The 144,179-nt window shown below is 42.0% G+C and overlaps 3 protein-coding genes across 10 annotated transcripts; 2 read left to right on the top strand and 1 right to left on the bottom strand.

Annotated features, from left to right (window-relative positions):
- Nucleotides 1-13,472: 13,472 nt before the first annotated feature.
- Nucleotides 13,473-56,423, top strand: LOC108388632 (protein-L-histidine N-pros-methyltransferase). 3 transcript variants are annotated; one of them, XM_073215424.1, is made up of 5 exons: nt 13,473-13,532; nt 26,935-27,125; nt 31,010-31,219; nt 38,652-38,836; nt 55,723-56,423. In XM_073215424.1, the coding sequence occupies exons 1-5, from the start codon at nt 13,488-13,490 to the stop codon at nt 55,926-55,928; spliced, it is 837 nt and encodes a 278-aa protein (XP_073071525.1). In that variant the 5' UTR covers nt 13,473-13,487; the 3' UTR covers nt 55,929-56,423. The 3 variants fall into 3 exon arrangements, with proteins under 3 accessions (XP_073071525.1, XP_073071524.1, XP_073071523.1); XM_073215423.1 differs by lacking the exon at nt 13,473-13,532 and adding an exon at nt 15,400-15,848 and having other exon boundaries at nt 55,726-56,423; XM_073215422.1 differs by lacking the exon at nt 13,473-13,532 and adding an exon at nt 15,403-15,848.
- On the bottom strand, nt 44,776-53,813 carry IGSF6 (immunoglobulin superfamily member 6). Its single transcript, XM_017644985.3, has 6 exons — nt 53,687-53,813; nt 50,098-50,457; nt 47,908-48,014; nt 47,210-47,257; nt 46,774-46,854; nt 44,776-45,626 (listed from the first exon to the last, which is right to left on the bottom strand). Exons 1-6 carry the CDS (start codon nt 53,793-53,795, stop codon nt 45,570-45,572), a joined length of 762 nt encoding a protein of 253 aa, XP_017500474.1. The 5' UTR covers nt 53,796-53,813; the 3' UTR covers nt 44,776-45,569.
- A 6,320-nt stretch (nt 56,424-62,743) lies between the features above and the next one.
- Nucleotides 62,744-134,229, top strand: OTOA (otoancorin). Of its 6 annotated transcripts, XM_073215421.1 has the most exons (30): nt 62,744-62,918; nt 78,232-78,326; nt 78,660-78,688; nt 78,781-78,811; nt 78,926-78,953; nt 80,451-80,538; nt 82,952-83,083; nt 86,682-86,917; nt 90,862-90,965; nt 94,107-94,207; nt 95,764-95,903; nt 98,255-98,378; nt 100,452-100,667; nt 101,930-102,097; nt 102,843-102,980; nt 106,537-106,595; nt 106,784-106,901; nt 109,430-109,503; nt 111,926-112,061; nt 113,049-113,239; nt 114,757-114,850; nt 116,588-116,717; nt 119,454-119,641; nt 121,064-121,219; nt 126,458-126,600; nt 126,819-126,955; nt 127,483-127,580; nt 131,133-131,328; nt 133,460-133,575; nt 134,115-134,229. In XM_073215421.1, exons 2-29 carry the CDS (start codon nt 78,236-78,238, stop codon nt 133,528-133,530), a joined length of 3,417 nt encoding a protein of 1,138 aa, XP_073071522.1. In that variant the 5' UTR covers nt 62,744-62,918; nt 78,232-78,235; the 3' UTR covers nt 133,531-133,575; nt 134,115-134,229. The 6 variants fall into 6 exon arrangements, 4 of the variants coding, with proteins under 4 accessions (XP_073071522.1, XP_073071521.1, XP_073071520.1 ...); XM_073215420.1 differs by lacking the exon at nt 134,115-134,229 and having other exon boundaries at nt 133,460-134,076; XM_073215419.1 differs by lacking the exons at nt 133,460-133,575; nt 134,115-134,229 and adding an exon at nt 133,155-133,391 and having other exon boundaries at nt 62,744-62,865.
- Nucleotides 134,230-144,179: the final 9,950 nt, after the last annotated feature.

The raw sequence follows: 144,179 nt of genomic DNA, 5'->3' as shown, positions 1-144,179 counted from the left end.
AGGCAAGCTCCATGAGAACTCTATCAGTTTTGCCCACCATTGAATACCCAACTCTTAGCCCAGTGCCTAGCACACTAATAATGACTATTTTGTTTTGTTTTTGTTTTTTTTAGACAAATGAATGATACATAAGCTTCTGGTAATAGGACTGGTTTTAGTATGAAAATGTAACAAACTGCCTCTTCTCCTAATATCATATAGTTTGATCTTGTCACTTATTCCCTCATTTGGCTGAATTAATGAGGTGCTTTTTAGATAGCCCAGGTAACCAAAATGAAGCTTCAGCCTGGACAATCAGTCTCTGAACAATCATGAGTCCCCTTTTACTGTCTATGATTTAAAAGAAAAAATATGAATCTAATAAAAAACCATAGGACTCTTTGGGCTTAATGTAAGTTCTTGGCAGAAAACCAGGACATGCTACTTCTGAATTATTATAAACCCTGGTTTGCACCCGTAACCTGTGAGTGTGTTGAGTGAAAGCAAAGTTAGTAATAAAAATGCATGCCCAGCTTCCACCATTTTGTTTCATTGGATGGTAATTTCAGGACTAAAGTATTATGAGTATGTAGATGAATATGCCTAAACATTGTGCCCCCCCTCGGCCGCCCAGCCTCCTGCCCACTATGTGTGGTCCTTTAATGCAGCTGTGGCCCTTCTCAGCAGACACTGTGGTCACAGGTTCACGTGTCAGCCTCGTCTGGTACAAGCAACTGAAGGCAGGGATTATCAGTTATTCTAGTATTTGAAAGGATCAGAATTATTTGATAAAATTTCTGTTACTTTTTAAATGAGTTCAATAGATAGCAAAACTCTTCTGAAACCTTTGGTTGTATAGTTTTGAATTAATAAGAAAAGCCGCTGGAGAAACTAACTCTGTTCAATCTTTTTTTCTTTTTCCCTAGTACAGTTTTAGGTCTTCATGATGCCATGTTTAATTTGATTTGCCTGGTCCCACTGGCCATTGCAATAATTCAGATTTTGGTTTGGAGCCCATTCTCAATTAGGAGCAAGATAGTCTCCCCAGCAACTCTGTAAGGCTGATGCCAGCCATCATGGGATTCAAACAAAACTTCAGTTGTTTGTCTGTTTATAGAGTTTACATTATGCCAGAAGGCAAAACTGTTCTTTATAACCTCTAATTTGTTCAGAAAATGAAACAAATAAAACAAAAATCCAACATATTTTAGGGCTTTTTGACTACATAGAAAATTAAGTATGATTTAAGGTCTTTCTGTTGGCTATTTCCAAGTGGTCTTATAGCCTGGACACAACCTGTCACTCCTCACCCACGGATTGCTACGTGAGTTGCTTTGGTTTCCTGGAGGCTGCCTGACTGCATGCCACTTCCTTTTATTCTTTTAAGCCCATGTTGCTTCTCTGACTGATTTTTATTAGTGAGACATCTTTGCTCCTTCCTCTTCATTAAGTGACATGGCATCACCTATGTAGATTTCCCTGTGATAAACGGCGGCCAGATTTGGGAAATTCAGGGACCAGGATCAGGGAACTCATACAACCCAGATTTATGTGGCTCACTGTCTTAGCCACAGAATTTTTGGTTGTGGAGAAACAGGAATTCAACTTCAGCTATCTTAAAGTGAGTTTCCTGATAAGGATAGAGTAGGCAAATTCATAGGCACCCTGGGATAGGAAATAAAACCAAGTTGAACCACACAAAGACTGAAGTGGGAAAGGCAGGGCCTGAGGTAGTTTTCTCCTTCTCTAACATCTTTTCTTCATTGTTCCTTTTCTCTCTCTCTCTCAGCTGAGCACCAGATCTTTCCGTTCAGGTACTCGCCTTTATCTAGCTGACTCTGACTCTGTGTGCCTGTTCAGATTCTCTTGCTCAAGAATAATAGGCTCAGCATGAGGCATTGTTCACACTGGTGTGCTGAAAAATGATTAACAACCAGCTCTCTGAAAAAGAAGTATTGTATATATACATATATAACTTCATTATAAATTTTGCTGATAAAGTTGTGTGGCTCATGACTTACAAGTAATAATACAAATACAATATACCTACTCTTTATTGTAAATCTCAAATACCTATAATTTCATTGCGACTTGCTATTTGTTACAAATTCCACTATTAGTTTTTATAATTCACAACAACAGTCATGAAATCAACACTGTGAATAATGCTTGATTACTATTCAACAAAGCAGTCACTCATGCCATTGACCAGAAAGTGTGCCACCTAAATGTTGTTTTATCTTTTTGTTTATGTTAACAAGTAGGACACAACTGAAACCATGAAGACAAACTTCAGAACTTCACCCAGTCATCAATGATGTGAGCAACTTCTTTGATTAATTGAATGATAAGTTTTGAATACTGGAAAGAATATGTTCATAATTTATTTTGCTTTTCATAGTGGAACAGCTACAGATGTAACAGTTTTGAGTTTAATCTGCATTACTAACATTTTCTTTATTACTTTCTTAAGTCTAGACCTTGGGTTGGCAAACTATAGCCCATGAACCATATTCAACATATGGCTTATTTTTATATAGTCTGAAGTCTAAGAATAATTTTTACATTTTTAAAAGCCTGTAAAACAAGTAAAGATTGTGTGACAGGAACTGTATGTGGCCTCGAAAGCCCAAAATATTATCTGGCTCTTTACCAAAAAAGTTCACTGATCCCTGGTCTCAACTATCAACAAAACAGAATAATAATTTACACTGATTTCCATGCTATAGATACATCTGCTAGGGCTAATTTCAAGCTACAAATGTGATATCACTGAGCATAGACTTGGGAAGAGATGATCAATAGCACACCATTATAAAGTTAGAAAACAAACCCACAGTATCAGCACCATATGCATGCATTGTAGCACCATATGGATATAACAGAAATTAATAACATTAAGAGCATAAATCATAGCAAAATGTAGTAAGGTAATTAGAAAGTGTTTCATATTTATAACTTTTGTTTTTAAGATACTTTAATTATAAACACATATATTAAGTTTTAATAATGGCTGTGTTTAAAAACCAGTTTGAGGGATTCCTGGAAGTTAACAGTGGCTCTCAGCAGCCAGTAAAGCAGGCTCCAGCATACCACTGGGTGTACATCACACGAGTACTCACTGGGCTGCCACCTCTGTCTGTAGGCAGGCATGTTCAGTGAGAAGCATTATGAGTGCAGGTGCGGTAGACCTGATACATATTTTAGGTTCTCTGGTCCAAGCCATGGTGTTGCAGTAAGAGTACAAAATGGTATGTTTCCTGAATTCATTTTCATTTTGTTTTCCCTGAAGTCAGCAAAGTTCTCCTTTCAGGGCCTAGAGATGGGGAAAGCATGGGATGGAGAGAATAACAGCATTATTCTCTACAGAGGTCTGTTAATCATAAGTCCACAGTCAATCCTGAAAGAGAGCTAAAGGTTGTGAAGAAGTTTGGATTTGTGCAAACTTTAATGTGTTAAGTGTCCTCTGAGGAAAGAATCAGTGAACTTGAGGATATGTCACTAGAAATTACCCAAGCTGAAATACAAAGAGAGAGAGAGAGAGAAAAAAAATAGAGCATCCAAGAGACTTGGGACAATATCAAACAAACACATGTTTTCCTGAACTTCCCCCCTCCCACCTCCAAAAGAAAACAGAAAGGTCAGGAGACATATTTGGATAGACAATAGCCGAGAATTTTCAAAAAATAATGAAAGACATCATACCAAGAAGTTCAAGATTCAAGTGGCTCAGAGAAAACCAGGACAAATACCAGGATAAACATAAAAAATTCCCAAACATACAGTACAAAGCCCACCTAGACACATTATATTCAAACTGATGAAAACCAAAGATGAAAGACTGAAGGCAGCCAGAAAAATAAGACACATTACATAGAGAGGAGCAAAAAAATCACATAAGCAGTAGGCTATCCATCAGAAATTATGCAAGATGAGACAATGTAATGACAACTTTAAAATGTTGAAAGAAAAGAAATGTGTGCACAGTGCAGATACCTTTAAAAATTAAGTGGCAATAAAGACTTTCCAGACAAAGATTAAAGAGTTCATTGTCACCAGACCTGAATTACATAAGGTGTTAAAGGAAGTTACTAGGTAGAAACTTGGATCTAAGCCAAAAAATTAAGATCTCTGGATAAAGTGAAGGTAAATGTAAGACTTATTTATTCTTATGTTTGATCATGTTAAAAGACAATCAAGGATCACTCATACATTTCTGAGGGGAATGTAAAGTGGGATGACCACTCTGGAATACAGTTTTTTATAAAACCAAGCGTACAGTTACTATGCAACACAGCAATTGCCCTTTGGGGTATTTATCCCAGAGAAATGAAAACTTACATTTACACAATAACTATAAAGGAATATTCATAGCAGCTTTATTCATAATAGCCAAACTCTAGAACAGCTCAGATGTCCTTCACCAAGTAAGTGGTTAAACAAACTGTGATACATATAAATCACAGAATACTAGTCAACAATAAAAATTAGCAAGCTATTGAATCACACAACTTGGCTGACTCTGCAAGGAATTATGCTGAATGAAAAAAGGCAACCTCAAAAGGTCACACACTGTATGATTCCACTTACATAACATTTTTTGAAATGAAAAAATTTTAGAAATGGGGGACACATTAATAGTCGTCAGGGGCTGGGAATAGGGGTGGGAAGGGATGGAGATGAGTGTGGCTATAAAAGGGCAACACAAGCAATCTTTATGTGATGGAGCTGTTTTGTACCTTGACTGTGGTAGTGGATACATGAACACACATAAAACTGTATAGACCTAAGCACACACACATACATGCATACACACACACACAGGTACAAGTAAAACTCTGGAAATCTGAATAAGATCAGTGGATTATATCAGTGTCAATATTCTGGTTGTGATAATTTACTACAGTTTGCAAGATGTTACCATTAGGTAAACTGAGTAAGGATTACATGGGACAACTCTGTACTATTTTTTATTACAGCATGTGAATCTACAAATATTTCATACAATTTCAATAAATGATAATTCACAATCTAAAATAAGAATAGCAGCAATGAACTGTGCAATTGCAGTACATGCAAGAAAAAAGTGTAGGACAACAATAGCCTAAAAGATGAAGGATTGGTCATATATTGTTATAAGGTTCTTATACTATATGGGAAGAAATATAATATCATTTTAAAGTAGAATGTGATTAATTAAAAATGTAGATTGTAAATTCTAGATCCACCATTAAATATATTTCTTTAAAAATGAGGCACGAATAATAAGCCAATAGTGGAGATAAAAATAATAAAAACTACTTAATCCGAATGAAAGCAGAAAAAGACGAAAAAGGACAGAGAGTGGATCAGATAGAAAAAAACTAGCCAGATGGTAGATTTATATCCGACCATATCAATATTACATTAAATACAAATGGTCTAAACAGAGCAATTCATAGACAGAAATTGTCAAATTGGGTAAAAAAATCCAACTATATGATAAGTACAAAAAAACCCACTGTAAATACAAAGACTGTATATGTCTGTGTGAAAAAAAAATCCAACTATATGATATGTACAAAAAAATCCTTTAAATACAAAGACTGTATATGTGTGTGTGTGTGTGTGTATATATATAATGGAATATTATTTAGCCATAAAAATAAGGAGATTCTGTTATTTGCAGCAACATGAATGAACCTGGAGGACATTATGCTAAGTGAAGTAAGTCAGACACAGAAAGACAGTTACTGTATGACCTCATAAGTGGAATCTGAAAAAATTGAACTAATAGAACCAGAGAGTAGCATAGTGGTTACCAGGGCATGGAGGATGGGGGAAATAGAAAAATGTTGATCAAAGGGTACAAACTTTCAGTTACAAAGTGACTAAATTATGAGGATCTAATGTACAGCATAGTGACTATAGTTAATAATACTGTATTGTATACTTGAAATTTGTTCAAAGAGTACATTTTACCACACAAAGAAAGGTAACTATGTGAGGTGATGGATGTGTTAATTAACTTGATTGTGGTAAATATCATACAATGTATTTTTATATTAAGTCATCCCATTGCAAACCTTTAAAATATTACATTGTACAACCAAATATACATAATTTTTATTTGTCAATCATATCTCAATAAATCTGGAAAAAATTATAATTAATTTCTGATCTTTGATATACATTATTAAGAAAATGAAAAGATAAGCCACAGAAAGGGAAATAGTTGCAAAATCCCTATTTTATTAAGGAATTGCATGTTAAATATATAAAAAAATTCTCACAATCAATTAAAAGATAACAAACAGCCCTGATAAAAAAATGAGGAAATACTTGAACAGACATTCCACCAAAGAAGATATACAGATGGAAAATATGTAACTGAAAAGATGTTTAACATTATTGGTCACTAGGAAAATGCAAATTAAAACCACAGTGAGATACCACTACATAAAAATTAGGGTGGCTAAACTAAAAACTGACAATACCATGGCTGACATGATTGTGGGGGCACACAGGACTCTCACACAATCCTGGTAAGAATTTATAGCTGCTTTGAAAGTAGTGTTTTGGAAAATTAAATGTACATTTGGCATAAGATCTGGAAATCCCATTGCTAGCTATTTGTTCAAGAGCAACAAAAACTATGTTCACACAAAATATGTATGTAATTGTTTACAGCAGCTTATATATAATCACACACATAAAAACTGGAAGCCACTCAAATGTGCTTCAAGTAGTTGATTAACAATTTGTGGTACATCTACACCATGGAATGCTCTATGTCAATAAAAAAGACTGATTTACTGATACATTCAACAACACAAATGAAAGCCAAATGTGTAACACCAAGTGAAGGAAGCCAGACTCCAAAGATTATCAAGTGTGTGATTCCATTTATATGATACTCTGGAAAAGGGAAATCTATCAGGGAAGTGAACACATGAATGGTTGCCAGAGCCTGAGGTTGAGGAGAGAGGTTGATCACAGAGGGACACAAGGAACTTTTTTAGGTAATGGAAATATTCTGTATTTTGATGGTGGTGTGGGTTACACAATTGTATGAATTTGTCAAGACTTATAAATTGTACATTACAGAGGATAAATTTCCTGACTTAAAAAATTTACAGAAATTGAAATTGTTTTCATTTTATTTTTGAAAGATTATTCTGAAGCCATTTGACTTGCTATTTAGAAATGTCATTTTCTTCTTTTACATTCATCTCAACACTTTAAAAATAATTACCTCATTAAAAATAATCTCATAAGAAAAGTAATGACTCTACAGTGTCTTACTACACTGATAGTGACTACAATGGGTTGGGGGGGACTTGATAATATGGGTGACTATTGAAACTACAGTGTTGTTCATGTGAAATCTTCATAAGATTGTATATCAATGATACCTTAATTAAAAACAAAAAACTGCACATAAAAAAATCTCATGACTACTGAATGCTTTTTATTGAAGTACAGATTGCTTCTGCTAAGAATCTCTTCTCTGTGTTCTCCTTCGTGAGCCATGTTGGAAACTCCCTAGTTTACACCAAGATTCTGAATCTGCACAGCTGGGATGGCCCAGGAAACTGCCTTGTAACTAGGACCACGGAGGGCCGGAGGCTGGGGGTCTGAGGACTGTTCATAGACACTAGGAGGCAGTAGAGCATTGTGTGAAGCATGTGGGTTCTGAGCTCAACCTTCTTTAAAATCCTGCCCGGACCACTCCTTGGCTGTGCAGTGGGAGCTTTCTGCGCCTTGGATCTTCTTCTGTACAAAAAATGATGATAATAGTATCCACCTCAGTGGACTGTACTGAGGATTAAAAGAGAGGACACATGTAACACACTTAGCACAATGCCTGGCAGGCACTGTTGTGCCCTATCAAGGTGTGTTTTGCTTCACCACACATTCCGAGTCCCTGAACACCATGTGAGTTCATCCAGCCCTCAACTTTATCATCAAATACAGGGTGAGCATTTATACCAGGAGGCAGGAAACTCCAGTTCTAGTCACATCCCTGTCGGTACCTGCTGTCATTGTTGCTGTCATTGTGGCACGTGTGGTTTTTCCGTAGTGGCTTGTCAGCTTCTTTTAATTAGGATTGAGGCCTTGGCCTGATCCAGAATTTTATGTGGTGGAAATCCACCTATTTTCATTTCATAGTCGTTTTCTTCCCTGGTGCACCCAGGGGACTAGGCAAGCCTCACACTTAGAAAAGTAGGTGGGGGTCTGGGGGAAGATGAGGAACATAGGGAGTAAGAGATGAAAGGATTTGGGGTTCAGGTTGTAAGAAGCTGACAATTTGTTAAGCATACAACAAAAGATGTCCCCACTTAGAAGCTTTGCCACAGGTATGTACTATTTGCAGTAAATTATTTCCTGTTTTATGGAGTATTGTGGAACTCTGAGCTTGTGAGATTTGTTTTGAAAACCTGTGGGAAAATACAAAATTATACCACTTTTCTCATGTATTATGCAAGTGTGGATATGTTTATAGTACCATTTGGGAAAAACCCAGAGCAATCATAATTCATGAAAGAAAATTAGCAGGTGAAGGGGCAGGTCCTGTAACTAACTAGAAGGGACTTTAAGATTTCCTAATGCAGGTCTATGACTCTAGGAACAGGTGGTCTTCATTAAGTACCATTTTTACAGACAAAATAATTAAGGTTATGTGATTTCTCAAGGTCACATGGAAAATGTCAGGGATGTAATGAATTGGAGTTCCCTGCCTCCTGGTGTAAATGTTGACCCTGTGTTTGATGATAAAGTTGAGGGCTGGATGAATTGACATGGGGTTCAGGGACTCTGAATGTGTGATGGAGCAAAACAGACCGTGATAGGGCACCACAGGCATCTGTAAAGAATGGTGGGAAAACTCATTCCTATCTACTGCGCTCTTCAGGCAAGTGAGTTTTGGTATCTGTCGGGTGAAGGAAGGCTGGCTGGTCATTTTTAGTTCACAAAAGAAACAAGATGTGGGTCAATCACTGTCTGAGGTTCTGCTGGTGTAGAAACTTGGTATGTGAGTACATTGGGAATGGAATCATTTCTCACAGGCACATTAGTATGGACTAAACTCACAGACCAATGCAAAAAAAACCCCCAAACCCCAAACCCCCAAACCCAAAACTCCAACCCCCAAACCTTTAACGTGAGACAGATAATTGTGTTTCCCCATCAATGCGTTCCTTCTCTGTATATAGGATGTGGTGAGCACAGAATGAGAGACATGGCCATTTATTTATTTTTTTAATATTATTCTGCCTTTTTAAAAATTAAGGAATCATTGATACACAATCTTATGAAGGTTTCACATGAGCAACATTGTGGTTACTATATTTACCCATATTATCAAGTCCCCCTACGCCCCATTGCAGTCACTGTCCATCAGTGTAGTAAGACGCTGTAGAGTCACTACTGAGACATGGCCATCTGGGATGACATTAATGAATGATGTCATGGAGCCTTGATAATATGGATGTTCCCATGTCCATCCCCACAGAGAGATACCCTCTGCACTGGGCAAAGGCAATCTGGGGCGCTTCCTCCTGGACTGATGATAGTGACCTGCTTACCCAATCAACCTGCCTTTCTATGTCCTAAGGCTGACACAACTCCTCTCTGCCCTCCTCCCACAATGAGCTTTCATTTCTATAAATACATTATTACCTTCTTTCTGTCAATTTGCAGCCAAGTCTTGGTTTGGGGACTTGACTTTTTTAAAGGTGACTTTGCATCTCTTTGCTCTGATCCATTACGTGTATGCTTTTAAAAAGTTTGATTTTCAGCTATTTTATTTCCCTATTTCCAGAATGCTTTACAGGGCAATTTTATGATCAACTCCATGTACTGCCTACCATGTCAAAAAGAACTGACTTAATTTTTTGGGAAATATTCTTAAACATATATGTCAAAATATAATGTATTCCTGATACTTGTGACCCAAAAGATATAAATTTTAAAAGGGGTGAAAGAGCTAATAAATAGTAGATGTCATATATGATTTGATTTGCCATGTGCCAAGACGAAAATACGCCCACTTGTCTTTTGCTATTTACAGTACAATAACGGAGAAAATCCAGTCTATGAATCAAATAGTGTGTTGAAGATTTTAAAAGTGAATCCATTGTACTATCAAGCCCTGCAGAGATAACTTAGATTTTTTTTTAATGCCTGAAGACTTATCCCATTGAATGATTGTGATGAGCCCTGCACGTAGATGTGGTGAAAATTTTCCATAAATCTGTCTTCTTAATGAAAGCAGAAAGAAGAGCATATAACTAATCTAAGGTAGTTCGTTTAAAATGGCAAGATGTGTGTTGGAATAGAAGGAAATTTGCCTCTGATGTCATGTATAGTTTTGGTTATGAAATCGCCTTTTTCTGGAGTGAGAGCAGTCTGTTCTACATTAAAATATAACAAATTACATCGAGGTTCTTGGGCAGAGCTGCTTTCCCCGCCCTCCCAGTGCTGGTGTGGGAGGCAGGAGAGGAAAGGTAGAATCTGAGCTCTGTTGGTGGAGGAAAAGCTGATCGCCTCTAGCACTGGCCCCTGTCATATCTAAAACATTTTCTGGAAAACTTGAGCGTAGAAAGTGAATGAACTTAGAAATAAGGTTTCTATTGTAGAACAGCTTAATAGCTGCTTTCAGTATTGACTTTGTCAATTTTAGGAAATTGTGTGGAACAAAGGATGCTTGGTAAGGGGAAACCATGACTGGACAAAAAGACTGTAGGGGGTCTCACAGTGCCGAGGTTTTAGTTACATAATAGCCAGATGTCTTTCCTCTGGATTTAATGATTTGTGCACACAGTAAGTTTAAGGAAGAGTCCAGGCTAAGTTGTAAAGCCAACTCACATCAGTTGTGGCTATTAAAAAAAAAATCAATCACAGTTTTCACCAGAAAAAGGAGATCAGATCTGTCTGATTTTCAGGTTTCTTGATTGCTCAAGTATCCTTTTTCATAAACTTTTCTTGCAAACTTGTATTGTTCCTTATTTTCAGGCCACTTTGTGGTTGTGCAAAAATAACGTAGTGGTGTCCTTTCATGCCAGCTGGAATGTGGTTCTGTGGTATATTACACACTTTTTAAGATCACTTACATTTACGTGTGTACATACGTATTTTGTCTGGTATACAATATTTAGATTTTAAGTTTTAGAGCTTTCTTACTGTACCATGCATATTTTTCATGTATTTTGTATAACCCATAAATTTGAATGTCTTATAGTCACAAAGAAAGAAGGCTTTATAGTTTGAAAATTAGTATATGAAAACACAGTGGCATGAAGTTATATGGTGTGTTGGGTGGAGAGGAAGCAGCCATTCAAAAGACCAAACCCACATACATGGGAGGAAACAGCAGTTAAGAGACCAAAGATAGGGATCTTTTGAAAATATACTTAAAGCAAGATGAAAGATCTTTGGACCTGTGAAAATGCCCTGGAAAATGAATGAAAACAACAGCCTTCTCTCCCTCATCAGAGCTGTGACTCAGATCTGCTACTAGAAGGACATTGCTGAATTGAAATATGCATTAAAAAATATACATACATATTCCTTTAAGCGGCTTAAGCTATTATATGTGCAAATTTCCTTTAAGGATTCTACAGGCAGTTGCATTTATGCACAACTTAAATACATAGGTGGTCCGCCATGAGTCTTCACACCCAGAAGGCTCTGAAGGACACCCCATTTATTTTCTCACAATTACTGGGTGCACCAGAGGAACTTGGGCAACTCGGAAGCTCTCAAGCTTAGCAAGGAGTCTTTCAGTTTTAAGTGCTCCTAATAATATGCAACTCTTTTCTAACCCTCAGCTGTTTGTAATGACATATCCATTTTGTGATTACTTGGACAGCTCTGCTTCCCTACTGCTAGACAGTAAGCTGCATGGGGATGAGGCATTGTGTTTATTTGCTTTATATTCCACTGAGCCTAGGTAGGGCCTGGTGTATTGCACCCTCTCAATAAAGATTCATTGCCTATGATAAATTGGTATTTCTTTGTCTATCTGACGTTATTACTGACATAAACTGAAAGAGGTATGAATTACCATGGGAGGAAAGCTGTGGGTTTGGAAGGCTCTAAGTAGGTGACATGCTGTAACTGGCACAGAGGCGTACAGATGAGCTGGCTGGGAAGAGTTTTATGTATCAGAGGGGGAAAGGCTTTCCTACAAAGAAGACAGGCATCCTTGACACACAGATGACTTGAGTTTGCTGCCTGATTTGGTGATATTAGATTTGAACGTTCCAGAGTTCTTTGTTTTATAGGTCTCCTGACCCCTGGTTCAATTCTGCTACTTCATGTTGCCAAATATTTTTAACATCTTTGCAGTTCCATTTTAGTTTAGAATTTACCAATCAGGGACCATAGTGATGTCATTGCATATGACTGAATATCAACCATTGCATATCAACCAAGATATAAAAATCAGATAAAAATTCACTACACTTAGTAATTTAAAAAATTGTGGGATACAATTTATTTACTCATTTTATTTTTTTAGAGGCATTCATTGCTTAATAACGACAGGGCACATTCACTAAATATATTGGGGGAAGCTTGCACCTTTCTGACACTCTACAAAACATTGAAGAAGCATAAAAAAAATCCAAGTCCATATAAATATGTGATTATATGAGTTCCTTTTAGACCATAATCTAAAGATGAAGATGATGACCATCAGTGACTGGCGCATTTTGTGCTCCCTACAGATCCAAGTCGCTGGGTTCTCTTGCCCTTACACATTTTTTTTTTTTTTGCAATTTGAAATTACTGTATGTAGATTTAATATATATTTTTTTGAGAGGGCATCTCTCATATTTATTGATCAAATGGTTGTTAACAACAATAAAATTCTGTATAGGGGGGGTCAATGCTCAATGCGCAATCATTAATCCATCTCAAGCCTAATTCTCGTCAGTCTCCAATCTTCTGAAGCATAACGAACAAGTTCTTACATGGTGAACGAATTCTTACAGTGAATAAGTTCTTACATGGTGAACAGTACAAGTCTTGCCCTTACACTTTGTAATTGAAAAGAGAATATAAAAATGCTGCAATTTGTGGCTGATAAGAGCAGTTTCAACAAAAAGTGCCCTTGATTTAAAGTTCTAGATAGAAATGTGATCCAGTCAAGATTTTGGACCTTTCCCCAGAGTTCTGACCCAAGCTAAACACACCTGAGCTCCTGGTCAGAGGGCAGTGAGAAGAACACAGAGGGTGTCATTTTGTGTCTTTTGAATATGACAGCCTGCATTTCAAAGCCACGTTAGAAAGGATATGGGCTCATCATATTGGGCTTCTTGTGTTATCTGTGCCTCTTCCTCTCTCCATTATGGATAAGAGAAGTTTTAATATATAGTAGTGACATTCTAGTAGATGAAGAAAGAGGGCAGTCCCCGAGGGCAACCTGAACTTCTGCTTAGTGTATTTACTCTTGCTGTTTTCCTTCCTCCTCATTTGTAATTCAGAAGGCTCTCTGAGAAGAGAGAGACAGCAAGGCTTCTTAGATGGATCGAAGGACCACGAGCTGGGATACCAGGTTCTATGAAAAGGTCTGCTATTGAATTTGCTCTGCTACCTTTAGGCAAATCATTTAGCCACGCTGTGCTTTGATTTCTTCCTGTGCTTGCTAAGTATAAATAACATGTATTTGAGTATTCTGTGATGATCATAGAGTATTTTAAGTGTAGGATTTATTTTTCCAGGCCAGCTGCTCAGGTATAAAGCAGAAATCTGCTTCTTTTAGATGCTACGCTTGGTGAGTTAATTGACTCCCAATTCTTCAGACTTCAGCAGCCATCTAGTTTCTTCTTATTCATCTGACACATTTTGCAGTCTCAGAGCAGGTTTACTCTATAGCTGGGGGGGGGGTCATATCTTTTTGTCGCCTTTATGTCGCCTTTGTTTGCAGAAATTAAATACATCATTTTGTATCTTCTTGCTGCTTTCACCTCCCTCACCAACCCATACCCCTTAAGAAGATGAAGGCTTTCTTTTGGCCCAGACCTGCTTTATCTGACACAGATCCCAAGAGACAGGAGGGAGAGGTGACATGGTAAACAAACATGCTATATGTAGACTTGCTAATATAGCTCCTTTTTCATGATTTTGGCCAAGACCATTAGTGGCTTGAACTAGCTTTAGTAAAGTTCAGTCTTTGGGGTTTTGGCAGGAAGCAGTCAGGGAATCAACTGGAGAGAACTCAAAGTATCCACCCCTCTCCCCGCCCCACCCTTTTTTGTTGTTACACCCTAGTCACATTAGGCAACAGATGTCCCTGTCAGCGAAAGGTGCTAGGCTGAGATTCTTAGAAGCTAATGAAAATGTTTGTGTTAAGGAATGCTTTTGTTCCTCATCAGTGGATCACCACACCTCTGTTTCATAAATGACAATCGCTGAAGTGCAATATTGGAGCTAACGGATAGGCGTATTTCTCTTGAACTAAGATATATTTACATCATTTCTAGTGCAGTTAAATTAAAGGCATTCTCTAAACAAACCCTGGAAGGTGTTAAAGCTAGAGAACTCATGAAAACATGTTACTCCTTAGTCGCAGCTTGGGTAGCAGCAGGAAGAACGTCAGACACAGGAACACAGAGTAACCCTTCGGTTTTGAACACTGCTAGGTCTCCCCGCGCTATAAATGATCAAAGCAACATCCCGGTAAATACTGTTCCCAGCGCTCAGTTCGCTTTGAGGGTGTTGGTTCCAACTTCCGTATGTTCGCTCAAGGAAACAAGCAGCAAGGGACTCTAATTCGGGATCTTTGTTCTTCGGCAGGGTCGTCAATACAGCAAAACAATTCGTGCAGGTGCGCCAGCTGCAGTGGCTTCCAACACAGGCAGAGCTTTCAGCTGATGCCTCTTAGAAACATGTAGGCAGCAACTTGGGGAACGCGGTGGGGAGGAAGGGAGAGGCCGGGGAACAGCCTTTCCCCCTATAGATTCCTGTCTGCTTTGCGGCTCCTGCCAAACTGGGTGGAGGCCTTAGGGTGTGTGTGGGGGGTCTGGCTCGTCAGTTCCACATGTAAATGGGAAGCTGTGCAGCTGACCCAGTGGCAGTTAAGCCCCCGTCAGCGTTAGTCTCTAGCAAGGACTCGTTATGAGTGGCTGGGCGTGCGGAAGGGTTAAGACTGCCTCTCCTCACCCACAGGGGTCAATCTGCCCAACCAGGTGAAAGCCCGCTGGGGGTCAGGATGAGGGGCCCAGAGGCAACGACTAAGGCGAGGAGAGACCAGAAACGCTAAAGGCACCACTTTGAAGGGACCCGGAGGCTTCAGAAGTGATCTCCCCTGCCGTAAAAAAATTAATAAAATCCCTTCCGCCATTACGCACAGTTGCAACCTGAGGCGGGGACGCGCTCCCAGCGCATGCGCGCTCCCTTCGTCCGCCCTCCCAGGGGCCCGCTCACACGGTGGAGGGAGCGCGCCCGGAGAGAACGCGTCCCAGCCACCCTTAAGTGCTCCGGGTGGAAACTGACGCCCGCGGCGGCGGGGTTCCGGGGGCGGAAAGGAAGGCAGAGGCGGGAAGGCGGTGCGCCGCCCGCTCTTCCCCACCCCTTGCCTCGGCCCTGACGGGGCTGGATGGGCAAGTTGGCCGCGATGGCTCGAGCTCGGGCGGCGGCCGCGGCGGCCGGAGGCGGCGGCGCCTCCCCCTCTTCGCCCCTGCGTCGGCGGTGATCGGAGCGAGCGGCCGCGGCCCCCGATGAGACTGTTGGCGGGCTGGCTGTGCCTGAGCCTGGCGTCCGTGTGGCTGGCGCGGAGGATGTGGACACTGCGGAGCCCGCTCACCCGCTCCCTGTACGTGAACATGACGAGCGGCCCAGGCGGGCCAGCGGCGGCCGCGGGCGGCAGGAAGGAGAACCACCAGGTACGGTCCGGCCCGGCGGGCGGGGGCGGGGGCGTGGCGGCCCGCCTTCCCGCGCTCGGCCCGGCTATTGTGCGGGACTTTGCGGCGAGAGCGCCCCCGGGCCCTGGCCCCACCGCCCCGGCCCCTCAGAAAGTTTTCCCTGCGTCTCCCGCGCCGGGCGCCGGCCCCGAGACCCCGGGAGCCCAGCCCGGGCCCCGCGGCGGCTTTTGTTCCCCGACGCGGGCAGAGAACGGTCTCCCCTTCCCCCTCCCCGGGCCCGAGCGTGGGCGCCCCGGAGCTCCGCATTGTTCCCGGGTCCTAGGCCGTGACTGCAGACGCTTCGCCCCCCGCGGCGTCAGCTCCGGACGGCAGGACGGAGGAACTTCGGGGCCAGCGCGTGGCGACGGCACCCCTCTGGCACCGCGGCCTGAGATATAAAAGACTAGACCAAACACATTACCCAGACAACCTGCATCACTCCCCCCTCTCTGCCCTGAGAAAAATAGTAAAGCCCGTCCCTTTTTTTTTTTTGATTGAATCTGAACATACAAAGAGTCATAAAGAAATTTAACCGTGCATCGTAAGCCATGTAACTCAGGGCTTACTCTGGTGACATTTTCCCTAGGCACTTAAAAAAATTTGTTTGACAGGTCCTCACACCCATCTTATCGAAGCTTTCCCTCCTGCACAAGAGAGGTCTCTAAACTTTGGTGTTCGTATCTGACCAGAAAGATATGATAACTTGAAGGGTTTTGGAAACATAATTGGGCAGGAGTGAATTCTTTTAGGAGTTGTATAGTTGTGAATCACGAGCGACGTGATGTGACCCGTTTAAGTAGTCTTTTCGTGAGCTTAGTTTTGTGGGTGTAGGTTAGCTGTAGAATGAAGAGGAAGGTATTTCATGTTCACAATGTAACTTGCAGTTAATACTGCATTCGTGAAGAGGCTTTTGAACTCTGCCAACGTGTTGGCTTATAACAGCTAACATTTATAGTCCATTTTGTCTTTCCAGAGAGTAGAAACTAATTACTCCCCTTCTTGTTTCTCATCATTTTCACATTTCTCATTTTTCCTATATTACATATTTTTATTATGCCAGGTGTTTTACACCAGGTTGATTCCATCTGTTTTAATGAAAGTAATTATATAAGGAGATACAACGGTTCATTCAGAAAAGTAGCATTTAGTTTTTATTTAGCAAATATTTATACTTGCCCTTTTATTCCTTTTAAAGTAAATCATAAGTTTCCATAAATTTTTGTGTAATTCCACAGCTGTTGCAGTTTGTTAAGCAGTCGCTCCTAGGATATTATTAGGCTTGTACATGAAGTCGGTCGGTGTTCTGGAGTTGTAAAATCACATTCTTTGCTATGCATTAATAACTCATACTAGTTAGTCATTCTTAGAGAAACAGCTTTAAAGCTGTAGCAATAATGTACATTTACGAAAAGGTTACATATCCCTATGGAACGTGGATAATGCTGTAGAACAGTGAATTCGAAATAATCAGTTTCAACAGTTGGTAGAGATAAGCTTTTGGATAGGATAAAAAGGAGGTTTACTTCCACTGACATGGAATTACAGCTTGAGTCTCTTAGCTGTAGGTGTTTATTATAACACTTGTGATTACCTCTACAGTAGCACACTTGATATGTTTTCAATGCTTATAAAAGAAGTGGACGTGTTTTAAAAGTTGAAAAACTGTTCAAGAAATTCGGTTTTCATGGCGCCTACGTAGAATTATAGCTGTAGACTTTGTCCCAGAATATCTACTAACCAAGGATACTTTCTACTTGCATATCTTTGTAAAGCTGAATCTGTCAAGTTCTAAGGAAAGCAAGTGGTTTTGATTCTGCTTGGTTCTGCTTTTGAGGCACTCAAGGGTGTGTATGCATGTGTGTGTGTTTTAACTGACAACTTGGCAGCTAATTTCTCCAAAGTGAAGCTAATTGATCTGATGCTTTCTGAATATTTAGAGGGAGTTTGGCTTTTTCCTTTGAATAATCAATCAATCCAGACATTTTGAGATGATAGACATTATGAAAATATTGTCCATGAAGAAATATTAAAGTGAACAAAAGCAGTGTTTGCATAGGAACCACAGTGAGATAAAGTGAATGAGACTGTCCTCTCTGTCAAGTGGCCGAGTTGATGATTTGTTAATCTGCTTTATATTCCAGGATCCTGGGTTTGCCTTATAAACTGTGTTGCTTGTGAAAGAATTTATTTTTGCCTCCTTCAAATTCATAGTTTTATATACAGTCTTCTGGTATTCATTTTGGTGTGTGGGTTCCATAACCAGCCACATCTGGTTCTTTTGGAGTTGCATGAAACTAGGGTTATGGATTTGATTGAACCATACTTAGTACAAGTTTTCCTTACGGTTATTTTTTTAAGAAATGACGGTGGAAGATTCTGTGGTTAAAAGAGAGATCTTGGGCAATGTTTATTCATTAAAAATTCCTATTTAGTTACTATGGCCTGGCAATGCAAGGCTTTTTTTTTTTTAGCTGAACCAGCTCTGAAACTATAGTCATAGCGTCATTTTAATAATTTGGTTTGGTGAGCTAGTTTGAAAACTGGTACTATGTTTCACTCTGGGCAAGCAGGATGCAAGAAGGGCCACTCTTAGAGCAGGGATCTATTTTGGGGGCCACATTGGGTACATTGACTCTTTTTTATAGCCTGGGAATTAAGAAGAGTTTTACATTTTTAAATGGTTGCAAATAATATATAGTATTTTATAATGTGAAAATTTCTTATAGGAAATTTCAATGTCCACAGAGAAACTTTTGTTGGAACAGAGCCACAACAATTTACCTATTGTCTGTGGGTGCTTCCAGACTACAATGGCAGAGTTGCATAATTGCTACTTTATGACCTGCTAAATGTAAAATATTTATTATCTGGCCCTTTACAGAAAAGGGTTTTCCCCACAGAGATTTCCAGCTTCCTTAATCCGCAGCACATTCTTAATCCATGTTGCAAAGTGTGGGTAATTGGCTCATTGGGAAGAAATAAGGCCAGGTAGTGAGAAAATAGATGTCACTTTTCAAAGGAAAACAACAGAAACTTTGGATCTAGTCTTTTCAATGCATTGCACCTCATACTTAAAGTTCAAATGCAATCATTATAGAGCTATTGGAACGTGAAAGGACTTTTAGGCCCCACTAACTAGGTTCTTGATAGTAACAGTCATTCAACAGCTTCTCAATTGATGGTATGAAAAAAGAATTGTTGCAGAACTCCCTGGAACCTTGCCAGCACAATTTCTCCAGGTGATCCTGCAAGGTTTTTTAAAAGCACAGATAAGATTCAACACCTGAAATTAGTAAGTGTAAGTTAAAATTTCAGTATCTGACATTCTTTTACCTTCTTATGTAAGCTCAGAACTGTGCTATGCCACAGCTTATGTGGATTTTAGATGTAATTGAAAAGATACATCTTTTTTTTTTCCCCAACCAAATGAAAAAATACTTGGACATCTCAGCCAGAGGTCAGAGGTCATGCTAAAGGACACATTTGGTCTCCTGTTCCGTCATTCCCCATTCACCTTGTGGAGGTGGACTTGCATGAGTTAACAGTGCTCAGGGTGAGTCCGCCAGCTAGGCAGATGGACACTGATGGATTCGTGTCCTCCTCTGAACTGAGTCTGCCTTCCTGAGTCTGGAGGCCTTTGCAGCTGAATAACAAAGAGATTTTGAAAGGGTTTCTTTCCTTCCTTATGACCTGTGTTGAAACCCTAAACAAGTGTTTGCTTCAGTTTCATGGAACACTAGAATCTCTCTCTTTGGCTGGATATACCACAGGCCTTTATGTTTCCCTTTGAAGTTGCCCTAGGGAACCCTGGTAACTTCCAGTAAAAGACTGTTATTTAGAATCTTTGTTAAAACTTTAGGATTATAAAATACTAGTGGTGAGTATTTAAAATGAAGTTTGCCAATAATTTATTAAATCATAGTGGATCTCACATAAAGAGGTTGTTGGTTTATGCTTATATTATTTGTAGAAAAATAATGGTTTGAATATTTTCTGTACTGTGGTTAGATGCAAGAAGGTGTTAAGGATTAAGTCTGTGGACTTGTCAGGAGCTGCATCCGGGGAGGTCTCTCCCTGTGCATTAGGTGAAACCTCAACCTGGACAGGGAAAGTTCTGGACTTTGAATGAGAAGGAATTCTCAAACAGGTCAGACAAGTGTAGGTTAGGAAGGAATTCATTAAAGCGAGAGTAGTGGTGAATGCAGCAGCCGTGCAGGCAGCAGAGAGCTTCCTTGAGCAAAGGGAGTAAAGGTAAGCTCATTGAACTCCTTTTCAGCATAGTGCAGATCCCTTGCCAACTCCTAAAGCCAGGGTCATCTGGCATCCAGGGTGACACTTGAATCTGATGGCATGTGAAGTGAGCCCCTACCACTCCAGGATTTGGAGGAGCCGTAGAGCACTGGATGGAGTGAGATTATGTTCTGAGAACTTGCCAAAGGAAAAGAAATACTTTCATGCAGGTTACTAAAGAGCATGAATGTACAGGTGCAATCCTGTCTCGGTCACCCAGGTGATGGGAACTTGCAGGCCCACATCAGAGATCTCAGTAGCCCTTCTCTACTTGTATGAAGTAGAACAGAGTAATAGATTAGTGTATAAGTCTACAAAATAGAATGAAACAGTGAAGTAACAAAGACACTTACCACTGGAAGAGTACAGAGACAAAATGTAAAAAGTTAAGACCTGAGAAGGCCTTATTTAAGGCAAAAAGTACGCATTTGAAGAAAGGGGCAACCTCAGAGAGTAGTCGCACTTAAAAGCTGGGATTCTTTTAAGGCTTTCAGGAATGGGTCAAAGGGCGGTGGGAGGGTAGTGGGCCGGGGGTGTAGGCTTGACGTATGGTCTCATGATGTCTCTCTCAGGTAAGAGACATTGTGTCATCATCCACAGTCAGTCCTCTAGATATTCTGTAAGATGAACTTAACACAAGGAATTCTTAGGCCTGTTCTTCTCCAGGATAGTGGTTGCCCTCATGCAGTAAGGACATGTCATTTAGGACTGCTTGCCCTGCCTTAAGATAGGGTTGGTTATTGGCTCGTTCCCATAAAGTATGTTAGGAATCTTGCCTCCTAACTCCCTTCCTTTTTAAAAATGGGATCTTAGCCTTAAGATGGAGTCCCTCCTGTTCTTACTATACTATTTATATCACAGCATTTTTAATCGTAGGCAGGAAAAGTTAATCATCATGCCTGTCCTATATCCCCGCCCTACTTCCGACTGATCAAATTGCATGGCAGAACTTAGAATGGAATTTTTGAATCCTTAGCTGTCAAGATCAGTGTTTGGTCTCACCACCCTCTATAGTAGAAAAGATTCCGTGTTCATGGACCCCATCACTGGAGCCTTTCTGATTGTTCTGAGTGGTCCTAAATGCCACAGGTCTTTGGTTTACATATTTCTTTTGAGATGGCCAGGTGCTCAGACCTACAGCGTGGTTATTTAGGTATTCCCTTGAACTTCATTTCTCTGTCCTTTGTGGATCTTGGATGGCAAGGGGAAGGAAATCAAGTTAACGGTGTTTCCACTGTGTCCAGGCACTTGAAATATATTATCCCCTTTAATCCTCCTGACAACTCTTGGAGGTAGGTGGTACATCCCATTTTACAGATAAAAGATTGAGGGTAAGAGAGGAAATTTGCCCAAGAGCCCAGTTAATAGATGGCAGATTTTGAACCCAGCTCTGTTTGGTTTCAAGACCCAGGCTTTTTTCTGCTGTGTTTCACGATGTCCTTTCTAGGACACTTTGTGTTGACTGAGGGGCTGTGAAAATAGGCTGCCTTCTTAATAGGAAACTGCCCCCACCTAGTGGACCTCTGCACAGGCACTGGAGCTCTGTTACTGGGTGCAAAAGCACTAGTTGGAGTTTTTGCAGTTTGTGAGTTACACAAGGATGGGACAACTGCTCAAAGTTCTGGCCTTCCTCCAGTGTGTGCATGCTTTGGTCACATTTAACATTGTAAAAAAGTGCTTACCTATGGTGTCTTTTTTCTGACACCAGCCAATTCTCTGACACCAACTGGGTGCCCTACAAGTCAGTTCTATTTTCTCACTACCCAGAGTTAATGTCAGTCCAAAGGTTTAAAGGCTCCAACCTACAAGATTGCATTCACAATCGAGATACCAGCTGCAGGGGCAGGTCCGCAGACCACCTATGCTGAGTTACAAATTCTGGGGTTCTCACAGCAGCCCCCCTTAGGTTAGATAATTTGCTGGAATGATTCAACAGGGCTTAAGAAAACACTTTACTTGTGTTTACTGGTTTATTACAAAGGATATAACTCAGCCAACTGGAAGAGATGCATAGGGCAAGGTATGGGAGTTTGTATCAGCAGGTGACTGTGTGGCATAACTAGTTTGATTAAAATTTGCTATTTTAAAGACTTCCTTACTTAATTAGATTAAAGAAAATTCAAGTGAGCTTTAAAGGAAGATGCTACGACCACACTTTTTTACACACTGAGGTCTCTAGCTGAGGAGTCCAGCCCTACAGTAGGGCTGGCACACAGTCCTTCCCATGTGAACGTGTAATAGGCATGATACTTTGTTCTTGTTGTGGCACCTTTGTCTCTGTTATCTTTGAGGAGCACACATTCAAAGACCTGCTTGAAAGTGCATGGGCGCCTACAGACAGTCTACCCAGTGCTATGAGCTCATTATAGCTTTTCATTTAAGCTGCATTGTTGGGAGAGAGGTAACACCAGGGGGGACAAATGGTTGCAGGGGTTCTTGCATTGATTTTTCTATCAGCATCTCATTTTAAGAGCAAGGTGACTGCCTATTTAAGGCCTGACATCCTGGCCAGTATTATAATCCCATTACTTGTTTGCCTTGATTTCTGATTTTTTTCCTTCCTCTGGAGTGTAATTTTTTCCTTCCTCAAGTATAAAGATGGAGACCAGTGAGTCCATCTTTGATTTTCCCTAGACCACTGTTAAACTGGGATTGTTCGGAAATACTAGTAAAGTTTTCTGCATATACCACATAGGGGTTCTCAAGCAGTGGCAGTTTTGCTCCCCAGGGGATATTATGCATGTCCGGGTTGTTTCGGGGGTGTCACGGCTGGGGGTACTGCTACTGACATCTGGTGGGTAGAGGCCAGGGAGGCCGCTAAACATCCTACGGTGTGTGCCCCGGACAGTTACCCAGCTCCAGTGTTGGTACTCAAGTTGAGAAACCCTGGCCTATAGTAATTCAGTTGCTATCTACATCAGATTATCTTTTCTCTGAACACATCCAGTCCAGTTTAATTGGGCAGAATAGTCCTGCTTTCTTTTCCAAAAGTGAATCTTTTCTTTCCAAAAGACAGAAACACTGAGTAGAGTGAAGTGAAGGGAAGCTTCTTTGAAAGAAACTTTTATAAAACAACCTGCACCTAGGACAGGAACTCAAATCAGCTAGAAGTGCTTAGACACCCCAGGCTTCCCATTTATTCAGAAGTTGTGAGGTGGCAAATGAAATGTGAAGCACTTGGCCGGGTGCCTGGGGGAAGGTAGGTGCTCAGTCAGTGTCTTTCTTTGGTGCTTGCTTGTGGTAACGTAACCTTGTGGTGGCTGGGTACCTATAATCACTGTTGCACCACTGAGAGTTTCAGCAAGGCCTTGCAAAGACTGTGGAGTTTTAGAAATAGACAAACCCAGTGACAGCCATCTCTGTGGATATCTTTGTGTTCCCTTCAGAAATTTGCTAGAAACTCCAAATTTTATCTGTTAGACTGCATGTGATTTTTACAATAATTCATGTGACAAACATGGATTGTTCTATATCTGTGCTAGGCATGGAAGTCAGTCATTATCCCCACCGTTATGATAACTTTCTGTCTACCTGAGAGGATAGACCCTGCACTTGCAATTATGTACCTACTGTTACTCAACTCAGTGGCCATAAATGTTACTGAGGAGACATGTGGGATGTATGAGAGGGTATTCGAACAGGGTTGGGGGACAAACCTAGTCTGCAAGTTCAAGGAAAACACACTTGAAGAAATATTTAGGGTTAGGTTGAATTAACCAGGTGAGAGGGAGCAGGTTAGGTGGTAGAAACTGTAGAGGACAGAACAAATGTGATGAGAGAGCTATGGAAAAAGAGCCTTCCAGAAAGAGAAAGGGTGCAGTGTTATAACAGTGAGTGGCCTGTGTTACGGTTGGTAGAGAGTGTCTGAGGTGAGGCTGTGGATGCAGAGTGGACGAATCGTGTAGGGCCTTCAAAGCCATATTGAGCATTTTGGGTATTATCCTAAGACTTATGCAAAGCATGGTGACATGATCAGATTTGCCTTTAAAGGGGTTTGCTTCATCACTTAAAATTTCAAAGACTTTTGATTTCTGGGAAATTAAAATACCACCTCTATTTTTTTAGGTGTGTGTGTGTGTGTGTGTGTGTGTGTGCGTGTTTAGAAAAATTACAGCTTTATTGTAATATAATTCACATACCATAAAATTTATCCATTTAAAGTGTGCAATTCAGTGGTTTTTAGTATATTATATTCACAGGGTTGTGCAACCATTACCACTCTCTAATTTAAGAATATTTTCATCACTCTAAAAAGAAACCCCGTAACCATTAAGAGAGATGCTCCATTGCCCCCTCCCGCAAATCCTTGGCAACCACAATCTACTTTCTGTCTCTGGATCAGCTTGTTTTGGAAAATTCTTGTAAATGACTGTGGCTTTTTGTAACTGGCTTATTTCACTTAGCATAATGTTTTCATAGTTCATCCATGTTATGTCTGAGTCAAAACTTCATTTGTTTTAATGGTTAAATAATATGTGTTCTATTTTAAGGTTCCATCACATCTTGTATACCCATTCATCAGTTGATGGACATTTGGGTTGTTTCCACGTTTTGGTGATTATGAATAAAGCTGCTATGAAGTTGATGTTTGTATCATGCAAATGGTCAGGAGGAACATGGGTTTCAACCTTTATCTTTATAAAGAAGGACTTCACTCCTTTTCATTTCATAGCACATTTTGTTCAATAGGCATTTTTTTTTCTGAAAGCCTTGTGTAGCAGTAAAGCTTCAACCATATGTGTTAATGTTGATGAATTGAGAGACATGCTGTTAAAAACTTGAATTTTCCTTTTTGCACTTGAAAGCAATATTTGCAATTAATGGTGCCAATTCTTACTTAGTTCTCGAAGTCAGAGTCCATTGTTGTTCTAGTTGTCCATTGACCAGCGGATGCCAAGGAATTCTTAGCTCCTCTGTTTCACTTGAATGACTTCTTGTCCACATTTAAAAGAATGTACCTGATTTGATTGCCCATTACCAAGGGGATGGCTGTCATCTTGATTAGTCTTTTCAGAGAATAAAAAATAAAAGTCAGAGTGGCTTCAGTCATTACAGAGTTCAGAATGTGCACTAGGTCATGAGTATAATAAAAAAATGTTTTATGACTTGCACTGGGGCATAACTTCAGGCACAGTGAGTATTAAGAATCAGTTAATGATTAAGCGAGGACATTTTCAGACCAAAGAAAAACAGTTTAGGCAGTGCATGTAAAAGCTTCATAGCTTATCCTCCAGAGTGGGGAAAATAAGAATAGTTTTTCAGTCCAAGCAGTTTTGGTAACAATGTTTATATGGTAAATTAACACAAAGCAGGCAACAGTGGGAAATCTAGTTTGGGTACAAGGTTTATAAAGTGCTAAGCTAATCTTTGAAATTTTAATGGGCCTGTTTGCTTGTTTGTATTGGTTTATAACTGGTTCCTCCTGGTGTTATGGTCAGGAATGTTACTCAAGATTTCGTTCAGCATTTAGCAAGCCTAGGGTGATTGTAAAGTTGGCCCACTCATTGTGCAAAAGCTGTTACAGGACACTTGCTGCTGATAAATGGTCATGTTTGTCAGGGGGAAGCAAGTTACTTTTGGTCAATAGACTCGTTATTGGCAAAATTGGATTTTTTTCTTAGCAGATAATGGATTGATAGTAACTCCTCTATTCTGCAGTTTCATCTGTATAGTTGATGGGCTTACTCTTTATTTATCAGGTCATGTTAGAGGAATCTCATTGCTAATATTATTATAGGATTCTCCTGTGTGTCTGGTACTATATCAAGGATTTGCCTACATTATCTTGTTTAATTCTCTCAGTTCCTTACCAGGACAGATAGCAGTGACATCTCTAGTGTGCTGGTGAACAGAGGCTCAGATTAAGTGACTTGTCTGAGCTCTCCTAGGAATGGCAGAGCCAGGACTTGATTGTGAGGCTGACTGTAAAAAGTTAATGCTCCCAAATCTTATTTTCCCTCTTCTTGAGTACACTAAATGAGAAAATGGAAAGCATTTATTATGGAAGATGAAATTTCACCCACAGTTGAGGTTCTTGAATTTTTTCTAAAAAGAGCACTGTGGTTAGAGCCTATTCCTGGAAATCTGTGCTTGACATGTTACTACTTCGGTCTTGTCATTGATTGCAGCGTGACCTTAAGTAACTTCTTCATCTTTCGGAAGCCCATTTTCCTCTGTGAGAATGTTATATGACCTGGTAAAGCACACTCGAATATTTCTAAAGGTCTGTCTCTGTAGCCTACAAGGAGAAAGGCAGCTCAGTCTGGTCATTGGAGTGTTAAATTCTGCTGCTACTCTGCCATCGATTTGCTTGGTGGTTTTGAGTTAAGTCATTGCATTATATGACTATTTTGTTATCTAAAAATGAGGTTAGTAATACTGGTTATTGACTTCTTATGTTGAATCTCAGAGGCCAGCAGAGCTTTCCCAGATCTCGGGGCTTAGGGGGTCTAGTGATTGGAGTTTTGGGCCAGGACTTAGACAGCTGAACTGTGGCCTGGCTCTGCTATCTGCAAGCTGCATAACCCACAGACCTCTTCACCTTTCCTTTTCTCTCTACCTTCCCTGAGGGTTATGAGAATTAAATGAGGAATTATGAAGAACTATTTTACGCTTTATAGGTCATAAGGGTATAAGAGATGCTGATTATCCTCAATGTGCCATGAGGATAGTATTTGGAAATCTTAGATTTGATTTAGTCTTCTGTTTTTTGTTTTTTGGACATCTTAGATGACACTTGAGTTGTGGGTTTTCATTTTTGTTCTTTTTGTTTTTTTAGTGGTATGTGTGCAACAGAGAGAAATTATGTGAATCACTCCAGGCTGTCTTTGTTCAGAGTTACCTTGATCAAGGAACACAGATCTTCTTAAACAACAGCATTGAGAAATCGGGCTGGCTATTCATCCAATTATATCACTCTTTTGTGTCATCTGTTTTTAGCCTGTTTATGTCTAGAACATCTATCAATGGGTAAGTGGATCTTGTATATATATTTTTATCCTTGGGTTTAGAAAAAGAAGATGAAAAAGAGAAATTACCTTGTTCAAATGTTGACCACCTCAGCTACAACTCAGCTACAACACCTCTACTAGTCAGAATCCTTGGCAGTAGGTCCAGTGTCTCAGCCTTCTGCAGTTAAGCTTCTTAAATTCCCATAAATTGATAAATAGCCCTGTTAGTCTATATTTCTATTGTGGGAGTACCTGGAGCAGTGCTTCCCAGCTTTTGTGTGCACGGAAATCACCTGGGGATCTGGTTAAAATGCAGATTCTGAGTCAGTAGGGCCAGAGCCTGTGATTCTGCATTTTTAACAAGCTCCCTGGTGATGCCTAGGATGCTGTTAATCGTGGCATAGGGAGTAGCAAGAGGCTTGGGACCAAACCTTTAACATAAGCTGAAGAGTAAGATGTTTGCTTTAAGCGTACTTCCCAGGGGAAAGTTTTCTGGGTGATCTGTTAATTAACCCAACAGTGGGCAATGTCTTATTTTGAGTAAAGGTTCTGGTATTTGTTCTTACATAATGTCTAGGCTCACCAGAACTTTGTAAACTTATTGTGGAATTCTCTCCTTAGAGTGGTTCTGTGATAGAAATCCATATGGAAAAAGCTTTAGGAATGTTTTTTATCCTTTCTTGGTCAAATTTTCAAATATTCCCAAGGCCCAAGAATCCTGAATGCCAAAGAGAAAAACACCATGGCTTGGTGCTTACAAAGCTGTGTTGGACCACTTAAAACTGTGGGGTGGACCTACTTTTTTTTCCATGGTGGTTTGGAGCCAGCTTCTCCTGAATGTCTGGATCCCCATTCTATCATCTGGCCCTTAGATATATTTTCTGGCACTGTGAACCTTTGCTCAACATTTCTTATCATTGTTTATAGGAAAAATGCCCTAAATTTGCCTCCACAAATGGTTGTTATTTTTATATTGGTAGTTGAGTTTATACAGTTCGTTCTAACATTTTGTTTCTAAAGTAGGCTGCTCTGAATTTCTCTTTTATACCACTTACTTTTTCTCTGAAAGGCAGACAAGTCACTGTAGCAGTGATTTTTATCCTTTCCGGGGTTCTGCGCCTCTTTGAAAACAATAAATGGTAGGAATTCTCCCTTTATATAGTATTTATAATCAATACTTTACATATAATTTTGGGAGATTTTTAAACTGAACCATGTCCTCTCTGCCTCTTCTCATTGTACCTTAGTTAGAATTTCCTGCTGTGGAATTTCACAGTTTGGTCAGAGAGGCTCTACAATTACTACATCCCTTTTGAATTTACTTACCTACAGCTCTTGGGCTTCTTTCTCCTTTTTTTTACCCTAACCTGCCCTCCCCATACCCAAAAACATCTCTTGCCCTGTGTCTTATTCTCACCTGAAAACTTAATTGTAAGACCATTGGTGCTTTCCAGCCATTGCAGTGGTGGATGACTACCTTGAATGGTTGTCTCTTACAGAAACAATTACTGTGGTGCCTTCTTGAACTTATCAGATCTCCTTTATATTGGAAAGGGGAAGGCCAAGTAAGGAGAGACTTTGTAACTGTTTTCAGGGTTTATATTATAAGGAAGATACTTATAAGGGGGCTTACCTACACCATAAGCTCTAAATCTACGGAGAACTTAGATTGTGGCCAGATAAACTAGGATGGTTATTAAGCACTAAAAGAAACCCTCACATATGGACATCTCTAACTTTGGAATTTAAAGATGAATTAGAGAGGTGTACCTCTCCCTGGTATGTGTTTGCTGGAAACCTTGTATTGGGTCAGTGTCTTGGTATTTTGAGTGGGTAATTCTTCACTGTGTGGGACATCCCCATGCACTGCAGGGAGTCTAAGTCTCCTGGCCTTACCCACTAAGTGACAGTAACACCACCAAGCCATTGTGACCACCCCAAAGTCTCCCACCTATTGCCAGTGCCTCCTAGAGGGCAAAATCGATCCTGGATGAGAAGCACTGGGTTTGATGGATTTTGATTTATTTTTTATTAGTTTAAATCTTTTTGTGGAGCCTCCATTGCTTATGATCTTTGGAAATAGGACAGTGCTTCTCTCCCTGGTATCTTTAGATGTACACTAGTTAGATGACCTCCTGAGCTATGACCTCTAGCTCTAGAATTTTATGATAATTATGTCAAGATTCCTTATATCCCAAAGAGATGTCTTGGAAAGCATGTTATTTTCTAACTGGGAAAGTTTAAGGCAAATAACTATTTTGCAACTTAATTTTGATCAAGTAAGCACTGTGGCAAGTTAGCGCCAACATTTGAAATGTGCATCCCCGAGCCATGCTGCCTGTAACCTCTTTCTCTCTGACTCTGGCTCCTGTGTGAAGTTTTGTATAGCTATTTCCATAAGTAAAATCCCCTTTTTTTTGAGATTTGCCTTCTGCAGCATGTTTTTCTACTACAAGATAGGAACCACTGAGGATTAAAAACAACTTTCAGTGGATATGGTGTTCTCTGCTAAGCAGCTGTTGAGGTGGGTGACATTGTGTTGAGCAGTCTCTGAGGTCTCCCACTCCACCCCTGGCTTTTTAGCATTTCTCTGGGGCAAAAGATTTACTGTAAGTACATTAATTAGATTTGCTTAAGGTCTCCTAAGACCTTAATGGAAAAAGGGTAGGGGGAGTTTGTTATATGAACACCTTGATTTTAATTTTTTCCTGAAACTGGTTTTCCCAGGAGCACCAAGATGCATGCATCTTCCCAGCCTGTATAACAAACACATTGTTACCTTCCCATTATTTCTGGAAAGTGGCAGTACAGCGCTCCCAGCCATTTCCCAGACCAGTGGTTTTCTTCCACTGTCTGAAGAGCAGAGTGCCTCGGGAGCTGCCTCAGGCTGCAAAGAAAGGCCTGGCAGCGCAGCTGCAGCTCCAGGCTGGGCTCTCAGCCTCCTTTGGGCAGCAGCTCCCCTGTTTACTGTTCTGTGTTGTTCATGAGTTCCACTTCATTTAGAGAAAGGGTTCTGCTGCCTAACGGAGTTTGAGAGTCCCGGCCCTAGACAAACCAGGACTGGAGGTCTGCACAGCAAGTTCTAAGAAGTAAGTGCATTTTATTTCCCAGGATGATGCTTCCCTGAGACTCGGTTTGATTTATAGCTGCTATTCTGAGGGTTCTCTTTGATCTCCATTTTTCCTCCTCTCAGTCTCTTTTTTAAAGCATTACTATGGTTTTGAATGTTTTTTAGGATCTTTAGAAGTAAATAGGATTCATCCAGTTGTATCACACAGAAAAGGACACAAATATAAATCTACTTTTTTAATGCGAATTAACTGGTATCACAAAGAACACTCTTTCCTCTAGTGTCTCTTAAAAATCTATTATACTAAAGCTATTTTTTCCTTACCCATTGTTTAGTTTCGTAATGGGCGTTTTTTCTGCTTGATTTTTCTGCTTAGTTTCTTGGCTAACATGGTCTGATTCTGTTGGCCTGTAATGTCTTTTAACTGATAAACGTCTTTTCTGTTACTTTTTTCCATCTCTCCTTCATACTTTGACATAAACTCTTCACATTCATCTTTAAATTTCTAAATTCGTTTCTTCTTCCCTTCTCTTCCCCTCTCATCCTTCTTCCTTTCCACCTTTTATTCCTCTCCTCTGCCCACTCTTTTTGGAGTATTATTTGCAACCTCAGAGACAAATGATGGTATCTGGAGATATTTTCTTATTTTACTAACTTGACTTTTTAATCATATAAATCATATGAATGATAATGTATGTTTAATCATGTAAAATAAACATTTTATAAGTTCAAAAGGCTGTGCTGAGGTTTTGCACTCACTGTGTGTGTGTTGTGGGTGTATGTGTGTGCTGAGTTTGTATAGACACTGCCATTTTTGTCCCTTTTCTTTCCAGGCTGCTAGGAAGAGGCTCAATGTTTGTGTTTTCACCAGATCAATTTCAGAGACTGCTTAAAATCAATCCAGACTGGAAAACCCATAGACTTCTTGATTTAGGTGCTGGAGATGGAGAAGTCACGAAAATCATGAGCCCTCATTTTGAAGAAATTTATGCCACTGAGCTGTCTGAAACTATGATATGGCAGCTTCAAAAGAAGAAATACAGGTACAATTTTTAGACATGGTTTGGGATATATTTCTTGGTTTTTGATGTATTTCTTCCTGAAAGTATATTATTTAAGAGATGAGCCAGAAACAATTTTCCATGATTAGAAGTTAAAGTAAAACTTCCCATGTTACGGGTAAGTGGATATTGAGAGAAATCATCTTTCCCTGGCAGTGTTTTGCTGGACTAGAGGACTTGGCACTATAAGGAGAAAAAGGGTTGGTGAGAGAGAACTCGGGAAAGGGAGACCAGAGGTAGAGACTTGTTCCCTAGTTGGATTCTGGCATTTTCAAATCTTGTTTTTATTTTTGTTTCGTTTTTTTTTCTCTTTTTTATAAAAAAAATGTTTTTACTGTGGTAAAAATACATAACATAGAATTTACCATTTAGTTATTTTTAAGTGTACAGTTCAGTAGTATTAAGTTCATGCTGCTTTGTGACCATGACCACTGTCCATCTCCAGAACCTTTTCATTTTCCGGAATGTACCCCTTAAACACTAATTCCCCATTCCTCCCTCCCTTAAGCTCCTGACAACCACTCTTCTGTTTTTTGCCTCTATAAATTTGACTACCCGAAAACTTCAAATAAGAGGACTCATACATATTTATCTTTTTGTGACTGGCTTATTTCACTTAACAATGCCTTTAAAGTCCATTCTTGTTATAGTATGTGTCAGAGTCTTCCTTATTAAGGCTGAATAATATTCCTTTGTGTATATTCGTAGCACAGTTTGTCTATCCGTTCATCAGTCAGTAGATGCTTGTGTTGCTTCCACCTCTTCCTGTTGTGAATAACGAACCCTGCTGTGAATGTGTGTACAAATACCTGTGTGAGCTGCTGCTTTCACTTCTTTTGGGCATATACGCAGAATTGGAACTGCTGATATGTGTTTATTTCTTGAGGAATTGTCATACCATTTTCCTGTGCATCCCCACCATTTTACATCCCACTGGCAAGGCACAAGGGTTCTACTTTTCCTCCATCATCACCAATACGTGTTAGTTTCTGTTGTTTTATAATAGCCATCCTAATGAGTATGAAATGTCATATCTTGGTCTTAAGGCCATCTCCTGTTTGAGAGACTTAGGAACAATGCTATTCGTTAGGCACTTTGGGTTCTCTTGGGTGGGTGAAGAGGGTGCGGAGTATAGAATGGGGGATATGGGGATACAGCCTGCCTTCTTCTCTGATATTTTGGAAGCCAGGCTTAGTTTAAGAAAGAAAGGAGAAGGAATTAGGCACTCACTTTCCTATCCACTGAAGTTTCTTCTTATACAGACTAACCCTAGACACAGAGCATTAGCATAGCTCTATGAACAGGACTGGACTGAACCTGTGTGAAACCTGAACATTTTTAGCCTGGGGAAGAGAAGGCCAAGTAAGAAGGGGGCAGAGGGAAGATTACAGTAAGTAAATATTTAATGGCACGTTAAGTGGAGGAAGGAGAAAGTGTAGTTTCTGGTATAATCAGGCACAGTTAGGCCTCAGAAGTTGAGTTCAAGGTAAGGGAGCTGGATCTTCCTAACAGCTGGAGCGCCTAAGTCCTGGTCACTCTTCAGGGTTTAAGAAAGTAGCTGTTAAGGATGTTATCAGAGACATCCGTGTGAGGTTGAGCAGTGATTTGCCAGATCCCCCTTAGCTCCAGCAGTCTGCCTCAGCTTAGATCCTGGTGGGCCTTTGTGGTGAGGTTTTAAACGTATTTCTTCAGTTAGAAGTCTATTCACCATTTCAAGACTTGGAATGCTCTCACCTGGTATAACAATGGCTTAAATCAGGCTGCATTCCTAATCTGACTCTCTCCTGCCCACTTAAAAAAAATCTGTGATTGAAAGTGGGTACAGGGTGGAAGGTGTTTGACGCATGCCTTCTTTCCTCTCCCTCCCACTCCTGCCCCTTTCCTTCCTTGCTTGACATTAAAGTCTTTGAGAGTAAAAGCCTTAGGTGGAGTTTTCAGTGACAATTCAGATACTTGAATTAGCCATTCAGTACATCTAAAATTTATGTGCTGTGTAACCTAGGGAACTTAACCACCATATAAAAAGTACTCAGTTTAATTTTTTTCCTAATACATAACATATATGGTAATATGTTTTTGCAGTTTGACATAAATAGAGAATTTGAGTACAATTCTCAAATAGAGAATTTGACACCACCTCCATAATATTATTAGCATGAAATAAACAGACAGTCATAAAAGTGGCAGCTTTTGGCACTGTTTGACATTTTAATGAGTAAGTAGGATCTTAGTAAGTTTAGGGTTCATCCAACCCATCATGGCAGGGCAAACTTTTAGCTTAATTCCATATTGTTCTGGTTTCTTTTTGGTAAGTGGCTATTTTTTGTCTTCAATATCTGGGATCATAAAAAACTGGCTTTTTAATAAAGGTTCTGGGTGTCATTTGTGAAACAAATCAATAAACAGAAAACAGCCTGGATTTTCCTCAATATTGCCAAGATATCATTGTTTTTGCCAGAAAACTGGATTATAAAATTTAAGGATGTGGCTTTGAGTTTTAAAACAAAGTAATTACTTATCTTTATATTGTTGGTGTTTTTTGTTTTTATTTAGAATTCATCAAAATACTGGTTGCTTTGTTACTTCTCTAAGGAAAATGTATTTTAAATCCTCTTTAAAGGTAAACTGTTACTTGTCTCATTTCCTTGAAAATAATCCCTGAACAGATGCCATGCTTCTAGGGTTAGAAATACAGTTTTGGAAAAGCCATTGAGACAGGAAAGGATTATATAATTAATTTTGGTTGTGTATATTAATGAACAATATCACAAATGCAAATGGCAATAAACAAAAAAACTGTTCATTCACAGGAAAAGTTTTTGGCAGTATGTTTACCTTCCTCAGTCTGCTTGACCAAAAGTTAGTGTTGGACGTTAGTACTGGCGGTTAGTAGATGGTAGAGGAAAGAAGTGTGTGATAATGTGCCAAGTGGTAATGGAGATGGGTTTTAGAATTAAATCCTCACAGACAATTCACATGTAAGTAATCAGACAGGAATTGTATATACATTTTTGACAGTAGAGAAAAAAGAACTTTAATGTAAATTTGAAAAGTGCTTGACTTTATCCATTATCTGTAGGTTTGGGATGTTTCTTGAAAATAAAATACTGTAGTTAAGAATTCTTTTTCTCATAATATACTTTCTTTTTTTTTTTTAAATAAAAGATACTGGAGACTGAAGGGCAGATTACCATTCACCGTCAGTCCACCGCTGTAGAAGCAGTTGCTCAAAGACTGATGTCCGGTTCTCTTAGCTGATAAGGAGAGAACAAATGACCTGAACAACATACTAGGAGAATTTCCAAGTTGTAATTTCTGTTCTGCCAGTGATTTATAGTGGGACTTTGGACAAACACTTCTTTCATTTTTCTCATAAGAATAGGAAAATTCTAACAACTAGTTAGGATTCCTGGGCTAATATGCAGATGGAGCTAATCTGTCTTCATCAGTGGCACTGAGTGTACAAGTACAAATCATAAGAAAGAAGTAAAGATGAAGTTAGACTTCTGTAGGTATGGTTTTAAGTGCAGGATTAAGGCCATCATTTTCTGTTATGAGCAGGTATTTCTGTCTTTCAAAATTATGAACATGGGAATTGCCTATCTGCAAGTAATTCTCAAATGGTTTTGTGAGGTGATTCTAGATTAAAACAATGCTAATGATGTTTGGCTTTTACATCGTTGTAGATGGGCCTAAGATTTTTGTTTTTTTGTGTTTTAAAATCAAGGATATAATTTGTATTTTGGTAATTTATGAATTTAAGTTGGCTGTTTGGCTAAGGTATTAATAGTCCCTTTTAATTGTTCATTTTGGTTTTGAAAATGGAAATAGATGACATTTTTATCCTGACAGTAGAATCTTCTTTGTAGTTTGAGCTAAATCTGAAATGATCATTGCAGTCACAATTTCAGTACTACAAGGCCATTTTGAAGCCCTTATGTCCTACTTATTTGAAGTAACAAAGAAGTAGTGTTAACCCCTTGAAGTTAGAGCATTGTTTTGGAGGAGGTTTTAGTTTTTTAAAAACGTAGATTGAAAAGAAAATGCAGCTGAATGGTTGGTGTTGCTTTTTATTCTACTATTCAAAAATGGTCTAAAATGTCATTATGCTAATCAGTTTTCCATGACAGCCCTCATTATAAATCTTTTAGAATTTTCTAAGATATCTCTACTGTACCTGCTCAGCATTATCAAAGACTTGTTTACCAAAGATCCTTTTTCCTGCCTCCGTTTTCCGGTCTCTGTTCTAACACCCTTGACCTACCACATTCTGATTGATATACCAAGCAGGAGTGAGTCATTTACAGAATTGCCTTAATGGTTTGGCTAACAATGACTCTTGATATAGTAACTCCTTTCTATAGATAAAATACTTTTATTTATTTATTTGGTATCATTAGTATACAATTACATGAGCAACATTGTGGTTGCTAGATTCCCCCCATTATCAAGTTCCCATGACATACCCCATTACAGTCACTGTCCATCAGAGTAGTAAGATGCTATAGAGTCACTACTTGTCTTCTCTGCTCTATACTGCCCTCCCCTTGCACTCCCCTACGTTATGTGTGTTGATGGTAATAATGCCCCTTATTCCCCTTCTCCCTTCCCACCCACCTTCCCGAGTCCCTTTCCCTTTGTCAACTGTTAGTCCATTCTTGGGTTCTGTGAGTCTGCTGCTGTTTTGTTCCTTTAGTTTTTGCTTTGTTCTTATGCTCCACAGATGAGTGAAATCATTTGGTACTTGTCTTTCTCCACCTGGCTTATTTCACTGAGCATAATACCCTCTAGCGCCATCCATGTTGTTGCAAATGGTAGGATTTGTTTTCTTATGGCTGAATAATATTCCATTGTGTATATGTACCACATCTTCTTTATCCATTCATCTACTGATGGACACTTGGCTCCTGCATTCTTAGGGTATATTCCTAGGAGTGGAATTCCTAGGTCAAATGGTATTTCTATTTTTTGAGGAACCTCCATACTGCTTCTTTCCACAATGGTTGAACTAGTTTACATTCCCACCAGCAGTGTAGGAGGGCTCCCCTTTCTCTGTATCCTTGCCAGCATTTGTTGTTCCTAGTCTTTTCTATGTTGGCCATCCTACCTGATGTGAGGTGATATCTCATTGTGGTTTTAATTTGCATTTCCCTGATAATTAGCGATGTGGAGCATGTTTTCATATGCCTGTTGGCCATCTGAATTTCTTCTTTAGAGAAGTGTCTGTTCATATCCTCTGCCCATTTTTTAACAGGGTTATTTGCTTTTGGGGGTTGAGGCATATGAGTTCTTTATATATTTTGGATGTTAACCAGTTGTCAGATCTGTCATTCCCAAATATATTCTCCTATATTGTAGGATGCCTTTTTGTTCTGCTGGTGGTGTCCTTTGCTGTACAGAAGCTTTTTAGTTTGATGTAGTCCCATGAGTTCATTTTTGCTTTTGTTTCCCTTGCCCGAGGAGATGCATTCAGGAAGAAGTTGCTCATGCTTATATTCAGGAAATTTTTGCCTATGTTGTCTTCTAAGAGTTTTATGGTTTCATGACTTACATTCAGGTCTTTGATCCATTTTGAGTTTACTTTTGTGTATGGGGTTAGACAATAATCCAATTTCATTCTCTTGCATGTAGTTGTCCAGTTTTGCCAACACCAGCTGTTGAAGAGACTGTCATTTCCCCATTGTATGCCCATGGCTCCTTTATCGTATATTAATTGACTATATATGGTTGGGTTTATATCAGGGCTCTGTAGTCTGTTCCATTGGTCTATGGGTCTGTTCTTGTGCCAGTACCAAATTGTCTTGATTACTGTGGCTTTGTAGTAAGCTTGAAGTCGGGGAGCGTAATTTCCCCAGCTTTATTCTTCCTTCTCAGGATTGCTTTGGCTATTTGGGGTCTTCTGTGGTTCCGTATGAATTTTAGAACTATTTGCTCTAGTTTGTTGAAGAATGCTGTTGGTATTTTGATAGGGATTGCATTGAATCTAGGGATTGCTTTAGGCAGGATGGCCATTTTGACAATATTAATTCTTCCTAGCAATGAGCATGGGATGCGTTTCCATTTGTTAGTGTCCTCTTGAATTTCTCTTACGAATGTCTTGTAGTTTTCAGGGTATAGGTCTTTCACTTCCTTGGTTAGGTTTATTCCTAGGTATTTTATTCTTTTTGATGCAATTGTGAGTAGAATTGTTTTCCTTTTTTCTCTTTCTGCTAGTTCATCGTTAGTGTATAAGAATGCCACAGATTTCTGTGTATTAATTTTGTATCCTGCAACTTTGCTGTATTCAGATATTAGATCTAGTAGTTTTGAAGTGGATTCTTTAGGTTTTTTAATGTACAATATCATGTCATCTGCAAGCAGGGACAGTTTAACTTCTTTACCAATCTGGATGCCTATTATTTCTTTGTGTTATTTGATTGCCATGGCGAGACTTCCATAACTGTGTTGAATAAAAGTGGGGAGAGTGGGCATCCTTGTCTTGCTCCCCATCTTAAAGGAAAAACTTAACAGCTTCTCGCTGTTATGTATAATGTTGGCTGTGGGTTTGTCATACGTGGCCTTTATTATGTTGAGCTACTTGCCCTCTATACCCATTTTGTTGAGAGTTTTTATCATGAGTGGATGTTGAATTTTGTCAAATGCTTTTTCGGCATCTATGGAAATGATCATATGGTTTTTGTCCTTCGTTTTATTGATGTGGTGGATGATGTTGATGGATTTTCGAATGTTGTACCATCCCTGCATCCCTGGTAGATAAAACATGTTAAGGGACTGGAAATGATCTTTGTGAGTGAATGTGTGATACTGAAGGCTGAGAATGGTGTGTTATGTACACTCTGGACTTAAATTTTGATAGGATGTCCTGTGCTTTATCTTTATATAATTATTCATATATGAAGATTCTTGAGTATGAAATAGTATCTTTCTCCTGGGAATAGAGATGTACTCAAAAATTAATAGGTTATAAATGGAATTTATTCCACCCCCAGCCATTCTTAAAAATTGGAGGGACCCTAAGAATAGAAAACATGAATATAATATATTTTATGATTAAATTACAATGAATGTAGAAAGTAGTATATTTTATTCATTGACTGACATTCAGGAATTTGATACCATGGTTTCATAATGATTTTTATCATCTGATATCTTCATACTTATGAGACATATGGTTTGTTTTTATAAAGGGAATTTCATATGTTCAGAGATTTGGAAATAGGTGAAATGCTGAATTTATGGAAGTATGATTAAAGTTTTTCTTTGTCCATTTTATTACAGCAAATATAAATTAATAAGTGGAAGATTTAGAATTTTAATTTAGAAGACAAAGTTAGAGCTTTACTGGCATCTCAGTTATTTTTAAAGATGTATTTAAGGGGGTTTGTGTTAGTCAAATTGTTTCTGATTTTTCCAGAGTGCTTGGTATAAATGAATGGCAGAATACAGGGTTCCAGTATGATGTCATCAGCTGCTTGAATTTGCTGGACCGCTGTGACCAGCCCCTGACTTTGTTAAAAGATATCAGAAGCGTCCTGGAGCCAACTAGAGGCAGGGTCATCCTTGCCCTGGTCCTACCTTTTCATCCCTATGTAGAAAACGGTAAGTGTGGTTCAGCTACCTCTTACCCTGTGGTGTTTGTGATTCTGTTTCTTCGTAAAAGCTGGAATTTAAAGGAATACAGTTAACCCATGTAAAACCCATGATGGTTAATGTTCATCTTAATGTGGATTTCATAGAGCTCTAGTACTGCCTTTGCAGTGGTAATAATTAATACTCAGCCGGTTCTGCCTGCTTGAGATTGAAAGCCTAAAATGTGTCTGTATTTTCTGCTTTTAAGTGGAGCCTGAACCATTTATTTATTAGCTTACAAGCTGAGTCAAGCAATAAATGATGTCTTTTAATTCATCCGTATCCACTTGCCAAATATCATAGCTGGTTTGTATTTTACATCTCTTGCCCTAGACTCTAAAAATGATAAATGCTGTTGTCATTTTCCCTTTTGAAGACTGTTCATGTTCCTGTATGTATCATTTCTTTGTTTGACATTTGGTTTTTTAATACATGATGTTTCTCTTTAACAATAATGAATGAAAAATATATTAGAAGAAATGGTTGAATTTCATATTACTTCATATTTACAATGACTTCTGGGTGTCATCACATTAATTCATAGTTAAGTTTTAGCTGACATGGTTTGGATTCCAGGCCATGCTGAAAGTTATGACTTTAAGCCTCCCCTTTGCCTTTAATAAGTAAATGTACACAAATATAAGCTATTTATTATATAAGTAATACATGTTAATATTTAAAAATATTTAGTTTTTCTATTTTACTGTCTAGTGCAGCCTAGGATTCAAAAACTCTAAGAGCTTGCAGACATTGTTAAGAAACCCATTAATATTTTGCAAGCATTGTTGTTATCAGGTATCTGTAAAAATCTGTGTCTTAAGGAATAATGCTCATGTTTGCTTATACCATGGGTTTGTGTTGCTGTTCACTTGCTGCTTCATTTCTTCTTATTCTTTTTTTTACTGCTTAGGTCTTAGTCCCTTCAGATTTAATGCTTGTCTTAACTTTCTCCAGTGGTTTTTGGTTTGTGTTGACGGTCGGAATTTTTTAGACATAGGAGGGTGGGAAGGACAACAAGTAGACTGGATACCCACTCCCAATCTGACTTTGAGTTTTTACTGTTGCTGAGTCGTTTGTCATGGTAAAGGAGAAACTGCCATAAGTGCGAGTCCCCATGTAACATACATACATACATACATATATGTTGTACAGTGAAAAACCCAGTAAGTGTTCCTCGATAATCCAGCTATCTACCCTTATTTTCAGTGCTGCTCCCTGTGTAATTAAGCCTCAGCTCCACCTCTGCACTGCAATCGTTAGTCATCAGGTTGCAAGGTGCCGGCTTCCTGTGTCCTGTTGGGCAACCACATGATAGAACTTTAATGCTACTTCCTGGCATAGCAGGAGGTGGAATTGCTGGTAAAGAAACATCATTCTAAGCAAGAATTGTATTTCCTTCTGTTTCTGACACTAAAAATGGAGAAGAAGTCAAAGTGTACAAGAGGGCAGTCTCCAATAAGGACTGAAAACAACCTCCTTGACTGTAGACACCAGAGTTGCCTTTTAAGTCCAGGGAGTCTGGCGTGTGACATGTAGCAAACCTGAGACAAGAGGCCTTGTTACTGTGGGTGACCTTTAATGACCTATAAATTTTGCAGACTGCTCTGCCACACTCTATTATTGCTTCCTTTCTCTGAGTCACTAATTAGATCCTGATGATTTTCATGTGATGCTGTGTGACGACTGAGGTGCAAAGTGAGCTTGCTGTGTGAGTTCATGAATACTGGGCTATTTTAAGGCTATCTGACTGTGCTTTGCATACTTGGTGCTATTTTTTTAATTTTCTTTTTATTTTGGTATCATTAATCTACAATTACATGAGGAACATTATGTTTACTAGGCTCCCCCCTTCACCAAGTACCCCCAAAAACCCCATTACAGTCACTGTCCATCAGCATAGTAAGATGCTGTAGAGTCACTACTTGTCTTCTCTGTGTTGCACAACCCTCCCTGTTCCTCTCCCCACATCATACATGCTAATCGTAATGCCCCTTTTCTCCCCCCACCCCCTACCTTATCCCTCCCTTCCCACCCATCCTCTCCCTTTCCCTTTGGTAACTGTTAGTCCATTCTTGGGTTCTGTGATTCTGCTGCTGTTTTGTTCCTTCAGTTTTTTTCTTTGTTCTAATACTCCACAGATGAGTGAAATCATTTGGTACTTGTCTTTCTCCGCCTGGCTTATTTCACTGAGCATAATACCCTCTAGCTCCGTCCATCTTGTTGCAAATAGTAGAATTTGTTTTCTTCTTATGGCTGAATAACATTCCACTGTGTGTATCTACCACATCTTCTTTATCCATTCATCTACTGATGGACACTTAGGTTGCTTCCATTTCTTGGCTATTGTAAATAGTGCTGTGATAAACATAGGGGTGCATCTGTCTTTTTCAAACTGGGCTGCTGTATTCTTAGGGTAAATTCCTAGAAGTGGAATTCCTGGGTCAAACGGTATTTTTATTTTAAGCTTTTTGAGGAACCTCCATACTGGTCTCCACAATGGTTGAACTAATTTATCTTCCCACCAGCAGTGTAGGAGGGTTCCCCTTTCTCCACAACCTTGCCAGCATTTGTTGTTGTTTGTCTTTTGGATGGTGGCGATCCTTACTGGTGTGAGGTGATATCTCATTGTGGTTTTAATTTGCATTTCTCTGATGACTAGCGATGTGGAGCATCTTTTCATGTGTCTGTTGGCCATCTGAATTTCTTCTTCAGAGAACTGTCTATTCAGCTCCTCTGCCCATTTTTTAATTGGTTTATTTGCTTTTTGTTTGTTGAGGTGCATGAGCTCTTTATATATTTTGGATGTCATCCCTTTATTGGATCTGTCATTTATGAATATATTCTCCCATACTGTAGGATGCCTTTTTGTTCTATTGATGGTGTCCTTTGCTGTACAGAAGCTTTTCAGCTTGATACAGTTCCACTTGTTCATTTTTGCTTTTGTTTCCCTTGCCCAGGGAGATAACTTCATGAAGAAGTCACTCATGTTTATGTCCAAGAGATTTTTGCCTATGTTTTTTTCTAAGAGTTTTATGGTTTCATGACTTATATTCAGGTCTTTGATTCATTTCGAATTTACTTTTGTGTATGGGGTTAGACAGTGATCCAGTTTCATTGTCTTACATGTAGCTGTCCAGTTTTGCCAACACCAGCTGTTGAAGACACACTGCCATCTTTAATCCTCTTCCAGTATTGAATTTTGTCACCCATGGTTTCAACATCTGTGGAGATAGTCATTCTGTTTTTCTCCTACGATTTATTAAGTTAATTGTACTTTCCTTATATATATCCACCGTTGCATTTCTGGGCTAGGCAGGATAGTCTTCTTGTAAAGCGTCGCTAGATTGAAATCACAAAAATTCTAAATAAATAATATTAGCATTAATATTATTGATGAATGATAGTTGTTCTGCATTTGGTCCTTTATGTACTTGGAGAATGTCATCTTTGTCATGTTGTGGTATCAGTGTTCAGCTGGCTTTGTAAAAAATATTTTGGAAGTTTCTTCTTTGCCCTGAACAGCTTAGATAGCACGTGACTACCTGTTCTTTGGAAGTTGGTAGGGTTCTTCTGTGAAACCAGTAAGGCCTGTGTTTTTTGAGGGGTATCCTTTGGAAAATGACTTTCTTCTGGGGTCATTGTTCTAGCTAAATTGGACATATTTTGTCTCACAGCTCCCATGGTCTAAATTGAAATAAGCAAGTTTCTAGCAGGACTGTTTCATGGGAAGAGCTTTGGCTTTGAAGGCCTATGTGTGTTTGAAATATGGGTCAGCCTTACTACCTTGGCCTTTCATTGAGCTTCGTGTTTCATCTGTAAAATGGGGCTAATACTTATCTTGAGGTTTGTTGTGGTAATTAAATAATCTGGTATATAGGATAATGAATGCTGTCTGTGTCAATATTGGTATTTGATAAATGTTAGATTTATTTCATTCCATCCTGTTCTGTTACTTTGTTTTTATTTGTGACTTTATTAATCATATTTGTTCACAGTTCTTCAGTTTGAAATATTTGTTAATGTCATTTAGCTCTGCCTGTGAAGCTTTTAACAATAATATTCATAATTTGATGTCTTTGTTTTGCATTTTAAACTCAAACTGTGCGTTTTCCATCAGTTTATGTGACTTGACTCCATAGAGACTTAACTATATGCCTATTAGCCAGGATTTCAGATTCTCTCAAGTCTTATGTAGTGGAAAGAAATTATTTATTCTGCAAATCTTGTTAACATCTTTCCTTCTTTGGGTATGTGGTTTAAGTGCTCTTGCCTAGAGATAGTGGGGTGTGTAGACACTAGAACCACGTCTCTGTCTCTGTTTTTTCCGTCTTCAAGTTCTTTCAGACGTATTCTCTTTTCATTGTCATGGGAAACTCAGTTCTAAACAGAAAGTTAAAGCTTAATCCTTTCCAGTGAAAATTGTGGATACTTACATAGTACGAAAATTAATACTGTTAAGGATTCAGTAAATGGCCCTTATGGAGAGGGGAGAGGGGTAATCTCCGGCTAGGGAGTAGAGGGTGCTTCATATCTCAGTTGAAGTGCTCAAAAAATATTTTCCTATGGAAATATTTTTCAGTTGTATTCGTTGTTCATTTATGTGTTCATAAAGGCATTTGAGAGCTTACTATGTACCAGGCAGTAAGTATTCTGTGGAAATGCAAAGGTAAATGAAAAAGGTGTTTCTAGGCTAAAAATTACAGAATAGTACAGAAGATAGATGTAAACACACAATGGCAGGGTAGTTTGATAAGAAATATGACAAAGAGGGAAGACCCTCATTACATGCTGGGAAGTTACAGAAGGTTTTATGTAGGAGGTGCTCTTTGAGCTGTGTTTACATCTGTGAAGCATTTTACCAGGCAGATGGAACAGCATAGGCAGAAGCATGAGAGTGTGAACAAAGGTGGGGCCAGGGAAGGACCAGTCAGGTTCACCCAAGAACAGCCTACAGAAGAGGCTTTTGATTGTATAATAGAGCACTTAACAAGTACTGTTGGCTAGATGGATGAATAAAAGAATGAGTATTATATATACATCAGGCACTATTGCATGTGACCTGAGAGAATGAAATAACTACTTCTTTGGGAAAGTGTATTTCAAATTTCAGCTTAAAAATCAGTCTTTGAAACACCGTCCTTTTTTTTTCACTGGGTAAGGCTTATTCTGAATCAGATACTAGTTTATCTTTGGGATTCTGTCTGCTGGTTAGTTACACAACAGTATATTTTCAGCCCTGTAAGTACCAAAATGTAATGACTCCCAGAAATGAGAAGTAAATTATCTAATCCAACATTTCTTCTGCTCACCCACATGGTGTTACTGCCCTCTGTAGAAGTTATTTCATCCAAATCAGTGGGTACAAAGTGGAGATATGTTACCTCAGGGAGTACACAAGATAATTTATTTTGGGCTATAAGAAGAGGATATTAGCATTTCTTTTTATATTACTTTTTATGCCAATTGTTTAATTTCTATTTTTGTGTATAAGATACACACATATACACATATATACATGCATACTCATACATTCTACCCAATGCAAACACACACATATATACACAACATAAGCACTCACACATTAATACACACACACACAAACAAAATGAGTTTACATGCTCCCCCCCTGCAGCCCCTTTCCGCTTCTCCTGGCTTGCATGATTAGAAATACTGGAGAACAGTGCAAAACATTTTCAAAGGGAATCTTTAAAAGAAACACTTTAATGAAATAAAAATAATAGTAGTAGTTGTAGTTCATGTAATAGGAATTGTAATTCCTGTTTCATAATGAACATACACTTGTGGGTACTTTAAGTAGGTTTTTTACACCGAGGTAGCTTTCAAGAACAATCCATGACATGTTTTCTTAGTGAGATGTAATGAATTCCATCATCCTTGCTGTACCCAGCCCCTAATCTTGTATTTCTCTCCTAAATTGGCTGAGAATCAGGTTTTTTTGCAAAGGCTTGTGTAGCACAGTGCCTTGCCACACCTTCCTGGTGCTATTTGTCACAGCGCTGACATCTAGAGTCCATTGTGGCTTATTTGTCCTGAGCTTTTCTTTGACCTGCCTTGGATTTTCTATATTTCAGCTGTCATATTCTTCCTCTGTTCTTCATTCTGTTCTCACTTTTTGTTGGTAGCATGATGTGTTATTTTGCATTCCATGGCGGGCAGATTGCACTATAACATTACCCTGTGGTAGTGTCAGAGGAAATCATTTGTATTCCAAGGTGCTTTTCAAGATGATTTTCTCCAATGCAGATTTTGGTACTTTCCTTCCTCCCTCCCTCTCAACTTAGTCTAATTGGCCCATGACTTCCACCAACCATAAAGACAGTTCTTCCACTCAAGGCAAAGGCGCAAGGTATTACTTCAGATCTTCAGGGTAATGGTCATCATGCAGCTTGTATGTTGAATGAAACAAATACAGGATGCATGTTATGAAAGTAGAAGTTTTCAAAAATATTAAGAGTGTTTAGAATTCTGGAAAATTGTATTTTTCAGTTGCATTTTGTAGGGTTATAATATTTTTAGAATTACTGTTAGTTATAGTTTCCTAGTACTCCAGCATCCTTCTGTGTAGCCTGTTGTCTTTTCCATTTACCTTTGATTTTTTTTTTTTTAAGCCAATGGTGGATGTCCATTAACACTGCCATAACTTATGAAGTTGGATTTTCAGTGACTTACTTTAAAATTTAAACTATGGTCTTTCATACTTGGAAAGTACTCTTCTATTTTCGTAAGTGTTGCCTTTCTCCTGCAATAGTAAATAGCAAGCCATATTTAGGGATATATAACCAATGATGTCACATCGCAAGTAACATATAAGTTCCCATGCCCTCTTGCATTCTGGGCCCTAAGTATCCTTCCAGTAATCTTAAAGGTCAAGTTAGCCATTTTCCCTGTATTTAAAGTAAGATGTGAGAACTTAAAATTAATTTCTTTTTCAAACGGCACTGTCAAAGCCCTGGCTTAGAACATGTTACAATTCTTACTTCTAGGCCTGCCTTCAGGCCACTTACCTTTGCCTGTTTGCTGAAAACAATGCCTCAGCTTCAAGAAGGAAAGAGTATGAACAGGCATTTATAATTATTCAGTCACGTCAGTGTTAGGACAGACCATTTCTTTACTTGGATATACATTGAAGGATGAAATCACTACTTAGATGAAAATCCTTTTTCAAAATTGGATTAAAAAAAAACATCAGAAACCTGTTACATTTATCCTCTTGACTGCTTTTAGGAGGAAAATATCCTTAATAGTAAATGACTTCATTATTTTGTACACATTTTCTCTTTTAATTTAAATTTGAGCAGTCTGATCATGCATCATGGAAACTGAGTATCTGCTAGCTCTGAAACAGCATCTTGTTTGAAAAACAGACACTGTCAGAATGTATTAGAGATAGTACAGATGCATTCTTCCTATCACTCCCACCCAAGACTAAAGAAATACTCAGATTTTTATTTTCATTAGCTGCATCTTTTCTAATGTGAATTTATTTTTGCCTTATTAGCCATAAATAATGTTTTCTATATAATTTGATCCATAAGTGTTTACAGCATACATTTAATGCCTACTCTTGCATGCAAGATACTGTACAAAGTAGCTTCTAAGCCACAAAAGCACCCTGTCTATATTGAAAACACTGTGTATATCCAGTGTATTTCTGAAAGATTCCATGTCACTTACATGCCAGCCAGTTCTGTTTAGTCTTAGATCATTTGTTCTTTGTTATGTATTTATCAAAATATGTTCTGTATAAAAACGCATTGTTTGTAAAAATCCCCTTTTCAACTCCTCTAAAGGAAAACATGATTATTGATGGCTTGTTGGCAGCTTAGTTTTTTTTCGTCAAATATGCTTAATATTTGCATTGCATCTTTTTTATATTTTACACTTACAGGTTGTTGGCTTGTTTCCACATGTCTCTTATTATATAGTTCTTGAGCAATTTCCTGAAAAATACGCCGAGCGCTCTTCTTCTATAAATACAAATGAGAAAAACAATGTCTCTCTATTAGGACTGGAGGTGACAAGTGTTTGCATCATCAGCGCTTTTTCTTTCTTTATTGTCATCAGTCTCAGGAACTACCCCGTCCCCTTCCCCCCGTACATCTACACCTATGTTAACTGTTGTATTTTGAGTATATTATGTAGAATTTATTGTTGAGAACTGTCAAATTTAAATCACAGTTTTACTACTTTAAATTAATCATTGAGTTTCTTAATAGGAAACAGTATCTGTGGTTGTTCTCTGAGTTTCTTAATTTATTTTGGATTTGAAGTAGTTACAATCAGCCACCATTTAAAAGATATTTTACAAACATTGATCTGTACCTTTTGTGAGTCTTCTGTTTCTTTGTTTCTTACAGTGTTAGATTTTGACTGTTAAGAAAAGGAAAGTATTATAAGACATTTATGCATCAAAACAGTTGTGGTAGATATTTCATACCATATGATAAGGTTTAACTTAATATTTAAATGATACACAGTAAGAGTTAGTAGTTTTGATGTTATTTCTGAGGTATTTTTATTACATTAATAAAATAACAACTCAAACTGATGTTGATTATAGGATTTATAGCAATTCTAATATAACATACACTCTTCTAGCACACAAACAGCCAGAAGATATTCTTTCTTTAAAACTTTAGGCCTTTTAAAAATATTTTAAGGCAGCTTGTGATGTCTTTGTTAACCCCTTGTTGCTCTTAAAGACTGTTCTTAGGCCTTTCAGAGATACCAGTAATGCTCTTCCTCGCAGCAGAAGATAGCATATAGGATGATTATAAAGAAGAGCCACTTACTCCCATATTACTGGCTTTTCAAGAGAAAACACTGTAAATTGTGTACTCTGGTTAATAATTGCAGTGATGAAAATTTATGCTTTCTTCTACAGACCTCTCCTGCAGGTTGTGTTTCCTGCAGATGCACAGGGAGGTGTTAATTAGGTGAGCTATTTCTGATAGAAATTATTTCCTTATGGTAATATTCAAAGGCTGTAGGGACATCTAATGCAAAGAAATTTGACTTACCTTGGAGAGGACTGTGAAGATCATGAGGACACCAATAATGTATATAGAGAGCAGTGATAAGAGAGCTATCAGGAAACTCTGTAGTTTCTTGCCAAGTAACTTGGTTTCTTAGTTAATTACAAAAACAGAAAGAGACACAGTCACTATTGCAACATATACTATTGCAGATACATGTGTAAAAGTATAACTGAAGCTACATGTTAGAGGCGAAACATGAACTTACTCTGCTTGGCTATTCATATAAAAATTATTCAGGGTCTCTTTGATTCGAAAGACACTCAAGTATATGATATAGTTAAAGGCAAGTTCATCAGTTCTTTAAATGTATTATGCCAAAAATGTTACTCATTTCTAAACCTAAAAAAAAACCCCAATAAATTTAAATAATTACTTGTCATAATGCTAAGGATCACTTTTTGCATAAAGCATTGTTTGAAGTTAGATAAAAATTTCAAGACAGTTTATTCAAGGAATTTAAAATTTCTTTTGGTAGAAATGATATACAGATGCCAACAAGAGTGTTTGTGGTGTTTTAAGGCATTTTTCCATGTATTTGTTAATGCTGCCATTTATAGCCTCAAATGGTTTAGTATACATATCTGAGTCGTGAAATATATGAAAGAACCTGAAAAGGCATACATTATGGATCTTAGTGCTCACTACACACTTAAAAGACAGGCATTATTATATGTTTCCTTTCTTCCTTCTGATAAAAGTTTTGGAAGTAGAATTAATTGAATCCATTTTCACATTCTGAATTTCTCCTTGTAGAAGTGTCTTTTGCTCTAGGTAGGGATAGAGTAACATGCCATGTACTCAAGTCCCTGATAATTTACATTACAAAATACAATTAGATTTGTAATTATTATATTAATATGTATATTAACCTGTACTTTTAAACTATCCCATAGATTCTTATCCTGTGCACTTAATTTATACAACACATATTTTTGTTGTGTAAATAACAAATTAACCATATCTGTAAATCTTGCAGGTGCTGAGTTAGGAGCTCTGTAGGAAAGGCAGGAAATTACCATGTCTGTCTTAGCAATACTTTATTTCTGTTCCTAAAGAAGAATTTCTGTTCACATAAACTTGCAGTTTTGAGATCTTCATCTCTACAAACCATTTTTTCCTTTTGCCTAACTTTTTTTATAGAAGACTAATACAGTAAGATCAACAAATCTCCAAAGTTGTTGTGTATTTGCTTTGATATGTGTAGCTAACATCTATTGAGTACTTGCTGTAAGCTAGGCAACATTAAAAGTGCTTCATGTGTATTAACTCATTTATAGTTTATTTTACAGTTGAGAGTAAACTAAGGCTAAATGGCAATGGAATGTCAAAAGCCCGTTAGAAAACCCCCAGTAATTAAAAGCAGGGATTATAATACAGGATGACCTCAGGTCCTCAAAAGAACCATTGACTTTGGTTGATTTCAAGTTCATGTTTTAATGATCTTAATGCTCCTTCGGACCAGAGTCCTTGTTAAGAGCAGAGATCCAGAGAAGTCAAGGTTTTGCTATCCTTTTCTTCCTTTCCCCAGAATGATGTGAAGCCTTTTTCTGAAATTTCTTAATTTCTTAATTTATAGGACTTAGTGAGGTTTAATATCCTCCCTTGAATGAAGAAAATGCCCTGGGTTTCAGCAATCTCAAGAAGCCGGAGTCACACTGTCCCTTTCTGTTCTTTTGTCCATACAGAATGGGTAGGGTTAGGGAACCCCTTGTCTCTGCACCAAATGTGTGTTTATTCTCCATAATGCATATTTTTTTCTGGGTCCAACTCATGATTTTCCAGTGCTTTGTTTCAGATGGTGCAGTATTAGACCAATTGCTGAGAGAGCTGGTGGTTATCTCCTCTTTCCCTTTGGACTCAGTCATTATCCATCTCTGTGATATGCAGAAAGGAAGACATGGTTGGTCAGCCTTCACTAATAAAATGTAGATGTAGAAAGAGAAAATATGGCACCCAAGATAACCCTGACTTAGTGTCTGTGGAGGCTGGGACATGGGATTGGAGTAGTTCTTTAATCCAAATTTCATGTCAGCTTGTGCTCAGATCACATCCTTCACTGGCTGGGATATTTAAGTTAGCAAATTTACTCTTAATCTCTGCATATGAGTAATGAAATGTCTTGAAAGGGCTGAGCAAAATGCAGTGTACTGGAGTAAACCTTGGCTGACTGACCTCTTACCACCAGCATGGTCCCTTCTCCGGTTCGCTTAGCTCTCGGTTCCTTTGAACTGGGAAAGGCTATCCCACAGATATAGAGTGCACTGTCATTGAACGCCACCCTATTGACAGTGAGGGAAACTTGGCTCTGTGTCAGGGCTTCGTGCACTATGAATTTGCCTCTCTCATTTCTGCATCCATGCAAGCAGAGGTTCTCCGGTAGGTGAGTACCATAGCGAAACCACAGACTCATTGGCTTCTCTGAAGGGCATCCAGCTGTGGAGAAGGAGCACTGGATGGTAACAGCTTCTTGAGTGTAGTCTACTTCCAGGTAAGGCTGTTGAGAAACAGAGATGTTGCAGTCGCCTGCAGCACCTGTGTGAGGAAGCAAACAAGTTGTGTTAGCGGCTTCTCACTTTGCTGTGCCCATGTTTCTTGTCTTACTGACTTTTTTTGGGGTAGGGAAGCCCACATTCCTTTCTTTTCTTTCCTTTCTCTCAATATAAATAAGACTTTGAAAATGACACCAGGGGTCCTCACTTCTCCCAGCTCCACTTGTTTCCTGACCTTACCTTGCTGGCTCTCAGGGATGTCTGGGTGCTGAAGGTCAGCCCCAAGAGGTTCTAGTGGAATCAGCCTTGTGAGCAGAGGTGGCAGCAGATCTGGAGTTAGAAGTCGGGGTCCACGTGTTCAGTCTCCATGTACTTACAAGCTTTCCTTTGATCTCAGGCAGATCCCTTTGTCTCTCAGTGCCTGTTTCCTCATTTGTATCCTGGCCTCATGGGAGTGTTGTGTTGTCTTCACTGTGGTAACGGGTGTCAAAGCCCCTCACGCAGTTGTCTGTCCATGACTGAGCCCATGGGCAGTAGAGATTTATTTTTGCCTTGTTGAGGGGGGTTGGATTGCTAGGAATTCATGGCAATTCACAGTTGGCCCTTTGTGAGCCTGTTGTCCCTGTGGGAAGCATTGTAAAAGGCAAGGTGTATTTGCCAGGGGAAATGCCGCCTGGCGTAGCCCAGGGCCTCTGGTTCCCAAGCAGAGGCCTAGCGAGCTAGTCCACAGGTTTGGTTTCTTCCTGGCGCTTGTACTGCTTTGTCATGACCTGTAACTTTCATCTTAGTGGGTGAACAGTGGTTGTGATAAAGGGCTCTGACTTGAGCTCAGATCCCGGCTCTACCAGTTCCTGGCTCCATGGGCTGTGTGCCTCAGTTTTCTCATTAGAAAAACGGGGGTAGTATTATGCACTATGTGGGGTTCATGGAAAGTTTAAGTGAGATCACCGATGCATAAGGGGAATTTACTTGCCTGAGTCATAATAAATGTTTAATAAAAGGAGCTTTTATGCTGCTGCTGCTGCAACCGCTACTGCTGCTCCTATTCCCAGAGCGCCATTCGCCTGTTTCAGAGACCACTGGGAATGTCTCAGCAAGGTGTTTGCCCAGCTGGGACTAGACATCCAGTCCGGTGCTCTTGCCACCATGTGCTGCTACCCCAGCTGTGCAGTTGTCACCACTGTGGCTTATCCCAGGCACATGAGGCTGGAAAGCCACCAGGGTGTTTATAAATGGGAAGATCTGCCCTTACCCCTCTTTGGGGCGAGGGAGGCTCTATGTAAAATAGTATTGGTTGAGACAAATTGGAATTGATGCAAGTTTTTAGTCTGACTTTCACCTGGTTGTGTGTTTCCAAGTGGTCTTATTTGTCTGAGTTTGCGTTTTGCTACTGTAAATAAAACAAAAATAATCCACACATTCTGATGCTTCTAAGTTTCAGAGGCTGTTTTTGACTTAACATTTTTCTTACAGGTCCACATCCCAAACAGAAGAGATGTTAAAATTAGAACCATGGCATTTGTGATGCAAATCTATCTTCAGTGTTTTCCTTTTAGGATTTGTACAATCTGAGATGAGCTGGGAGCTTTTTAGTGACCTAATAAGTATAAGCTTTTCAAGGCCGAGAAGAGAGGGTGAAGTCACCTGGAGCTGACCACCAGGCTTCCTGCACGACTACAACCTCATGTGTCTCCTGCCTGACTCAGGTGCCTTTGAAGCACAGACACCTTACATGTGTGATGATCACTGTTTGCTGGCCATTTGCAGTGGAATTGGGCCTGCCAAGGCAGAGCAAAGTTAACCCACAGTATCTCAATCGCAAACCCTCTTTCAGATAGTGTCTGAAAGGGAAGCTTTTTCACTTTTCTTACAGAACTAATGACCCAGGGTAAAATAAGTATTTGCAACTTAGGAGTTTCCTGTCCCCACTCATCTTGGACTTCTATACAGTTAGTCTAAGTATGGGAGAGAACCAGTTGTGGAAGTTTCCGAGGAGAGCTCAGACTGGTGAGGAACTGCTGTTCCCTCCCCCACACCAGTTAAGCAACATCTTAGCGAAAAAAGGGAAGTTTGGATAGCACATCACGGCCTACCTCTGTGAAAAATTTCTCCTTAAGAACGTTCATATTCCATAGGCTAAGTAAAACCTACACAGTATACCCCCTGGAAAGGTGGAAAGTTTACCATTTTGGTGGAGGGAATATAAAGAGGTCACTTTACTATTTTTAAAAAGCAAGCTAGAAAATAAGTAGAAAACTAATTTTGACACTTAAAAAAAGTCTTACTATGGGAAATTTCAAACATGGAGAAGTAGCAGGCCAGCACAGCAAACTCCCTGCAGTCATCTGACTTGAACCTGACTTTGTATCATCTCCCCCCGGCCTGCTGTTTCACTCCTGTATCATTTTAGGGCAATTCTTCCATATTCAACCTTCACATCTCTCAGAATATATCTTTAAAGGATAAGGATTCCTTAAAGGAATGCTAATTAATCTAGTTATTATAGTAATGTATGCTTATTAATAAAAATTCAGAATAGTACTGAAAAGAGAAATAAGAAATCACCCATAGTCCTATTGCCCCAAATAGTTTAACATCTTGATATATTTCTCTACAGATGAAAAAACTAATTTTAAGAGTTTTTGCCCTCTTCTGCCCTATGACCCAAATTTTGTGGGCAAATCTGAGATTATTAGATTTATCAGAACCATGATGAGATTATTAGAGCTATGAGTAGGAAATACTTTGTCTTTCATAGGGGGAAAAAACAGGTATAAAGCAGACAGAATATTAGAAATAGGAGTATTATGGGATGGTTTTGCTCTATGGAAGGAGCCATGGCAGTTTTTTTTTTTTCTTTCATGACAAATACTTCTAATTTATGGAAACCCAGCTTTTCAGAAACATCGTTCTTTGAAAATATTCAACGAGCATTGCTTAGTGCCTACTGTGTGCAGAGCAAGTTTGTATGGGAACTAATTGTTGAGGACCAGCACATGGGATTTTAAGAATATTTTCAGCCCTTTGTTTGATGAGGTCCTCCTTTGTAAAGCAGCCTAACAGCAAAGGGAATTTTCAATATTAATCTGAAACTTTTTCTCAGCTATTCTTTTATTGCCTATTTGTCTGGGGAAAAGAAACTTAACCACCTTAGGTAATTTCCATAATGTAACACATTTAAAAATGAATCTGTAGGTACTTAAAATATACACGCATTAGATGGATAATAGCGATTTAAGTAAAATGGGGTAGAAAGAAAAAAAAAACCTTACCGATATAAAACAGAATCAGATTGATTTTCAGGCCGAGAATGATCTTGTCTCCGTGGACCGTCTCCATTTCTGTGTGTGCGCGTGCCTGTGCGGTGGGGGGAGTGTGCATTTGAAGCAAGTGGCTGTTTTTTTCTTTCTCTTTTTAGACAGGAGGAACTGAGGAAAGGAACTCTTATTAAGGAACCACAATCGGGAACTTTTTGAAATTGTGTAAAGATGGTTTGTAACCCAGCTTCACCATTTAAAGTCAAGATTTTAGCCTAGAGCACATTTCTAAATGCATGTCCTCATAGGTGTTGGAGTTATGAATAAGATTTTGATTTATATGTAGTACATATTCTCAGGAAGGAGTATTGCTTGGCAGACAATTTGTACTTCCAGTCTGCAGAGCATTCAGTTGCTGGTCCTGGGGCACTTGCCCTGTGTTTAGTGTTGGGCCAGTAACTGCTGGAAATGAAGCTGTAGCAGAAGGGGGGATGTCTTCATGTAGGGCCAAGTTAGTGAACAAATACACCATGGCACAATGAACAAGTAAGTTTTGTGACAATATATAGTCATACCCCAGCTTTGTGTAACCCCTTTTTAAATGTGCTGTTGAAACAAATGTGTGGGCCTTCTGCACTGTCCCCTCTGCCCCTTCATCAGTCAGGTTCTTCTTTGTAGGCGGCAGAAACCAACTCAGGCTGACTTAAGCAAAAGGGAATTTATTGAAAGGATTTGGGAGTATGTCACAGAGTCACTGGGAGGATTGGAAAATCATATGTCGGGGATATAGCCGAGAAACTGCCCCAAATTATGCTGTAAATCTGATATGAACAGCATATTTCTGCTGCCAAGCACTAGATGCGTGGAACAATGTCTCATCAGTACCACGCAGCACTGCCCCTGCCGCTTGGTCTCACTGCCACTGCTCTGTCCTCCGGAGAAGGACCCTGCGTCCCCACTTTTCTGGGTCACTAGCTCTTCATTCCAGGTCTGGCCTTAGGTCATGTGCCAGTGTCTTAGGCACAAAGGGCGGGGAAAGCTGCTTCCCCAGGCTCTGTGTCCTACCAGGGCTCTACGAAGAGGGTTGTACTGGGCCACCAGAAAGAATCGCAAGTCTTTCCACTGTAGTGTCTGTATGCTTGACACTCTTTGATTATGTATTTCCTCAGAGAAAGTTTTTCTCAATTGAATCTAGTAACACTTGTAATATATGTGCTTTTTTTTTTATTTAACATCACCACAGTACCTAAAAGCACTCCCAAATTGATACATACCTGTGCTTGTATGTGTGTGGCTATAGTTAATGCTTGGTGTATATGTGAAATTGAGTACCTTATTTAGCATCTCCAACCCTCCAGATGCTCGCTCATAGGTTTGGGAATGACGGACAGACTTTAGTCATTATTCCAAGGGATGCCAGGTTGCCTCATAGAGAAAAAACCAGTGTAAAGCAGACTATCATCCATTTTAGTGTTCTTCCTCTCTCTGGTCTTTGAGCTTAATGTCTGTGAAATTGTTCTGAAAAGTTAGGAGGTGGATCAGCTTCCCATGAAAATTAAAAAATTTCATTGGCCTATTTTTATTTTCAGCCTCATAAACCTAATTACTACACTGCATAAGTTTACTACATCAGTGGTATATTTTCTTGCATTTATCTAAAATCTTCTTTGAAATTTTATGTGTTACTCTCTACTTCCATATTCCAGTAGTCAATGAGCAGTTTTCCAAAACCATTAACCATTACAGCCCAGCCAGTCTAAGGGAGGGTAATATCCAAAACTGTGGCAGAGAAGGTAATTAGGGTTTTGGATCCAGATAAACATTTCTGCTGTGACCCAATAACCTTGCAAAGCTCGGGCAAGTCTTTCAGTCCTTCTAGTCTGAACATTATCTCTTCATCCTTCTACCTCAGGGGACTGGGGAGATGATTCATCAAAGCACCCAGTGCTTGACACATACCTAGTCCTTGGGAAATACTGTTCTTTCCTCCCTTCTCTCTTTAAGTAACTTGTTTGTTCAAGAATTTCACTTAATGTTTTTATTTGTTTTAGTAGGTGGCAAGTGGGAGAAACCATCAGAAATTTTGGAAATCAAGGGACAGAATTGGGAAGAACAAGTGAATAGTCTGCCTGAAGTTTTCAGAAAAGCTGGTTTTGTAATAGAAGCTTTCACCAGACTGCCATACCTGTGTGAAGGCGACATGTATAATGACTACTACGTGCTGGATGACGCTGTCTTTGTTCTCAAACCAGTATAAACATGTGGGGGCCGGAGTCTTCACAGTCCACCCAGGAATATACACTCCAGAAGAGGGTCTGCATCTGCAATTAGGAGAAGGGGGAGGACCTTTGGGGACTGCCATGCTAAATATCATGTAGGAATTAAAAAAGCCAAAATACTAATTATTTCTTTGTAGTATGTAAAAGGAATGTTTTTAAAAAACAAAAACCCAACTCTTTAAGGATTTTTATCGACTCTTTACTCAGTAATCCAGGTCACACTTCGATTATGGAAGATATTTTTTATACTTAATTGCAGTAGGGACTCATTCTCAGTCAAAGCAATAGTCATGACTTCACATGGAACCAATAAATGGATTGTTTTTAATAAAATGAAGATTGGCAATAAAGCTGTCCATTCATTTGCAAATATTGTTTAAGGTATAGCCACTGATATTCTCTCATGTTTAGAGATTCTGTCATTATTCAAGAAAATGTTTTTAATCATGCTAATAAACTTTTTTGAAGATTGACATTGAGTTTGAGTTATATAAGGCTTCCCTAGCATCTTTTATTGCTTGGCTCCAGAGGTGCCCAAATAGCGTCGTGAATGATGTAGGAGACTTGAATATATGGTAAAGGTAGGCTTCAGACTAGGTAGCGGGGCAGGGGGATAATTGCAGATTTCAGTGAACACTGTGGCAGGCTAGACTAATGCTCAGAACAAACTTAACTCACAGTACTTCAGGGGCCACCCCACTTCCATTACATGCTGCTTTGGGAAATGCAAAACACTGGGTTCTGACTTTGTGATAGCTTGCTTCCTACACAAGGATTTTGTTTTTCTGGGCAATCTCAGGTTCTCAGAATTGAAACATTCAGTTGTCTGCTAACAAAGTGCAACCTAAAAATGTTTTAATTCAACTTGTATACCTCTTTCCTAGAACTTGGTTCTTCCCAAAATCCTTAACCGAGTTTATTTGCCAAGAATACTGTTTGATATAGACCATGTTAGATTCATACAATCTAGAATCCGTGAGTGCCTCCAACCATAGACCCAGAAATGTTGCAATAGAGATGCTCATTAGCAAGATCAGTAACCATTGTGGATATTCCAAAGAGCAGAGCACTTAACTCAGAATCTAAAATCTCAGTATTAATAGAGATGCAGATTTGAGATTGTGGTTATTAACAATATGTTACTCTCATAACTTTCTTCAGCCACGTGTTCATTAAATATTCTCATTTATATGCTCATGGAAGTCATCAAGTCAGCGTATTAGCTGCAACACCTGGGTATAAAGGAGAATTAAAGCCTTGAGAAGAATTACTTTATTATTCATTAAGAACAGCATTCCCACATCCTCACACCAATCAATATCTTCCACTGTTACTGTGTAGTCATAATAAAGAGTTGGGTTATGTGATTTATGCAAAATTGTTATTGGTGCATTCTAATGCTTTTTTCCAGGAATTCAAATAAGTGAAGTGCAAATACTTAGCACCCTGGGTTGTATTAGTAGAGGAAATGAGTAAACTTAATGTAGTTCTTGTACAGTTGAGTTTTGCTTCTTTATAAACTGTCATAATCAGCAGTTGCTGTTTAGACTGCCAAACGAGAGTGCAAGTGTGATAGATGTACAAAGAGGCAGGTTGCCCCAAAGTGTTTCATAACTTTGAGAATTACTTTGATGGTCTGTTTTTTAAAGAAACCCGTTCTTTATCCAGAAAAGCAGAGAAAGCACATGCATTTATGCATTTCACAGATAAAAACAGTTTCTCAAAAATCTGACATTCTCTGGAAACCAGCATAATAAAAGTTCTGTCTTACAGTAAAAACTGAAACCAGCAAATCTCACATTTCTTATCCGTTCTTGAAAGTCTTGGTGGTACGTCGCCATTCCACTAGATGGCAGTGTTGCTTACTGAGTGTCAATGGCTTTTTTTTCCCCCTAGTTGGTATGTTTTTTTTCCCCAGAGTACAATAAAGCTGCCTTCTTGTCTGCACCATTCCTTGTGTTAAGTGCTTCATATCAAGTTAAGCTTGTGCTAGAGAAATTAAGAAGAGCTCTATTTGTGGTCCAAGCAGGCTAACCAACTGACCTTAAAGGTCATGGAGAGAGGAAATGCAAGCTGCACCTGTGGTTCATGGCTCCTTCACCTGCACTGCCGGCTCCTTCACCTGCACTGCCAGCCCCTTAGTGTTGAGACCTAATTTCGGAGGAGGAAATAGGAGACCCTCTGTCATTTCTCCCTGTGCACCCAGAGTAGCTAAAAATAATAGTGGATTTTCTGCCCTTCTGAATGTCATGCCAGTTTCTTATGTCGTTGACCTTTAACAGAAAAGCTGGGCTGGGAAATAAAGCAAAACAGTTGTTTCAAGTTGTCTTTCTGAGTAAAGCTTTGTTTCACTTCGTTTTCAGTAAAATGTTTAAATAGACTTGGAATGAAGCAAGATGTTTTCATCAGTTGCTTCCCACCACTTGGTTACCGGTGGAACTTTCAGGATCCTTTCTAACAACTACAGCACATTCAACATGGGCTTCCAGTGGCTTAATGTGACCTACCACATTTGTGCAGATGCCTAAGTACCCCCAAATAAGCTTATGTCCAGTGTACCCACTCATATTACAGCTGGAAGACCGTGCACTGAATCACGCATAGCTGTTTGGTCTGAGTTGTAGGAGTCCGTGGAGCACATAACTGGAACAATCAGGATGCTCACAAACAAACTTAATCACAAGATAGAAAACCATGAATTGGCAGAAGTTCACACTATATCCATATGAAGAAACGTTTGTAACCCAAGTGAGAATATGCACCCAGAATCAAAAAGGAAATACAGCAACACAACATCCAACAGCCTGTCTTTTTGCAATTAGTGGATGATGAGACAATAGGTAGGCAACAGTGAATAACAATAAAAATAAAAATACCATATCTATTGTAGCTACTTGTATAGGCATTTGTATTCTGCTGCTTGCTTTATCAATTCTTCTAATATATTTGTGTTATTTTTGTCTTCTATGCAGGAACTGATTCTAACTTTTTTTAGTTACTTGCTTTTTAAATAAACTTATTTTTGGAATAGTGTTAGATTTCAAGAAATCTTGCAAAGATAGTACAGAGAGTTCTTATATACCCCTTACCTAGTTTCCCAATGCTAACATCTTATGTAGCCATGGTATGTTCGTCAAAAGAAATTCACATAGGTATATTGCTATTAAGTAAACCACCGGTTTGGGGGATTTTGTCCATTTTTCTGTTAATAAATATTTTCTGTTCTAGCAGCCAATTCAGAATACCACACCCCAGTTAGTTGCTTACTTTCAAAATTAGTAGTGTTCACAGGCACACTACCATTATTTATCTTCTTCCAATTTTTTTTTGGTAGGAAAATACACAGTAGAATTTACTGTCTTAACCATTTTTAGGTGTACAGTTCAGTGATATTTAGTACATTCATAATGTGCAACTACTGCCACCCTCCATCTTTAGTTTTTCATCTCAAAAAACTGAAATTCTGTACCTATAACACGAATTCTCTCTTTCCTCTTCCCTGGGCCCCTGGCAACCACCGTTCTACTTTCTGCAAATTTGGCTACCCTAGGTTCCTCATATGAATGGAATCCTACAATATTTTTCCTCTTGTGACTCGCTTATTTCACTTAGCATAATGTTTTCAAGGTTCATTCATGTTATAGCACATGTCAGAATTTGTTTCCTTTTTGAGGCTGAAAAAACCCCATTGTGTATGTATATACCACAGTTTGCTTATCCATTCATCAGTGGACACTTGGGTGACTTCCACCATTTACTTATTGTGAATAATGCTGCTATGAACATGTTACACAAATATTTGCTTGAGCCACTGCTTTCATTTTTGGGTATATGCCCAGAAGTGGAGTTGCTGGATCATATGGTAATATGATTAATTTTTTGAGGAACTGTCATACTGTTTTTACAACAGCTGCTCCCTTTTACATTCACACCAAGAGTGCACAGTGTTTGAGTTTCCGCACCTCCTCACAACACTCGCTATTGTGTTTCTCTTGATAGTAGCCATCCACACCCGATGGGTGTGAGGTGGTATCTCATTGTGGTTTTCATTTGCATTTCCCTAAAGATTTATTTTTCTATTGCAACTTGTACAGCATTGGGTTACATTTACTAATTCTTTGTGCTTTATAGCTAACTACCTATACTGATATCACTGAATTGGAAACAGTGTTCACTGATATTGAAGTACTTTTTAACTATGAAAATTCATACTTTTGGAGAATTAGAATATCATTATATAAACAGAATTTAAGATTTTCCTCTGGGTTTTAGAGTCAATATGCTGTATTTACATGAATTAAACACTACATTTTTGTTACAAGACCATTTAAACATTCAATACTTGTGAAATGAAGTGAATATTTTTCCCTCTGATGAATGACCATGTAAAATTGGAATGACATATACCTGCACTTCTTAAGTTCTTAATAATTAAGAACAGATAGAATGCCCGAATGCTGTTTTCTTATATCCTGTTCAGGGGTCAACACAGAATACTGGCTTTAAATGCCTTTGAACCTTCAGCCGTTTTCAAATGGTGGGGTTGAGGATACATTAGCAGTCCTTTTTATACTCAGCAGAACAAAGGTTTTCCTGTACTTGATTTCACCATCTTGTTTTTATTATTATTTATAAGGTGGCTGTGACTGGTCATAAAGCCTTATGGGTTTTGCATTAGAAATAACATTTGTTACAGAAAAAGTAGAAAATACAGGTGGAAGAAGAAAATGCAAATAAACTTGACCTATCCTATACTTCTGAGAACTTTTTGGTATATGCCCTTGTAGACTTTTTTTTCCTATGCAGGGATGTACCCACACATACACATTTGCAAACTTCTAACATTAAAAAATGTAAAAATGAGAATATACTTTTTTTCTTCCAAGATGAATCACGTGAAATTTATAGACACCTATTTTCTAAATCAAAAATTGACAAAGGATGGAGACATTTTCCATCATTTAGGGCTTGAGAGTAATAAGCTTCTTGTTTAAAGGATTAAACTAGGAGCCTCGGATAAAAGAATGTTTCAGAGGGTGCTGATCACTAATGGTTTATTTATATAACAAATATAAATTTATGTTTATTTATATTTGTTATATTTGTTATATAAATTTATTTATATTTGTTATATAAATAAACCACTAGATGAGCCACAGAACAGTCATTTCTGCAGCAAACGTCTAAATTGCCACTGACAAAATAATGTCAGCAGTAGGCATTTCAGTTATTATTTAAAAATTTTCAGGATACTAATGTTTCCTTAAATGTGAAGGATTGCAAGGAAATCTCTAGAGTTCACAATTATGTTTTCATAGAAAAGATGTAAAACAGTTATGCACAATCCGAACAGGCGAACCTAATGCTTCAATGCATTTCCTTCAAGTTTTAATAAAAATGCATATACATATGTTAATTAATGTGTGACTCTTTTAGATATAAAATCATTTCCTTGTGTCACTGTTATATAGTCTTAGTCAATGCCCATTTAAATTGCTGTGACGCCCATACAGTTGATGTTTCATCGTTATGTAACCGTTTCCTTATTGGTGGACCCTTAAGTTGGTTTTTTTAATACTACCACCACTTTTTTAAATATGTATATATGTAATGCTGCTGCAGTAAATATCTTGGTGCACAAACCTTTTTTTACTTCTGAGGATGTTTTTTTTTTTCTTCAGATATGTAACCGAGCGAAAAAGTTGGCATCTCTGCCTTCATATTGTATCCATCTCCTTTGCTACTTAATCTTTGGTTCAAAAGCTTCTGCTCAGCTCTGCTCCCTGTACAGTAGGCTCGTCAATCATTAAAAGGAATTTTGTTCATTACTTAAGACTGATGCAACCAACCTCATCCCTGAAACTCGCCTGCCCCGAGGAAATAAACAATTATGTACAAAACGACGATGGGACTGTCAAGGACTTACAGGAACATCATGGCCACACCCATGTCAACGAAATAGCTGGAATCAACTAACCAAGGACAAGGAGTTTCACAATCCGTCTCAGATCCTTGCTGACGTCGGATGTCTGGAGTTGATTGGCCCCTCCTGACCTCAACCCCCTCCTGCCCCTCTTCCCTAACATAAAGGAAGCCTGCAATCAATCCTGAGTTAAGATGGTGCTTAAGGACCGGAGTCCACCATCTTCTGGGTCTGCTGGCTTTCCAAATAAAATCACTTTCCTTGCCCCAGCACCCGTCTCCGGACTTACTGGTATGTTATGCGGTGAGTGGCACAAGCTTGGACTTGGTAACAGATAAATTTTGGTCACATTCACTAAAAGATGTGAACATCTTTATAGTTATTAAAAAGAAACTTTTTATTATGGAAAATTCCAAGCACATAATGAAGAAGAAAAGGAAGGTGATAATGACCCCTCCTAACATGCATGTGCAATTATCAACACATGCCAATCTTGTTGCACCCATACTTCTTACACAGCCTGGTCCTCATTATTTCTGAGCAAATCCTGGACATCATGTTGCAGTTTTGTAAATATGCATCTGCAAAAGATAAGGACTATTACAAGAGAGCCAAATTACAATTATCACCCCGAAACTCCTAACCATTAAATATCCAGCAGTCATGTTGCTCCAAGTGTCTTGTAATTTTTAACTTTTGGTTACAAATAAATTAAAAATTTTTGATCTGTTTTATTTTAGAGCAGAATAATTGACATAAAGATATTTAATTTTTTAACATTTTGCTTGAATCCGGATCCCAGGGAAGTCCCTATGTTGCAATTGGTGGAAGTGTCTGCAGCCCGTCATCGCCCCTTCCTCGCCGGGATTTGAGCGGCGAGCGAAAGTCGTTTGCGTCTGCGTCCTGCACCCTCCGGGCGTGGCGAGGAAGCCCTGGCGGGACTGGGACAGGGAGGAGGTCGCGCGGCGAGGGTGGCGCTGCCCGCGCCTCAGGTGAGTCCGCGGCCCCGCCCGCAGGACCGAGGGCAGCCGAGCCGGCTCCGCAGGTGAGGCGCACGACAGGCGGGGAGGGAGGCCCAGGCGTGGCGGTCGCCAGGTGTGCACGGAGCGGGGTCTGTGGGGCCCGCTCAGCAGCTTTCAGGGGGCAGGCGCGTGGGTGATAAGACTTCCAGGAAAGGGCTCCCAACCCACTGAAGAATAGTGGTAAGGACGGCAATGAGGACAACTTTGTAGTAATAATATTTTTGCAGCAGCAAAAATAGTAGCATCAATAATAATACCTACCATTCTTTGAGTGTTTATATGTGCCGGTGCTGGGCTCAGTTCTTCACACGTTTCCCATATAAGGAAAGAAGGGTCTTTATATATTTTCCACAGTTTACTTCAAAGCTGTTGTGAGCCAGAAATGGGAAAATACAGGGCAGGTGAAGCAAACAGCACCGCAGACTGTGCATTGGATACATCTGTGAACTTTGAAAATGTTTACAGGCTTTGTGAGGGAGGACCCTGGCCTTCCCCTTGTTCAGAGGAGGAAATTCATGCGCGGAGAGGTTAGGCAGTTTGTTCAAGTGCACACAGCTAATAATGTGGGGGTCCAAATGAAAACTGGGACTCCAACCCTGAGGTGGCACCTACCACCTGGAGTATATAGGTTTAGGGGGCTGAGCAGAGGGGGCTGCTGAGCAAAGCTGGTGCCTGGAATCATTTAGCTCTGGTTTGGGGACCTGGCTCTGCCGCTTAGTAGGTCCCCTGCTGCTTGGGTGGGTCACTTGACCTCTCAGAACCCATTTCCTCATCTGTGAAATAGGGATAATGGTAATATTTGCCTCAAAGGTTCTGCAAGGATTCAGTGAGACAGCCCATGTAGAGGGACATAGATTTAGTACTCTGTCATTCGGTGGTTGCTGAGATTATGATTACTAGGGGCTCAGGCAGCCCAGCATTGGGACCCCCTCTCTGTCATTTGCTTGCATGTGACCTCTGTGTGCCCACTGAACTCATCTGTGAGACTAAGTAAGCAAACCTCAGGGCTGATGCATATGGAAGATGCTCAGTGAGACCAGTCCCTTCTTCTCTCTCCTCCTTTCATCGCGGAAGCCCAAGCCTTCATTGTACAATCTCAAGACCAAGAGACAGGAAGAGGAGTGACTGTCCAGGATCTCACCTTCAGGGGCAGAGCTGGGATAAGAGCTCAGGCCTCTGTACCTCTAGACCAGGAAGTGCCCACTCCCTTGACTTCTGCAACCCTGGGAGCCCACCCATTCCAACAGCAGGCGTTTGAAATATTCCAAATCCAGTCCAGTAAGTCTGGTATTCTACAGTGAGTCAAGTTAGCCCATTTTGTATGAATAGTTAATGAAAATGCTATTGTGAGAGTGTGTGTGTGTGTGCGCAGAAAAAAATCTCCTAGTTAGTACTACAGGCCCATATGTATATGTTCATGATACAGACCTTCAGTGGGGCTGCTCTGCAGATAGTCAAACTGTGTGATTGTGAATGTTGGTTTGTATATGGGACGGGATGACTCAGCAGTGGAATGTCTCAGAGGGTTTCCAAGTTTCACAGAAGGAGAAATGTCTCTCCGTCATAAGGGGACCAACGAATCCTGGTTTGCCTGTGACTTTTGGCCTTAAAACAGAACTGTTCTTGTCTGGGGAAACCGGAAGGCACGGTGGTTCGTCTCCCTGCTCATCCAAACGCTGGTGGTTTCTCAGGAAACCGCGTGCATGTCAGGCTTGTGGTTATTGTAGCAGTTTTTATTTTAGGCCCGACTCCCTTGCCTGCCTGATTTCTGCCATCTGCAGCGGGAAGCCTTTTGCTGGGGAAGGGGTTGGGCTCCTGCAGAAAGCTGTCCACACCCAAATCGCCATTTCCCTGCTCAGTTCTTTCACATCTTTTGGCTGGCCTCCTAAAAGAGGGTGACCCAAAGAGCTTTTAATTAAAACCAAATCCCATACTGGCAATGGGCCGGGTTTTCCTTGGAACAAAAACATCATGCACAGCAGAAAGCGGGGCATCTGTTTCAGTAATCATACACCTTTCCGTAGAGTTAATAGGGAGACCATAGTTGCACTAAGCATAGAAGCCTCATTGTCTGGGAAACTGGAGAATTGTGAATGAGGCCAGTGCCCCAGGGAAGCTGGCCAAAAGCAAGGGAGAAAAGAGGGCCAAAGGGTCCTCACAGACCCAAACCTAATAAGAGTTATTATGAGAGGTGAACGTACCCGCTCAGGGGTGAGATCGGTGGGGCAGACCACATCTACAAAGTGCTGTGGGATCCCGTTTGCCCCAAACCTGTTAGGGTACCTGGTTTTTGGTGTCTGGAGATTTCAAAAGTTTCAGTTTATTTTTGCCTGGGGCAATAACAGGAGCATAGATAGCTGTTTCCAAAGCTGGTTATGGAAGTCCCCTAGGGGAAGAAAGAATCTATTTGCATAATGAGCGAGGACATCGGTTAAAGTATTAAAGTATTAAAGAACCCTAGGGTGCCTACAAAGTAATCTCAGGAAACCATGAGTGTGCATTAGCAGGTTCCTTTCGAGTTCCTGCTGATGCCCTGTAACTGGGGCTTGGGCTGCCTGAGACTCAGACAAAGCAATTCCTGTTTTCATCTGATTTGACTTGTGTGCAAAACTTGCGTGGTCCGCACCTTTCTCCACTGGACTCTAAGGACACCATCCTCATTTGTTTTTCTCTCAGCCCCCTAGCCTGTTCCTCCTCATCTATCCACCCTCTTTTATGAAAAACACACAGTCTCTTTTGTTTTGCTTTTTATTCTAAGATCTTGTTTATTTGGAAAATTGCAAACACACACAGAAGTAGTTATAAGAATATGGTGAAACTCCCGTTCTCACCACCCAGCTTCAGTTGTAAACCCATAGCCAGTCTTGTTCCATTTTTACCCACCTCCCACCTGCATCCTCCCTCCCTTACTATTTTGAAGTCATCTCAGACATCACATCTCTGCTGTGGATATGTAAGTATGTAGCTCTAAAAGCAGGGTTGGCAAACTTTTCAAGTAAAGGAACAGAGAGCTAATATTTTAGGCTTTGTTGATTTTGGCTCTGCCATTGTAGCTTGAGAGCGGCCATAGATGAAACTTCAATGGATGGGCATGGCTGTATTCCAAAGAGACTTTATGTATTGGCACTAACATTTCAACTTCAGAAGTGAAATTTTCATGTGGCAAGAAATGCTGTTCTGTTCTTTTTTTTTTTAACAATTTTTTTTTTGTGAGGGCATCTCTCCTATTTATTGATCAAATGGTTGTTAACAACAATAAAATTCTGTATAGGGGACTCAATGCTCAATGTATAATCATTAATCCACCCCAAGCCTAATTTTTGTCAGTCTCCAATCTTCTGAAGCATAATAAACAAGTTCTTACATGGAGAACAAATTCTTACATAGTGAATAAGTTACATGGTGAACAGTACAAGGGCAGTCATCACAGAAACTTTCGGTTTTGATCATGCATTATGAACTATAAACAGTCAGTTCAAATATGAATATTCGTTTGATTTTTATACTTGATTTATATGTGGATACCACATTTCTCTCTTTATTATTATTATTTTTAATAAAATGCTGAAGTGGTAGGTAGATGCGAGATAAAGGTAGAAAACATAGTTTAGTGTTGTAAGAGAGCAAATGTAGATGATCAGATGTGTGTGCCTGTAGACGATGTGTTAATCCAAGCTAGACAAGGGCAATAAAACATCCATGGATGCAGCAGATTTCTCTCAGAACAGGGGGGGAGAGGTTCTAAGCCTCACCTCTGTTGATCCCCAATTTCTCACCTGATGGCCCCTCTGAGACTGTGCCTGTCTTAGGTTGTTCCTCCCTTGAGGAATCTTACCCGTCTCTGGCTAACCAGTCATCTTCCGGGCCCATACAGGGAAATATAAAGTTGGTAAGTGAGAGAGAAGCCTTATTGTTTGAAAAGGTTAGTTTTTTACTTCTTTGGATATTTATGCCCTGTGGCTTCTATGCCCAGCATTTGTCTTGAGGTATCTTTACCACTTGGAAGAATTGTGATACATGGTAAATTCGATATGAGGCATGAATTCTATTTAGGGGTTGTAATTAGGAAGGAAGAAGAAAAGCTATAGAAGTAGTAGGCAGAAGAAAACATGGGAAGATTGATTATTTCTTTGACATATCTTCTTGTAGAGTAACTTCAGCATGTATAGGTTTTAAGCTACTAATTAAATTGCGCACACACATTAACATAATAGGAGTACAGTTACATAACCAAAGCATACCTATAATTACCAGCCATCTCCAGATAAACCAAGAAAATCAGTTAGGCACCTTAGGCATTTGTGAAAACTTATCTATGATATGGTGGATATTGTCAACTGAACTTGAACAGTCTGAGAGAAATCAGACAAATTAAGACAGCCCATTCCTGGGGACTGTTCACATCCCATATGTTCTTTTAACAGTAAATAGTCTGTAGTTGTAAGATTTTGGAGCACTACAATTTGCACTTCTCCTAATTCTTGGTTGAGTCCAATAGTGTAGATCCAGTCAAATTTGTTGTTTTACTGTATGCACAGGCCAGCTCAGATATCTCCTTCTTCATTCCCATGGCAAGTCCAGGAACCGGTGGGATGAGTGCATCTACACCTGTAGGAGCGCGTGGATCTTTGTTGGGGTTTTTTGATGATCATCTTCTGGCATGAGTCTTCCAGAGAGTGCTGATGTTGGAAGTTCTTTTTCATATTGTATCTTAGTTCGTTTTCGGGGTAGCCAACTTAGGCTTTGTTCCTCTGTATAACCAGGACCCCCCTATAAACCCTTTTACAGTCACTGTCCATCAGCATAGCAAAGTGTTGTAGAATCACTACTTGTCTTCTGTGTTGTACAGCCCTCCCCTTTCTCCCACCCTCCAATGCATGCTAATCTTAATACCCCCCTTTTTCTTCCCCCCCTTATCCCTCCCCACGCACCCATCCCTCCCCACCCACCCATCCCTCCCCAGTCCCTTTCCCTTTGGTACCTGTTAGTCCATTCTTGAGTTCTGTGATTCTGCTGCTGTTTTGTTCCTTCAGTTTTTCCTTTGTTCTTATACTCCTCAGATGAGTGAAATCATTTGGTATTTCTCTTTCTCCGCTTGGCTTATTTAGCTGAGCATAATACCCTCCAGCTCCATCCATGTTGCTGCAAATGGTAGGATTTGCCCTTTTCTTATGGCTGAATAGTATTCCATTGTGTATATGTACCACATCTTCTTTATCCATTCATCTATCGATGGACATTTAGGTTGCTTCCAATTCTTGGCTATTGCAAATAGTGCTGCGATAAACATAGGGGTGCATCTGTCTTTCTCAAACTTGATTGCTGCATTCTTAGGGTAAATTCCTAGGAGTGGAATTCCTGGGTCAAATGGTAAGTCTGTTTTGAGCATTTTGATGTACCTCCATACTGCTTTCCACAATGGTTAAACTAATTTACATTCCCACCAGCAGTGTAGGAGGGTTCCCCTTTCTCCACAGCCTCGCCAACATTTGCTGTTGTTTGTCTTTTGGATGGCAGCCATCCTTACTGGTGTGAGGTGATACCTCATTGTAGTTTTAATTTGCATTTCTCTGATAATTAGCGATGCGGAGCATCTTTTCATGTGTCTCTTGGCCATCTGTGTTTCTATTTTAGAGAACTGTCTGTTCAGTTCCTCTGCCCATTTTTTAATTGGGTTATTTGTTTTTTGTTTGTTGAGGCGTGTGAGCTCTTTATATATTCTGGACGTCAAGCCTTTATCGGATCTGTCATTTACAAATATATTCTCCCATACTGTAGGGTTCCTTTTTGTTCTATTGATGGTGTCTTTTGCTGTACAGAAGCTTTTCAGCTTAATATAGTCCCACTTGTTCATTTTTGCTGTTGTTTTCCTTGCCTGGGGAGATATGTTCAAGAAGAGGTCACTCATGTTTATGTCTAAAAGGTTTTTGCCTATGTTTTTTTCTAAGAGTTTTATGGTTTCATGACTTACATTCAGGTCTTTGATCCATTTTGAATTTACTTTTGTGTATGGGGTTAGACAATGGTCCAGTTTCATTCTTCTACATGTAGCTGTCCAGTTTTGCCAGCACCATCTGTTGAAGAGACTGTCATTTTGCCATTGTATGTCCATGGCTCCTTTATCAGATATTAATTGACCATATATTTTGGGTTAATGTCTGGAGTCTCTAATCTGTTCCACTGGTCTGTGGCTCTGTTCTTGTGCCATTGCCAAATTGTCTTGATTACTATGGCTTTGTAGTAGAGCTTGAAGTTGGGGAGTGATATCCCCCCTACTTTATTCTTCTTTTTCAGGATTACTTTGGCTATTCAGGGTCTTTGGTGTTTCCATCTGAATTTTTGAATTATTTGCTCCAGTTCATTGAAGAATGTTGCTGGTAATTTGAGAGGGATTGCATCAAATCTGTATATTGCTTTGGGCAGGATGGCCATTTTGACGATATTAATTCTTCCTAGCCAGGAGCATGGGATGAGTTTCCATTTGTTAGTGTCCCCTTTAATTTCTCTTAAGAGTGACTTGTAGTTTTCAGTGTATAGGTCTTTCACTTCTTTGGTTAGGTTTATTCCTAGGTATTTTATTCTTTTTGATGCAATTGTGAATGGAATTGTTTTCCTGATTTCTCTTTCTATTGGTTCATTGTTAGTGTATAGGAAAGCTACAGATTTCTGTGTGTTAATTTTGTATCCTGCAACTTTGCTGTATTCCAATATCAGTTCTAGTAGTTTTGGAGTGGAGTCTTTAGGGTTTTTTATGTACAATATCATATCATCTGCAAATAGTGACAGTTTAACTTCTTCTTTACCAATCTGGATTCCTTGTATTTCTTTGTTTTGTCTGATTGCCATGGCTAGGATCTCTAGTACTATGTTAAATAACCGTGGGGAGAGTGGGCATCCCTGTCTAGTTCCTGATCTCAGAGGAAATGCCTTCAGCTTCTTGCTGTTCAGTATAATGTTGGTTGTGGGTTTATCATGTATGGCCTTTATTATATTGAGGTACTTGCCCTCTATTCCCATTTTGCTGAGAGTTTTTATCATGAATGGATGTTGAATTTTGTCAAATGTTTTTTCAGCATCTATGGAGATGATCATGTGGTTTTTGTCTTTCTTTTTGTTGATGTGGTGGATGATGTTGATGGATTTTCGAATGTTGTACCATCCTTGCATCCCTGGGGTGAATCCCACTTGGTCATGGTGTATGATCTTTTGATATACTGTTGAATTCTGTTTGCTAATATTTTATTGAGTATTTTTGCATCTACATTCATCAGGGATATTGGTCTGTAATTTTCTTTTTTGGTGGGGTCTTTGCCTGGTTTTGGTATTAGGGTGATGTTGGCTTCATAGAATGAGTTTGGGAGTATTCCCTCCTCTTCTATTTTTTGGAACACTTTAAGGAGAATGGGTATTATGTCTTCTCTGTGTGTCTGATAAAATTCCGAGGTAAATCCGTCTGGCCCCGGGGTTTTGTTCTTGGGTAGTTTTTTTTATTACCGTTTCAATTTCTTTGCTCGTAATTGGTTTGTTTAACTTTTGTGTTTTTTCCTTGGTCAGTCTTGGGAGGTTGTATTTTTCTAGGAAGTTGTCCATTTCTTCTAGGTTTTCCAGCTTGTTGGCATATAGGTTTTCATAGAAGTCTTTAATAATTCTTTGTATTTCTGTGGAGTCTGTCGTGATTATTCCGTTCTCATTTCTGATGCTGTTGATTTGTGTTGATTCTCTTTTTCTCTTAGTAAGTTTGACTAGAGGCTTATCTATTTTGTTTATTTTCTCAAAGAACCAGCTCTTGGTTTCGTTGATTTTTGCTATTGTTTTATTCTTCTCAATTTTGTTTATTTCTTCTCTGATCTTTATTATGTCCCTCCTTCTGATGACTTTAGGCCTCATTTGTTCTTCTTTTTCCAGTTTCGATAATTGTGATGTTAGACTATTCATTTGGGATTGTTCTTCCTTCTTCAAGTGTGCCTGGATCGCTATATACTTTCCTCTTAGGACTGCTTTTGCTGCATCCCACAGAAGTTGGGGCTTTGTGTTGTTGTTGTCATTTGTTTCTATATATTCCTTGATCTCTATTTTGATTTGTTCATTGATCCATTGATTATTTAGAAGCATGTTGTTAAGCCTACATGTGTTTGTGAGCCTTTTTGTTTTCTTTGTAGAATTTATTTCTAGTTTTATACCTTTGTGGTCTGAAAAATTGGTTGGTAGAATTTCAATATTTTGGAATTTACTGAGGCTCTTTTTGTGAGCTAGTATGTGGTCTATTCTGGAGAATGTTCCATGTGCACTTGAGAAGAATGTATATCCTGTTGCTTTTGGATGTAGAGTTCTATAGATGTCTGTTAGGTCCATCTGTTCTAGTGTGTTGTTCAATGCCTGTGTGTCCTTACTTATTTTCTGCCCGGTGGATCTATCCTTTGGGGTGAGTGGTGTGTTGAAGTCTCCTAAAATGAATGCATTGCAGTCTATTTCCCTCTTTAGTTCTGTTAGTATTTGTTTCACAAATGCTGGTGCTCCTGTGTTGGGTGCATATATATTTAGAATGGTTATATCCTCTTGTTGGACTGAGCCCTTTATCATTATGTAGTGTCCTTCTTTATCTCTTGTTACTTTCTTTGTTTTGAAGTCTATTTTGTCTGATATTAGTACTGCAACCCCTGCTTTCTTTTCACTGTTGTTTGCTTGAAACATGTTTTTCCATCCCTTGACTTATAGTCTGTGCTTGTCTTTGGGCTTGAGGTGAGTTTCTTGTAAGCAGCATATAGATGGGTCTTGCTTTTTTATCCATTCTATTACTCTGTGTCTTTTGATTGGTGCATTAAGTCCATTTACATTTAGGGTGACTATTGAGAGATATGTACTTATTGCCATTGCAGGCTTTAGATTCGTGGTTACCAAAGGTTCAAGGTTAGCTTCTTTAGTATCTTACTGCCTAACTTAGCTCGCTTATTGAGCTGTTTTATACACTGTCTGGAGATTCTTTTCTTCTCTCCCTCCTTATTCCTCCTCCTCCATTCTTCATATGTTGTGTGTTTTGTTCTTTGCTCTTTTTAGGAGTGCTCCCATCTAGAGCAGTCCCTGTAAGATGCCCTGTAGAGGTGGTTTGTGGGAAGCAAAATCCCTCAGCTTTTGCCTGTCTGGGAATTGTTTAATCCCACCATCATATTTAAATGATAGTCGTGCTGGATACAGTATCCTTGGTTCAAGGCCCTTCTGTTTCATTGCATTAAATATATCATGCCATTCTATTCTGGCCTGTAGGGTTTCTGTTGAGAAGTCTCATGTTAGCCTGATGGGTTTTCCTTTATAGGTGACCTTTTTCTCTCTAGCTGCCTTTAAAACTCTTTCCTTGTCCTTGATCCTTGCCATTTTAATTATTATATGTCTTGGTGTTGTCCTCCTTGGATCGTTTCTGTTGGGGGTTCTGTGTGTTTCTGTGGTCTGTTCGATTATTTCCTCCCCCAGTTTGGGGAAGTTTTCAGCAATTATTTCTTCAAAGAGACTTTCTATCCCTTTTCCTCTCTCTTCTTCTTCTGGTACCCCTATAATACGGATATTGTTCCTTTTGGTTGGTCACATAGTTCTCTTAGTATTGTTTCGTTTCTGGAGATCCTTTTATCTCTCTCTATGTCAGCTTCTATACGTTCCTGTTCTCTGGTTTCTGTTCCTTCAATGGCCTCTTGCATCTTATCCATTCTGCTTATAAATCCTTCCAGGGTTTGTTTCACTTCTGTGATCTCCCTCCAGACTTCATCCCATTGCTCTTGCATTTTTCTCTGCATCTCTGTCAGCATGTTCATGATTTTTATTTTGAATTCTTTTTCAGGAAGACTGGTTAGGTCTGTCTCCTTCTCAGATGTTGTCTCTGTGATCTTTGTCTGCCTGTAGTTTTGCTTTTTCATGGTGATAGAGATAGTTTGCAGAGCTGGTACGAGTGACCGCTGGAAGAGCTTCCCTTCTTGTTGGTTTGTGCCTTCCTCTCCTCGGAGAAAAGCTACCTCTAGTAGCTTGTGCTGGGCAGCTGTGCGCAGACAGGGCTTCTGCTTCCTGCCCGGCTACTATGTAGTTTATCTCCACTGTTGCTGTGGGTGTGGCCTGGCTCGGGCTGCTGCTCCAAAATGGTGGAGCCCCGTTGGAGGGGGAGCGGCAGGGAGGCTATTTATCTCTGTAAGGGGCCTCCATGCTCCCTGCTGCCCAGGGGGTTAGAGTGCCCAGAGATCCCCAGATTCCCTGCCTCTGGACTAAGTGTCCTGCCCTGTCCCTTTAAGACTTTCAAAAAGCACTCTCCAAACCAAAACAACAACAGCAAAAAAAAAAAAAAAAAAAAAAAAAATTAAATAAATAATTAAAAAAAAAAAGAAACACGCACGATTTTCTTTGTCCTCAGGCGCCAGTCTCAGGCACCCACTCACCAGTCTTGCTTCCCTGTTTCCCTAGTATTAGGGTCCCTGTCCCTTTAAGACTTCCAAAAAGCACTCGCTACAAAAAGAAAAGGCCACTCCCATTTCTTTGTTCTCCGGCGTCGGCCTCAGGCACCCGCTCACCAGTCCTGCTGCCCTGTTTCCCTAGTATCTAGGACCCCATGCATGTACTGTGTCTGCGCTCTGGTCTGGATGGCTGGGGCTGGGTGTTCAGCAGTCCTGGGCTCCCTCTCTTCCCTGCTGACTCTTCTCCACCCGCTGGGAGCTGGGAGAGGGGCGCTCAGGTCCCACCGGGCCTCGGCTTGTATCTTACCCCCTTCGTGACGCGCTGGGTTCTCGCAGGTGTGGATGTGGTCTGGATGTTTCCCTGTGTCCTCTGGTCTCTATTTTAGGAAGAATTGTCTTTGTTATATTTTCATAGATAAATGTGGTTTTGGGAGGAGATTTCTGCTGCTCTACTCATGCCACCATCTTCTATTCATTAATCCCCTTTTTTTAACTATTTAAAAATGTGAAAACCATCTTGAGCTTGTGAGCCACACAAAAGCAGGCAACTGTGAATTTACCCAGGGGAGTACAGTTTGCTGCCCCCACGTTGGAGGAGGTCATGGAGAGGTTGTGACCTCCAGTTGACCTGTGAGCTGGCAGGGGTAGGGGGGTAATGGAAGGTTCCCCCCATCCATGGAATGTATGCTCCGCCCATTATTCCCACAGGAGGACTCAGTTGCAAGGACAGTTCCATCCACAACCTTGATGGAGTAAGGTGCCATTGAAACTGCACCGTGTACAAGACTGGACCATATTAAGGCTTCTTTGTGCACTTTTAGGATTCTGGCAGGCAGGTGTGGAGAGCTACTTACTTTGTATCCGAAGCTCAGGGCACTGTGCTATTCTGTGTGAGTGAAGGAGACGCACCAGTGAATGACTCACAGGAAGGAGAACAAAGGAGGTGGAGAACAGAGTTCTTCCTGCTTGGGGAGAAACCGAAGTTTGTCGTGTCACACAGCAACAAACTGACTCTAACTGCTCCTCACTGCCTGGCATCCCCAGACCACAGCACAAGGAGCAGGAACCCCAAAAGAGCCTCTGGGTCTCACTGAGTCAAGGATGTGGAGTGCGAGTTTAGGGAAATCAAAGCAGCTAGAATCTGGGGGAAGAATACTTCCCCCAAGTATTCTTCGAGCCCAAGACAAGGCTCGTAAGTAAGTTCCCTTGTTTATCAGCCCTGCCACCTACCCATCTGGAGTGGCCTGCCTCTTCCTTTGGCTTCTCCTTGCCCAACCCCGGGTACCGGGGCAGTTTTTGAAATAACACCCTTCTTTTGACAGATAACAACTGCTTTAAAAATGTAGTGACAATTCCATTATCAAACAAAACTATTAACAATAATTCCTTAGAATCTTCAGAAGTCCAGTCAAGGCTCACATTTCCCCAGCTGTATTTTTGTTTTTCATGGTTTGCTTGAACCAGGATCCAAATGAGCTCTGTACACTACAAGTAATTGAAGTTCCAAGTTGTTTTTTTAAAGTCCGTAGTTCCTTCCTCTGTCTCTGTCTCTGTGTGCCTCCTGTTCTGCAATGTATTTGCTGAAGAAACTAGGTGGTTTGCTCTAGAGAGTGTCCCACAATCTTGATTTTGCCAGTTTTCTACCCAACATCTTAAAGGTATGCCCTAAGCCTCAGTCCTTAAAACTCTCCTAGTTATTCCCTGTTCTGACTTACCTGGTGATCTCATCCAGTGTACTGGGTTTAAATATGTACTGAACGCTCCGTTTAGTTAGCCCAGCCTGCAGAGCAGACACTGCACTGCCTGCTTGCTGTCTCCACTCAGGTACTTAACACACATCTCAAGCTCAGCAAGTTCACGTCTGAGCCACAGGGCTTCTCCAAACCTGTGACTCCTATGGTTTTCCCTGTTTTCCATCTTTTTAGATCCTTAGCTCAAATCCTTGGAGTTGTCTATGAACTCTTTCTTTTATCCCCAACATCCAGTCTGTTGAATCTACCATCAAAATACCTCCAGAATCCAACCACTTCCTATTACCCTCAGTGTGATCTATGATTAAGTCATTATTATCATCTCTAGCCTAGACGGGTCTCCCTGCTTCAGTTGTTGCTGCCCTTCAGAGTATTCTCAGCACAGCAGTTTTTGCTGTGTTACTGTCCCATTTAAAAAAAATTAGTGCTAATTACCCTTTCAGTGGGTCCCACGTCCCAGCAAGTATGTCAGGCTGCTTACACGGGTCTAACCTCATCTCCTCTTACTCTCAATCTCATGCGATTTATTGAACGTACAAATAGCATTCCTAATCTTGAGGTTGCACTTGTGGTTCCCTTTTCTGGAACATTCTTTCCTCAGACATTTGCATGATTTGAATTTTGAAAATATCAGTCTGGCTTATTTATTAATTTTATAAACCCATATTTAGGGCTTTCTTTGTGCCAAGCATTGTTCTGAGTGATTTACTGTTATTAACTCATTTTATCCTTAGACAACACTATGATATGGGTGCCATTATTAACCCCATCTTACAGATGAGGAAATGTAAGCAGAGAGAGATTAAGCAACTTGTCTGACATCACACAGTGAATAATTGGTAGAGAGATGAGGCGGTACTTCTCTGAGAATTGTGCTTAATGCCCCATGTATTTAGAAGTTTTTCCACTCCAGCTGGTGGGAATTGTCCTTCACCTCATAAGATTCCAGGGATTACTTTGTTTACTGCTGGTGGTTATTTCTCCAGCCACAGGTCGTTTCTTACATGTATAGGTATACAGACCAATATTCAGCCAAAGACTCGAGGGACCCTTTTTCAGATCTCTAGAACACTCTCTTTGTGCAACTCCTTCCTCTCCAAGTATTCTTCCCCCAGATTCTAGCTGCCTTGATTTCCCTAAACTCGTACTCCACATCCTTAACTCAGTGAGACCCAGAGGCTCTTTTGGGGTTCCTGCTCCTTGTGCTGTGGTCTGGGGATGCCAGGCAGTGAGGAGCAGTTAGAGTCAGTTTGTTGCTGTGTGAGGACAAACTTCGGTTTCTCCCCAAGCAGGAAGAACTCTGTTCTCCACCTCCTTTGTTCTCCTTCCTGTGAGTCGTTCACTGGTGCGTCTCCTTCACTCACACAGAATAGCACAGTGCCCTGAGCTTCGGATACATCTGGTCACTGCATATGTGGGGGTTCCCCCCACACCAAGCAATTCTGAGACATCAGCTGGAGGTCCTACAATTTAGCTCAGTTCTGACACGACCTGCCTGGAGATAGTGTCAGATCCCATAGGTTAAGAGCTCACCCCACAAAAACGCTCTCACCCCACTTCAGGTGCCAGTCACAGGTAGGTCCCCAGGTTACCCATGACTTCTTCCCCACCTGACTTCCAATCAGAGGCTTTTCTCTTTGATCCCCCTTCCCGTGTTCAAATACTTTGCTAGAGTGGCTCACAGAACTCAGGACACACTTACATGGATCAGTTTATTAAAGGATATGATAAAGGATGTGACCAGTTTGTTAAAGGATATGAACATCAGATGGAGGAGACGTGGGCATGGTCTGGGAGGTCCTGAGCGCAGGGGCCTCCGTCCCCATTAGAGTTGGGACGCAGCACCCTCCTGGTGTGGAGGTGTTCACCAGCATGGATGCACTCCAAATCCTATACTATTGGGGTTTTATGGGGGCTTCCTCACATAGACATGACCAATTATTAACTCCATTCCAGCCCCTCTTCCCTCTCTGGAGGATGGGGTGGGGAGGGCTGAAAATTCCAAGCTTCTAATCATGGTTTGTCTTTCTAGTGACCAGTCCCATCCAGGAGCCCACCCAGAATCACCTCATTAACAAAATATGGTCCTAGTGCTCTTACCTCTTAGGCATTTACAAGGGTTTTAGGAGCCCTGTGCCAGAGGTGGGGACAGAGACCAAAACATGTATTTTCTATCATTTTACAGTTTCCCTTCTCTCAGCCATCTTGATCTTGTGCTACCTGTTGTCCAGTGTCTGAAAACCATTGTTTCTTGTATTTTGGTTGGTTTTCTATTGTTTAAAGCAGAAGAGTTTCTCTACTGCCAATTACTCCATCATAGCTGGAAACAAAAGTCTAACTCAGTCTTAATTTATTGCTGAGTGATATTCCATTGAATGGATATACTGTATTTGTTTAACCTTTCACCTGCTGTTGGACATTTGAGTTGTTTCAAATTTTTGGCTGTTATGAATGAAACTGTACAAGTCCTTGTTTTAATTTATCTTGGGTAAAAGCCTGGGGTGGAATTCCTGGATTGTAAAATATTGTATATTTAACTTCATAAGACACTGCCAAACAATTTTCCAAAGGGGCTGTCTCAATAATGTGTAAGAATTCTTGTTGCTCCACATCATCACCGACACTTGGTATTGTCAGTCTTTTTAACTTTTAGTCATTCTAGTGGATATGTACTGGTATCTCATTGTGGGTTTAATTTGCATATACCTGGTGACTAATAACGTTGATGGTCTTTTATGTGCTTATTGGCCATTTGTAATTTTTTAATGGAGTTTAAGTTCATATCTTTCCTCCATTTCTCCCCACTGGCTTACCTTTTATTTGTTGAATTATGACAGTTCCTTTTATATTCTAGATATAAATTCCTTGACAGCTATAACAAAGTCCATGCTTTAATCACTCCTCTGCTGGATTGAGGGGAATAGAAGAGGGTGTAAGAATATAAACAATCCATTGCTGTCATCAAGGAGAGAGGTGATTGTATATTAGACTAGTATGGGGTTTAAATGGAGCAAAGTAGATGGGATTTTAAATTTATTTTAAAAAGGGCCTCAAGAGATTCTGGGCCTATTTGTTTTTCCCTTTTGTCTTCTCCATGTCCTTAACTATATTAAAAAAAATATAAGCCTGAGTCACTTCTATGCTTGAATTAACTACAGGAGAATGCCTCAGAAACCTAGGACATACTCTCTTTTCCTGTTCCTTTTTCTGAACCATGAAATGGCAAGTCACAGTGCTCCAAGTTCCAGGCAAGGTAAGTCATCATCTGTCATGGTTCCTGTACATCTTACAAAATGTGGGGATAGATCAATTTAGGGTGATGCTGTGAAAAGTTTTGGGATGTGCATGTGTGTGTGCATGTGTACATACAAATGTGTAGGAGTTTCAGAATTATTCTAAAAGGGTTTTTCAAAGCAGGGTTTTCTCATCCTAGGCCCATATGAGCACAGATAAAATTAAAATTCACTGAAATTTTCTTTCATGAGTGACTTTTGGAGGGAGGGGGGGCTCTTTTCCTAACTCATATTTGTATTTTTGAAGATCGTGGAATTCAATTCTAGTTATACATTCATTGGCTTTCTTACAGATCTGCATCCGTTGTTGCAAAAAATGGCAGTGAGTATTCCATTTTCTTTTAATCAAAAGCCCCTCTACTGGAACTTCCAACTTTTGTACTTTATGCTTCACTCTCTCTCTTTGTCTTTTAGGAAGAAATAATAGATGGAAGCTACCTGAATGGTAATATCCCCACTCTGTCCCTTGCAGCTTCTAAAAATTTCAAGCAGATTGTGCTTGTGATCTCTCTGGAATGATTCCTTTTTAAGTTGTCTTTTCATTTTATTCCCATTGTAGCATTACTGGATCTCATACAATTTCAAAGGTAACCTACCCTAGAGGGGAAGGGGTAGGATGGAATAGATGTTTAATTAAAATGCTTAATTGTAAAAAGAAATACGCACTCATAAAAAACGTCAGACAATACACAAGTGTTTTAGAGTAGACACATTTGTTCCACAAACAGGTATTCCTCTATGCTCTAGCTCAAGAGCTGACATTTATGGGGTGCTTACTATGTAGCAGACACTAGTCTAAGTGCTTATGTATAGAAACACATGTAATCCTTGTAGGCACCCCCAGGGTAGGCCCTGTTGTTATCCCATTGGACAGAAAAATGAAACTGAGGCACAGGGAGGGTGAATCAAGGTCCCTCAGCTGGGAAGTGGTGGAGCTGCGGTGTGTATCCAGCAGCCTGGCTCCATGGCCTGTTGCCCTCACTCTCCTAGTACATAGGACTGCTATTGGTATATTGGTATACTGGGCTGCTATTAGTTGCTGGGGACATGAGGCAGGGGGATAAATAGCTAGAAAGAGCCCTATAAACACTTTTCCCCCTAAGATAACTTTAACTTCATTCAATAGTTTTGGAATAGTCTTTCAGACTAAAATTATCTATCTATCTATCTATCTATATCTATCTATCTATCTATCTATCTATCTATCTATCTATCTATCTATCTATCTATCATTATCTATCTATCTATCTATCATCTATCTATCTATCTATCTATCTATCTATCTATCTATCTATCTATCTATCATCTATCTATCTATCTATCTTTTTATCTGTGTAATAACAAAAATGGGATTATAGGCCTTCTACTTGTTTAAGGCAGGAGGATTTTTCCATTGCCAATTACACAATCATAACTGGAAGCAAAGGTCCAACTTATTCCTTTTTTGCTGATGAGTGCTATTCCATTGAATGGACATATCATTTTGCTTAACTTTTCACCTGTCGTTGAACAGTAGAGTTGTTTTCAGTTTTTTGCTGTTGTTCATGAAACTGCATTTTCTATATGTTTTAAGACTTTCCATGTGTGAATGAACCACATCCTTACAGTTGTCAACTATTTTGCATGGAAAGGGAAACTGGGGCACAGGAAAATTCAATAAATTGCCTAAGGCCACACAGTTAAGTGGTAGAGCCAGGGTCCAAATCAAGGTCTTGAGCCCATACTCTTAACTATGCTATTCCAGCCTCTTGTGATATATGTAGTATCTGCTTTTTAAATTTAATATAGTAAGAAATCTTTCCAAGTCAATTTGTTTGGATTGTGGTTAATCTGCATGTTTGTTATGGGAATTAGACTAAATGCACGCAGCTCAGAAATTGATAGTTTGTTTTGAGAGAGTGGAATCTAGGCAGATTCCAAGAATTGGAAACTACCTCACCCTTGTGCTAGATCAACGAATCTCCTACCTCCAAGCACAAAGTTCGTAGCATCCTCTGGTCCTCTGAGCATTCAGCTAGAAGGGGAACTACTACTCAGAGGGGAACCTGCCATTGTGACCTTCTCCCATATGTCTTTGACTGCAGCTCCCATCTGTGGACAGCAGACCTTTCCCACAAAGTCCTGGCCTATCTGAATTTGCAGAATGTTGCCTTCACTATCCCCAGCCTGCAGGTGTGTACCTGAGACCCATCCATATGTTCCCCTCTCAGTGCTCAGGGACTGAAAACTTGGGCCAGGTAAGTTGAAGAAGTGGGCTAGATATAGCGCTAGTCTTCATTTCCACAAAGAAGTGTGTTCTGCCAGTTTTTCTTGAATCATGATACAAATTCTTTTGTCTGTCCTTCATTTTTCCACCTTTGCTGGAGATGTGATGTATTAGGGCATAAGCTAAGCTGCTGTAACAAAAAGAACCAGAATCACAGCAGCTCAAATGGTTCCTTTCTGTCTCATGTAATAGTCCCGAGTTAGGTAGGAGATCCAGAGAGGAGAGGCAGCTCCTTTTCCAAAGACCATCCAGGGGCCCAGGTTCCCTTTGCCCTAGTGCTTGACCATCTTTGAGGGGGTTGCTGGCCATATGGTTGAACAGCACATCCAGTCTCCAGCCCAGAGGAAGGGGTGATAGGAAAGAGAAAGTGAAGAGTGAGCTGCTTCTCTGTAAGGTTGTGACCTACAAGTCGCATAACTCCTTCTGGTCACATTCTGTTGGTCCACAGTCCATAATCAAATCCTACTGTGGAGCAGTAAGATGAGAGGCCCTTCTGAGAGGCCAGCTGCCCAGCTAAATCTTGTGGGATTCTATTGCTGAAAGAAATTATAGGAAATAAGTGTATAATTGTTGCTCTCTAAGTCATGGGTCCAAGAAATATTTTTCCTCCCTTTTAATTCTACTGTAAGAAACACTGTAGCATAAATATGTTAATAGATACTTTAACATTAAGTATGTTAATGATATTTGCCTTAGAGAGCAATAGGGCACAGTGGGGACTGCGGTGAACTGGAGAGCACATGCCTCATCAGCATGATCATTAGCCCAGCATGGTGTGTCATGTCTTTACCATTACACAGAAAACTGAGGAAATACTCTTTCAGCATTCACAAACTATTATCTGACTCAGCAAAGAAGTCATGTCATTGACGAAGTTCTGACCTATATCTTTGTTGTTTCAATTTTTACTTACTTCATAATGAAAATTAAAATGTCAGTCAACATTCACATGTGAGCCGCACTCGGAGAGCTGGTTGTGAACCATTCACCAGGACACGCTCCAGTTGGAGGCAGTCTTTGGCCTCATGGCACCTGCTTTTTCCCTCCTGTTTATTAACCTGTTGCAACCTAAAGAGAAGTAATGCCTACCCCTCTACAAGTAGGGTTTCTCATGAGATGTTTATATTTTAACCTGGTTAGTAGATGCACTATATGCATATTCATTTATTCATTCAATATCTATTCACGTAGTCTCTACCCTCTGTCAGGCACAGTTCTAGACACTGGAGACTCACATTACTACCCACACAGTTCTTTCGTTCTAAGGGGAGAGACCTTGAGTAAATAATTATTCATCTCATTCAGGATGGAAAGTAAAAGCTTATTGGCACTTATTGACCACTTACTGTGTGCCAGGCACTATTGAAAACACTTTACACACTCATGTAATCCTTATAATAACTTATATGGTAAGTCCTTCTATTGTTTTGCTTTTTCAGTTGAGAAATTGAGGCCCAGAATTCATGTTGCCCATATAGCAAGTAAAAGTCCAGGATGCCCATTTGACTCACAGATAAACAACGAATAATTTTTTTTAGTATATGTCCCATGCAATATTTGGGACATAACTTATGTTAAAAAAACTGTTCATTGCTTATCTTAATTCAAACTTAACTGGGCATCTTGGATTATATCTAGCAGTCTTGGTTAAGGAACTTGCCGAAGGTCACACAGCTGGTACGTGGCAAGGTGAGGAACTTGCACATAGGTTGCCTGGTTCTGGAGCCCAGCTTTGCCTGTGACATCACACTGTGCTGTCTTAAAGCACCCCTCTGGAAGACAGATGTAGGAAAGCATTCCCCAGGTAGCAGAGGAACCCCCTTTCAGGAGAGGCTGCCGGCCTCTCCTCCATGTTCCTGCTGCCTAATTTTTGCTTCTGCACTTGTAGCTTGGGGCATGAGAGAGGTTTGAGCTGTGCACATTTTGGGGGAGTAAACTTTCTGAGCAATGGTCAGATGCTCTGGACTTTAATCACAATCACCTATAGGGACTAGGCAGGCCATGGGGGAAATCGGCTGCTGAGCGGGCAGTGAGGAGAATAATTACAGTGAGCAGCTGCACCTCTGCCTTCTGATTAGCACCAGCAATGGGTGGATGTCCAGTGGTGCCAAATCTTTTTGTTTATCAAGAGAAGTTGAAAGTCTGGATTTTTTGTGGGGAATCCCTTGACTTTTAAATGTTCACAGCTAATGAAAAATTCTGGAGCCTGCCAAACCAGACATGTCTGCTGGCTGCCAGCTTGTGGTCTCTGCCAGAAGCAGGTGGCCTGGTGGGGCTGCTGGCCATGGTGCTGACCATGTGCCCCTGTTCTGTCCTCAGGCAGCCATGGAAAACCACCTGGAGCAGCGTTTGTACCAGCCCCAGAAACTGCTGGAGGACCTGAGGGAAATGGAAGCTCAGCGATTCCACACTGCCATGAAATACCTCTTAGAGGACAAGAAAGACCTCTTGGTGGGAATTTTTGGCATCTTGGGAGCAGGGGAAGTCCAGGGCCAGTTGGTATTTGTTGAGTTTCTGAATTGAACTGAGCCTGACTCAGGTCATGGCCCTTTCTCAATGCTTTCTTCCACCTCTTTCTCTGCAGCCCCCCTGGGATCCTTGGGAGTCAGTTTCCTCATTTTCTTCAAAGTTCATATGAAGAGCCTTGTAGTTTATATTCTCCTGGGTAGTAAGGAATGAGGGGTCCAATAGTTTGGCTCAGTAAATATTCATGAATGATTACTATGTACCAGTGGGCACCAGGCTCAAAGATGAGAGACTGACTGTCCCTGCCTTCAAGGAGTTTACAGTCTGGAGGGGACACAAAAGCCGTCCACAAAATGAGGTTGGTGATAGAAGAGCATCACAAAGCAAGGCCTCAGGGACCCAGGAAACCCTTGGGACCCAGCAAGGTGAGGCTTAGAGAGTTCTTTATCAGAGACAGTTTGGTGTAGCATAGTGTTTCCTAAAAGGAGTTGAACTATTTAAACATTTTAATAAGCACAGATGTAGTGTAATGTCTGTTATTAAAGTAGAATTGATATCAAAACTGTGAGTTTGGTAGAGATGTAGTTCCCTGAGCATTGATTACACACTAGACACTATCCCAAGCATAGAGCAAACATATCTTCTCCTATAATTCTCATGACAATCCTCAGGAAAATTAATTAAAACCTTAAAAAGAGTCAGTTTAAAGAAAAATATGAGGTAAATAATAGTGAAGGCAGTACAAAGATATGGCAAAAACAAGGACGGTAGTCTGGGAAAATATTTAATGTTTATTGAGGGTTAACTATGTGTCAGTTGTTATTCTAAGGGACTGGGTCAGCAAGCTGTTTCTCTAAAGGTCCCAGTAGCAAATATTTTAGGTTTTGCAGACCATACATTCTCTGTCAGAACTATTCATTTCTGTTGTTGCAGGAAAGCAGCCATGGATGGCAGGTAAATGAATTGGCGTGGATGTGTTCCAGTAAAACTTTATTCACAAAAAACAGACAATGGGATGGATTTGGCCTATGAGCCATAGTTTAAGGGCTTAATATGCATGGACCCATTGAATCCTCTCCAGGACCTTCTGAAATATCTTACCATTTCAATATTCAGATGAGAGACAGGCTTGGAGAGGTTGCACAAGCGACTTTGCATTATTACCCTGCTTGAAAGTGACAAATCTGAGCTTGGGACCTGGGGTTCCCGACTCCAGCTGTGAGCCCTTTTGGCATCTGGGGAAGCCCATGGATCCCTTATTAGAATAAGGTTTTAAAAATCTATAAAGTAGTACTGAGGATTACAAAGGAAGTCAATTATATTGAAAGACATTTATCAACATATGTAGAACAAACAAATTTGGGGCATAGTAATGTATGTGCATCTTTCACACATCCAGTGATAAGATTTAGCAGTGGGTCTAGATAGCTTCTGTAATTTTGCAGAAGTGTTGAGTGTAAACGAGATTTCAAGACATCTGCAGCGGCTGGAACGTACTATGAAAGTGTCTGATTCTTACTGATGACAAATCAAAAGTTCTGCTGCCGCCTTGGTAGCTTGTTGCCTGCATTTATCCCTGAAGGAAATGCCTCATGTCAGTTCTGTGACAGTGAAAATGACACAATTTTCCCCTAATGTTCACAGATGCCCTAAATTCTATCCACAGACCCCTGCTTAAGATCCCTTAAATTGCTCTCTTAACTACTACCTTTAACTTAGTTCCTACAGAAAATGACTGAAGTTAGGAAACACCTGGTTACCGTTGGACTCAGATATTCTTGTTTCAGACCCCAGCTCTGCGTATGCTTGGGCGGGTGGCTTATTCTCTCTTGTTTTCATCACCTGTGATATTGAGCTAATAACCGCATTTAATATTTGTGAGTGTTCACCAGGTACCAGGCACCCTTCATTCGTTATCTCATTCAATTATTTTTTTTATTATTAAAGTATCATTGAATACAATCTTATGATGGTTTCACATGGACAACATTGTGGTTACTACATTCCCCCCATTATCAAATCCCCACCACATACCCGATTACAGTCACTGTCCACCAGCATAGTAAGATGCTATAGGGTCATAACTTGTCTTCGTTGTGCTGTACTGCCTTCCCCGTGATCCCCCTACATTATGGGTGCTAATCATAATGCCCCTTAATCCCCTTCTCCCTACCTCCCCATCTACCCTACCACACCCCTCCCCTTTGGTAACCACTAGTCCCTTCTCGGAGTGAGTTTGCTGCTGTTTTGTTTCTTCAGTTTTGCTTTGTTGTTACGCTCCACAAATGAGTGAAGTCATTTGGTTCTTTGCTTTCTCTGCCTGGCTTATTTCATTGAGCATAATATCCTCTAGCTCCATCCATGTTGTTGCAAATGATAGGGTTTGTTTTCTTTTTATGGCTGAATAATATTCCATTGTGTATATGAACCATCTCTTCTTTACCCATTCATCTATTCATGGACACTTAGATTGCTTCCATATCTTGGCTATTGCAAACAGTGCAGCAATAACCATAGGGGTGCTTATACAAATCTAAGAGGTGGGAACAAATCTAATGTAGGAACCACTTATTTTATTTCCATTTCACAGAGGAAGATACTGAGACTTGAGAAAGATAAGTGATTGGCTTGAGGACACACAGATAATAAGTGGAGGGCCTGGTATTTGAACCTAGGAATGTCTAACTTTCAGACCTATTGGGTTTAGTCTGTAGGATTGTCATGAGAATTAGGGGAGAAGATATGTTTGCTCCATGCCTGGCATAGTGTCTAGTGTGTAATCAATGCTTAGTAAATGGTGGTTATTATTTTCATGGGACACGTTGGGTGAAGGACTGAGGTACCAATCAGACTGTGACTGAACTTTATTAGCATTCCTAGGTTCTAAGGGTCAAAAGATTCATTCCTTCATGGATTCATCCATGCATGCATTCTAATAGGCAGTTTCTGTGTGTCTTCTAGGGAGTAGGCATTCCACTAGATATATGGCTTGAGTCTCAAGTACTTGTCAGGCTCAACCCCAGCTGCACACTACAGTCAGATGCCTGGGCTCCACCCCAGAGCAGTTACATTAGACTCTGTATGGTGGTACTGGGGATCACTGCCCCAGTAATTCTGATGTACAGCTAGGGTTGAAGACCACTTGGTGCGGAGGAAAGACACCCATAAGCATCTCTGCACATCATAGAGTTTGGCTTAGGATGCTCTTGGGAACACATAGTGGGGGGAAATTTGATTGACCAAAATAGGAGGATGTTACAGGACATTAGAGAAGTTGAGCTCAGCCTTAAAGGATGAGCTAGATTTCACTAGAAGAAGGAGGTAGGGTGAAATTCCAGCTACAGCAAGGGCCTGAAGCGTGACAGTCATGGTGTATTGAGAGAGTGAGAAGTTACCTGGCACAAGTGAAGCAGGCCTTGACTTTGTTCTGTAGGAGATGGAAAGTTCTAGAAGGTTTGGCATAGCAGCATGGTGTTAAACAGGGGTCCTGAATTTCCCCACTGATGCTAAGTGCACTACCTCCCAGGGCTTCGGAATCGAGAGGCCGTCTTCAAGACAACCCTTCCCTCTTTCATTCCTTTAGGAACTGGAAGATGTAGTTATTGACTTGGGAGAGGTTCGGAAACATGCCTTGCAGAGCCCAGGCGTGAACCGCAGCCTGTTTCTCATCACGCTGGAGAGGTGTTTCCAGGTGCTGAACTCCCTGGAGTGTGTGGAAGTCTTGGGTAGGGTGCTGAGGGGATCCTCAGGCAGCTTTCTCCAGTCGGACGTCACAGAGAGGCTTCCCTGGGACCTGCGCGAGGACGCCTTCAAGAACCTGTGAGTGCCTCGTCCAGCCCTCTGACCATCACCGCCCCTCAGGGGCTGTTGGGAGAATTCAAGGCGGGAATATATGGCAGGGGGAGAAAGCAGCATGGACAGGTTAATACGTGAGGTCTGGAGCATAGCTTAAACTCTGTGCAGTTTAGAGATGGTTTGATGAAAAAGGCGTCTCCCATATTTCAGTCATTCTGATACCACTCACAATTTTGGCCATATCTATACATCATCTGTGCTATTGCTGACTCATGCTTTTCTTTACTGTGACTCATTCTTTTTACTTACTATTTATTTTAACAGGTAAATTGTTTGTCATTACTGCAAATGGGAAATGAGTATCATTTGTCTTATATAAAAGTGATCATAAAAAGATATAGAATAGTAATAATAAGGAAAAAAGAACAGAGCGTCACTAAACCGTAGCTAGATATGTTGCTTTCCAAGGCACTGGGCCTGGGGCCTGTTCTCTTGGTTAAAAAAGGAGCCGAGTGTGTGTTGGAGTCACTAGCACCAAACTGGGACTTTCTCCTTGAGGGGCAGCAGGACTGACGGAGCCCCATAAAGGGAATACCTTTCTCCTTTGGAGATGCTAATGTTTGTTAGCACCAAACCCTGTGTGAAATTACACTGTGGGAACCTCAAGTAAGAGGACTGTGTCTAGAATCGAAGGATCCTAGGCATTGTTGCCCCTGCCAGCTCCCTGCTTTTACTAATCACAGTTGACCCTTAACAGCATGTGGGTTATGGGGGCTGACCCCCATCCCTGTGCAGTAAAACATCTGCATATAATTTTGGCTCCCCCAAAACTTAACAACTAATGCCTACTGTTGATTTCATGGTAGTAAATGATAGCACAGACTAGCATCCGTATTCTGTGTATTCATGACATACCTTTTTCTTAATTTTTTGAATATTTCTAGGCTATATGGTTCTTCTGTTTTCCTGTATTTTCACAAATCTCCAAAAAGATTTCCAACATATTTTGAAAAATCTGTGTAGTTCAAAACTATGTTGTTTAAGGGTCAGCTGTGTATCTCTTCATGGCCCTAAAAGACCTTTTCCAAATCTAAAATGGTTTACAAGGAAAAGAACAAAATGATGACAACTTGGGAGGTTCTGTCGTTTTCTTTTTTCAGCAGCCAAAGGACTGTCAGGGAAGGAGACAACACACTGATCTCATTTTGTCTCTAAGTTGTCCATATCTCGACAGAGACGTAGCACATGAACCCCCTTTGCTCTGCATACCATCGCACAATCCCTCTAAACTCAGCCTCTTGCCTCTCCCCCACCCACCAAGGCAGTATGCTGGTGGGATTGGAGGTGGAAAGAATATAATTGTGTGAGGGAGCTTATCTGGTCACTGCTCACCTGATTGCAAGGGTCAGAAAACTCATTCAAATTATTTTGAAGTTCCCATTTCAAAAGGGGAATTGTTGGATCACATAATTGTATAGTTTTAGGTGTAGGGCTGACTTCAGGCACAGTTGGATCCAGAAACTCAGATGCCATCAGGAATGTCTCTGACTCTCTCGGAGACCTGCCCTCCTCTGGGTTGGCCTTGCTCTCAGGCAGGCTCTCTCCACGAGGCGCTCCAGGCCCGCTTCCGCAGTTTCCCATCCAGACGAGGCAGTCTCTTTCCAGCAGTTCCAAGCAAAGTCCTAGACTGGGTTCTCATGGGTGCAGACTGGGTCATGTGCCCATTCTTGAGTCAGTCACTGTGGCCAGTGAGATCTAATAAGCTGAATGGCTTAGATGTGGGTCACAATCCTGCCCAAACAACATGGATCCAGAGTGGGAAAAATGTAATTTCCCCAAGAAAAATGGAGGTGCTGGTATGAGTAAAGGGGGGATGGATGCTTGACAGTCACACCCCACAGATGTCCACTACAAAAAAATTTTCATAGACCCCAAATAAGTGCTGGGGGAAAGGAACATTCTTGCAGACAAAAAGACAACTTGACAGACCTTATGTGTTGGTACTGCTGCCAGCTCCCTGCTTTTACTAATTACAGTGTCTATAACAAATAATGCTGCTGTAAGCAGTCATGTAGAAGCTTTTGTGTGGACGTATGTTTTCATTTCTCTTGGATACATACCCAGGAGTGAAATTGCTGGGTTAAACAGCAACTCTATTTAGCCTTTTGAGGAACTGCCAGGCTGTTTTCAAAAGGAACAGCACCATTTTACACTATCACCAACAGTATATAAGCTTCTCAGTTCTTGAGAGGGTGTCCAGAATTTGCTCAGTTCTTGAGAGGGGCTCAGGATGAAATCATTCTAATGGGAATGATATAATCCAATCCTTCCTTTTATAGATGAAGAAACTAAGGCCTTAAGAGAGATGGGTTCCCTGAGGGAACCCCATGGGATGTGGCTTAATCTGAACTCAACTCAGGTCCCCTGAACCCAAGTTTGTCCTCTTCCTATGCTACTTTCCTGTCCCTCTGCTTGTGAGGATGGTGTCATGAATCCCATAACCATTTCTCAGATGAGGACAATTGAGGCACAGAGAGATTAAATAACTTGCTGTGGGTCAGACTACTAGGGAATGATAGAGCCATCATATCATTTTTTTTGCAAAGGGGCAATCTTTCTCTTAAATGATGTTTACCATTTCCCCAGAGCTCTATGTATCTCCTGTTCTCTTTACCTATTCTGCTGCTTGTATGAAAAAACAAATGAAAGGAGAAATGAAAAAATACAGAGAGAGGATATTCAGATGGATTTAAGGGAAAGTTTGCCTAGTCACATAGGAAATGACTGGGGGAGTGGCAGGGATCAATTAAGATTTGAAAAGGTTGTTGAATTAGTGTTTTGGTGAATTAATTTTCGTGAGGGGGTGGGGTAGGGGAAAGGGTTTCCAGGATGAGGAGACTCAACTGCTTTGCTTGATGAAGCCGAGGGGTGCTCAGGGCCTAATGCTGTGAGCGGTGAGGTATGTTTGGACTGAAGTGCACTGCTGGATACGGCAACAGGGAGGTCATCGGCCGCTTGGGCCACACTGCAGTGGCTTAAAAAGTGGCCAAGATACTTCAAACCCAGCAGGACGTCATAATCCCAGTGTCATAACAACAAGTGTTGGTGAGGGTGTGGGGAAATTAAAACCCTCATACACTGTTGGTGAGAACATAAAATGGTGCCATTACTTTGGAAAACAGTCTGGCAGTTTCAAAAGGCTAAACATAGGATTACCATTTAACCAGCAGTAGTACCCCTCCTGGGTGTATATACCCAAGAGAAATTTGGACATGAATGTTTACAGCAGTATTATTCATAATCAACAAAAGCTGGACACAGCCCAGATGTCCATCAACTGATGAATAGATAAATGGAAGGTGGTGGATTCATGCAATGGAATATTATTGGCCATAGAAGCAAAGGAAGTACTGACACATGGTCCAATGTGCATGCACCTTGAAAACTTCATGCCAAGTGAAAGTTGCCAGACACAACGATGACATGCTGTGTGATTTCATTTATCTGAAATGTCCAGCAGAGGCAACTCTACAGACACAGAAGGTAGATTAGCAGTTTGTAGGGGTTGGGCTGACTCAGGGCTGAGGGATCATAGCTAACAAGGGCGAGGTTTCTTTTTGAGAGGCTTAAAATGTTCTAGACTAGATTGTGGTGAGGTTTGCACAATCTCAATATAGTGGAAACCCTTGAATTGTACACTTTCAATGGGCAAATTATATGGTATGTGAATTGTATCTCCATAAAGCTGTTATTGAAAAAAAAAAGCGACCAAGAGGTGAGGCAGTGGAGCCCATTCTTTGGAAGGTATTCAGTTGTAAAAGAGAGATGGGAAAACAGCTACATACAGCAAGGAAGTGGGAAGGGTTTTTAAACACAAGACAGCTTGGTGTGTGTTGGCTGTTTTGACGTGACCTCAGGGTGCCCCCACCTGTTTGTTCCTTAATTGATGCCCATCTTGTGTCATTTAGATCTGCCGTATTCAAAGATCTCTACGACCAAACCTCTGCTCATTCCCAGAGAGCTTTGTACTTCTGGATGGCTGGGATTTTGCAGACCTCCTTCAACGCCACTGGTGAGCCCATGCTTTGAGGCGGAATCCCCTTTTAAGGGAGAGCTCATCCTTAAAAGAGGTGCTTTGACTCTAAAGACAGGGATTTGATCTCATTGTCACAATTTTTACCTGCGAACCCCCCCCCCACCCCTTCCCTGACTTCCATAAAGGGTTTGATGTGGCTTATGCAGTAAAACACATAGCTCATTTCATCAGCGCACTTCTCACACGTTGTCATCTCTGTGTCAAGGATGCATCTGTTCCTTACAATCCATGGCGTGCCCTAGTTTCTAAGAGGAACATAAATAAAGATGGCATCTTAGATTCGAGGAAAATCTTTTGAATAAGGTTACAAGTTCAAAATCTGTATAAAAAAATTTGTTGAAGTGGGATAAAATAATTTTTAAAAGAAAACTAGGCAATAAAACACAGAAATTAAGCACTAAGCTTCCTAGTAACCAAAGCAGGAATAGGTCAGTCAGTATTTATTTATTTTGTAGAGGTTTATTAAAAACCTACTGTGTCCTAGGGTGGTCAAATTCATAAAGATAGAAAATAGAATGGTCCTTCCGGGAGTTGGGGGCAGGGAGGAATGGGGAATTAGTGTTGAATGGGTCCAGAGTTTCAGTTTTGCCAGACAAAAAAAGTTCCAGAAATCGATGGTGGTGATGGTTGCACAGTGAAATGAATGTACTTAAATACCACTGCACTTTGAACTTAAAAATAGTTAAGGTAGTACATTTTATGTTATGTGTGTTTTACTGTACTTGAAGAACAAAAGAGAAAAAGAAAATGGTTATGTGGCTTATTAATGCAAACAATTTCTGGGATACTTTCAACTTGTTGAGTTGAACAAGTATCAGTAATGTAAACAATCAACTTTCTAAACATTTAAACAAAAGCCTATTATTTGTCAGTTACGGAGGACACAGGAAAATAAGACAAAGGTTTTGCTCTCATGTTGCTATTGTTTTATTGTGGGAGGGTTGGCGGAGAAAAAATTTTAAACAAGTAAATTAAAAAAAAGGAAGATAACACATAATAGCAACTGCTTTGAAAAAAAAAATACTTAAGTGTGATGGAAAGGCTTACTACTTTAGACTGGAAGAGGTCTTGGCAAACATTTTCTATAAAGGGCCAGAGTAAATAGATAAGGCTTTGTGGGCCTACAATTTCTGTCTCAACTATTCAGTCTGATTTATAGCACAAAAACAGATGTAGACAGTAAATGAATAGGTGAGGCTGTGTTCTAAAAAACTTCATTTGTGGGCACTGAAATTTGAATTTCCTGTAGTTTTCACATGTCACAAAATACTCTTGATTTTCCTATCAACTATTTAAACGTATAAAAACCAAGCCCTCTGGTAGTACAAAAACAGATGGTGGGACAGATTTGACCTATGGGGCTGAAGTTTGACAGCCCTGCTCTAAGGAGTCAGAGATGGCTGGACGTTTGAATTGAGACTGCAACAGAGAAATGAAATTGGCCGTGCGAGGCTCTGGAGGAAGGGCATTCCAGGCAGGGGAAACAGCACATACAAAGGCCCTGCAGTGGGAATGAGCTCTGTGTTTTTAGGGAGCATAAAGAAAGCCTGTGGGTTTGAAGTGTAGGCAATGCCAGTCAAACCTTTTCCTGGAATTAAGCTCTGAGATTTGTGTAAAAGGAGCATAAACTACAGAATGATCAATGTCTTCAGTGTAAGGCAGAATCCGCTCTGCCACATGCATAGTTATGGCTTCCAGAAATCTGAATCTTACCTATGTAACCCCGAGAAGGCCAGTCAACCTCTAAATTTCCCAAAATCCTTATTGCTAGAATTTAATTAGAGAAAGAGTTTCCTTCTAAAATTCCTATGTGCTATGTCTCATTATTACACTAAAGTGAATTAAAATGAATTCTATTAACTTAAAACTTTTTATTTGTCATGAAATTCCTTGAGGTAACTGAAAATAGTTTGGGTATGAAAAATACCCCAAGTTGGGGGATCATTGGTCTGTAGAAATACAGTTCATGCTCAATAGTTAATTTAAAACGAACAACTCAGTTTGGTTCTTGGTGAATTGAGTTGGTTCCCCATGCCCCGATTCTCTAGTATTCTGGGGCCAGCCTTCTAATAACTAAGTCAAACATTCAGAGGACTCATCTCATCTAGCGGACCACAGGGTGCTTCTGTGCTCACCCCAGCAGCTCTCATTTCTGGGTGGGGAGGCGCTCATGTTTTTATGATGCAGCCCATATGCAGTGGCTGATTTTCTCATGTGGGCATCAGCCGTTGCCCATGGCTTCCTGCAGTAGTGCTTGGCTGTTCCCCTAGAAATGCTCCCCTGCTGCTTTCATTTCCCCAAAATACCACTAGCACAACATGATTGTGTGTCAGTCTTTTACTGAAGGATTGGCAGCAATGAAACTAGCTCAGTGAAACTTGGAGTTGGATCCTGGACAGGATGGTTCTTAGTCTTCCCCCGACATTGTGCTCATGGGGAATGTCAGATGCCTGCACACAGTGACAGAAAGAGTCCTCTGGGAAGTCAGAGGCAGGAGAGATCACTTCTGGCTGAGGGGTAAGAAAAGGCTTTAAGGTAGAGGAAATGTTTGAGCTCAATTTTGAAGGAGGATTTAGAAGCCGAAGGGCCAAGGGAAAGGCATTCTAGCTGAGGAGAAGCTCACAAGCTAGATGTTTGGAGAATGTCCGGGGTGCATTCGAGGAAGGGTAAGTCGTGTGGTTTGACTCAAGTAGAGTAGCAAGGATGGTGATGATCAATAAGGAAGAGAATGATCGCTACTGGCAGTAATAAAAGAGTCAGATGTGTTTCAAGTTAGTAACGAAGTAAACTAAAAATAAAACTGTATTTTGTGGTCTTAAGCTTTAAAGAATCATCTGCATTTCTGACAAGTTCCCTGATGATACCGATGCTGCTGGTTGAGGAACCACACTATTGTGTAACAAAGCTTCAGGTGGTGGGCATCTGATTTTCTTTGTATAACGTAGTGCCTCATAGGCAGGAGGCTGTCCATGAATGGTTGTTGAGGGAATCAGTGAATTGATGAATGCAAGAAGGAGGTCCTGCCATCAAAGCTGCTTTTGCCTATATCACATGCTAGTGCAAAGGCTTTTGTTTATTCATTTATTTAATGTACTTATTTATCCTGTTTTTTTCCAGATGAGTCTGTTTCATGGGTCAGTGCAGAAAACTTATGGATTTTGGGCAGATATATGGTTCACCTTTCATTTGAAGAAATTATGAAAATTAGTCCTATAGAAGTAAGTTGGAAAAGTACATTTACATGTCCCTATCACTAACATATCTGGAGGCAGGTATATTGTAAACCTCTCACGTTCAGCCAGCCAGTCCAGGGGACCTGGAAATTGGATGCCCAGCTCAGCCGAATATAACCTGAGCCTCTAAAGAAAAGCCTTGGAACAAGGCCACAAGTGGTCAGTCATCAGATTGTGTTCTAGTACAGAAGAGCTAAGGAAAGGAAAAGAATTGTGGTCAACCAAGAGAGCTGTGATGTGAACCAACATGATAAAAAGAGAATGCTGACCACGAACCCAAAATCATTTAAGGGTATTTTTGTACCAAGGACAATAGCTATAAAGTTTCCGGTTTTTGGAAGCATGCACCCAAATCAAAAGCAACATGGATTAATAGCTACTTCTATTTATAGCTACTTCTATTGATACCTCTTTCAGCATGAGCAATAATGGCATTGTAACTCTAGAGATTAGAGTGGGGAAATGTACATGTCTTAAGGTTACTCAACTCCTTGGTTAGCCTGTCTCCTCCTGATGTTGACCCAGGGATACTAAAATCCCTTGGGTATCACGATTCTGGAATGTAGCCTCCAAAGAATGCTACTAGCAGGGAGGCATTCATGAAGAGTTTGGGGCTTGCCTCCAGTTTTTACCATGTGTGCGGTGACTTTCTCCTGGCCAGGGAGAGGTGTTTGCATCAAACAACTGGCTTGTTCAAGGACCAGCTGACCCAACAATATCCGAAACCAGGGGGTTGGACTAGGTTCTTTTTACCTAGGAGGCTGGGAATATTTCACAGGTCTTTGCAATTTTATAACCATCATTTATAAAAATGGATTAAACCTTCATTTTATTCTCCCAATGTTGAATGAATTTCAGGAAGTAGAGGCTAAATTCTTAGGAAGCTGGGCCCCTAGCAGGGTCAACTGAAGAACAAGAGGCCACTGCCAGTTTGGCTTCATCATCTAAAAAGGTAGAGAATGGAAGTGAAGCCACAGAGGGCTAATACTGAGAGAGGATTTTATGTGGACAAAGAGTAAAATCCAGGGAAAGACAACTTTATGAGCACAGAAAAACAGTGCATCAAAATGCAGGAGAATTCAATGTGATACTCTTGGACACACAGGCAAAAAGTGAACAAGAAGAGAAAGAATCTGAATACTGTATTTAATAAAGTTGAACATGTATGTTTGTGTCGTGCAAAGGGAACACGTAACCTTTTTTGATCACCCGAGAACCATTTATAAACTTACTCATCTGTTAAGAAAATCCTCTGATTTCCCAAAGCAGAACATTTGTGGACCACATTCTCTGACTGCAGTGTAATATATCTGGAAATAAATGTGCCAATATTAGCCTTATAAAAGTTTGACTGCTTGGATAGTAAAAAAATAATACTTTAAAAAGTAACAGCTGGGTTGAAGCAGTAGCTATGGGCCCTTAAGAAATCAGTGGCCCATGAGGAATCCCAGTGTCTGAGATGAGGCACAGCACAGACCAGCAGGTGGGTGCTCAGAGCCACTTGCACCCTCCTTGCTGATCTTCCTGTTCTTGTCCACCAGATTGGACTGTTTATCAGCTATGACAATGCCACCAAGCAGCTGGACACGATTTATGACATCACACCTGAACTGGCCCAGGTGTTTCTGGAGAGGATCAGCTCCTCCAACTTTGACATGAGGAATACCTCTACCATCCACAGGCAAGGGGTGGGGGCTCTGGGCCCGCCGAGCTGCGATCTAAGTGCCTGCTTCCTCTGAGCAGCAGAGGACCCTGTGGGAGAAGGGAGGTGGCTGTTCCATGTCTTTGAATGGTCCCATGTCTCTTGAATGTGCTGGGCGGGGGAGTCTCCCTCAAAGAAGCACTCTTTGAGGGGGTTAAAAGTGGTGGGGGTGGATGGGTGGGAACAAATGCTCTCTGAGCCTCTCCTGTGTGACAGGCATTTTATGCAACCTTATCAGTACTAAATCTCAGCTCTGGGCATGGAAATGTAACATTTTTAATACTCAGTGCTCTGAGTCCATTCCAAGATAAAGGTCCAATTTCCATTAGGTTGGGTCTAGTATTAGAAATACAGTTGACCCTTGAACAACACAGGTTTAAATTGCACGGGTCCACTGGCATGTGGATTTTTTTCAATAAATAATTGGAAACATTTTTAGTGATTTGTAACAATTTGAAAAAAATACTTTCTTTCCTCTAGCTTACTTTTATTATAAGAATACAATAAATAATACATATAACATGCAAATATCTGTTAACTGTTTATATTATAGGTAAGGCTTCAAGGTATTACTAATAGTAGGCTATTAGGAATTGAGTTTCTGGGGAGTCAAAGTTAAGCATGGATTTTCAACTGTGCCTGAACAGCCTCTAACCCCCACATTCAAGGGTCAGCTGTATCCCCATATTTGTGAACTCCTTGTTGTCTGTACTCTCATTTGGGGACCCTCCTCAGGTGAGATCAGCTCTGGAATTTAGCAGCTGTAACATGACTCCCCAGAAACCATTTCCAGCAGAAGAGGGCCAGCAGTTGTACACTTGGTGACCCCAGAGAGAGTCTGAATGCCAGGGGCAGTGTGAGTACACTGGGGAGGGTGGTGGGCCCTGTTTAGCCATCTTCTCTCTCTCTCGGCCTCCTCTGACATCACCATATTACCTTAAATTTTTTCCAGGAGTCACTCATAGAGAATGTCTACATGTGAAACTATCATACTTTCTTCTCCATACCTAGTCATTTTCACCCTTAGCATGGGTCCCATGTATCTATGGTTACACAAAGAAATAGCTTAGTGGTTAAGAACATGGGCCTGGATCAGGCTTCAGGGTTTAATCCTGGCTTTTATACTCACAAGTTCTGTGATCTTGGCCGTCCATGTTGCTTCACCTCTAAGTCTCTGTTTCCCCACCTGTAAAATGGGACATAATAATCTGCCAACCTCATTAAGGTCTTGGTAAGGATTATGTACACCTGACACATAGTAAGTGCTTAAGAAATATTAGTTATTCCTCACATGATTATTAATATTCAGCCTTCACTTCCCCTGGGTCTTCTTTTCTCATTGGACATATTTGCACATCTTTCCCCTGACGTGGTTGCTATCTGGTGGTCATGACTGAGCATGTCAGTGTCTTTCTGAGCACGAAGCCAGGTTAGGAATGGTCAACCAGGTGGTCCAGCCATGCTGAACTGAGTAGATTTTATACTATCTCTAAAAGCATACATTCATGAATGACTGCTTGCTGCTTGCCAGGAAGTATGCTAATTGGCTGGTATGCCTCTTCTCATTGAGCTCACAGTATTCCTCCTTCCTGCGTTCATCATATTTACTATGATGAGCAAAGCAAACCTCCCCTTCATTAAAGGCCCAGAGGCGCAGGACCACCCTGTCCAGTAGTACAGAGTATGCACTGCACAACAGTGCAGCAGCCTTGCAGAGGTATTAAGTAACTGGCTGGATCAAATATCTCAGAGAGCTGGGCTTCAGACTTTAGTTGGCTTGAATTGTTACTCCTAATTATTATGTATAGTGCTCCCAGCCAGTCCAGGCTTCAAATCTCACCTCTTCCCATGCACTGTTCTGCCTCCTTTTTCTTGCCTTTGAAATCATCATCATCATCTGGAGATGAAGTCTGTAAAGCATCCTGGAAATAAATCTCTGCCTCTGAGTGGACAACCCCTAGTCTTCAGGTGGAAAATGGAGAGTTTTCTGTGGCTAATTTAGCACCATGCTCTCCTTGTGCCTTTACTGACCCAGGAGGAGAGGGGGCATAGTTGGCTGGATCTAGATTTAACTCCCGGCTCCACTATGTGCCTTGGGCAAGTCCTTGATCACTTTGAGTATCAGTTTGCCCTTCTGTGAAATGGGGCTAATGAGCACACCTACCTTCTAGGATTGTTGTGATGGGATAATCCATGTGAAGAGCTCAGCACGGTACCTGGTACATGGTAACTGCTAAGATCATGACCCTCTTGGTTCTGACTGGGACAGGGCTGTGGCTCTGGCCCCCAGCTCTGAGCCCTTGATCAGCCTCCCTCATCTTCTCACACAGGCTGGGGCTGCTGGTCTGTTTCTACGATGACCTGGAGCTGCTGGGTGCCCCTGCGGCCAGAGTCCTCCTTCACCAGATGATTAAGTGCAGCCATCTGAGGGGCTTCCAGGCTGGTGTTCAGAAGGTGCAGTTGGAATGAAAGCCTCTGGGGAAATGGCCAGAGAAATGGGGAAAACATTCTTGCCTGGCCTTTGAGAGCAAGCACGTATGGTTAATCAGGATCTAGGTCTAGTCACAGCAGATGATATTTCAAATACTGGGATGAGCTTAAAGTTGGAGAAATGACAAGACAAAAAAAAAACTAGGGAAAAACCTTGGGTAGATCAAAATTCAGAGGGGCCACCTCAAACTTAAATAAGTATAAGGATTGCCTGGGGACCTTAGATGTGGATTTTGATTCAGTAGGTCTGAGTGGAGTCCGAGACTGCACTTACAACAAGCTTCCAGATGATGCTGAAGCAGCTGGTCCCATGACCCTGTTTGGAATAGAAGGATTTAAAGCAGGAATTCTCAAAACCGCTGTACCTTAGTAACACCCCAGCCGGGCTCCATCTGCAGAGATGCTCCTGTTACTGGTCTGGGGTGTGGCCTTGGTACGGTATGTTTTAAAAAGATCCTCAGTGAAGCCAGGGTTGAGAGCACTGGACTGGAGTACATTTATAGAAATTTCTAGACCAAAGTTCTGGACAAATTGACACATGCACATTGTCTCTCTTCTCCACCGCCTCCACCACCCTGTCCATCTCCCTCCTCTTTCTTTCCTTAAAGCCTCAGTTCTGCCAGCTCCTCTCACTTCTTTTGGCCCTTCTAATTTTTTTTTAATAGAAAAGATAACCTGAGAGCAATACTAAAGAAAAATTTCATATTATCATTAATAATTGCACAGCAGTTTTTCATACATAACCATAGTCTCCAATCCCATTGGACATGACATAGTCGTTAGTATCTTGGTCACTCCATATTTTTGTTTTCAAGGAAAATAATCCCTGCCAAGGAAGCTCCGGCAAAAATAAGAAAATAAAAGTATCTTCTGGCCGAGGGTAGCCAGTCACGGCAGCCCTAACTGAGAAGAAAGTCAGATACGTAGTTCTGAAACGTTGGGGGTGCATCAGAGTCATCGGGAAGGCTGTGAAAGTGCAGATTGCGAGCGCCCAGAGCCTCTGGGTCAGGCGGTCAGGGGCGGGGCCTGAAAATCTACATTTCTAACAAGTTTCCGGCTGCTGGTGCTGGTGAGAAGCACTCCCTGCACTGGTCCAACCCCTTTGCTTTACAGACGTGGAGGCTGAGCTGCAGGGCAGCGGGGCTGGTGGATTTAGAGAACCCAGGAGCTGGGATGGCTTTTCTTTCACTTCGCTCTGCTGCCCCCCAGTGGCCATTCCAGTATTGCCTGGAACACTTGACTGCTCACCTCTGAAATGAATGTATTTATTTATTCATACAGACTCAGGTGTTAAAACATGAACTGTGCTCGCTTTTTCGTACAGAGATCATGTTATGATAGGTGAGTTTATCACCTCTACTGGAATCAGTTGGGCAACACACTTAACTATGTAAGTAGACAGGCATATTGTAATAAAATAATTGTTAAGGTGATTACAGAAACATGAAAACATCTAAGACAATTTTAAGTGAAAAATGTAGAAAATTGCTCTTCATAGTAAAACTAGGTGAAAGCTACATACTGTAGTTTATAAAGTATGTATTTATATAGGCACAAGAAGTCTTAGTAACATATGTACCCAATTACTAATCATAGTTCTTTTCATGAGGTAGGGTATTCAGGAGACATTTACTTTCCTGTTACTGTTGAGAATTATTTTTACCAGATTATATTTTATGAAAAACCCACCAGATAGTTCATGGAAGAAAAACAGCCATATATATATGGATGTAGAGTTCAAGGTCACAAAAGGAAAATAGACACTGTGGGAGTGTGGAGGAGTTATGGGTGAAGTGCACAGCATTTCCTTCTGCAGAGCTTTAAGGTTGACTTAATAGCACATTAATATTTAAATGAAGCACAGAGTGAATTTGTGGCATATTAAGGTCAAGGCCAGACCAGAGAAGGCATCCTCACTCAGTAGGGTGACCTCATTGTCTGGGGGGCGTAGGGGTGTCGTGACTACCTCAGGGTGTAGTCAGAGGGAGCCACCGTCCTGCTTGCTATCCACCCCCATTCGGTTTGCTCCTTTTCTAGCTCAAAGCTGACCTTCTGGACATTGCCACAGAGAACCAGACCCTCAGTGAGGCTCTGGGCTCATTGTCGGATGCAGTCGTGGGCCTGACCTACAGTCAGCTGGAATCCCTTTCCCCTGAGGCTGTGCACAGCGCCATCTCTACTCTCAGCCAGGTCTCAGGATGGGCCAAGAGCCAGGTCATCATCTTGTCTGCCAAATACTTGGCCCACAACAAGGTCAGTTGATGAAGCCTTGAACTCTTTTAAATCCCCTGAAGCCCAAGGGCCAGTTATACACACACAACAGGGGCAGCCAGTCAGTAAGATGAGGGTGCCGAGGAGAATGACCTGGGTGGGAGTCCTTGCTCTGCTGTTAACTAGCTACAAGACACTGGGTGATTGGCTTAATTTAGCTTTGCCTCAGTTTCCCTATTGTTAAGATGACGATGAACATAGCAGCTATTCCGTAGGGTGGCTGCAAGGATCACGTGAGTGCACAGGAAGATGTTGGAACAACTCGTGGCATTGTTGGGCAGTTCGCCATGAATTTGATTTTGGGGAGCAGAGGGAGACCTTTCTGTTCCTCCCAGCCCTGGACAAGGTGGCTTCTCTCTTTCCTAGTATCCAGAGGGGGAAGTGACCTTTACTAAGAAGCCAAGAGCTTGAACCTGGTCTTGTCTTCTTTGGGGACAATAAAAGCCTATCCATTCTGCAAAATATAAGTAAAGGAAACCACTCAGTTGTCTTCTTATAGAACCAAGGAATGGCCCTGATTATATGGAAGACCATCTAGCGTCTTTCCTCTAAAGGAGTGGGGAGAAAAACAAATATAGTTTCTGATAAGGCAGCTGGCTGCAATCGTATTTGTCATGAAATATCAGACTCATATCCTGAAACGTTTCTTTGTTTTGGCTCCAAGCTTCTCCATGGAGATAGAGGCACGTGGAGCTTTGTTGCTTCAGATGCCCATCAGGTGATGTAATGAGAGAAGTGCACCACCTCAGGGCTCTGCAGGAAGGGGTGGGGCTAGGTAAACTGAGAAGCCCAGTCCTGCCTGCAGGGGTGGCTGCTCAGGTTGTCTTGCCAGTTGTTGCCAACGTGGGCCCAGTATTGCCTGATATTAGATTTAAAAAAAAATCTGATTTCTGTGAAAAATCCTACAATTTTTAACCATGTCAGTGAATTCAAATTCACAAAAGAGCCATTGCCTGTCCATCTGTGGCACACAGGTCACTGATTTTTGGTATGTGTGCTATAGCCTCAGAGGGCTATATATAGTACTTTCCCCAATGGAGCAGTTACCATGCGTGTTGTGCTTTGATATTTAACGTTCTTTCCCGGTAGAAGGAAAGAAGGTCTGGAGGGCTATCTGTGTCTTGCTCGATGTGGTGCCCCTGGCACCTCTCTTGATACCTGGCATGTGGGGGGCCTGGTGAATGTCGAAGGTGAAAGGCCCTGTCAACAAAGCCTCATCCTCTTCATTGCCGGGCCTCACCCAGGTGCTGTCCTTCTACAACGTCAGCCAGATGGGCATGCTTCTGGCGGGGGTCAGCACCCAGGCCTTCTACCGTATGGATCTCAGGGACCTCTCGCAGGTCCTGAGAAGCACCGTCTCTCTGCATGTGTCCGACCTGTCACCTGCCCAGCAGCAAGGTGTCCTCAGAAAGGTGAGAGCAAGCTGCCTGGTCCTCAGAAAGGAAGAGCAAGCTGTGGCTCCCAGACTGGCTGTGAGTGGACTAGGACGCTGGGCCATTGCCTCAGGACTGGGGTGGCCCCGCTTGAGGGAGGGGCGGTTCTGAATCCGAGGAAAGCCTTTTCCTGATGCCCACCTTCCCTCCTGTCCAGAAAGAGCCCCTGGAGCCAGGCTGTATTTCTTCCACACCCTGGTGCTGTCCCTGGCCAGTTGAATCTGGGAGACTTTTCTTAAATTACGTTTCTTGACAGACTGTTTTAAAAGTTTGTTTTTCACAAAAAATGAATCCTGAAACTCCCAGAGTGCTTCAGAAAGCTCCTTCCATGACCCAAAGTCACGCCTATATTCCCCTTTCTCACTTGGCAGTTGGCTTTTGGGGGGATCCTGTTCTGTCAGACCTGCCATGTCCAGCTGCATCCTTTCAGGAACAAAATCCCAGGGTCTGGCTTTAAGGACCAGTGCCCTGGAGTAGCTGGGAGATTGAAATAAAAGCATAGGTTTTGGAATCCAAGACTTGAGCTTGAATCTGACTTAGTGACTTTCAACAAATTACTTGATAAGCGTCCGTTTTCTTACCTGTGACACGGGGATAAGGATAGGTCCCACCTCATAGGGCCGCTGAGCGGATCTGATGGATTTTGTTGCCAGTGAAACCCGGCCCTTACCCAAAGCTCAGTGCACCTTCTACGCGATTGTTATTGTTTTGTTCACTTTGGCAGATGGTTGGTGGAGACAGTGCTTCAGGCATCGTGGAGATACAGGGGGCTTTCTTTAAAGAAGTGTCTCTCTTCGATTTATGGAGGGAACCTGGATTCAACTCTACAGTTCTAAAGGAAAAGGAGCTTCGGAGGAGTCAGGTCAGGCCATGAACTGTTCGGACACCAATTCGTGTGTGTGTGTGTCTGTGTGTGTGTGTGTGTCTGTGTGTGTCTGTGGGTTTTCTAACTCAGGGACAGTGTCAGACCCCACAGGTTAAGGGTGCAGTCCTACAAGCCTACGTCCCCACCCTCAACTTCAGAAGTCAATTGCAAGTCCAGATTGTCCCCTGTGCTTCTGATTGACTGGCTAGAGCCTGGAAGGTCCAACAATCCCCCACCTTTGGTTTGATTAGTTTGCTAGAGTAGCTCACGGAACTCAAGAAACATTTTACTTATGAGGTCACCAGTTTATTATAAAAGGACATAACTCAGGAGGAGTCAGATGGAAGGGATGTGTAGAGCAAGGTGTGGGGAAAGGGCGTGGGGCTTCCAGGCCCACTCTGAGCCCACTACCTCCCCATGTTCACCAGCCCAGAAGTTCTCTGAAATCCACCTTTTGGGTCTCTGGGCAGGCTTCATTCTAGTCACAGTTGATTAAATAATTGGCCATTGGTGATTGACTCAACCTCCAGCCCCTCTTACTTCCCCAGAGGTTGGGGGTGGTGTGACTGAAAGTCCCACCCTCTAATTAAAGGGTTGACTCCCCTCATAACCAGCCCCTATCATTAGGTGCTTACCTAACAAAAGACACCTGGATTGCTCTGTTCACTTAGGAGATTCTAGGGGTTTTAGGAGCTCTGTGCCAGAAAAAGGGGAGTCTAAACATAGATTTCTTATTATAAATCACAAAAGCACAGCCACAATGCCCAGATCGCTCCTGAATTTCTGACTGTCTTGTGGGAATGGTCTGTTTTAAGGTTAATTTGGTACAAGTAATTGATTTCAGTGTGATTCAAGTCACGAGGCAGAATAAGACCCGAGCACAAATTTGGGTGCTGCCATTTATCAACTTTGGGGCCACCTCTCACTTGGCCTCAGTTTTCACGTGTGCAAAATGGGGATAATTTCTCATGAGAGCCAATGCTGTGAGATGTATCTGTACCCTGCTGCCCATGGTGGTATAAATATTAGTGGTCATCACGTGCTGCCTGCCCTGAGGCCCCTGTGGAGGCTGACGCACTGCTGGGGAACTTTCCCCACTTCCTTTTCATTCATTAACCCTTCATTTCATTCACTCATCCAATGTTTGTCAGGCTCGAACCAACCACATGCTGGGTGCTGTTCTCATTGCTGGGATTGCAGAAGTGAACAAAACAGACAAAAACCCCAGCCCTCATGGAGCGTCTGTCCAGTCAGGGAAACACACAGTACATGTGACTCTGTTAGATAATGATGAGTGATAAGGAGAGAATAAGTCAGGGGGTGGGGGAGGAGTTTTGGAGGGTGGGGAGTGGGCTGTTGTTAGGCAGGATAGCTGGAGACAGCCTCACCGAGCTCAGAGGGGCCATGGAGATGCCCGTCTTCAGGGCTTTGTGGGCCACTGTGAGGACTGCCTTTTCTGGGTGAGAAGAGGAGGTACTGGGGCATCTGAAAGGCTCGAGATCTGACTTTTGTTTCCCAGGAATCACTCGGGGGCTGCAGGGGATGGAGTGGAGGGGAGCAAGGGCAGAAGCCCTGGGGTCAGTTAGGAAGCTGGTCCATAATCCAGAGGAGGGACAAAAGGTAGCAACGGAGGTGGTGACCGACGGTTGGATTCTGGATGCATTTTGAAGGTGACCGCAGCCAAACTGGCTGTCAGATTGGATGTGGGTGTAGAAGAGAGCAAGGCGTTGAGGCTGAGGTTCTGGTGATGGCTGGTGGCTGATGATCCACCTCCAAATTCCGAGGTAGCAACCATTTTACCGTTTACTCGCATATCCTGGGGCTCTTGCTTCAGGCTTTCATGAAGTTGGATTTAGGGGGTGGCTGGAGTCATCTGGAGGCTGACTCCACTGTCAGACACAGCTGGGATGTCTCTGTCTGCATGTGGGCTCTCCATGGAGTGGGCTGAATGCTGTCCCCCAAATGTAGGTCCACCTAACACCTGTGGGTGAAAAATGACGTGCTTTAAAAAAAATAGTCTTTGCAGATTTAGTTCAGTTAAGGATCTCAGGATGAGGTCATCCTCGATTACCTGAGTGGGCCCCAAGTCCAGTGACATGTGTCCATATAAGAGGAGAAGACCCAGGCAGCAAAAGAGAGAACACAGGCAAGGAGACTGAAAACGCAGGCGGGGAAGCCAAGTGGCCAGGTGCAGAGGGAGGCAGAGAACAGAATGATTCAGCCACAGGCCACAGAACATGTGGCGCCACCAGAAGCTGGAAGAGGAGGGGAAGGATGCTCTCCTGTAGCCTTCGGAGGGAGCCTGGTCCTGCCAACAGCTTTAGTCTGGATGCCTGGCTTCCAGAACTGTGACAGAATAATTTCTATGGTTTTAAGCCACCAAAATTGTGGTAATTTGACATTCCCAACCACAGGTAGCCCTAGGACCTGAATACACCTCAGGATGGTGGGATTTGGATGGCTGGCCTTATGTGGGTGGTTCGGGACTCCTAAGGGAGAGTCGTGAGAAGCCGTGTCACCTCTGGTGACCTCCCTTTAGAAGTCACGTAGCATCACTTTTGCTGCAAAATGTCACTTCAAGGGGAGGGGATGTAGTCTCCATCTCTTGATTGGATGGTGATGATTCTGGAAGGTTCCAGAAGAACACATTAGATAAAAAATATGTGGCTGCTTTGGAAAGTACATCCCACCACAGATACCTTCAAGATATTTTTGTCTCAGCAACCGGGTTGATGGAATTGCCATTTCCTGGGATGGGGATGGCCTGGGAGGGTCCCAGAACTCGATCTTGAACTTGTGTCTCAGGAAATCTCTGGGGCCACACACAGTGGTGGGAACTTATCCCCCTGCTGCTCCTTTATCCTGGGCCTGGCTGCCACTTCCCTGATGCCTCTGCCTAATGCCAGTTTGTAATTTATTGTATGGGGAATTATGTTCAAAATTCCAGAGTCTATAAATAGGTGAGTGTTATACTTGATCATGTCTGCAAGCTAAGTGTTCTATAAAATTACATTCCTCAAAGCAGATGATTCCCTTGCCTACTAGGTGTTGTTCTTCTAGAATGCCCACCTGGGAGGGTTTGAGGGAGTGTGTGGCCAGCACCGTGACATCACTGATGGTACTTTCTAGCCTGTCCTGGCCGATTCAGCCCCTCTTCTTTTTTCTTCCTGGGATGCTGTGTGTTCCAAAACTAGCAGATGGGCATGGAAATAGGGCAACAGAGTGTCCTTAATGGGTCAGCAGCTTCATAACACACAGGAAGTATACAGCCCTGCTGACCAGTGGCTTTGCTCCTTGTTTGCCTCCTAGAGCAGAGGGGAGCACCAGGAGTTGAGCCAGGCCCTGCAAATACTCTGACACTAGTTCAGATCCCAGCTCTGCCACTTAGCAAGTGTGTGGTGCCGGATAAGTAACATAGTCTGTCTGGCCTGTTTCCCCATTTGTAAGATGGAATCACAGCATTTCTTCCCATAGGACCTCACGGGGCGGGTACACCCCTGTGCTCAGCACAGTGGGTGCTATGTCAGTGCTGCCAACCATTTTCTTCCTTCAGGCTTTGTTCCTGTATGAACTTCTTTCGAAGACAACCAGAAGGCCTGAGGAGCTCCTGAGGTAGGAGAGTGTGCCTCGGCTGGGGCTGGTGAGCCCTTTGGAGGCTTCCCACCAGGAGCCCAATTTCCCAGAAGGAAGAGTTGGACAGTCCCATCTGTTGCCTGTGTCAGATCATCTCTGCCTTCTCTCTCTCCTTTCCTCTCTTCCCTGTCCCCTTCTGCTCCTGGATCCCTTGTTTTGTTTTCTAGCACAGGGGAGCTGGTCAAAGGCGTGACGTGCTCCCACATTGATGCCATGAGCATGGACACCTTTCTGGCCCATTACCAGTATTTTGAGAACAACCTCTCCCTGCTTTCGCCATACCAGGTACTATCAGACCACTTTCCTGCTCCTAATTCTCTCTCCCTACCGCAGTCCCCGGTCCTGGATTGACCATGGTATCTTAAGATATGTGTGCCAGGATTACTGAGATGCAAGTGATGATGGGGGTGCCAAATATGGAGCCAGGCTTTCTCCAGTTCTTATTTAGAAGATCCAGATGCTCATGTCGGTATAGCCAAAAGGTTGGTTATGCCATACTCAGATTTGAACCTTAAAGTACAGTTGTAAGATATACCATTTTGCATGTTCATAATTATGCTCTCCTGAGACTGAAGATCACTCCCTTATCTATCATTCCCGTCCTTTTCAGGGCAGCCAGGAATGGGAACAATAAGAATATTTCTTTTTTACTTAAAACTTCATTTCTCGGAATGCTTATGGAAACTCTAACCCTTTGGGGAGACTAGAGGCAGTGACTAACTTTCAAAGTATCTAAATAAGGAAAGATGGGGTAGAAGCTGTCAGCTACACAGAGTTGAGAAGAGGAGCAGGTGGACATACAAGACATCTTCCCAACTCTGGCCTGGTGTGTTTCAGATGTGAATAAAAAGTTTCCAAGCAGTGTATTATCTCCCTGAAAGTCGGAAAGTATAAAGCTTGGTTATATAATCCTTTGAGATCAGGGGAGAAATTTGCAAAATTTTAACAAAGCCCTGTCTTTGCCTTACATCGTCCACTCTCAATGGCTCCTGAACTTACGTTTGCATCAGGATAGCCTGAACATCAGCATTGCATTGTTCAGTGGGTGTAAAGTTTCAGTTTTGCTGGCTGAGTAAGTTCTAGAGCTCATCAATGTGCACACATTAAATACATGCATTGCCTTGCATATCAATTATGCCTCAATAAAGCTGTTAAGCAACACAGATTGAGGCATCCCATTTGCACAGTTCCCTTAAAGTAGGTCTGGGGTGAAGCCTGATGATTTATATTTCTAACAGTTCCCTGATAAGAACCATTGAACTATATGAAAAGTCTTGCCCAGGCAGGTTATTTCTGTAACCTGGATCCCCTTCCACCCATTCAACTGATGTGATGGATAGAGGGCAGACCTACTTTGGGGAAGACCTATGTGTCCCAGAAGGAATTGTTACTCCAACCAAGCTCCCTACCCAGACTCTCCTTAGTTCGCAGAACCTTCAAATACCAGTTCATTAGAAAATATGCCTTTGTTGTTTACATATTTGCTGAAAACACATAATTATTATAAAAAAATAAAACAATGCAGAGAAAGTAAAAATTTCCCACATGTCTTCTGGAGTGGTGGTTCCCAAGGAGACCATCTGGCTGTATCTGGAGACAGTTTGGGGGAGATGCTCCTGGCACCTCGTGAGCAGAGGCCAGAGGTGTTGTATGACCTCCCACAGGGCAGAGAACAGCCCTCAACCAAGAGTTAATCCAGCCTGAAACGTCAGGAGTGCCGGGATTGAAAACCCCTGCTCCAGAGGTAACTGCAGGGGAAAGTTTGCTATTGACTTTGAAGGTTCTTTTTTTGGTATATCTATAAAACACATTTACATATAATTTAAAAAACTCAAGTGAGTTCATATTGCTTTTACTGTTCTACTTAACTTTATATATAACATGTGTATATATACTTAAAGTAGGACATTGGCATCATTCCATGTTAATATATATCGTATGTATGATATATATATAATTCATAAACAATAATATATAAAGAATAAATATATAAGTAATAAACAATATATTAATATATAAATAGTAACTGTAAGTAATAAATAATATATGTAATAATATATGAATATATAAATAATATATAATACATAATATATAAAATTTATAAATAATATGTACCCATGTACACATACATGTACATAAGTACATATACATATATATATAAATCTACTTTATTGAAACAAAGTAGTTGCATAGAATGCCATTGTATGGATGTACCATAATTTATTTAATCAATCCCAAACTGAAGGACATTAAGGTTAGATCTTGCTTAAAAATAACCTGAGGCATATTATAAATTTTAAGACTTTATTTGAGCAAAAATCAACTGGAATCAGATGACCAAATGGGAAGTGGTTAGGAAAGACATAGACAAAGTGTGGAAGCAAAGAAGGGAAATTATTTGATTGGCTGTAGCTTAGAGTCTAGTTGGCTGTTCATGAGTTGTCCTGAGCATTTTGATTTTGTAACCTTGAGGCATTTACAGGCTTAGAGGTTGGTTTGCTTACATAGGCCACCACGGCATTAGAGCCACATCAATCTAATGGCCTCCTTGCTTAATTAATTTAGCATCTCACTTTCTTGCAGTTATAAACAAAACTGGTGAGCATTCTCAGACTTAAATTTTTGTGTTCCCCTTTTATTGCCACAGTTTCCTCACCCATAAACTGGGTATGGTAGTGTATGTCCATCATAGGGTGTTCTGTTAAACAAGTCGTCATATATAGAGGACTTAGAACCATGCCTGGCTCACTGAAAGCAGTTTCTGTTTGCTCTTATTACTGTACTAAATTCCTAGAACTGCTTTAATCTTTCAGGTTAATTGTTTGGCGTGGAAATACTGGGAAGTTTCCAGGACCTCCATGCCACCCTTCCTCTTGGCTGCACTCCCGTAAGTGAATGTTGACCCGTCTCTCTGGCTCAGCAGTAAGACTGGTGGAAATCACCCAAAAGCCCTCTACAGCCCTGGGTTTCTGAGGAATCAGAGGCAGAGTGGAGAGTGGCTTCAACTCTGAAGGCCCTGAGAACCAGGATTTAAATTCTGAGCCCCACATAGGTACTTCAGACAGGCTCTCTTATTAACATGTCCCTTCTTTTGCTGTTAATTGTCTTCGTACATTCAATTGAGTGTTTACTATGTACGAGTTCTCAGAGGTAACTAAATTCCCCTTACAATCTCATGGGGGAAGTAGACAATCATGAAGCCAATCATGCTATCAAATTGATATTTGGTTGCAAGTGATAGAACTTTAACTCAAATTGGCTTACACAATAAAAAACATTTTGGGGTTCAGGTAACTGAAAAGTCCAGGGGTAGACTTCAGGGGCTCAAATGAGGTCATCTGTCTCTTGGCCCAGCTCTCCTCTGCAGGCTTCTCTGTCAGGCAGGTTCTTTCTCTGTGGTGTTTCCTGGCAGATCCAAAGTTACAGCTTCCTCTTTCATATTCTGGGAAAAGGAAAAGACTTTTCTTTCCATCCTTCTCAGAAAAGTCTTGAGTTTGACTTTCCTAGGTCTGACTGGGCCAGTTTGCTCTTCTTGAACCAGTCACTGGGGTTGGGAGAATGGGTAACTTTAATTGGCTTCGGTCAATGTTGTGCTCCTGGAGCCGAGAGTGTAGACCATGTCTCAGACCACAAGGACTTAGTGTGAAGGGGGTGATTCTCTAAGAAAGCCAGGTGTTGTTCCAATCGATATGGGTATTGGGCACTGGGTACACAGGAGGCATGTGTTCTTAAGGCTGGAGGGTCAGAGCAGACTGAACTAAAGCTGGCAGAATGGGCTGGGATTTGAGAATTCACCTTGGACAACCCGGGTGGGGGCTCAGTCCTGCAGTGGTGAGAAAAGTAGAGCCCTCTAGGGGATGCATGGTGAGTATCTGCAGAGTAGATGGGAGAGAGAAGACCACAGAGGTGAGGGACCACCAGGTCAGGTATACGGCTTGCGTGGTGCCCTGAGGGCTCTCACCTGTATCCTGGGCGCAGCCCTCAGATTTATGTTCCAGAGAGCTCATCACCACTGCCCACGCAGAGGACAGAATGCAGGCGGCCTGGCTGGAAGCAAACAGCAGAAACTTATTTCTATAACCTGGACATTGGCATGGCTGTCTCCTCCCACCCAGGTCAAATAATTCTGCCTGAGAGGTGGCTCCTCTGGCTCTCCCCACCTTCACTCTTCAGTACAGAGCCATTTTGTTTTCTTCCTTACACTTATCACTGGCTGAAAATTACTTGTTTTATTCAGTGGATTCTGCGTTTCTTTCTCCTGCTGGAGCAAAGCCAGGCCTGCCCCTTGGGTCCTGTTCATGGCTGTGGCTGGTGCCCAGCACAGCACCCACCATGCTGCAGATGCTCTGTAGATACCTGCTGAATGGATGAAGAGACAAATAAGACGGTGGTCCTGGGAGTGGAGAGGCAAGAACAGATCCGAGTGATGTTAAGGAGACAGCAGTGACAGATTTAGGGATACAGGAAGAAGGAGTCTGGTGTGGCAGAGAGGAGGCAGAACGTGTTGAATTTGGTTTTGCTCAGTCCAGTGGTGATGATGAGTAGGCCATATGGCTCTAGAGCAGTCTTTCTCAGCCTTTGTTTCGTTTTGCCTCCCTGAGAACCATTTAATTTTTCCCTAATGACAGAAATGATAGGGAATAAGATTTCATTGAGTAGGGTTGAACTTTGGTGGGTCACAAATAACTAAGGTTTTTTTTCACTCCCTGTCTCCCCTTGAGCCAGTTTCTCCCCTTTTGGGGCATCGTGCCCCTGCTGTGAATGCACAGTCAAGAACTTAGGGGGAGTTCTGGGCTGAGGGTGACAGAACTGCATGTCATCTCTCTTATCTGCTCTGTCCGTCTTGTCTTCCTCACTATGTTAGTCTCTCTCTTTATCTCTTCTAGTTTTTCTTTTCCTTTCTCCCCATCTCCCTCAACCAGTCCATCAGTCAACCTATGTTATGTCTCTGATCAGTGCTACTATTGGGTTACTCACAGAGGAGGAGCGTGATGGGGAGTCTGTTCCTCACCCATGGAAAAGGAGCATGATGGAAAGTTTTTTCCTGCCCACTGAAGAGGAGCATGATGGGAAGTTTGTTTCCCATCCATAGAAGAAGGGCATGATGGGAAGTTTGTTTCCTGCCCCCGGAAAAGGGGCCTAATGGGTGGAAGGCTTGCTGCCTGCCAAGAGGAGCCACAGCATCACTGAGGGAACAAATATTTAGAGAATTTCCCTTGGATGAGCTCTGGGGCATGTGGACCCTGATTTCATCGGCAAATACAGAGTAACCACTGTTGCCTCCTCTCATTCCCTGCATCTCTCTCCAGGGCTCAATACCTGGCTTCTGTCCCAGCCTCCCAGTGTGTGCCCTTTCTGATCAGCCTGGGGAAGAGTCAGTTGAACTCCTTGGTTTTAGATGCCCACAAAAAGAATTTAGTCCTCAGGAAAGTGCAGCAATGCCTGGTAAGTAAATGGTCCCTTCCTCTCTGCACGTCGTGGCCGCTCTAGGGAGTTTGCAAGGGTTCTTGCTGGGACCCTGAGCCTGCTGTGATGGCCAGACGTCTGACTTGTGGGTCTCAAGGCTGCTCTGGAGCCACTGGGTGGGACCATCTTGACCACTGGTTCTGGGGACTGCCATCCTGGAGCCCGAATGAGGGGAGACAGCTCTGGGGGACTTCAAAGATCACAAGACACAGAGTCTGGGTTCTAGGCATGCTTTTGGCAATGATTGGTTGGTTATGTGGCTTTGGAAAAATCACTTCCCTTCCCTGAGCCTCAGTCTCCTCATTTGTACGATGGGTGCAGTAGCACTTCTCTCATAGAGTTATTGAAGGCACGAAATAGGCAGTATGTTGTTCAATGCCAAGGCCCAAGGCCCAAAGGGCAGTTCAGTTCACACTGAGTGTAAATCCTAGCCCTGCCATGCGCTGGCAGTTTCTTTATCATTAAAAGGGAGATAATATTAGTAGTTATCTCTTACAGTAATTTTGGATATGAATGAAGACCTGCAAACTCTTAGAACAGTGCCTGGCACATAGTAATGACGGGAATAATGTTAGCGACAATAAATGCCAGCTACTTCTGTCATTTTGAGAAGGAGCCTGAAGGCTTTCAAGTGCCATACAAATTTGAGTGCTGTTTTTATCACTGTTGTACTATTATCATAATGGCTTTTGAACTCTGGGGTATCCTCAGAGCAATGACACCAAGATGACAACAGCACTTATTTTCTAAGTGCTCACCATATGCCACATCTCTGCCCACACGCACTCTCAGTGGGTCTCCTAGACTTTGAGGCCTGCATCCCTGGGCGAAAATCAGGCCCTGCGCTGTCTACTAGCCCATGGCAGCATAGGTGATTCAGATCCTGGGACCTTTATGAGATTTGGGGTCGGGAAGTGTTTAAGGGATCAGTTTTGTCATCCCATCAGCCCCACTTGTTGGTTTCAGAACAACTCCATTGCTGACGATTTCACTGTGGACATCCTGGGGAACCTGCTCTGCCACTTGCCAGGGGCCATCATCTACCACGGGGTCTCCCCCAGGGCCTGGGCCACAGCCCTGCATGGCCTCAGAGACTGCCCGGACCTCAGCCCTGAGCAGAAGGCTGCAGTAAGGCTCCGGCTCCTGCAACAGCATGGGTGAGGAGGGGCAGGGGCTTGGCTCTGGGTGGAGTGTTCTGGCAAAGGGGTGCCCAGCTCTGGCCTCCTGCTCCCAAACAGACAGTCTCTGGTTAGGACAAGGTTAGACGCTTATGTTTATTCTGGAATTGTGACCTTTCCTGTTTTTGGCCCCAGGTTCTCTATTAAGTGAGGACAAGAGTAGCCACTCTGCAGGCATCACATGGTTGTTACTAATATATCTTGGCAAAAGGAAAGGGAAAGAGCTCTGAAAAGATGGCACTTAACAGATGCAATAATACAGATGTATTATTATTGTTTAGTGAAATAACAAGAGCAATATTAATGTAAGTAATTGAGTGCTATCAGCACTGGGTGAGTGACAGCTCTCTGGGGGAAAACAACTGTTGTTTCCCATGTAGAAAAAGCTTTTCTGAAATTTGAGTAGGGCCTAGACTCCTACTCAATGGTTAAAAAAATGGTTGGTGTAGTTACTGTGTCCTAGGCATTGAAGAGTTTGAGCATGGACTCTGGAACCAGACTCCTTGGGTTAAAATATTATTTTTCTTATCTACTGTCTCTGTGACTTGGGAAAAGCTCCTTAATCTTTCTGCACTTGGATTTCCACATCTGTAGAATGGGGACTGCAGTAGTGCCTGGTACAGAGTATTGAGTATGCAACGACTGTTTTACTACTAGGACTGAGGATAGAGTGCTTAATAAGATAATGGTTCCTGTTCTCATGGAGCTTATAGGCTAGTAGGATAATATTTTTAATCAAAGAGATAAGGGAGAGATTCTCTGCCAGGGGTGGTTTGCCTCAGTCTTAGAGAGGGGTTGTCCTTGCAATCGGGCAGACCTCCTCCACAGATGTCACCAAATACAGTGTGAGGCACTTTGCTATAGACATTTATGATCTATATATGAACAAGAGTGGATTCTGGATTCGTGCTGTTAGTATCCTGTCAAATTCAAGAGGAAATTTCGTCTTGCTGTAAGAGAAGACTGTTATAGTAATTTAGAGGAATACATATATCATTACTGTTCTACTGAGGAGTAGAAGGAAGAAAATGCTATGATGTAAATGACAGAAATTCAACAATTCAATTCAAGCTAAAAAAAAAAAGGGAATTTATTCAGGTCAGAAATGGAATGTAATGGAAAACTCCAGGTTTGGACTTCAGGTATGGTTGGATCCAGAGGCTCAAATGATATCAGGAATATGTTCCTTCCATCCTAGCTCTGTGTTCTTTGGTGTGTCCTTTATTTTCTCCATTTGGCGAAGGGAATGGCTTCCAGTATCTCCTTTACTCCTAGAGATACCAAAAGAGATTCTCTAGTGCTTCCATCAGAATTCCCAGGGATGACTCTGATGGGTCAATCTGTGTCACATGCCTATTTTCTTGGTCAGGGAAGTGGGACCACGTGATTGACAGCCTCTTCAGGTATGAGGGTGGTATGTTCCTGAAAGAAAATGATGCTGGAGAATGAATTGAACAGCATAGTTTTTCAACTTACTGCTTATTGTCTCTTCTTAGACTCCCCCAGAACTGGACAGCTGAGACTATGAAGGACTTGGGACCCTTTCTAGTCCTTTTCTCAGAAGATGAATTAAGCTCTATTGCTACAAAGGTACCACTGTGCTCCATCTTTAGAAGGCTGAAGGAGTTTGAAGGGGAGGGAAAGCATGGTCAGTTATACTCAGTTTGGTTTTCTGCCACTTTATTTTTCTGGAAACTTCCTCCCTGCCTTAAAGGACTCAGATGTTTCCAGCTTCCCTCCAGGATGTACAAGGTTCAGGAAAGGGTGTGAGGCAGCAGTGAGATGAACTCTGGGCCTTTCACATGGCCCTGCAGGCAGATCTGCACAGCCTGGGAGCCGTCAGTTAGTCACCACTCTGCTGTCTTTGTGCTTCCCACAAGCATGCCCATTCAAGGTCTCATGCCCACCAATGCCATGAGCACATGCACGTCCAGTGTGTGCAATCACATTTGCACATTTAATCCCAAACCAAATCTTTATTGAGCATGGCCTTTAGGTACAACACCCTACTTGGAGTAACTCTCTAAGAGTTAGACAAAAGGTATGCCAAACAAGCACGAATTAGTCATCTTTCGCTGCATAACAAAGCCGTACAATCTCATTGACATGCAGCAATAAGCATTTATGACTTATTGACTGTTCTGCGGGTCCCTGCGAGCTCTGCTTCAAGAGTCTGACTCTGGAGCCTAGGCTACCTGGAACTTGTTTTCACTGAGAAGGTCCAGAACTCCAGAAAAGGGAGTGCAAAAGTACCATTTTCCTTAAGACTTACCGGGAAACGGCACGCTCTCCCTTCCCATTGGCCAAAGCAAGTCACATGACCAAATTCAGCAGGGCAGGAAGTAGTCTCCTTGCAGGTGGACACAAGAGATGTTTGCTGAACGAGGATCAAATCAACCACAAAGCACCTTCACATGCTTTCATTCCTGTACTTGCACAGGCAAAATGTCCATTGTCATATGTGCTCAGCAGAGTCTGAACACATGGCAGGCCTCCCAGGGTCTCACATCCACAGCGCACATCCCAGTGCCCAGTCATGGTAATACCACCTTCTGGGGCATCCAAACATGTAGTCCTAAGCAGTTCTAAGAATTGCAATTCTTAGAGGAAAACCTAAAGGAGGAACTTTACCAAGTGAGATGCTTTTTCTTCAGGTGACCTGGGACAGAGTGATGCATAGCTGTATGGGAGAGTTTGATGAATTCTCAGGATCCACCGACTGGTCTCCCAATAATATCCTTGACAAAGTGCACTAGTTCTAGATGAGAAATGATATCTTCTCCAGGACAATCAGAAACCCCCTCATTGCTATCTCTACCCAGAAGACAGAGATGATCCTCTCTTTTTTAAAAAAATAATAAGTACAAAGTTAATTAAAAATTTTAAAAAATATCAGACCAAAAATAGGTAGACTCACCCACTTTTTATTTAGATATTGTCTGAGCGCCTTGGTAATATAGCATTTAACAGTCCCACAGAAAAATAAGGGTGCGTACTTTCTACATCTTGGCCAGCATTAGGTATTACCACTCATTTTATTTAATATATTATCACTCTGTTTTATTTTTGACAATTGAATGAGTGAAAAAAAGAGTATGCTTTTGTTATTGCACATTCCCTTATTACTGAGGTTGAATATCATTTTCTATGATTCTTTGTAGAGACCAAATTAGTTGGGCTAGGGATTATATTTCTGAGAAGCTGCTATAAAGGAGAAACAACTGAGGCAGTAAGAAGTGCTACAGTTTAAACTCTGATTTAAATCTCTATTTTAATGCCCTCTAACTGTTATTTGTTTCTCTTCTTCATCCTCTCTACCCCACACAGTTTCCTGATATCCTTCAACAAACAGCCTCCAAAATGGCTGGGCCCCTGCCCCCCAAAGGATTCCTCTGGGTTGTCTTTGAATCTGTTCGGAACCACAGAGAGAAGAGCCCCAGCCCTGACCCCAGCCCTGGTGAGTGTTTCTGGGGTATTTGGTCTGTGTCATGGCAGCAGGGTTTTGGCTGAGTCCCTGGCATCAAGAGGTCACTGAGGGCTGGCTGAAATGTTTGCAAAGCTAAAACCCATAGGCCAAGGAATTACACTTTTGTAATGTGACTTAAAACCACATCCTGCACTCCTTACTCAAGCTAGTAGGTTCAGTGATGAACATGTGCAACAGACTTTGCAAAAGGCTTGACCTGAAGGGACCAAACGGCCGAGTGGCTGCGCTTTGCTGTGCTGGGGCCCGGATAGCTGGCTTTGCAGTCTGGGTCAGCCGCTTCCTGGTTGTGTGACTCTGGGCAAGCTCTTTAGCCTCTCTGTGTCTCAGTGTTCACTCACTGTAAGATGGGGGTCATGAAAGTCCCTTCCTCCTGAGGTTATGGAGAGGATTACTGGGTTTAAGCCTGTGAATAATATTCACAACAGTGCCTGGCAAGTAGAAAATGCTCAGTAAGTGTTAGATGATTTTATTATTATTGTGCACTTACTAAGTTCAGGTTTGTGCCAGACAGGAGGAGGCCAGTCAATCAGACCCAATAATAATTGTACTAATAACAGTTGACAGCTGGTACTGGCTTTCTTTCCCACAGCAAATAATTATTGAGCACACACTGTGAACAAAACAGGCAAAAATCCTTGCCCTTGTGTAGCTTACTTTCAAATGGTGGGCAGCCAGACTATAAATTACATACATAAGTAAAAGACATAGTATGTTGGGTGCTGATGGGAGCCAAGAAGGAAAATAAAGCAAGGGAGGGGGTCAGGGCATGTGGGTGGGGATTCCAATTTGAAAAGAGAAAGGGTAAGATGGGTTTCACTGAGAAGGTGAAGTTGGAGTAAAGACTCAAGAGAGTGGGCGACATGGATATTTGGATCAGAATCTTCCAGGCAGAAGGAAATGTGCAGGAGTAGGAGAGAAGGGGCGATGAGAGACTGGAGGGGATGAAAGCCAAGGCCAGACATGTAGGGCCTTATACAGGAAACCCTAAGGCCTTTGGCTTTTCCTCTAGGTAAGGGTTTCATTGGGGAATAGAGCAAAGACTTGTGAGAATGTGACTTATGTTTGTCTTGGTGATCATCTCTCCACACGTTGTCTCCTCACCTCCTACCTGTGAGGTGGGTGCTATGACTTCTCCCAGTTTCTTGACCAAGGAAACAGAGTTTTAGAGAGATTAAGAGACAGGACTACAGTCATGAAGTTAGTAAATGGCAGCTCTTGGATTTGTACCCAAACCTGGTGGTGGCCGCCACTAGTTCCTGCTGCCCTTGCAGCTGCTGTATTGCAGCCCTGTATGCCGTGCGTGTCATGTGCCAAAGTCAGACTCCCGCACTCGTAGAAGACGCTCTGTTATCAGCACAGAGGCAGTTTTCTTTTGCCGGTGCTGGGTGTTAATCACTGCTGTGCTTGCAGTGATAAATGGATTAGTAGAATTACTACCTGGTTTCATTGTAGTTAGTGTGTGTGTGTTGATTCATTCAACAAATATTTGCTGAACACCTGCTACGTGTCGGGCCTGGAAATACAGCAGTGATACAACCAAGTCCCTGCTGCACAATTAGCCATTCTATTCCTAACTCTTTACCATCACTGGATCCTGTTTTCATGGGAAAGTGGGGTGGAGGGGGTCTAGGAGGGTTGGATCTTTTGTCCCCACGTGGGTGATGATGTTTGGGGACCACACATGGTGCCCTTGATCTGGTCTACTTTGCCTCTTGATTGGAATCCAGTGAATTTCCTTTGAGATGCAGTAAGAAGGGTGTGACCTCAGGGTTTGAGAAACACCCTGGCCGAAGTGATGCTGGTGAGTGTCAGCATCAGGGGTGGGCAGCTGCTAGTACAAAAAAAATCCAGGATTGCTCTTAAGACAAGGAGACCTGGGATTTCTTGCAGGCTGGGCACATCTGGGCCAGCAAAGACAGTGTTATATTTGTGTGTTGATGATGTTAACTGGTTTGACCAGGTAAGGTTCAACTTACTGAGGGACTGAAATGGACGGGTTTTTCCGGTTGCCAAGGAAAGTGCAGCAGGCCCATTTCTCTTCTCTCCTGGTATGGGAAGGCCCCAGCCAGCCCCACTGTGGTTTCTATGGATGGCAAATCATCCCCCTGTTCCATGCTTAGATAGGAGCGTTCCTTCCCCGTAATTCTGGAAGCCTTAACTCTGGGTTGCAAACTCAAAGGTGTGAGGTGGTGGCGGCAGGTAACATAAATAATAAAAATGCCTAACATATATTGAGTGCTTACTGTGTGCCTGGTATTACCTTTATACATACTAACACGTTTAGCTCTCATAAAAATTCTGTGAGTTAATTTTATCTTCATTTTATAGACAAGGAAACTGAGGCACAAAAGGGTTAAGTAGCTTGGGATTTGAAATTAAAACCAGCACTATTCACCACCAGGTCGTACTGTTCCTCCTCAAGGCAATTTGCAGTCCAGTTGCAATGTTGCCGAGCTCCTAGTGTATGCATGTGGCTGGGCAAAAAGTTGGCATTTTCCATGATTTTGTTACTGGGTAATTAACAAGAAATGGCAGAAGTGGGATTCAGACTGGTTCCTGAGTCCCAGCTCTCAATTGCTACACTACACTGCCTCTTGAGAGTAAATCTGAGTGGAGAAAGATATTACTCATTTCAATGAAGAAACAGACTACCATTTCCTGAAATTCTCTTCCTCTGTTCCCTCCCTGCGTCTGCCCATTGTTCAGGTTGCCATGGAGTTGCAGCTCCCTCTTCCAATGACATCTTCCAGTTGGCCGAAGCCAATGCCTGCTGGGCTCCAGAGGACCTGCTCTGCATGGAGGAAGACACGTTCATCAGGAATGCAGAGCTACTGGGGGCTGTCAGGGGACTCAGCCAGCCTCAGCTGATGGCCCTGAAGGAGAAAGCCGTGCAGGTAAAGCCCACCTCAGAGGAAGCATTCAGCAGAGGAAAATCCCCATGCAGTAGTCTCTGTGCTCTGAGTGTTCCTCAAGGAGCTGTCACTGGAGTTATATCCTGTTGAAATTTCACTGCATCGGCTCAGTGCTGGAGTTGTGATCTCTGCATCTAAGAAATTTCTAGTTCCTCCCTCTTTGGGCAGAGAACAGAGATGGGACTTGGCATCTAATGGATGCTCAGTAAATCACATTCTGTGGACATTTTGCGCCTCGGACCAAGATGGTTCCCAGAAATTGTGCCTTTTCTTTCTCCACTTGGAAAACCCTGATTGCCACTTGCAGTCGGTTGTCTCGGAATCTGTTGCAAATTCATCTGAAACTGTAGCAGAAAGGTGTAAAAAGAGGACTGGAAGTAGTTTGCCCATCTTTATAAAGGTCCCTTTGAGGGGCTTGTTTCAGCTGTTAGGATGGCCGTGGAGTAGTGAGTTACCCTTGTGAAGTTAAGACATTAAATTCCTTAAAATTATATTTATAACCCTAATTTTTATAGAAATAATCCAAGTTTACTGTGGACAATTCAGAAAATAATAAAGAAAATTGGTCATAAGCTTTTCCCTGGAGATAAGCACTGTTAATATTTTGAGATATTCACTGAAGCTTCCCAAACTTCTGTATATGTGTGTAAAACATATTTATTTATTTCATACATGTATTTTATGTATACTCACATATACACTACAAAAAATAGTATTATGCTCACCCACCACTATTCAATAACTTGCTTTACATATCCAGCAGTATATATAGTGCATATTTTTCCATAACAGAAACATAAATCTATGTCAGTATTTTAAATGGCTATATAACAGTTCATTTTATGGCTGGTTCTTATTTATTTAACTAACTGGTAGACTTTTAGGTTGATTATATTTTTTAATGCCTCAAGGTACATATTTACACATATTTGGGTACCTGTCTCATTATTTATAGTCAAAATTCGTAGAGGTGGATTTTCTGGGTCAGAGTATAAAATATTTTTAAAGCCTTTGATACATATAGCCAAATTTCCCTTTAAAAAGCACATACCAGTTTGTATTTTCAACATCAAGAAATGAGGGTGTCCTTTACCACCTATCTTTCCAACACCATAGGAGATCATTCTTTTTACTCCTTGTCGCTATGATTGGCCAATATGGTATTTATTCTTTGATTTTTGTTAACATACATTTCTTTAATTATGACTCAGACTGAACTTTTCCTCATATGCTTATTTATTATTTTCCTGTTCATGTCTTGTTTGTTTTTTAAAAAACAAATGTAGTCATTTTTTTTCTTATTGATTTATAAGAGAACTTTATATATTAAAGAGATTTACCCTCTGTCTGTTTTAAATACTGTGAGTAATGATCAGTCTAATTTGGCTTTTTTTTCACCTGCAGGTTTGGGACAGGCCTTCTTACTGGAGAGAATACCATATCGTCTCCCTGGGGCACATCGCTCTAGCTCTTAATGAGAGTGAGCTGGAGCAGCTGGACCTCAGCTCCATTGACACTGTGGCTTCCTTAAGCCAGCAGACAGAATGGACCCCAGGACAGGTAGGTAGATGTTGCTGGATCTTGGAAATGTTTCATTTTTGCCTTAATCCTGTGTATATTCTCTTTTATATTCTTGAACCTACTTAGAGAATTTATAATAGCTGCTTTAAACCCTTTGCTGCTAGGTCCATCATCACTGTCATTTCTGGGTCTGTTTCTATGGACTAATTTTTCTCCTAGTTACAGGGCATATTTTCATATTTGCAAGTTTGGTAATTTTGAGTATAAAATTGTGAATTTTACATTTTTGAGTACTTGATTTAGTTGGACTCCTTTGAAGAGTATTGGGTTTTGTTCTGGCATACATTTAAATTACCTTCTCATCAGTTTGATCCTTTTGAGGCTTCCTGTTGAGCTTTATTAGGGTGAGTCCAGACTGACCTTTATTTTGTGGTTAATTTATCCCCATTATTAAGACATAATTCTTCTGAGGACTCTACTTAATGCTCTGTGTATTTTGAGACCTCTGGCTGGTGAAAATATGAACTCTTTACAGTTCCACATGAGCTCTGAGTATCGTTCAATCTACTGCTTTCTGGTGCCTCTTTCTGATATTTATGTGGAGTTTCACCACTAGGCATGTGCAGATCAGTATTCAGCCAGACTTGAGAAGACCACGCTGCAGATTTCTGTGGCTTCCTTTCTGCGTAGCTTCTTACTCTCTAGTATTTTGCTTCACAAATGATGGGTGTCCTGGCCTCTCTAATCCTGACTCTCTCTATCCTCAACTCAGCTGGACCCCTGGCTTTTTGGATTCCCATTCCTGCTCTGGGCAGTAAGCAAGGGCATTTTGAGGGCTCATCTTATTTGTTTTCCTTCTCTTAGGATTATAGTCCTGTGCTCCCTGTCATCCAGTGTCTGAATACAGTTATTTTGTATGTTTTGTTCTGTTTCCTTGTTGTTTGTGGTGGGAGGGTGATTCCTGTGTTAGAACTTAATGGACTAAAAAGTTTTCTCCAGAACTGAACTGTTGCAGTTGGGAGGAAAGTTAATCAACTGTATTGCTAGGAAGGGGCTGTGTGATATCTTCATTCTCAGGCAGCCCTCTCTCAGTGGTCATTTTCAGTTCTTGGCTGACATGTTATCTAATCAGCAACCCCATAAAAAAGTGCCTCTTTATCACTAATTTTTTAAAATCTCCCAGCATTGACTCGAGTCGTGTAATTGCCCACCCTGAACAGTAGGCAGGAGTAGAATGCGTTGGTGGCCAGGCATGCCTCAGGGAGGGGAGTCCATCTCCTCATGACCTTATGAACTGAGAGTGAGGAATGGGTGTCTGGGAGGCTGCGTAAAGGACCCCGAAGATGTCCACATCACGTCCCTGGAACCTGTGAATGAGTTACCTCCTGTGGCAAAAGGAACTTTGCAGATGCGATTAAGGATCTTGAGATGGGGAGGTTATCCAGGTGGGCTCAGGGTAAGCACATGGGTCCTTATGAGAGGGAGATGGGAGAGCCACAGACATAGAAGGCAACATGCCAGTGGAAGTGGCAGGATATGCAGAGATATTTGGAGGTGCTGTGCTTCTGGCTTTGAAGACAGACGATGGGACTGAGTCAAGGGATACAGGTGGTCTCCAGCAGCAGAAAAAGGCCAGGAGATGAGCTCCAGAAGGAACCACTCTGCTGACCCATTTTAGGACCTACAACCTCCTTAGAACCATAAGACAGAAATCTGTGTTGTTTTTCAAGCCACTAAGTTTGTGGTAATTTATTACAGTAGCAAGAGGAAGTGAATACAGGGTGGTTCACCAAAGGAAAAATGTGACTGTAGAAGAATGGATGCTGGGAAGGCAACACCAAAGCATATCCCTTACTCTCATGAGCTTTTTATAATCAGGATCTGCATGTCACATAACTCTGAGTGACACTATTCAAATAGAATACAGTGTGAACTGGGTCTCCCTGAGTTGGACCTCATGGAAATCCTGGCCATAAGGTTAAATGAGTTAATATATGTAAAACATTTTGAAAAATGCCTGATACATAGTACTCAATAAAAGTTGTTTTCATTGTTGTCAATGAAACATCACCATCACCAACATCACCGTCATCACCATTATCACCATCATCACCATCACTATCATCATCACCATCATCACCACCATCACCATCACCATCATCACCATCATCACTGTAACCGTCACCATCATCACCATCATTACTACATTAAACTCCCTGGCACTTTAAGAGTTTCCTCATTTGCAAGATGGGAGGATTAGACCCAGCAATTGGAGGTTTCTTCCATTTTGATACACTATAATCCCACAGTTCTGTGACTCTAAAACTGGTGTTGACTGGTTTGAGAAGTGCCACATTATACTTTCAATATTAAAATTATTCTATTTGCAGTCTGGGAGAAAACAGAAAAATACATCCAAAGTGGAAACTAGAGTCTCTCTTTCCCTTTGCAACAATTTTAATTCCCGTGGATGGCAGTGAGATTTATCAATATGTTTGAAGAGGATATGAAAACCTAACATTTGCATATATCATTTGCAGTCAATTCCTTGACTTTAGCTCCCAATCAAACCTTTAAGTGCGTGTTTCTAGATTAATAGTCAGACCCGGCAGAACTACATTAACAGATAGTTCAGTTTAAAAACCAATATAAGGAAAAATAACTATTAGAGAAGCCAGAAGCATGAACAGAGAGATCGAAATCTTATAGCTATTCATTTTTCAGTGGTTAATATTTCCTAAAAATGTTAGTATTAATTGTCTTGAAGTCATTACAGATACACTTGTCCAGCGTTCAAGTAAATATATTTTGGCTTATCACCTTGCAGGCTGAGCTCTTGCATTTTCCAGGTTTCAGTGACAAGGACAATTTAATACTGCATCTCCAAAGTAATTTTATTTGAATTGTATTTTTGCACTTTCATTTTAAAATGGGCAGACCTGATAGTTTGGGAGCACATATTGGTATGAATCAACTAGTGAAACCTGATCATGAGGACTTAATAAGAAAAGTTCAAAAGCTAACTTGAATCTCCATCTTTTCTCCATATCCAAACATATTCACTGGCTAAGAGTACAGGCTCTAGGGTCAGACTGCCTGAGTTTCAATCCTAGAACCATTATTTACTAGCTGTGTAACCTTGGCATAATTATTCAACCTGTCTGTGCCTCAGTTTCCTCATCTGCAAAATAGGGATAATATTAATACTCTCTTCATGGGGTGGTTGTGAGAATGAGATTGGATGGTATATATAAAGTGCTGGCATACATAAACATTCAATAAATATTAGATATTATTATTATGGATACACATTCCTGAAGACATTTAAGTCTGAATGTGTGTTAATGAATTCCCCTGTGGAACTTGGGGACTTTGTAGTCATTGAGGGCAACTTCATGAAGACACTGACCAGTCTGATTTTCAGAAACGTGGGAAGTCTCCTGAAGCTACCACCTGTCATGCAAAGGCAGCAGTCTTGTGCCATTTCAAAAGAGTCCATATTGCCTATAACGTCTGTAGATCATTCACTCAGACGTTCATTCATTCAAAAACTACTTATTGAACTTCTACTCTGCGTCAGCCATTGAACGAAGTGCTGGGGGGTACAATAGTGAATTAGTTGGATACGGTGGGTGTCTTGGGAGATTTTACTTTGTGATGCCAACAAAATAGTGAGCAATCACAGTGAAAAACTTTAATTGATTGTGGTAAATGATAAGCAGAAAATGGGCAAGGGCTCATAGAAATAGTACAGAGAGAAGCTACATGAGATAGAGGAGTCAGGTAGCCCTCTCTGAGGGGGTAGCATTTAAACACTGTCATGATCCTCATTGTTCAATGGGGGTGGACTGATGAAAATATAGGTGGGAAGACTCACTGTATCCCTGTGACCCTCACTCTTATTCAGGAGATGTCCATCCTTGGATGTCACCTCTCCATCTTTGCCTTGGGAGCACTTGCCCTCTTGTAATATTATGCACCTGCCCCAATGAGCACTGAGGGATGCAGTGTACAGCTCATTATATACAACTTTATTATACAGCTCATCTCCAAGGGATTGACCTGGATCCTTCTTTACATCCTATGTAGGTAGATCAAATGGATCAGGGTTCATGTAATTACAAGTGGCAGAAAACCCAACTTAAAGTTGGCTTGGGCAAGAAGAGAAATTTATTGACTCAAATAATGAAAAGTTCAAGTGTAGAGTTCAGGTATGGCTGGATCCAGGGGCTTCAACACTATTGTCAGGAATTGGTCTCTCCCCATTTTTTGACCCTGCTTTTCTTTGTGTTGGTTTATTCAGTGGCAGGCTCTTTCCATGTGGTGAGTTCTAGCATATTCAGGTGTTTATGCATTCCAGAGTAAAGAAAGCTCTTCTCTCCTGGTTGGTTTTGACTGGATTGTATGCCCAGTCTAGAAACAATTGCTGCAACCGGGCTTTAAGAGATGACTTAACTGATCAGGACTGGTTCATAGCATATTCCCTGGAACTCAGAATGCAATTAGCATTCAACATGAAGTAAGAATGTGGGAGGGATGGCTCTCCAAGGAAAGTCATGGACAGTGAATGGCCCCGTGCTGGAATTTCAGGGACCCTACACATCAGCTACCTTAAATGTCATTGAAGAGATCCCTGTGTAGTTTTCACCACCAAACTGTTTGATGTACTGATCTCTAGAATTAAGAGAGAGGGGCAGACCTATTTCTATAGGACATTGGAGAAAGTAAAACTCATTCTGGCTGAGATAGTCAGAGGAGACTGAATGAAGGTAGAATTGGACTTTAATCCAAAAAATAAAAGGATGGTTGGATTTTAACAGTTGAGAACCCAGGAAGGGCATTTCAGCTGGAGGGACCAATTTGAGTAAAGGCAGAAAGATGGAAAATTACAAGATTTTGACACAAAGTTTTAGAAACAGATGCTGGGAAAGTTGGGATGCTAATGCAAGAGAACTTTAAATGACCATGCTATCTGAAGGTCATTAGTGACTGAAGTAAATAAGCCACCAGACATGAACACAGGATACAGTTCCTTTAATGTTGGTGAAGGATGCAGAGCTTCATTGCCTAAAGACACCTCCATAGATCAGGGCAGGTAGCAAACGCTTATGAACACTGACCTGGATGTAGGAGCCAGGAAGGTTTGGAATGGGGAGTGCATCCAGAGGAGTAAGGTGGGGAATCACTTAGGTGGCTACTGCTCAGTTATCCCCTCAGGTCTTGGGGGTCTTGATCCTCCTTGGATAGTTCATCTCCTATCCTTCCTCACTTTTATAGGCTAAATCCATTCTGCAAGGGTTCCTGGAGGATTCAGGCTATAGCATCCAGGATCTGAAGAGCTTCCACTTAGTAGGACTTGGTGCAACCCTGTGTGCTATGAATAGCACTGAAATCTCACTTATAAAGATCTCAGAATTCAGGTAACTGAAACACTAGTGGGAAAAATGGCAAATGATTGATGAATTCATTCATTCATCAAGATGTTCTCTGCTTCCTGAGGCATTGTCACCTTTCTGGGCTAAACTAGGGAATGCAATTAGCAGTACCCTTTCTTGATATTGAGCCCATCTACCTTCTGCATGCCCTTTTTGGCTAGAGAGTCTCAGAGGCTCATACTATAATCCTCCCTCTTCACCAGGGTGGTGGTGGCCAGAATCGGGACCCTGTTCTGTAGCACCCATGTCTTGGCCGAGTTTAAGAGGAAGGCAGAAGTTGTGTTTGGGGATCCCACCAAGTGGCCCAGCTCTGTCTTGCAGGAGCTTGGGACCATTGCAGGTAAGAAGGGAAATTTGAGCATGCCTTCTCTCCCTACCCAACCTTAAAGCTGGGACGAAAACCAAAAGCCAGAAGAATCCTTGGCTGTGTGTAGTGAACATCTTTAGAGTTACAATCGAAGCTAGATTTCATGATTTAAAGTTGCAGAGAGCAGGGTCTGCAGATCTGTTTTTTAAACAAGCTGTTGTGGTGGTTCTAGGGTACTCTAAAGTGTTTCAGAATGTGATTTAATTGACTCCTAAATAGGTTTATACACAAATCTGAAATTACATAAAGTGAAGCTCCTTCTGGGTATACATTTCCTTGTAGGAGACCAATCAGGGCTAATGTGACCCACATTTTTTTTTTCTGAGTTGATTAAGGAATTGATTTCCCAGTGTGATTTTCTGTTTTTTTTTTTTTTTTTTTTGGTAAGAAGTGATGCTTGCTTGGAACGCACAGATCTGTACATTATGCAGCACCATTAATAAAACAAGCGGAGTTCTGATGGCTCAAACTAAACCCTCATGATTCCTTTTTCTTCCCAGCTGGATTAACTAAGGAAGAGCTCCAAATGCTCAACAAGGATTTGATGCCATATTTCCAGCCATCAGCAATCAAATGCCTTCCTGATGAGATATTCAAAGTAGGTACTCCATTCCTCAAGGAGAATGGGAGCTTGACCCCATTTCAAATCACACAGTGAAGCCGATGGCTGGCCTTAGATGCTAGGGGCTTGCAACCAGGTTTCTGCTAGTAGGGCTAGATGAGGGCTGTATGCCAACAGTGGACAGATCACAAGATAATTTTAGGTGTCTTTAAAAACATTTTTAAACATTTTAATTTGTGTTTTAATTATATTTATTTTTATGGTTGCCTTCTCTCCATAGCAAGTGGTAGTGATTTTCTGTTTGTGATGGTATGACAGATACATAGTCCCTTATCCAAAACTCGGGAACAGACATATTTCAGAATTCAGAATTTTCCAGATTTCAGAAAGATCACTCTGTGAATCTCCAGTATATAACTTAATATCCCCAGTGGTGTCTGAGGAAGCACCTTATAAGCATACACATTAATACTTCTGCAAAGAAATCTGTGACAAGTCACACTACTTGGAATATATAGAGACCATAAATGGCCTCCTGTCAATTCAGATCAGGTTTTGCTGGTAAATAAGTTTGTCTTAACTTTTGGAGAAAACTTTCAGTTTGCACACCTTTTGAACTTTAGAATTGCAAATCAGGAATTGTGAACGTGTGTAACATTTCCTTTTAAAATAAATTTAAATATTTCAAAAAGCCCAACAGGACAATGAGTTGACATGCCTACATTTTTCCATGTGTTGGAAGGATGAGCTACCATTACCCCTAGTAGAATTTTACACTGCTGAGTTGGCTTTATTATTTACCAGCAAATACCTGCAGCCATCTCTTTGGAAGTCTTGCTTGTAGGAAAAAGAAAAAGAACTTGATTGAATAAAAAGCATCTAGTACATCCATATACCTATTCAGACAGTATGGGCATTTTATTCAAAATGGCCTTTACCTTAAAAGTACATTTCTGATGCTCAAAAACCTTTAAGCATTTAATTTTAATGAAATTAAAAGACTTCCTTAGTATGTATTTCTCAGCTCACAAACTCTGTATGCTTAGTTATTTACAGTTACTGATCCTCACTGATGACTAGTATATACAATGCCTTCAAGCTAAAACATATCCAATTAAATAAAAATCTACATTAAATTAAAAGTAGTTCCCTAAGAAAGTTTTAGTTTGAAGAGAAAGTTTTCCCCCTCTAACAATATGGAGAAAACTAATTATAAAAACATGTTAGCAAAAATAAGTAAATAAATAAAAATAAAATAAATTTAAATATTTCAGTTGATTTAAAGAAAAGTATTAAAAAAAACACAACAGAACAGGTGATAAACTGTTATGGAAAACACCGAGAGGATGCAATTGGATCAACTGAAGTTAGGGAGGCCGAGTATGCAATGGGAGGCCCTTGCTTCCTATCCCTGTGCAAGATGAGGAGTGTTTGTGGGAGACAAACATTCTACTCTGATGAGCAATGACTGGGAATTCTTGCTTGCCGGGTGACTTGGGAACACTTCTGTCCACCACAACTGGGTAAGACAACACAGATAAGGCTAGACAAACTCCCAGGATGCCACATCATTGGCTCATTTCAAGACACTGAGCAACCTTAGCCGACTTCAGAATCCAGGACAGTTTCCAGCACACCGCAGCTGGGGAAATACAGTAATGGTTAAGGCAATTGGGTTTCCCTTCTGGAGGGCTCAGCATGGGATAGGCAGCTTGGTCCTGGATGCTGGGACGTTGCTGACACGTTCTCCTGGTTTTGTTTGGAGCGTGCTTTGTGCCTGCTTCCTTATTTAGGTATTTATTCCAGCACTTCTTACTGATGACCTGCACTGCTGTAGGCTCCAGCCTAGGCGCACCTGGGGATATGTCAGTGACGGGTATAACACGGCCTTCAGGGGCTTGGAAGTTAAAACAGAAGAGTGCAGTGGCCTGGATAGGGGCCGAGGTGAACCTAGTCTAAATGGGGAAGCTGCTTTCATCGCTGGCTCATTAATTTCAGGTGGCTATGTGGGCCCAGGATTGCTGACCTTTCTTTTTTTTTTAGGAATCCAGAAGTCTCCATTTTCCTGTGAAATCTCTTGATAATTAAATGTTGGCAACCACTTTGAATTTACATTTTAAAACATAGCACATTAGGGCTAGAGATTCAATCTGGGTCACAAGTCAGCAACATTAGAAAAATAGATAATTTTTATAATACAGATACTGTGTTAATGGCAGACGTAGTGTGTAAGCCAGAAGAGCACTTAAGCTGTGTGTGTGTGGTGAGAGAGAGGAGGTGATGCTGGATCTTGCAGGACAGCTTACTTAGGTAGGTGAGAGGGAGGAACAGTGTTCCAGGCAGAAGGAGGTGCATGGCAATGGTGCTGCCTCCCAGGGGCTGCAGATATGGGCACTCATTCTCCTGGAGCAGAGAGTGTGTGTGTGTGTGTGGCTGGAGAGGTGGGTGGGCAGGACCTGAGCTTGAGGGCCTCATTGCAACATTCAGGGGCTGGAATTGTGTCCTGGAGGGAGGTGTAGGGAAGAGTTCCAAGCAGGGGAATAGAATGATTCCAGGGAAGCATCTCCCTAGATAGGAGAGGAGAAGAGGGTGAGGGAGAGAAGAGAAAGGGGTGAGGGAGCATAACCCTTTCTTAGAACCTTGGGGCTCTTGGAAAATAAGCAAAACGACTTTAGAGGCCCCTCTACAAATGAAGAATCTTGCCATCCAGCTCATTCCAGACCCACTGGAACTAGTCACCAAGTCCTCTGAGCCGGGAGCAACTTCATAGAACATCTTGTTCAGAGTCCTCAGAGACGTAGTCTGCACTGCAGAGTTTCCCACTTCTGGTGTACCCAGCAGACGTCACCAATAGATTACGGAGGCCTCACAGGAATCGCCCCCATGATGTCCAGGCAGTCGTGACCAAAGAATCAGACTCCACAAAGGAGATGAGTTCTTTGTGTCATCCCACATCTAATCCAAAAGCCCAGAGAAGCTTTGTAACGTGTCCAAGGTCACACAATGTATGTGGCAGAACTGGGACACATATTTGGGTCTTTGGCCTTCAGGCTTGCGTTTTCTCCTTCACATCTGTGTTTCTCGGGGTTTGGGGAGAATTGAAGCATTAGGGAGGGAACTTGCACAGCATTAAACATTTAAGTCCCACAGTGAGAAAATCATGACTCCCTTTTCAACTCTCCTTTAAGACTGATAGTTCAAGGAGGAAGTCCCAGTTTGGAGCTAAAATATCTCTAACACCTCTATCATACTTTTTCACCCCTCCCCCCCTTTTTTTAGAGTCCAAGTTCAGATATTGGCTGACACATCTAGCTAGAATTCAACGTTTTATTTCGTTGGGCTTATTTTTAATGATTACTGATGGCGAGTCATTCTGGCTTTCCATTTTTGGAAATTTCTATTAAAAATTTTCCATTCAAAAAAAATTTTAGTAGTGAAAGAGCGATCTGATTTTAAAGGAAAATCCCAAAGAGGAGCATAAATAGTACGTGGTTCTGGCAAAGTTGTGCGGGCCCTGGACTGGTGGCCGAGGTTTGGGAAATCCGCGGAGGGGCGCCTCTGAAGACGCTGCCCCTTCACCCTCTGCAGGAACTGTCCGCGGAGCAGATCGCCTCCCTGGGCCCGGAGAACGCGGCGGCCGTGACCCCCGCCCAGCGCGGGCTGCTCAGCATGGTGCAGCTGCAGAGCCTTCAGCGGGCGCTAGATGGCGCTAGGACTCGCTCCTGGCTGGACGCGCCCCTGAGCGCCCTCCCCTCCCGAACCCCCTCCTCGCGTTCTTTTCCAGGTATGCAAGACAGCCTCCCTACTCCGTTCTCCACGCCTCGCTCCCTTTCTCCGTCCCTTAGTCCACGATGCAGGGCCTGGGGCGGGAAGACTCCTAAGATTCAGGGTGGGGTCTCTTAGCAGCCTTGGAGATTCTGCATTCAGAGAAAAATCCGAAGTCCCTACCAAACGTGTACACATGACTGAACTCTGGCTGTGCCTTCAGGTCATCTGGGGGAACTTAAAAAACCCCATTCAGAGCCCACTGAATTAGCATCTCTCATGACTAAATTCATTTCAGTGGTTTCTTAGCATCCTAACTCCTCACTGTCCAGTATTAATAAATTCAGCCAGTATATAGTGGGACCTACTATGTGCCAAGCCCGAGGTAGGGGCTGGGAATACAGAGGTGAGCAGGATGAGTAAGGCTCTCTTGTAAATGAACCAGATGATCTCAAATCTGGTAAGCCCAGGAAACGGAGAGGGAAGTTTTGGTGACTAAGGGCTGAGCTCATCAGATCCTGGACTGGGGTGGCAGGTGGCTTTCGTTCCCGTTTCCCCTCCTCGCCTTTCTTACTCCTCTCCTGCCCCCACCCCTCACTTTGTGAGTCTCTTTCTTTTAGTGAGCACCATCCCTGGACTGAACAGGGTACTAGGTTCTGGGGAGACAGGTGCGAACAAGCCAGAGGTGTCTTCTGTCCTCGCTGAGCTCCCAGTCTAGCATGGGGGTGAGGGAAGACATACTTGGGGGGAACACGGGTGGCCGTGGAAACCTCCCAAAGATGGTGATATCTACACTTAGGCCAGGGCTGGGGAGAAGACGGGCTTAGCTCAGTGGAGCGCATTCCAGGTAGAGGGGACAGTGTGAGCAATACCCAGAGGGCAAAGAGAACTTGGAGCTTAACTAAAACCTCCACACTACCTTTTCCTGGCTTGGATGTCTCCCTGTCTGACCCAACCTTTCCTTGAGGATAGTGAACTGGGCAATTCCCAGTTTCTGCCGGTGCAAGTGGCCAGAGGTTGCATTTGCAAACAGAGCCATGACCTTTGATTTATTATCTTTAAGATTTTTAATGGAAGTATATGTATTCATTTAAACATGATTTTAAGTGTTACAGTATATTGTGTGTATTATATAATGTACACAATAAATGATGCACGGGGTTCAAAATATGTAAGGTCTGAAAAGAAATGCAGTGAGCCATCTCCCTCTGTCCCCTGTCCCCGTCACCCACTTCCCTTCTCCAGAAGGAACCAGTGTTACCAGCTTGTATATTTATCCAGAGATATTTTATGCATATCCATGGATTATCTCTGCATTTCTACAAAAGCTTATTTTGTACTTTGCTCTGTACCTTGCATTGGAGACGGTTCCACTTCCATACACAGGAGCCATCCAAGTGTTGGTTTTCTGGCTATGCCAGATTTACCAGATCGCTATAGATGGACATTTCAGTTTCTTTCTTCCTTCTTCCCTTCCTCCCTCTCTCCTCCCTTCCTCCCTCCCTTCCTCCCTTCTTTCCTTCCTTCCCTGTTACAAACTGTGCTTCAGGGAGTGACCTTGTCTAATCTGCATCTGTTTAACTGGGTCTGCAGGATAAAGTCTTCACAGTGGGATTGGTGGTGTGTGCATTTGGAATTTTGATGGATTTTGCCAAATCCCCTGCCGAAAACCCAGGCACTGTTTTCCCTTGAAGCAGCAACGTCAGAAAGGGGTCCCTTTAAAATGTGTCCTCATAAGTCCTCAGCTGAGATCCCAGATACCCTTCTCCTTCCATTACCCCACAGGCCTGAGTGTGGTTACCTGGCACTGGGTGAGGCCAGGCCCTTCAATCTATTGTGTCCTAGACTTGCTTCGTGAACCGAATCACCTGGGAGTGATGCTTAAAGTACAGATTCCTGGACCTCATCCAGCATTTGCGGAATCAGAATCTACAGGGAAGGATCCCAGAATTTGCATTTTTAACAGCCTCCCCAGGTGACTCCTGTGACTAAGGCAGCTCTGGTACATGCTGACACACCCAATCTGCAAACCAGGTTTCTGTGAGATCCAGTGAGTGGTCCAGAAGGGGACCGAAGGGGCTGGACATGATGCGTCCACCCTCGGGCCTGCGGAGACCACACGTGCACTCATGTCTTACTTTTCCTTTTAGGAGCCTCCACCTCCCGGGGCCTTTGGCTTGGCTGTCCTCTGCTGGTTGCAATGCCCAGGGTTGCGTGGTGAGCGGTGTGCACCCATCGCCCTTCAGTGTCCAAGCAGCTGGCCAAGGTGCGTGGAGACAAGGGCACATCACATGGTGGGGGACGGTTACCCTGCCCCAGAGCCTCCACTGGGGAAGGGAGACCCCGGGGCCTTGACATTTCCAAGGCACCAAAAGGAAGAATCATTATTAAAAATGATCTTGCCGGTCAGGAAGCCATTCTCTGCTCCATTTCAGCCTCTCTTGTTTTCTGGCTTGGAGACAGAAGCCGTGGGGAGGGAAGGGTGTTTTCTGTCAACAGCATGAGGACCTTTGCACAAGTTTACTGCCCTCCCTCAGGGAGATGCCAGGGAGCAGAGGGTCCAGGCCAAGGTGCCATTGTAGCCAGGGCTGGATTTGGCTTACTTCCCCTTCCTCGGAGCTATAGGCTGCCCTGGATTTCTCTGTCTTCAATATTTAGCAGAGCTGAAATAAATGAATCCCTCAACAGAAGCCAATATTGCTGCCTGATTGCTGGGACTAATTGATGTTTTGGTGGGCATTGCGTTGCTTGGAAATTAAAACATTTAACATGGCTCAACATTAAATCAATTTTTACATTTTTCAGATGCCTTCCATTTTCCTGGGAGTCAATTGAGTTGAATGGCTGTGAAGTTATCACTTAGCTTTCAAAAAAAATTCCTTTTTTTGGCGAAGGTGTGGCTCTTCTGGTTTTAAGTTGCTCTGGGCCTTGGGGGTGGGTTGAAATAATAGGAGATACATAGTGTCAGTCAGTCACCCATGTGACGATGGTGCAGCAGGGCACGGTCAGCCCACTGGCCCAGTCCTTGTGGAGGCTGGGATGGAGTTACTTCTGGAAATTTGCAGGATGCCCTAGACCTTTGGCTCAGGAAATGGGGGCCAGCAGTGGGACTCTGCCACCTCCCAGGGGTTATGCCTTCTCAGAGACAGCAGTCAAAGTGGTTTTGCCAGGTATCCTGGCTGCTTCTGTTCGGGCACTAGCACAGCCTGTGTTCTTTTCCTGGTCACACATCCACAGCAGACGTCTCATCTGGAGAAAAGAAAAAAAGCCTGTTTGAGTTTCCAAAAATCCGTGGTTTTTGGAAGTAAAAGGTGGGTGGATTTTAAAAAGCAGCACGGGTAGGTGCTGTCAGACTGGCGTACTTGCAGACATCCCATGCAGGTATTATAGAAAATTACAAGATTGGCTTATGGGAGGCGTGGCCTTGCAGGTGTTCTGTAAGGTGTGATTTGGTTTTTCTTCATCCTGGCAGGGAAGCAGCAGCCAGTGTTGCTTCTCAAGCACAGATCATTTCTCTTGCTACAAATAATGCCAACCCCGCTTTGGCTGGGCCAGGCCAGCCGCTTGGAGGGAGATGTTGGATGAGAATGGGTCCTTACAGGCTCCTGTCAGAAAGGCCTCGGACCTCACTCAGTGTCCCGTCTTTCTACGGGCTTTGGGTTATCCTGGGTAACTAAAGGCAAACAACAGAAACGACTTTCCTTGGAATCCGACCTCATGCTGCCCATGTCATGTAGCTTTTATGTCTCACCTCTCCTTCTGATCATTCATTTATGGTTTAATTCCTGACTCCTTCCCCCTCTCTTGGACAATAACGGCTCCCATTTTGGAGGGCCAGCTCTGCATCCAGCGCAACCCTTAAGACTTTCCCTGTGTCCTTAGCTCATTTTGTTGTCATCATGACTGTGCCAGGTGGATGCGTTATGATTCCCATTCTCTGGAGGAGAGGACTGAGCCCAAGAGGCTAAGGAGCCCTATGTCTAAGGTTTCTCAGATAGTCAGGATTTTGCATATTAAGTTTTTGTCTTCCATTCTGCTGCCTCCTGGATGGGTGTCCTTTAACTTCTCTAATCAGTTAGATCAGAAAGAAATTCTGGAAATCCCTTCCCCTGCTTCTCTGGCAGGAGGCCAGCTTGCCTCACAGCACATATAATTGGCGATTGCCTCAGGCAGGAAGACAAATCTAGTTTATGCCCTGCAGGACCCCCAGGGTCTCAGGTTGAACTGCACAGTCCTCTGTATGCAGGGAAGTGGCGGGTCACACTGGTGGGTGCTGCTCCTGACCACCTTTCAATGTCACCCCTGCTGTCGGATTCCCAGCCTGCAACTTCTACAACTTCCCCGGCTGGATGCAGGGGCACATCAGGCCCACACAGGGTCCAGTGTGCTGTCCATTGTTCTGAGTGGCCAGGCCCTGTGCCATACTGGTTATTAAATATTTTGAATATCGCCCCAGCTAGATCCTTGCACAGAACCCCCACCTTCAGCCTGAAATTATTCTGCAACTTCAGTCTACCATCCAGTAGGATTTAGAATTCTTATTCTCTCTAATCCTGGTATCCAGGGATTTACCACAGCTGCCGGGGATGGGCTGTGTTGCCAGGGAGAGTTGTGTGTGTGTGTGTGTGTGTGTGTGTGTGTGTGTGTGTGTGTGTGCATGCACACATGAGCACTTACCTGGCTTTCCTGAAGAAATGTCATCATGGAAGAAAGTGACAAGACAGTAAGGAACTTAATATTAAATATTAGATATTTCTTTGTCCTTAGGAGTTCTTTGCCCATCCTTGCCTTTAAAAACATCTATATAGCCTTCCCACGTAACATACATGTAACAAAAAATGAGGCACTGTAGAGTTTCCAGGCCACGCAGTGTCTGGGTGGGACACCTACAAAGTATGTGCCTAGAAGCAGTCTTGATGTGAGTACTCGCTCTGTAAATCTACCCAGGCGGCCAGGGATTCCTGGGATCCTCAGCCACCTCAGGGGCTCGTTTTACATGTCTCTGCCCTCACCCACCCCCATAACTGGGACGGTTTCGGAAAGGGACATGGGCTTGTTTGTCTTTGGCGATATCTGCACCTCGCCAGCAGGTGAGGCCTTATTTACCTTCACCTCCATCCTGGGCTTTTATGAGCCAGCCCATTTGTATGCTGATGAAATCCGGAGGGAGGAGAGGCTGTTCTTTTGCAGGAGAACTCTGGACCCCAGGAATGCCCTCCAGTCTCTGAGGCCCTCTGGGACACTCATGTGTGGCAGACCTGATGATGGGCCCCAGATCTTTTGGTTACTCCTTTTATTAGGATTATGCACCAAGCCTTTTGCCATGTGACGTTGTCATGCATCTGAATAGGCAGAGTCTAGCCCCTTCCCCCTAACTGGGGGCTGTTGCAGTGTAAGCAGACATGGCATCCCACCAACAGAAGGCTTACATGTACTGTGTGATTTGGCTTGGCCTCTTGGTAGTTGCTTCTCCACGTGACGGGACACATGGGTGAGGAGACATGTGGAGCAAACAGACATGAATCCAACCTGCAGCTTGGAGCCCAGCTGAGAGCAGTGGGAACCAGCTGAGTCACAGCCAGCCTGGATACTCATAAGCAAGAAATACATATTTGTTATGGGATGCCACTGAGATTCTGGGGTTGTTACAGCCACTAAAGCTGACTTATATGCCATGTTTTCAACAGGCCCTCCCGGCATAGAGCTGGTCCCAGGCTCTGGCAGGAAGGTGATACACTTGACCCCTTTCTCCACCGTCCTTTACTATGTGCAGATGTCCCTTTGTGCAGCTTTTCTGTCAAGTGCTGTCCTGCTTGACACGTGCTCCTAACTTCCACTGATTTCCCATTGCCAAGACCAGGGATCCTAGAAATCAGGTACTAGATCCTCCAGGGTCAGAGCTTGTCCTCATAGCGTCGTTGTTCGACTTGCTTTGCCACTGCACACCTCATATCTAATGACTCAGTGAAGTATTTCACCTGGAACGCTCTCTGTTCCAACAGCCATTCCCTCCAGCTCTGTAACTTAGCTGCACTCTCTGGTGCCATCAAGGCTCTGATAGCTGGAGGCTCATGGATGGATGATCATGTCAAGTAATAGTACATGGAATAGGCACATCAGCCCATCCTCAGAGGGCATCCCAGGTGAAGAAGCCCCCAGGTAAAGACGTCTCCCCCAGGTGTGGGGTCATCTCCTCTGCTCACACTGGAAGCTGAAAGACCCTGTGACATGACACAAGTCAGCAAGTCTGGCCTTTAGCTTCCCTCCCTTGGGGGTCTGCTCCACTTGCTCCCTGCCATGTCAGGCCCACTGAGACCTCACTGTCCACCAGGGTCCTCTGTGACCCTTCCTGACATCTTGGGACATGGAACCAGAGACTCTGATGGGCTGGCTGGTGTCCAGTCCAGCTCCGGGACCTGTCACATTGGGAAGGATTTGGAATTAAAGGAATGGACAAGTCACCAGCAAGTATCCCCACCAGAATGTAAGCTCCTGTGGGCAGGAACCTTGTCTGGTTTGCTGCCCTAGGCCCACCCCCAGCAGTCCCCAGTGGGCTGGGTCAGGGCTGGTGTTCATTACATATTTGTTGACTATATGAGTGAAACCACATCCTTCCTTGCACCAAACTGAGCTCAGTAGGATCTTTGATCAGGCAAATGTTGGGAAACTTCAGCTCCAGGGTGGGTGGAATTAACAAAAACTTATTGTGAATCTACTTTTTGCTGGCCCCCATGCTAGGCACTACAGATAGAGAGTACAAAAGCCCTGCCCTCAGGTTTTTCAGGAGCTGAGGGAAGCAGGTAATAGACATGGGTATGCATATCAGGTAGTGATAAATACTGTGGAGGGAAATAAATCTGGAGGGAAGAATTGGGAGCTTCGAGTGGTAGCAGTGATGGGGTCAGAGGACGACAGCCTTTAAGTAAAAACTAGGGGAAGCCTCAGGAAAAGATGATGATTGAGCTAAGAATCGAAGGAGGCAAGGAGTGGGGATGCATGTATATATGTATATATCCAGGTGGAAGGATGAGCAAGTACCAAGTCCCAGGGGCAGGACCAACGCGCAGAGTGTTTGAAGACCAGCAAGGTGACACGTGGCTGGGACTAAGGTGTGGGAGAAGTGGGAGATGAGGTTGAGAGCTGGTTGGGCCAGGTCAGCCCAGTGGGCATGACAGGGCTTTGTCTTGTGGTTCTGAATGACATGGAGGTGGAGGAGGTGGAACCCACATGGCCTCCTTGCCCTCTACAGCTCTCTTCCCCTGGCACCAGGGCAACTCAGAAAAAGTGGCTGTTTGAGGTGGAACTCCTCTTGTTCCATCTCACATTCTCTGTGTGTTGTCTGGCTTCTTCTAGCTTCCATCCTGTTGCCTCCTCGGGAAGGGGTCCCTTGTATCAATTCTGTTTGACAAACATCATGGTAGATGATTTAACTTGGGATTTTGTTTCCTGGCCCTTCCCTGTGTTCTAGACACAGGGAGAGATTTTATTTCACCCCCTGCTGCTGATTGCTGAGAGCAAATCTCCCTGCATCAGCCTGGTAAACAGTTGGGCTGGTGGCAGTCCCACCTTGCACCTGTAGGTGGTGTCATCAGGACCTCTTTGACTTATTTCCCAGCCAAGAGCCAGAATAGGTTCTACTTCAGGCCTGGCTGGATCCAGGGGCTCCAACAACTTCCCCAGGAGTTGGTTTCCCTTTCTCTGTTTCTTAAATCTGCCTTCTTTAGGTCTGGCTTCTTTTGGGCTGGCTCTCCTTTCCTGATGGCCATCATATAGCCTAACATTTAGCAATATTGAGAGAGAGAGAAACTGGTCTTTCCTGGCCACATTTGCAAAAGTCCTTGGATTCATTTTTATTGGATCTACTTGAGGCAGGTGCCTATGTCTAAAATGCCCGCTGTGGCCAGAACAATTAATACACCCACTGGCCGAGAGTTTACCCCGAATCCTACCCCAAATCACACTGACTGAGCAGGAAAGGGCTGATTACAGAAGAATTCATTTACCAAACTGTGGTAGGCCAAAATTCTAAGATGGTTCCAAACTCCCTGGTGGGCATGCCCTGGTAAGGCAGAACCTGTGGGTGTGAGGGAATGTCAGTTCTGTGACTAGGTTACTAATCGGTTGACTTTGAGTTAATAAAAAGGGAGATCTTCTGGGTGGGCCAGGCTTAATGAGGAGTACCCTTAAGGGAGCAAGGTGCTTCCTGAGGTCAGAGTGTGGGAGAGCCTATGGAGGGGCCTCTTGGCAAGGGGTGTTAGTCAGCAAGAATACAGAGACCTCAGTCATACAGTTATAAGGCAGTGAAGTCTGGAAACATTCAGTGATCTTGGAAGAGTACCGGAGCCCCAGATGAAACTCCAGCCCCAGCTGACACCATGATTTCAGCCCAGTGAGACTCTGAGCAGAGGATCCAGTTGAGCTGTGCTTAGACTTCTGACCTACAGACCTGTGAGATAATAAATGTGTGTGATTTAGGCTGCTACATTTCTGTCAGTTTATTATGCAGCAAGAGAAAACTAATAAACAGAATAAGGGGAAACCAACACAGAGCAGAAAAAGTGATAATATATATGAGTTGCTGAGAGACAGTAGCCATTTCTGGCTGAAATAGACTAGCTCTGGAGTTTAAGTTTAGCCTGGAAACATGCCCATGTCCAGGAAGACTGCCGTGGGAGGAAGTCTCATTGGGTGGGCATCCTATTCCCTTTCAGTCTCTCCCTCTAGGATATTTGGCTTTTTGCATTTGCCATTTATCACACCTTAGCATCAATTCCTCCTTTCCCACAATACTGTAAACTTCCTTTGGGGAATATCCTTCTGGGACTGTCACTCACGTGGATTAGGTTCATTACTGGGCTCTGATTCACTTAAACCAATCAGCATATCCCATTCCTCAGACCAGAGTGATAGGTTCAGGGATGGGCCAATGAGAGCCAGGCCCTGGACTTTTTTTTATTCAACTGTTGGAATATATATGTATATATATAGAGAGACAGAGTGACCCACTTTTTCCTTATGGATATCAACTGGCCAGGCATCTTGGAATTATAAGAAGAGAAGCTATATGAAGGAATGGAACTAAGAAATGGGATGAGGAGGATGAAGTTATGAAATGGTGTGAGAAAAGTTTTGGGTTTTGGTAAAAGTTTTTAGTGTCTAGATCAAACCATACCTGCAGACCACCTGCACCTGGACCATTCAGTTGCATGAACAAATTTGGGTTGAATTTTCTGATACCTACAGTTGGTTGGAATGGCTTTTCTTCACTGCTTATTTTTCCTAATTTTTGGATGTCTGCAAATTTTTATTGTGGGTGCTGCTAGACACAAAGTACTACTGTGTAACACCTACATGGTATGGGCACAGTGTATGGCTTCACAGCACCAAGCTTTAGCCAGAATTTGGCTCCGAAGCACCTGAGCATCTGATGGTTTACAGGGATCCTGTTTTTGAAAATTGTCTTTACATGGATGGTAAATAGCACATAATGTTCAAGGTTTTTGCCTTGAGCCCTGAGCTTGTTCTGAAGATGACTCCCAGCAGAGGTAGGAGATTTGCGCCTCCCATCCTCCAGGGCCTTCCTTGTTGGGAATTTAGTTTCAGGGGCCTGAGTCATACCCAACTGAGTCTCAGTACCCAAGTCTGGATGTGGCCTCTGCCTCCTGTCTCCTGAGGGCAACCAGCATTTTCTCCTGCTTTTCTTCCTATTGATTTAACATCATGTAGGGCAAGAGTTCTGGAGTGCAGGGGAGGGCCTTTAGTGCTTGGAGAGTCTGGGTTTGCTTGCAAAGCCATCTGCTCTGATCAAATGTGATTCTCTAAGCTGCATCCATCAGTGCCTTGTCACATGACTTCCTGTGAAGGCCCCTGTGGTCCTTGCACAGTGTTGGGGGCTTTTCTCTTTGTTGGTGTGCAGTCCATGACTGTCCCCATGATCAAATACACTGCTCTTCTCCAGTACTTATTAGAGAAATTAGAAGAACGGAAACTCGGAGACGATATGCAATGCTGCTGAACCCCAATACTGATCCCAGTGAGTATGCTATGAAGATTCTTACTCCTGCTTCCCCCCAAGGGCTGACACTCCAGCAGCATCCTTGCATCCTTGAGGCATGTTAAAAAATCTGCTCTCTAGTGCCTGGCCCAGCACTTCCAAGGCCTCTGGTTTGAGGGCATTTGTAGCTTTGTCCAGGGTCTCCAGTGTTCACTTTCATTCAGCCTCTGGGGAGATGCAGTGGGGTGGGGATGGAGGTAGGGGTGGGTACTTTAATCCTCTTAAGCATCCTGCCAGGCATGCATACCAAACCTCCCAGAGACCTTTATTTTAAAAGCTATTTCATGTTTCTCCATGCTGTTTGGAATACCAGCTTCTGAGAGCCTGCGATGTCTGCTCATTCCCAGGAGAACTTCTATGGCTTCTGCACTTCTTAGAAAACTCAGGCCAAGCTGCCTGGGATTTTACTTATGTTTTGAATACTTCCCACTTACACTTCTAGATTCACCCTCTGCTCTCCTCAACTCTGCTCTGCTCCTTTGCCTCTGGCTTCCAGCTGGGATTGGCCAAGGTATCCCACAGGAAATTAAAGTACCACCTCCCTTCCTGCCAGCCTGAGGGTTGGCAGTGGCTGTGTTCCTCCTCAAAGCCACAGTTCCTGCTGGGCGGCTCATTCTCACAGCTACAGCTCTGTGTGGGTTCCAGAAACCTATCCTCTTTTAGATGCGGGTGAGAGGGGCTCCCTGCTGTTGACAATTCAGGACACTTCACAGCCCTTCTTTTCTCTTAACCCTGCCCAGGCCTCTGTAATAATCTCTTCATACAGCTCTCCTCACTCGCCCCATGTGAATGTGCCACCCTTTGCTGCTGGGACCTGACCATTCCCATCCATTTAAAACATCCACTTATCAAAGAATGCAATGTTCAGAGGCTGCCAGGGAATCCCAGAGAAGGTTCTCCAACATCCCTCTGGTTTGGGATGGTCACCCACTTCCAGCCTGGCCTGATTCAGGCCAACTAGTGCTGCCCTATTTTATCTAATCGAGTTTGTCATTGATGTTGTGAAGATGCGCACCCACCTCATGGCTCTGGAACAGCTAGCTGGGCACTCATGGCACCTGTAGTTAATGACCCAGGACACACTTCTCAAACTATCTGGGTAGCTGCTGAGTCTGTTCAGCCTGTGAGGAGCCCCCAATTCTAGCAGCAGGGAAGACCAAAGTCTCATGTGGGTTTCTGTGAATTCCTGGTGAATCGCTGACTATGGGCTCCTCCTGGTTATATGCTAGTTATGCAACTCATTGTCCTAAGTGTGAAGATTCTCAAATAATCCACTCCCACAAGATTGTGGCCGGCAGCTTCCAAGATGGCCCTCACTGACTCCCACCTCCTGGTATTCACATCCTTCCCTGAGTGTGGGCTGGGCCCAGTGAGTTGTTTTTAATCAGAATATGGCCAGAGTGGTGGATGATTACACATGACTGGGACTTCCTCCCTGCTGGCGCACACTCTCTCTAGCCCTCCCTCTTGCTCACCCTAAGTCAAGCTGCTATGTTGTAAACTGCCCATGGAGAGGCACCCCCCATGGCAAGGACCTGAGGGTAGCCTCTGCCTACAGCTCAGAAGGAGCTGGATCCTGATGAAAACAACGAGAGTTTGGAAGCTGACTGCCCCCCAGTCTGGCCTTGAGATGGATCCTGTCTGACACCTTGATTGCAGCCTGGGATATACTCTGAAGCAGAGGGTCCAGCTGATCCATGCTCACATTCCCGACTCACAGAAATTGTGAAATGATAAACATGTGCTGTTTTAAGCCAGTAAGTTTCAGGGTGATTTGTTGTGCAGCAATAGATAGCTAATACAGCAATCTAGACCTCAATGATGATACCCATGGGGAGGCTGAAATGGGATTTGCATTGCACATCTCACAAGCAGTAACTAACCAATCCACCAGGCATTTCTGTGCATCCTCAGCTCTCTTGATGCTGAGGGATACTTCCTCTGGCTCTTGCACTCTTTTGGTATCACTCCTCAATTTTGCAAAGCCCAGCTTCATTGGCTATTATCTTCCTGTGGGTTTTCAATTCTTTTTCTGTCCATATTGCACAGAATTCTAGTTCTTTCTGACTTTGACTCTCAAACTTGCTGACAAATTCCTCCATGTGTCCAGGAGAACAAAGCCCTCTGTTAACACAGACTGCCTTCTTTGGGGGAACTGGGCGGGTTATAGAGATACAAAATATCGGTTACATAAGTCCCTCGGCTGCTGCTTACATAAATTGCTATTCAACAGCATAAAGCTATTAAAAAATGGATGCAAACAAAATTTTAGTCTAACAAAGGAAATGACCTTCTGACATTGTTCAGATCAAGTTATCATGAAACATGTGAAGGAAAAGTGCATTTTCACTGGAGAAAAAGCTTTTTAAACACTATGCTTTTTGGCATTTCAACCAGTACAGTTAGACCAGAAGGCTGCTACAGAAATGTAGTTCCCAACTTTGTTGGAAAAATAGGAGCTAGAAAAGAATGGAAGAACATGTATCCATTGAACTTGATGAAATAATCTTAGAGGCTGAGGCTGTGAAATCTTTACAGTGACACTGGAGTCTTTGCAGAGCTCTCATTTGGCAGGATTTTCATATGGTTGGTTCATGCAGGCAAACCCAGGGAAAGCAAAGGCTTTGCTAAATACCTAACACATACCCAGCAAAAAGATAAATGTAGGTGTTTGCATGAAGGTTTAAACATGTGAGCCAATGAAGTCAGCAGAAATGCCGCAAAGTAGTTGTAACAATGATTAAAAAAAGAAAAGCAGAGAAAACGTCAGAAGTATGTTATATAAAAATACATCAGAAAGTGGCCATTTCTATCTT

This window comes from Manis javanica, chromosome 10 (assembly GCF_040802235.1).
Source record: "Manis javanica isolate MJ-LG chromosome 10, MJ_LKY, whole genome shotgun sequence".
NCBI classification, from domain to species: domain Eukaryota; kingdom Metazoa; phylum Chordata; class Mammalia; order Pholidota; family Manidae; genus Manis; species Manis javanica.
This window is presented reverse-complemented; position numbering and strand designations above follow the sequence as displayed.

What these genes read in the sequence shown, in the direction of transcription:
- IGSF6 (XM_017644985.3), bottom strand. Translation starts at nt 53,795, where the DNA reads ATGCACACTCCCCCCACCGCACAGGCACGCGCACACACAGAAATGGAG. An exon ending in GACCATGCTGGTGGTAAGAG is followed by an intron (nt 48,015 to 50,097) that starts GTCAGTCAGCCA and finishes TAATTAACTAAG; the next exon opens with AAACCAAGTTACTTGGCAAG. An exon ending in AAACAGAAGACTCACAAAAG is followed by an intron (nt 46,855 to 47,209) that starts GTACAGATCAAT and finishes TTGTATTTATAG; the next exon opens with AAGAAGAGCGCTCGGCGTAT.
- LOC108388632 (XM_073215422.1), top strand. Translation starts at nt 15,684, where the DNA reads ATGAGACTGTTGGCGGGCTGGCTGTGCCTGAGCCTGGCGTCCGTGTGG. An exon ending in CTTCAAAAGAAGAAATACAG is followed by an intron (nt 31,220 to 38,651) that starts GTACAATTTTTA and finishes TGATTTTTCCAG; the next exon opens with AGTGCTTGGTATAAATGAAT. An exon ending in TCATCCCTATGTAGAAAACG is followed by an intron (nt 38,837 to 55,722) that starts GTAAGTGTGGTT and finishes TATTTGTTTTAG; the next exon opens with TAGGTGGCAAGTGGGAGAAA.
- OTOA (XM_073215419.1), top strand. Translation starts at nt 78,236, where the DNA reads ATGCCTCAGAAACCTAGGACATACTCTCTTTTCCTGTTCCTTTTTCTG. An exon ending in CGTTGTTGCAAAAAATGGCA is followed by an intron (nt 78,689 to 78,780) that starts GTGAGTATTCCA and finishes TTTGTCTTTTAG; the next exon opens with GAAGAAATAATAGATGGAAG. An exon ending in GAGGACGCCTTCAAGAACCT is followed by an intron (nt 86,918 to 90,861) that starts GTGAGTGCCTCG and finishes TGTGTCATTTAG; the next exon opens with ATCTGCCGTATTCAAAGATC.